Source organism: Chelonoidis abingdonii, chromosome 16 (genome assembly GCF_003597395.2).
Source record: "Chelonoidis abingdonii isolate Lonesome George chromosome 16, CheloAbing_2.0, whole genome shotgun sequence".
NCBI lineage: Eukaryota > Metazoa > Chordata > Testudines > Testudinidae > Chelonoidis > Chelonoidis abingdonii.
In genome coordinates this window covers 3995420-4139598 of record NC_133784.1, presented here as the reverse complement: position 1 = coordinate 4139598, position 144179 = coordinate 3995420, and the positions used below count along the sequence as shown (strand labels likewise).

General features: G+C 45.9%; 1 protein-coding gene across 1 annotated transcript; it reads right to left on the bottom strand.

Moving 5' to 3' along the window:
* Window positions 1-67888: 67888 nt before the first annotated feature.
* SLF2 (SMC5/6 complex localization factor 2) lies at window positions 67889-125970 on the bottom strand. Its single transcript, XM_032795746.2, has 20 exons — window positions 125780-125970; window positions 115003-115046; window positions 113580-114289; window positions 112460-112517; window positions 102683-103860; window positions 100207-100289; window positions 99245-99364; window positions 98500-98667; window positions 94498-94600; window positions 89273-89348; window positions 86193-86334; window positions 85328-85430; window positions 84198-84374; window positions 83479-83576; window positions 79046-79133; window positions 78332-78457; window positions 77590-77667; window positions 72951-73037; window positions 71242-71310; window positions 67889-70281 (listed from the first exon to the last, which is right to left on the bottom strand). The coding sequence occupies exons 1-20, from the start codon at window positions 125875-125877 to the stop codon at window positions 70246-70248; spliced, it is 3642 nt and encodes a 1213-aa protein (XP_032651637.1). The 5' UTR covers window positions 125878-125970; the 3' UTR covers window positions 67889-70245.
* Between the last annotated feature and the right edge of the window lie 18209 nt (window positions 125971-144179).

Sequence of the window (144179 nt, the reverse complement as noted above, 5' to 3'; positions counted from 1 at the left end):
GACAGTCACTGCAAAAATACATAGCTGAAGACAGATGTCCTATGAGGGGCTTTGAATTACATTCCGACGGCTAACCAGTTTTATTTTCCATTAACTCTAAAGCAAGCAAGACTTGCCCCCAGCGGCTTTTCCGTTCCCCAGAACTCCATCACTGTGGACTAAAATGCTAACGGTCACAGATCACTTTAAAATGGCAGATCTTTAACGCAGGGATCAGCGGGCAGTAGAACATTCCTCTATGTTAGCAAGCCAGTCTAATGTTCGAGTCCGTGAGTTACTGCCTTCCCTTGGAGTTGCTGTTTAGGTTAGATTCACACTTGAGGACCTACATCATATCGCTGGGACCATAATTAATACTCTAGTAGCACCCAGATGCCTCAGAGATTGGGCGAGGTGCTGTGTAGATACAGAGTGGGAGATGGTCCTTGCTTATAGTCCAAACAGCCAGAGGCGGGAATATGATCTCACTTACAGATGGGAAACGGAAGTGTAGGATTAAGTCACATGTGGAAGTGAATCCCAATCTCCGAAATCCCACTCCAGCACCTTAATCACCAGGCTATCCTTGGAGAGGCAGTGATTCCCAGTAGATCTAGCACTCATTGGCCTTCCCCACACCCCTAGTTACTTGGAACCATGGGTAATTCTACGTGTGGTATTGCTTAACTAGAGACGATCCTATAGTGGCAGTCCGGCTCAGTGTCAGTGTGATGGCAGCCAGGCCAGGGACCAGAGGTCAGAGCCGGAGCCAGAAGTCAAGAGTGGAGTAGGAACAAGGCATGGGTAGGGCTGGAGCAGGCAAAGGCATGCGGAATCTGTCACCACTATCAGGCAGGGGACAGGTCCAAGCCAGGAAGTGACACTGGGCAGACTCAGCTGCTACGTCTCCTGCAAGGTTTATATACCTGTCCTGAGAGTCACCAGATCTGCTCCTGGCTTGCAGATTGGCTCCAGAGCCTAGCACAGCACCACATGTGGCTCTCATTCAGGGATGACCAATCACCTCACATCTATTTTGCGTAGCTCACTTAATTTTTCCAGTAAAAGTGTTTTTTTTACTTGGAGGGCAGCACTGGACTGTGGAACTCCAATACCCAAACCCGCCCATATTCAGAGGCCAGAAGCACTGAATCAATCAATCATAGAATCACAGAACCTCAGGGTTGGAAGGGACCTCAGGAGGTCATCTAGTCCCACTTACTGCTCAAAGCAGGACCAATCCCAACCAATCTCCACTGATATCAAGTCAGCCAATGTGTACCCGAGAATTAGCTTAAGGGCTTCTCCAACCCAGCTTGGAGGCTTATTTGAAACCAGAGCCAGATCCCCCTTTTTAGCATTAATTTAAAAAAAAAGAGGATAATCCAGAGGAAAACGTCAGGTCCCATCTTCTATTCTCTGTGTTACATACCGGCTCAAGTCGTTCTTCAGGGACTTTCTATGAGCAACATCTTCTAAGTTAAGAAAAACAGGCTAAACATTTTTTTTAAAAGTACATAAGACGCGGAAGGACAGTGAGGTGCCACTCTGCGCCTTCAGCTCCTCCTTCACAAACCCAACGAATGCTAGATTCAGTAGCTGTAGTGAGAGCTGCAAGTTACGGAGTCGCCCCAGCATTTCAGGGAATTATACTACATTGTAGAACTGTGTGAAGATTTGCAGAGTTGGGTCTCTGATGTTCCCTCGTGTCCCTGATCTCTGACTCTGAAAGATCAGTGCCAGGGTGAAGTCTCAGAAGATCCGCTCTGCCAAGCTCTCTGCACTAATCAAATGCAATTATATTCCCTTGAAACGCTGCCGTGCCTTCTGCCTTATCTCGCACGGCTCTCCCTGTGTCAACAGATGAATGCTCTTTATCCTCCAGTACATGCGAGCAAATAAATTGGAATTCTGTATTAAGAGTTGTGAAAGCACTAACAAAATACAAACCAGAATAGCAGCAGACTACAAGATAGCACATTCAAAGGCGGCAACATACGAGTGCTCAAAAACACTTCCATGCGAATATGGCTAAAACGAAAAGTCCCGTCTTCTTTCACTGCATCACTCATGTACGTTTGGTCACACTTTAGACTCAGGGTATCATACGCAGAGCTGGCAGTGCCACGTCTAGTTAAAGCTGCCCAACACTTTGCACTATAAGACCCAGTTTTCAGTTGCTTGTAACTTTCCTAAACTTAAATCCTTCAGGCTGATATACCCTGTGCCCCTGTGATGGGAGGGGTCTTGATGACCCCAGAGGTCGCTTCCAGGCTGTGTCCCACGTCCGCAACTCAGAAGGAATTATTTTTTCAAAATTGCAGCTAAATATATTTTGCCCATGCAAAAAATAAATAATTCTTCCCCGTGTTTTTTTGAGAAGCTCTGGTGCCTCTGCTTTGGAGCAAGGACTTGAAACTTGGCGGGGGGGAGGTGTCACCCTGGTGCCAAGGACGTGTCTTTTGCCATCCCTGTGAAAATTCATGCAAGTCTGGCCAAATTATAAGTTCAGGGAGAGGGGAGTCACAGACGGACTCTCGATTCACAAACACTAGGACAGACTTGTTAAAGTTTGGCAGCTAAATTCTCCCAAGATGCCATCTGCACTGAGCATGCTCTAGCCCCTCACGGCTCCTACATGCAACTGGACTGCACATACGCCATCCCCAGAGAGCAACTGAGCATGCTCCATCCCAGGGTCACAGGGGCTGAGCAGGACTTTCCCTGCAATTGCTCCTCTCGCTGCCAGTGGCCACTGTGGCATTGGGCATGAGAATGGAGATCAAGGAGACTGTCTACTCTCATGCTTCCCCTTCTGGCATCCAGGCAACGAGGAGCAGACAGAGGAACCACCTGATTCAAATGCAGAGGATGAAGAAGTGGGAGGAAGGGTTTGCAGGAGCTAGAAGACAGGGAGCAGGAACCAGGATGGGTGAGAGTGAGTAGGAAGAGAGAGGGCTGGGGGACACAGACAGGGTTTGGGGTGGAAGTGTAACCACTAGAGCACACTCCCCCTCCAAAACCTAGAATTGTACCCAAAGTCCTGAATCTCTCCATTCCTCTGGTGTCAGCACACATTTGTGAAGTCCACCAGCAAAGTGTGTGTCTCATTTCCCTCTAGTGGCGACTCTGCGGAGAGGATGACAGCCTCCTACTGCTATTATTATTCCATTAGCTCAAGCGGCAGATGTCTGTGCTGTGGATCAAAAGGTCCACAGCCTGCTCTTGACCAAGCTGGGGGTCAATATGGTTCCAGATGAATTTGGGGGTTTTAAAAATAAAACTTAGAAAATCATCAAAGAAACCTGAATTAACAGCTTTACGCTGTCTTAACATTCCGGCATTCCAAAGTTAACCACCACCAGTTCTGAGCTTGATTCAGCCCCTTGGGCACATGGGTTATGACACAGTCTTTAATTACACGATCACAGACTATTACCCCCTGACAGGACCCTGCCTCATTCAGTAACTGAAGAGTTAGTCACTATTTTTTCTCCATCTTACTCGTTCAGTGTGTGGCCCCAGGCCTGTTTTAAGCACAGCGCTTCTAAACCCTGCACTGAGCACAAGATTAACAACTTCCTCCTGGGGCGTTTTTCTGATGCTCTCTCACCATAGCATCCGAGTGCTTTACAAACAGGCATTCATCTTCATCCCACACCCGAGAGTAGGGGGGATTATTACCCTTCTGTTAAGGATGGGGAACTGAAGCACAGAGATTAAGGCCAAGCATCCACTAATTTTGGGTGCCCACTCTGGGACAACAAGGCCACTGTTTTCCAGAGTCCTTAGCGTGGTCATAGCACATGAGTGCAAAGAACAGCTCCTTCTACCTTCGCTGCGGCTGTGAGTGCTCAGCACTTCTGCAAATCCAGCCCCAAGTGGTTTGTGCTGAGCACCCAGAAAATGAGGAACACACAGTTAGCGGCCATCTGGGAAAAGCTGAGTTTCTGCGACTTGCCCGGCACCACATAAGAACTCGGTGGCAGAGGCAGGAAAAGAATCCAATTAGCCAGGGCAGCATTCAGCTGCCTTACCCAAGAAACCATCTTCATTCATTACACAACTTCTAACCTCTGCAACAAACTGTCAGGATCCTAACGCGGGCGGTCAGGACCAGGGGTCAGAGCAGGGGCAAACCTGGGTCTGGGAGTAGCAGAGGAGTTCGTAGTCAGGTTCCAGGCCAGGGCAGATACCAAGGGTCAGACTCTTGAGTTAAGTTTCAGGGTTCAGGTCAAGAGGTAAAGTCCAAATCAAGCTGAGGTCAAAGCCAGGCGATTGGGAGCAGGAATAATCATGGCACTAACAGGAGAGCCACGCCGGTGGCGGGACACTTCATGGAACGCTCCGTGGGTTTACATAGGGCAGGGAGCCAATCAGGAGCCAGGAGGCTGCTGTCTGTCAAATCCTTGGGGCGGAACGTCCCATGGTCTGTGTCCACAGCGGATCCCAGAAGGTGCAGCGTAAGCAGATTATAGCTGCTGCTGGGTGGCACAATGGAGCTGCCAGCTGGCCAGCAGCTCTTCAGGCCCAGGTTCTAGACCCGCGGGGCCTTATGCATAAGAGGCACAGGTCCTGCACAGGTAGCCTCCTTCGCTACCCAGCCCTGATTCATCCCCAGAGCAGATCCCCACTAGGGAATAGTATTCAACCTTACGCATATGCTCAAGAGGGGGCTGAATTAGGGTTGCATGGGGGCCATCTTAAACCTGCCACATCCTGACTTTGCAGCCTGAATGTTCTTCTGAATAGTTTATACAAAATTAACCCATTTATAGGGCCTTCTATTAATCATCTGCTCCAGGCGGCTTATAAACCTCAGTAAGAGAAACCAACGCCTGTAACATGCTTATATTGTCACCTGCATTATCTTAGCAGCTAGAAGCCCCAGTCATGGACCATATAATTAGCCTTTACAACTGCAGCCTTCCTATGCAGCGTGTGGCCCACAACTCATTCATCTCAAGGTAAACAGCAGCAGGTACCCAAAGGCTGGTTCTTGGGAGAGAGCAGCAGGAAGGAAAGGGGGGAATGTGGTGGCTTCAGGATCCAATGGCACATCCCAGCCTAAGAGACGAGATGGGGGTACTATATTAAGGAACGTGGGTGGAGGAGGGAGAAGGAAGCCTGCTGCTGACTATGGAGTAGGGAGCGTCCTAGGGCAGCGAGAGTACAGGGATCTTGCTCGGCCTCTGGGGGACGGGCACAGACGGAGCCAGCACTGTCAGGTAAGCTCACTGGGAATTCGTCAATGAAATGTTTTTTCCACTGGAAAATGCTGATTGGTCAAAAACACAGGTTTTTTTTTTATGGGAAAGGGTCTGGTCTGGTGACTTCCCTGTTTGGAGGACAGGGAGGGGAGCTTCAAAATTGCCAGCACATCCTGTTTGGGCATTTCTCCAAATGAAACATTCTTTTTGGTTCAAAGTGGCTTTTCGTTTGGAAAAGTGAAATAATTTATAGAAAAAAAGACGTTAAAAAGAGGGTGAAATCAAAACATTTTCATTGACCCGATGCAAAATATTCGGGGTGGGGAGGTGTTGCAGTTTATGAAAAGGTGCAAGATTTTGACTAATTCGGGCCAGGAAAAGTGTGCAAAATAGTGAAAAATTTCCCAGGACAAGAAAGTGGTTTTCTGCCTGGTTCTAACGCCATGACCGCTACGGCACTTAGGGAGTAAGTCTACTAAATGAACCCAGGACATCTCCCTTGTGCAGAGCCAGGGGAGCTTTGCTGTGCTGGTTTTCTCTGGAAGCCATCAGAGCCTCATGTTAAATTTGCAGCAGTCAGATAGGCAGGGAAAGGCAAGCGCATCCACAACCAACCGTTGCTGGTCAGCGGGTGACTGGGAGGAGCGGGTGGATCACATATTAAAGCACTAACAGGAGACATCTGGGGTTGAGGGGAAAACACTTTCCCCCCATGCTTAACTGGAAGATGGCTCGGAATGTGCCATGCAAAAAAACCTCAGGAAGGAATGGCCAAATAGGAGAAGATACAGAGACATGCAGAACGTCTTCCAATACATCAGAGCCCCACTCCTTCCAAAGAGCTCCCTTGCTCTCCACTTCCCTGCACAAAACCTGGAAGAAGTGACCTGGGCGAGCCAGGAACACATCAGCCCTTCATTGATCAGGGAGATGGTACAACAGGAACAGGCCAGAGCAGTCTACTGCATCAAATGGAGCAAAATCAGCACCCAAGCTGAGACCTGGCTGCTGCGGGAAGCTTGAAAGCTTTAAAACCAGGACACACCACTCATCCATTGTCTACAGCCAAGCTCTAAGATACAACCGCATTTGCTCCAACCCCTCAGAGAGAGACAAACACCTACAAGATCTCTATCAAGCATTCTTAAAACTACAATACCCACCTGCTGAAGTGAAGAAACAGACTGACAGAGCCAGAAGAGTACCCAGAAGTCACCTACTACAGGGCAGGCCCAACAAAGAAAGTAACAGAACCAGGGGCGGCTCCAGGCCCCAGCATGCCAAGCGTGTGCTTGGGGCGGCAAGCCGTGGGGGGCGCTTTGCCAGCGCCACGAGGGCGGCAGGCAGCCGGCCTGCCGTGCTTGGGGCGGCAAAATTCCTAGAGCCGCCCCTGAACAGAATGGCACTAGCCTTCACCTTCAGCCCCCAACTAAAACCTCTCCAGCGCATCATCAAAGATCTACAACCTATCCTGAAAGACAATCTCTCACTCTCACAGATCTTGGGAGACAGGCCGGTCCTCGCTTACAGACAGCCCCCCAACCCGAAACAAATATTCACCAGCAACCACACACCACACAACAAAAACACTAACCCAGGAACCTATCCTTGCAACAAAGCCCGATGCCAACTCTGTCCACGTATCTATTCAAGTGACACCAATCACATCAGCCACACCATCAGGGGCTCGTTCACCTGCACGTCTACCAATGTGATCGATGCCATCATGTGCCAGCAATGCCCCTCTACCATGTACATTGGCCAACCGGACAGTCTCTACGCAAAAGAATAAACGGACACAAATCTGACATCAGGAATCAGAACACTCAAAAACCAGCGGAATAACACTTCAACTCTCTGGCCACTCAGTAACAGACCTGAAGGTGGCAATTTTGCAACAGAAAGACTTCAAAAACAGACTCCAGTGAGAAACTGCTGAGCTTGAATTAATATGCAAACCAGATACCATTAACTCTGGCTTGAATAGAGACTGGGAATGGCTGAGTCATTACACTACTCGAATCTATTTCCTTATGATAACTATCCTTACACCTCTTGTCAACTGTATGTAATTGACCACCTTCATTACCACTACAAACTTTTTTTCCTGCTGATAATAGGTCATCTTAATTAATTAACCTCTTAGAGCTGGTATGGCATCTTCTCTGTATGTATATATATACTCGTATTATATGTTCCATTCTATGCATTCAATGAAGTGGGCTGTAGCCCACGAAAGCTTATGCTCAAATAAATTTTTTAGTCTCTAAGGTGCCACAAGTGCTCCTGTTCTTAAAACCAGGAGTTGCCCATGTAACACCCTCTTTGACTGTTAAGAGTGGGGAATAAATTCAAAATCTAATCTGGGTTGTGTATTTGTGCAATGTCCCTTTAACCTGCCCCCTCAGAACAGGCACGTCTGGAGTGCAAACAGTGTCTCATGTTCTGATCCTGCACACGTCAAGAGAGAAGAAGGGGGACGGAGATGAACTTACTGGGAAGCAGAAAAACAAAGTGATGGATGACAGCACAGGCACTCAGTACTTCAAAACAGATCTCTCAGCATTCCCATTTTAAAAAAGCCAGCAAGAACCAAGGGATGGATTAATATGTATTGCATCCAAAAAAGGGAGCAGTAAATCCGTATGATTTCTAGCTGAAGGATCACACTCAGAAATGGTAACAACAACACCGTCGACCAATCAAACTCTTCCTTGCCTTTGTTACTCAGCACTGTCCACTCTTGTGGTTTTATTACCAATCTCACAATATATATTTTTGAATCCCCAGCTGGGAGTCGCGTTATTCCATTAGAATCGCTGCTTTCATTTTAAAAACGTATTTTTTTCTAGCCCTCACAGTTGCAGAGCAAAGCATGAACGTGTGAAACTTTAATGGTTCAAAACCCAGAAGCAAATAAAGCCCAGATTGCTCTTTGAAAATCTCCTGATTTTCAAGTCAATCTCCTGATTTTTGGGCCCTGACTCATGCTTTTCAAACGCGTGCACTTGGCAAAACTGATTACTGATAAAACCGCATTTTGCGTAACGTTCTCTCTCCACTCTTCGTCCTGCTTGCTTTTTGCATCTCACTCAGTTTGGACAGTAGAATTAGATCAAATTCCATTCCACTTTTAGACAGTTTTAATAACAAGCTCTTGGAGTGCAGAAATCCACCCTGGAACCATTCTCCATCGGCTGCGTAATGGCAATGCCTTAGTGTCTCAAGGCTTCTCCAGCATGGGATGGTGACTAACGGTGAACTTCAAACATTCTTCATCCATTTAGAGACACTTGGTCTGCTGGGACTTTCTCCCCAGAGCAAGAGTCTTTGGCTTATGGACAGTAACTACATTAGCCACTGGCCATCAATCAGTAGTGGAGACAGCTTGGTTCTCAAGTGAATTTCCTGGGTTTTAGGTATGTGTCGCAGAAGTTAAAAGGGGAGGGTTACTGTACATTAGGTTATCATAACTGATTACATCTGTGCCTTGCACACTCATTACAGTTTCACAGTGTTTAAGGTCAGAAGGGATCACATTAGATCAGTTCCCTCCATGGTCTTGATAGTTCACACTAGCTGATTTTCAGCCCTCCCAGACAGTTGTTAGATTTCCCCTACACCCACACACTCCTTTCCAAATGGTCAGTCAGCTCATAAAGGGCACCCAGCTCACTGTGACACAGACTCAAAGATCAGCATCTCCACTCCTCTACAGAAAACTGATGATTAGTCAAAGAGATGCTATTTGTCTGGCAAAAAGGGGCTGAAGTATCTGCTAGATTTAGAGCCAAAAGCTGTTCTAGCTCATTACCTCCCTAATCTGGAGAGGGAATAAATTAGTGAATTGCTAGAATCAGGAAGAACATCTCATGACAATGCATCAGGCTCAGAAAGTGAAATGTCCAGAGTCATACTCAGAGGCCAATCTCCAGAGCTTCTCGTTATCTGCCTTCAGCAGCTCCAGGAATATTCCTAGTCCCATGGCTGAGAATTGTCCAGGGACATTAATGGGAGTTGGGGTCAGCATATTGTCCACTCCGGGCTATAAACTGGCTTCTAGTATATCCCTGTTTCCCCCACACACTTCAGGATTTGACACGCTCAGATCTCTCTGGCTGGAGCTCCTCTCTGACTGCTACGGAGCAGAAGAAAAGCCGCATGGGTCCGCTGGTTCTGTTTGTTCAGCTGTCTTCAGTTTCCAGCAACTCTCGCTCCATCACTCCGATAACAACCAACTTGCAACATCCCCCGGCCCCAGACAACGGAGCCTACAGACTCCTTCCCCCTCCAGAGCCAGTCACACCTCAGAGCAACAGCTGATGGGACATGCTAGAAAGGGGAAGATGTTCAGCCCAGGGCTTGAACGCAGATGCAAAACAAGTGATGACAAGCCTGGGGACACTTGAGACACAGTTGGTGCTCCCAGAAAACAGGTACGGGACACAAACCCTTCCCCCCACCTAGGGCCGGCTCCAGGCACCAGCATTCCAAGCTGGTGCTTGGGGCGGCATTCTGCAAGGGGCGGCAGTCCCTGTTGTTTTGCCCCCAAGCAGAGTGCCAAATTGCTGCCCTGGGCGGTGGGGGCAGTCCGTGCATCGTTAGGGCGGCAGGCGTGTTTCCGCGGTAAGGGCAATTCGGCAGTAGCTTCTATCTTTAGCTGTCTGGGGCGGCTTCACCTAAACATAGAAGCTGCCACCGAATTGCCACCGCCGCGGAAATGCACCTGCCGCCCTAAGGGTGCACGGACTGCCCCCGACGCCCGCGGTGGCAATTCGGCGAAAACTGTAGAGCTGGCCCTGCCCCCGCCCCTGGACTTCTGCCCCCTCACTTCTCTGGTGTTAGGGATTTGATTTTGACTCCTTCAGGGAAAACGTCAAGGGGGCTCTGGGCTTGACAGAAGGGTGCACAAGGAGAGGCAGAGGCCTGGTGCTGTGGAAGAAGCCAGTATTGATACACCAGGCCGCTCTCCACCAGCCTGCACAGGGTAACTGGCCCCTGCCTCTCCCTGGGAGGCAGCAGCAGCAGGTAGCTAGCGCAGAACGGAGGCAGTGAGCACGTGGGATTTCCTGCCACACAACCGAAAGCAGCGCCATCCTGAAGACTCAGGGATGTGGGTGGCGAGTGGTCCCTCTTTCAGAACTTGTGCGGAGAGACAGGCAGGCTCGCATTCATTCAGCAGGGGAAGCCAAAAGCCAAGTTTACCTGGCTTCTGTCCCTCAACTCTGGGGTAAAAAACCCCTATCCCTCACCAGGACAATTCGCATCAGTTAGCCGCACAACGGAGGGTTTGCTGAAAGCTGTTTAGCTTTGCAAGACGCTCCCATGAAAGGACACGTACAAGCAATTTCCACGAATCTTCTCTTTTATTTATTAATCAGAAACCCAAACAAAACAGCCCTGTGCTAGTTCTGTGGTCTGAGGACGACCAGTGATCTGCAGAGCCTTCCTACCTTAGGTCTGCACAGTGACACGTCAGATGGCCAGGGGTGGGGGGAGGACTTTTCACCAGAAAGGACAAAAGAAGAGACGTGCTAGGGCGTATGAGAACCTGAAAGTGAAACTGCTGAAGCAGAGGGCTTGATACGGATCTCACCCCCGGGGAAATCATCCAGCTTCAAGACGTTATGTGAGAGGCAATTCAGAGCTCAGTTTTCATAATCCAAGGTTCTGGGTAACCCAGAGAAATGCAATTTTTATTATGAGAGTTTTCGTTCACAGGAAGGGTGTTCTCCCCATTCTGCTCCCCTGTTTTCCCCTCAAATGCTCTGGCTGTTTTTTTCCTTGCAATGTACACACAGGGCACCTGCGCTGCACAGAGTTAGACGCAGGTGCCAACCAGCCAAGTTGAGCCTGCAAGAAGCCACGTGACAATGCCAGCACATGTGACCGTGTTCTCACTTGCGTTGCGCTCCCATGTGTATCGCTAGGACTTCTGGGGGCACATCCCAAGGTGCTCTGAGCTGCGGTGAGATGAGCCCCTTCGATTCCTTCCCACCAAATTGTGGGAGAACTTGTCTGACCTCCTGGGCACATGGCGGGAACTGTGGGCAGGCACTGGTAGACTAGCAGCCCAGGGATGGTTTAGCCTGTGTATTTGCTGCAAAGTGGGCAGATAACCAGCCCCACTGAAAGTGGAACCTGGGCTCTAATCCTGCCCCTGCAGCTGGCCAGGGTTTAAATCACCACTCTCAGGTGAGAGTTTTGCATGTGGACTGGAGAGGGTTGAGAGGCAACAACCAAAAAGAGCCCAAGCGAACTGTGCAGTGAAGACAGACCCATCGGGGTAGGTCCATTTCCCCAAGCAACTCTACATCTCTGCTACCCTGGACCATCTGTCCAAGCGAGAGGGAATCCCAGTAACCAACTCCAAATGGGACTGCAGCACAACAGAGCAATCCAGCTGTGACCTTAGTGAGCACAATGCTTACTGAGCTTAGCCGGATTTGCTCCCACTCACACCAAGTTCATCCGTGGCCCCATTACCTTAGAGACCAAGAACAGGGCATAAATATCCCCAAACTGAGTCAGATCCCAGCACACCAAGGCAGCCCATCCAAACCCTGCTCAGTGGGGCTTGCTCTCCCTTTAAAGCCAGCACCAGGGGGTTGGAGATAAAATTCAGAAGAAAAGGTAACAACCAACCCCTCAAATGTTAAGTACGTTTGGAAAGACCACGCGTGGGGCTGGGAAATGATCATTGCCACAGCCAATCTACGCAAGAGCTAACGCTAGGCTGACCGTGTTCAGGCAAAGTTTCCCGGCAGCGTGCATTTGTCTTTTCTTTCAAACAAAGCCGTGAAGTGCATCATAACCTGCTGGATGCGACCTGAAGTTAAGGCGTTGTGGTGCAAAGGCTTTATTTTCAGGTTAGAAGCAGAAGTGTAAGTTTAGAGTTACCCTGAGAAGAAAAAGGGGCCCCAAACGTAAAGAGACTCATTACAAGTTATTTACATTGACAAGTTCCCCTGCAATACCTCAGACTTCAAGAGTTTTCCTCTATTTATAGATCCAATCTGCTTGTCCCCAGTCGTGCTCTTTGTGACAGGCTGCATTTCACTGGGCTCGAACAATGAAAGACCATTTAAGTCAGTTTCGTGTGCATTTCGTGCCAGTTTTACTTCTGGTTTCTTTGCCACAAGGTTTGGGTTTCAAAAACCCTTACTGGCAACCTGCTTACGTGGACCCCCCCATCACCACAGTACCAGAGTGCCTCACAAACAGGCGTGGATTTATTCTCGCAACAGCACTATGAGGTAGGATGTACTTGCCCCATTTTAGAGATGGGAAACTGAGGCTCAGAAAGGCTAAGTGACTAGTTAAAGGTCCCACAGGAAGTGTGCGGCAGGGCCAGGAATTGAACCAAACTGTCTCAGTCCTGTGCTTTAACCCCAAGACTGAATCATCTCCCTTTATTTATTCAAAGATAAATTTTCTTTAAAAAATCCAATGAAAACAGTTGTTAGAAGCATTTTTATTGGCTTCAAGTTGACTAAAACCTTGTTTATTTTTCCCCCATAGCTTAACTTTAAGTTGATGTCCCCTTTAACTCAGCTTTCAAGATGAATATTAGAAGAAAATTACTTCTACCTTGGATAAAAGAATACTAGCGCTGCACAGCACTTTGTCCCATCCAAAGTGATTTGCACATACACAGCTTTGTGTAGGACCTACATTAAAAGCACAGTCTTGCTTGCCCCCAGAAGTCCCAGCAGGCACATCAGGTATTTTAATTCTGCTAAAGTCCTTTCTCTCGCTCTCGCTCACTCTCTCCCTTTCTTTTTTAAGAGACAAACTAGAGCAAAGCCTAAGTCCAATAGCTGATTTCTGTCCTGGGCATCATCTTATTACAAGGGTGCCTGAATGCTCAGCTTGAAGGTTTCATTTTCATGTTAGCTGCAGGGTTGGGACTGGGAGGTCCATGGGGGGAAAAGAGAGTTTATTCAGAAAATTCACATGCAGATGATTTCGCCATGACCTTGTTACAGCAGAGTCCTACCACTGGTAAAATATGACGAGGGGTTGCAAAGTAACAAGAGTAACAAAAATAGAAATTCTAATCACACAGATTTCCAAAGCAAGTAACAGGGCAACAAGGAGCCAGCGAGCTTCACCCTACTTTCAAGCCAAACACACACACACCCCTAATATTTTACACAGGGTTTTCAACACAAGAGGAAGGGCAGCAAAGCAGATTGGACGCCAAACTCAGCTTTCTCCCCCGACTATTTTATCCACAGTGGCTGGCTATAAACACACACTCTCTGATAGTTTAAGCAGATACCAAGTCTTTGGAGGGACTCTCAGCAGAGCATTGCTATTTGAATTCTACAGCAGCTTTCATTCAATCAGCTCAAACAGCTTTACAAAGCATTAGTGATAAACTGTTCTTCCCTGCATGCACCTTAAGTTACAGCAGATACACAAGTTCCATCGAACCATCAATTTCAGCCTCCTTGGTAAACTCCAGAAACCCAGGGGAGAGCTTCTCCCTCCCCACCCTTCACACAGCCCATCTCATCCAGCTTTGTAATTACCTTAACACCAGCTCCCATGCTGGGATCCTTACCTGAGCTGCTGATACAGATGCTCCATGCATAGTTATGAAGTAAGGTAATGCACCTATAAGCAGCTATTCCCCTCCAGAGCACAGACTAGACAGCAATTATTCCAAGTGCTACTGGTTGTTTTTCCCTCTATTCAGTCTGTCACAATCGCTGAATAAATCTCACAGCTACAAGAACCCATTACATTCCGGAAGGGAAGGGAAGGGAAGCATTTGAATGGACTTTAAAAAAAACCCCTCAATGCTACACAAATCCCTCATTTCCAACGGGCTAGAAACATGTTTTCCAGACACGAGAAGCCCCTAAGTCACTAAACTGAAAATCAGGACCACAACAAACATTGGTTCTCTGCCCTCCCCACAGCAACCATGCCAAGATGAGCAGAGATCCACTGTGTTAAACATGGCGCCGTAACACACCAGAGGGAAATGTGGTCACAATAGAACCCCACAGCCCTGATTCAGCAAAGCACTGAAGCCCAGGTTCAAGTTTAAGACCTACCGAAGTCACTAAGAGTTGGGCCTTTATTCAGGGCAACCCTTAAGCTCCTGGTTAAGGGAGGGTGAAGGGGGAACATAAAGGACCCTGTCTGGGAAGGCAGCCACTTTCCAACGAGCACAGAAAAATGGCATCATTGTTAATAATCATTTCCCTGCCTCTGGGGGAACCTGCGCTCCTCATCCTTGTTGGATAGTTTCTTTGTCTTGCAAGACTAATTTTGTCAGCAGCAGAAGAGGCATCTCCTGGTTACCCCACTTTCAAGCTCGCATTCTGAAAGGCCACAGCGAGGCGCAGGGCGCAGCGGGGATGAGGAGGTGGCCAGCGAAGGAAGATTGTCCTGCACATGTGAAAGATCCCTGCATCACATGCAGCCCAGCACTCAGGGAAGGGGGAGAAGGGAAAGCGACCAGCTGGCAGAGAAAAACAACTGCATTCCAGCATCACAATCCCAATCAGCTGCATCCCTCTTCAGCCCCCTGCCCAAGTGTCACTGGCCTGCAATTTGTCATGAATCTGAACCCCCCAAGCCTCACAGCCAGCCCCCCTAAGGGACTCCAGTCTTCAATCCAGGTGACTCCCCAAACTACCCCCCTCCCCCCGTCCATGATGGCACTCATGTGGGTGGGGAAGCGAAGAAGGCATCAATATCCCATTGGATTTCACCCGCGCACTGAACATTTCCTGAGCTACCGACACCAAAACCTGGCCATTCCCATACATAACCCCTGCCTCCCAGCCCATCCCCATGCACCACACTCCTTGACCCACAGCATCCCCCACCCCCGAGGCACCCCACCCCACCATGCCCCCAGGACCAGACATTGGCATCTCACACTTTACAGTATGTCTCCCCCTGCACCCCAGAACCTGCTCCTCTAAACCCACTCCCATGTCATGCACCCCCAAGATCCTGGCCTCCGGCATGTTCCCCTAAATCCAGCCCCACCCACAGCCCCCAACATCCCACTCTTCCAGACCCCTGCCCACCAAATTCCTCCCAGACACCCCCTTATATCTCTCACTCTCAGGATATTACTTCTGCCCTGTAAACCCCTGGATCCTCTGGCTATCCCCGCCCCCATCCTGTCTCCCAGCTCGCAATGGATGTTACTCCTGCCCCATACCCTCCATCCTCCCCCTATACCTCTGCCTCCCGGATCCTACCCTCCAGACCCTGATGGATGTTACCTCTGTCCCCTAACCCCACAGATCTGCCCTGAATACCCTCAAGCTCCAATCCTGCCCCCTAGACTCCCATAGCTCCCCAGATCCTTCCTCTATTCCCCTGGCCACCGATCCTGCCCCCTCATCCCCCATGGCCCCATAGTTCCCCAGATTCTCCCTATATCCCGCCCCCCAATCCTGTCTCCCAGCCCCCATGGTCCTGTAGCCTCTCAGATCCTCACCCACACCCCCACTCTCCAATCCTGTCCCCAGATCCTCCCCCTATAGTCCCACCCCCGATCCTGCCCCCCATCCCCCATGGCACCGTGGCCCTTTAATAAATTTGGGTAGCAAGCCACCCCAGTGCGGTGGCATCACGCCCTTACATTCCCCCACCATTCATTTTTACAGTGTCACATGCATGTGCGACGCTTATGCTCTAACCGTCCTGTAGCTGTTCCTTCCACAGAACAGATGCGTCCAATGAAAGATATTACTATTACCGTATCATGTCACTGTTAAGATAGAAAGTTTATGTTTTAAAAGTAGTTATTGTTGAGAGCAGGAACAACCATATAGTTGAAAATAAGCATGTTTAGGTTCATCTAAATCAAAAATTCAACTGTCTATAAACTGATTTAGTTTGTATTAGGATAACATCGAGCAGGACTCAATAGTGAAATTGGAAGAATAATATAATTTGGTCTTAACTATATCTAGAGAAGAATGGTCCACCAGAGGGCAGGACCCACGCTAATGGTAATCTTTGTTGAAACAGAAGCAGTGTCCAAAAGAGTGGTGGCATACTGAAGTAACTTGTTCATTATGCTTGTTTTTGTTCAATTTTGTTTTTTTCCTTTCTTTATAATAAAAAATCAAATAAAAGTGATATATAAATCTTGTCTTTAATGTAGAGCCCCTAAGAAATGGCTAAAATAATGGAGGAGTCCATAATCCTGACTCAGTAGAAAGACAATTAAGATTTACCTACCTTTTGATGGTTTCTCTAGCCTACGAAAGTTTAGAAATATGAAAGTATAAGTTCTTGAGAGACTAGCAACAACTTAAAGAACATTTGTTAACTACAGCACGCCGTATAAGAAAATATGAAGTCACGTGTTAAAATGAAACACACTCATTTGCTATATCTAGTAACAAAGCAAATTTAATCTTTAATCGCCTTGTATTATTAAGAGGTACAATTTTTTGATGGAGTTTAAGGGAACTCCTCAATAAAGAGAATCATAGAAGATTTCTTTTATAGAGTTTGGTCTAAAGATAACTATTCTTCAATCATGAACCTCAGACCTGCCAGTTGACCGTAGCCTTTATCCAATATTCCTGCAGAGACAAGAACAAAACTGATTACCAGAACAGAAGACAACTGTCCATTTTTTAAAATTTTCAAAACACTACTATAACACAAAAATAGGAAGAGCCAAATTTTCTCGCCCATTGAAGTAGACTGCAAAGCTCATCCATTGACATTCAAGTGGAATAAAGCAGGGCACTAGAAAGACAAAAGGTTAGAAGGCAAAGAGGAGAGAGAAGCAGAAGGAACAGAGGCAAAAAAGAGCAAGAGATAGGCAGAGGACATACTCAGAACAACCAAAGCCAAGAAACACAACCACAAGTGAAGATAAGACAATGGCCAGCCACGAGAAGAAGAGAGCAGAGAGAACCAGATAAAAAGGGCAGGGACTCCCGCTTGCTGTGGGGCTCGGAGGGACTGATGGGCTCCTGGGAATGGAGGTGGAGGCCCCATGGGGGGGCTGGCTGTGGGGTTCAGGGGGGCTGAAGGGCTCCTGGGAATGGGGGTGGAGGCCCCATGGGGGGCTGGCTTTAGGGTTCAGGGGGGCTGATGGAGTGGGACCTCAGGGGATCCTGGCAGTGGAGGACATATGGGGAGCTTGGGAGCCCAAGGGTTCCTAGCTATTGAGGTTGGGGGTCCTTGGGCCCCGGGGCCCTGGCTGTGGGGGCAGGGGGACCCCCACAGGTGGATCTGGCCCTGGGGGACTGAGGAAGGGGCCCCCTAATGCTGGGAAGCTGAGGTTCTTCTGGCTATGGGGCTCCCTGATGGGGGGAGGGGAGTCAGAGCTCTGACCACAGGGGGGCTGGGATTCCCCCAGATGCTGGAGTAGCTGGGGTCCCCACGGGGACAGATCGGGGGGATGAGGGTTGTGCCCCTGCCTGGAGGCTGATGATGGGGTAGGACCATGAGGCCATGAGCGTGCAATGCATCCATGCCAAGGACCCCCTCCCCTCCAGACTGGGCAAATGGGTTTATTGCAGTGACAGGAATTCCATCCTCACCCGTTCAGCCCAAACGGAGAGCGTTTTTTAATGACCATTCAGAGATTTTTAAAAAAAATAAAAGTAAAAGGAATTTCAAGATGAAATGTCAGTTCAAGCTGGCAAAGCAAAACTTGGATTTTCCCTTCTCAAGGACCGAGTTGGCGAATGTTTTGGTGTTACCGAATCTGCATTTTTCACCTAAAGGAGTTTTGGGCAAAACATTTCACCCTGCTCTACTATTTGGGGAGAAGGAGCCCGCTACATTCATCCCTGGAGCAAGTACAGTCCAGAGATCGAAGGCCGGAAAGAACCATCATGATCATTTAGTCCAGCCTCCTGCATAACACAGGCCAGAGAATGTCCCCCAGTGCCGGCAGCGCAAGCCCCAGCCAGCGTGTGTCTGGGCAGAGGGGCGAAAGGGGGGTTCAGACTGCACGGCCCATCCAGCTCCTGGTGAACAAGGCTAACACATTTGTGCCTGTTTCTGCAGGTTTAGTGGCTGGCCTCACTTGCAACTATAGAAAGTTTCCAGCTAGAAAGCCAGGCTCCTCTTCCCTCTCAATCAGCCCCTGTAGACCAGTTCTGCAGCCCTCTTAGCCATTTTTGTTCCTCTGCTCTGAATTCCCTCCATGCATTTCTGATAACTGAAGGCCTGCCGTGACCAGCCTCGTCCAGGTGCAGTTGCACCAGAGCCATAAAGGTTAAGTACTAAAAGCCCTGCAGCATGGCCACGGCTAGCTTGGGTCATCTGACTCAGGTTTGCGGGGCTCAGGTTGCAGGGCTATAAAATAGCAGAGGAGATGTTCCTCTGCACTGCTATTTTTGGCCCTGCAAGCCCGAGTCAATTGAGCTGGGCTCTGAGACTTGGGCCATGCCTACCCTAGAGCTCTTACCCACTGCAGCTGTAAGATCTCCCATGTGGCCGCTCCATGCTAGTGTCGACATCGCCTCGGTGTTGTGGGCTTGAGGCCATGCCCATAGAGATGGGTCTATTAATTCCCCATCCTGCAATGCCTCTGCACAGACTCCCCCCAGACCAGGTTGTGTCGGTCTCTTCTTGCTGCCATATCATGTTGCAAACGTGTGTCCGATTTGCTGTCTGCTACCACCCCTAGGTCTCGTTCAGCATCTCTGCGTCCCACTTTACCTGCCTACTCAATAGCTGAATGTCAGATTATTTTGCATTTACCCTAAAGGGGTCGGACTAGATGACCTGGGGGGCACCTTCCAGTCCTACTTCTCTATGGTTCTAGAGGGAATCTTGTTTATTTCATCAGGGCCGATGAGAGAGGGGGAAAGCCAGCACAAATTACTGGGGCCCGGCGGTCCGGAAAGGGGCCCAAGGCCTGGCTTCCCCAGCTTCGTTGGCCCTGTTTAGCCAGTCCACCCTTGCTGAGGGGCCTGAAAAAATTTTTCACCAGGACCCGAACCCACTCTCGGCGACCCTGGTTTTCATTACCTGGCTGTGTTTCCAGTCTCTCTGGAGCCCTTAGTAGCCCATCTCTGTCCTCAGTGGCATTTGCAGCTCCTCTCAATTTAATATCAGTTGCTAGTTTCATTCCTAGGTTTACTTCCTCATCCTAATTATTTAATCAAATCCAACCCAGCCCAGATCCCTGTTGCACCTAGATCCCGCCCTTCGTTCCAGGCACTGGAAGTCAACTCACAGATCAGAAACAAAGACTCTATTTGATTACCATGTTCGTAGCCAAATTCAGCTGAAGTAATCTCACGTATAAGACTGAGATCCTGTAGTGTTTTACTACGATCAGATCCAGTGTATGCCATGGGATCATAGAAATGTGGGGACCTCAAGAGACCATCTAATCCAGCCCTTACTGCCTGGCCTAGACCTGAACCATCCTTGCAGGCATTTGTTGAACCTGTTCTCCAAGGATGGAGATTCCACAACCTCCCTGTTCCAGGGCTTAACTAGCCTCAGATCGCCTGCTTCCCCCTCAGCTAGCAGTCTTGTGAATCCTATCGGAGGAACGGCCGGGTTTGGCTGGCAACTGACAACTGCTATAAAGGCTGCTCTCCTTTATAAAACCCTGCTGTTCCTTTCTGGACCCTTATCGATATGTCCCCCGTTGTTTACAGATGATGGGAGTTAGTTAGCTCTCTGGGAGCGGCCCTGCTGTGGGGTGTTTACTACGTGTGCATTACAGGAGCACTGGGATGGCCCTTCAGCATGGGGCTCTTCCTGATGCTAAACAGTGCAACTGCAGCTGTTCCTTAGCAGGATCTTTCTGCATCTCCTGCAAGCACCAGGCAGCTATCAGCAGTGCCCTGCTCTCAGGGGATGGGCAGGGTTGGCATTTGTGATGTCACGCTTGGCCGAAGCCTAAATTTAAAAATTCAGCAGGCGGAGCTGCTGTGGATGCAGGAGAATTGCACTTCTGCCTCTCCAGCCTGCTGGTGCAGTTTCAATTAGAATCAGCAAACATCTTTTGGACTCTAGACAGATCGATTATTTCTCTGGTTCGGTTCTAGACATGGAGTCCTGAGCGCTTTTGCTGACTTCACTGGAACCACCTGTGGCATTTAAGATGCTAGAATCCAACCATCACCTTGAGTGAGGGAGACTGACCAATGCTCAATTGTTATGGGGATGTTCAACTGCAGGAAGGTGTCACACATCCTGCTGCCCTCCAGATCCAGCAAAGCAACTGTTCTTTGCCAGACACCCTGTGGCAAAGCTGGTCCATTCTCCCAAGTCTAACCAGCAGCATTGTCTCCATCACGCCGAGTTCTCAGATCCTGGCGCCGGGGGCCTTTGGCCTCACGCAAATGAGATTTGCTCTTTCACCAGTTCTTGCAACTGGTTAGCGTCCCCCAGATGGATCCCTGAGCCGGTGCTGGAGGTGCCATAAATCTGAGGTCTCCAACCACGTGATCACTGGAGAGCCCGCAGAATTTTTCAGGATGTTAGCCACAGAGGATGTTAGTCCTATTCTCCTGGGTGGCTGCATTCTGGCTCCTGAAATTCCCCTCAAGGGCAGATTAGCATTTCCTGTTGAGCTAGACTGAGTGTACCTGCCTTCCCTCCCACTCCACTGGAAGCCAGGAAGTATGACACCTACACACTACAGGCTGATGCAAGGCCTTCAGATAAGAATCAAACCTGAACAGGGTCAAACTGGAATGACCAAGTCACGGCTGTTAGTCTCAATGCGGGAATCACCAGGCGATAGTCTCTGGCTGTGCTATGCAGTAGGTCAGGATAGATTATCATAATGATCCCTTCTGGCCTATAAAATCTTCTCTCCATCTGGCTGGTATAACTTGCTCCATGTGTGACCCATCAATGCTATTGTTTCCAATGGCTGCTACATAGCATTGCAGCGAGCCAGGTCCGGCCACTGCATAGATTCCTGGGCTGAATATCCCCATTAGCCAGGCCACGGGGAGGGAGAAGCAGCTGACACAGAACTGCAGTAGCCCTTCTTTTATAAAATTCCTCTCGCCCTCTGTGAAATCCTCCCTTGGCATTTCCTAGCTCACTGTAAATATCCTAGAATGGGATGTCAGTCACCAGAAGCGGTGTTGCATTTCACTGCATTTGCATTGTCACCGGGCGACGCAGGCGAGTATACCTTCAGTGAAATAAGAAATACTACTTCTTTTTTTTTTTTAATCTTGACGATATGACACTTTTCTGGGCTAAGGATGCCTGTGTCTGGCTAGTGGGGAAGTTAGCACAGAAATTTGGACTTCACCGCAATCGTCATTTGTTCTAGGCAGCTGTATAAAGCAGAGTGCAATTTTCTACCCCTGCAGCAGCTGCATTTTAGTAATGAGAGAATCCATTCTTATTGAATTTGTACAGTGCTTTGGGATAGCAGACGCTCTTGGAGGATGCCCCAGGCAGTATGGATCTGGAAGAGGATCTCAGTGTGGAGTGGCCATTAGAATCATAGAATATCAGGGTTGGAAGGGACCTCAGGAGGTATCTAGTCCAACCTCCTGCTCAACACAGGACCAATCCCCAGACAGTTTTTTACCCCAGTTGCCTAAATGGCCCCCTCAAGGATTAAACTCACAACCCTGGGTTTAGCAGGCTAATGCTCAAACCACTGAGCTATCCCTCCTTTTGACCCAACAGGGCCTCTCCTTGATTTGTGAAACTTCTGCCTCTGGATCCACATCTGTTCTCTTTAGATCAGCTCCCAGGCCATGGCTCGAACCCCATTGCACCACGTAGCCTGATGCAGGTTGGCTCATGCCAGCCGGACGGGTATCTGTGCCAGGCATCTTCTGCACTGCAGCAGCTTAGCACTTGGCCCAGATTCACAGTGCCTCATTAGAACCTCCGCCTGGCAATTGGGAACAGCCCTGGCGAAGGCTCTAGGGCTGCAGCTGGAGTCCAACCCGACTCAGGTCATCTCCCTGGAGTGTGCAGATTTCCTTTGCTTTTGCACCAGTTGTGCTGATTCAGCTGGTCACATACCCCATCCCCAGCAAAGTGGGGGAGCTGCTATGCCTTTTCCACCAAGGTTATTCATTTTAATGAGGAAGAAGTTTTGTGCAATTCCTCCCCCCTATTACCACGTGGCTGACCTTTCCCCTCCATCTGCAGATTACACAGTGACCCAGCCACGTGACTAGTTCAAGGCAAAGGTAAACACATTAGAGATTGCAGCCTCCCATGTCAGACAGGTGGTGTTCAGCTCTCCCACTGAATCACCTTATTGGATGAGCAGAGTTCAAGGAAAGTGTGTTGCAATCAGAGCAGGGGCCCAGCAGGCATTCCATAACAGGCGCCAGGGCATCCTGGTTTGTTACACGAGAAGCTTGATCCTTGTTCCACAAAACCACGGCTTCTCTCGGACACAGACTGCAAAGGAAACAGCATTCTCATAAGACACTGCCACACAGATAGTGACAGGCGAGCCAATCCCAGGGCCCGCAAGGCGCTGAGCACACAGAGACATCAGTGGAGGCCAGTTGCACTCGGCCCCTTGTTGGGTTGGTCCCCTGACCCCCACTTTTCCAACTGTCACACTGTAGAAGAGACGAAGATGTAGTTGGGCTCCTACCCAGAGTTCTGAGTGGTGCAGCAAAGGAACCACAGGTCAGGTCTGACCAGGTGGGAAAGGCAGGGCAGGAGACAAGCTATGCTGTAACAATGCCATTCCACTGAAATAAACTGTTCACATGAGTTTAATCAACAGCTTTGTAAGTTCCTCAGCCTTTGGAGCCATTTTCCTCTTCTCCAAAAGGCCCCCTGAAGCCAAAGGGTTTGCAGTCTAGGGCTTCTGACACTCAGATGAGCAGTTCTGAATCTAGCCAGTAGAGGGCAGCAGTGAACCTACTCAATGTCCATTACAAAACTGCTCCAGTAGCCAGCTGAGACTGCGCAGTTTTGTGTGTACGGCATTTCAGAGCATCAGGAAGAGCTCACCCCCCAAGACATGATGCCTCTGTCTTGTTTACTTAGACTGTAAGCTCTTAAGGGTAGGACCTAACTCTAGGTCCCCAGTCTCAGCTGAGATTCCTAGATGCCAGTGCCAAGAACAATTGATTGACTGAGCCAGCCCAGTGGCATGTAACGTCAGGGGCTCTGCAGCCTTCCATCCCCAGCCCCACAGGTCAGTAGAATGATGAAAATCAACACTTGCTCCAGAAACCACAAGATTCCACTCTCTAGGCAACTGCCTGCGGTCGTCATCCTGTGACTCTCAGAGTCAGGGCCTCCAGGCTCTCCCCTGGAGCCCACTGTTTGTTTTTGACTCAGTGGGAGGCAGTTACAGACTCCTGCTCTCTAAGCCAAACCTTAGTGCCTCTGCAAATCTCCCCTTTATTTAAAGCCTCTGCAGAAGAGGCAAAGGGCAGTTGATCTCCATGGAAACTGCAGCATCTTCCAGGGGTCAGGTTTAAAGCCACATAGATCTTAGCCCTGGATTTAAACAAGCGTTTCTTTACTCTCACTTAGACCTGCCCTGCTCCATTCAAGTCAAGGAGAGTTTTGCCCTTTATTTCAGTGAGGGCAGGACTGAGGCCTCAAGAAGCAGGATTCAATATAGATAATCTACGAACATTTAGCAGGAAAGGAGGGCTGACTGCTCCGAGCCTGGGGGCTGGCCTAACTCAGCCCACTAGACTCAGAGGTTTGAGTTCCAGGAATGGTGGCTTATCCTTTAATTCCCCAAGGTGAGGCTTTAACCCCAAATGTCCTTGCTTTCACCTGTTTGCAGTGCATTATGGCCCAGATCCTCTACCTCCCATTCCTGCCAGAGCCAGGAATCAAACCCGCACTTCCTGCATCCCAGTCCAGTGCTGCCTCTTCATCATCCTATAGCCCAGGGGTAGGCAACCGAAGGCGGCACGCAAGCTGATTTTCAGTGGCACTCACACTGCCCGGGTCCTGGCCACCGATCCGGGGGGCTCTGCCTTTTAATTTAAGTTTAAATGAAGCTTCTTAAACATTTTAAAAACCTTATTTACTTTACATACAACAATAGTTTAGTTATATATTATAGACTTATAGAAAGAGACCTTCTAAAAATGTTAAAATGTATTGCCGGCACGCAAAACCTTAAATTAGAGTGAATAAATGAAGACTCGGCTCACCACTTCTGAAAGGTTGCCGACCCCTGCTATAGCCTGTTATTTGTCTGCACAAAATAGCCAGGATCTTCATTCATTTGATAAGAGAGTTTCCCCCTCACTACGCAGTCCGTAGTCAGACCATGCAAAAAGAAAAAATAAATCATGTGACTAACTCATGGTTATATTCCAAGGTTGGCATTCTGCTGTGGCTGGCCTGGGCAGTGCAGGTTAATTCAGCAACCCAGTGTGATTGCGCCAAGGATGTCCCCAGGAGAACAGAGAGCATGGTTAACTCCTGTCCACGTGCAGAGCCTGCTCTCTGTCAAAGCCCTGGATTTATCCCTCACTTTAGCAGTTATTTTTTCCAGACTCATGCATCATCCAAACTGTTCTTCCATCTTGTAGGAGGTGACTGCGATTCTTTGTTTCACTGCATCATTCATCATTGCCTGGCAATGGAGCTAGAGCCACTGATACGTGCAAATCCTCTTGGACTCACTTTGGCAGTGACACTAGACTGGTCAGTTTCACTTTCTGGTTCTTCTGCCTTAGACTAACCCGTTGTATTTGGATTGCAAAGGCTGCTGAAGAAAGTTTGTTACATGAAAATAATAAAAACCCACACAAACAAAACCCAGTCCCAACGGGGCCAGACATCTGGATATTTCAAAAGCCAACTCCTTTGCTTGGAGAGCTCATCATCATCCAGTCTCCATCAAGGTACCTTCCAGTCCTACTTCTCCTGCCAACAAAAAACTTCCACCACCAACAAGCAGCACTTGTATTCTCAGCTGGAGAGTGCTCCTGCAGACAACATGCTGTTCACACAGGCACTTATCATGGCAAAACTTTTATTGTTCAATTGCAAGTGCAGACATAACCTAAGTCTGCTATTGTTAGGGTGAGAGCCAAGTGCTACTGATGGATTGTGGGTATGTAACATATGTAAATGAGGTGCTATATAGCCATGCTTTTCCCTTTCCACCAACAGAAGGAGCCAGGAGCTCTTTCCACTCTGAAGTGTTTGGCTACATACATAGAGGGCCCTGCAGTACAGGGCCCGAGCTGCTTAACTCCTACCCTCCTCCAGCTGCAGGTTCTGATTCAACTGGGGAAAGATGGAAGTGGCAGACCCACCCCCTGTCAATCAACCCCTGTGCTTCCCAGAGACAAAGGGTTAACTCCGCATTCAGCTCTCACAGGAGGTGGAAGCCCCAGTGGGGCCCTGGAAGGAAAGGCAACGACCTAACCATTCACTAGTCAGCAGGGAGCAGAACCATGGAGTTAGTAGAGCTACTGGAAGGCCAAGCTGTTTGCATCATTCATTCTATGTTCAAATACCAGGAGTTTTGACCAGCCAAGGCTGTTTCATTGCCCACTCCACAGCTTCATCTCCTCTGTCCATACCAGAAGCCTCATGACCGCGCTCCCTAGCTTGGCTGGCAAGTCTGCACCGGCCTCCACATCCTCCCTGATGTGAGTTTGCTGCAATAAAAGTTCCTGCTGGCCTGTCAAGACATGAAGACCAGACAGAGCCTGAAAGCAGCTTTCCTGCTCGTTAGACATGAAATCAGAACCTGCTTTTTAAGAGTAAAATAGGGCAGATGGAAAATCAGGGATTTCTCCTGCAAACACAGACTGACACTGAGGAGAGGAGGGAAGAGGAGGTACATATTATGTTGATATAGAATCATAGAATATTAGGGTTGGAAGGGACCTCAGGAGGTCATCTAGTCCAACCCCCTGCTCAAAGCAGGACCAACCCCCATATCTAAGTGCCCGAGCACTGGTACAGAAAAAGCCCATGACAAGTCACAAAGGGGTTTCTTCTCTCGGTGGATGCAGATCAGTGTGTGTTATTACTCTTTTTTGACTCAAGGAATTAGCCAAAATTCAGGGTGTTGCAGGCTATTTCGGGTAGGAGGAGAAATTGATGGTGGAATCAGGTAATTTTTTGATGCACTCCTGTTTGTTTACCAAGAATACACAAATTCCTGTTTCTCTGAGCACAGAAGGACTCAAACAGCAGGAGATGGTTTTCAATCCCAAGCCCCTTTCTAGCCAGCACACAACCCAAAAGCTCTCTCTCTTTCAGCTTTTCCTTGGGGTCACATGACCAGTGTTTCCGTGGCTGTGTCTGGTGCTTCCTCCTCTCTCTACTTCTCCAGTCTTTCTGCTCTCTTACAGACACACAAACCTTCACAAAACAATGGCCAGCGAAACCCCTCCGCCCACACGTGCCTTTGTCTTGGTGGAGGCTGCTGTTGTTTCAGCTCCCTAGTTCCATAAAGAAGTTGAGCTGCATCTTGCACCAAATGAAGGGTGGTGGTTAGCCCAACCCAAGAATGTTCTTTCAGCAGCCCCCATTGAGAGCAGGGCTAAAAGCAGTACAAACACATAGCAAGACAGCCCAAGCCCTGGAGAGCTCAGACAGATAAAGAGTGGGAGGGGAAACAGAGGCACAGAAAGGCACAAAGACTTGGCTCTTGACACCCACTCCAGCTCCCACTCCACTAGATCACCCTGCTGCACTTCACGCCACTTGGGGGAACGCTTTGCTGATGAGACAGGGCTTTGCTAGGCTGATCCGACAGCAAATGTGAAAAACGGGAATGGGGGGTAATAGGCATGGCCGGTTTTATGAATGGCGGGGCCCAATTTGAATACCTGGTGGCGGTCTGAGGCTTCGGCAGCACTTCGGCTGCAGGGGGTCTTGGTCCAGGTCTTCCGTGGCACCGAAGGACCCCTCGCTGTTGAAATGCCACTGAAGCCCAGGAGCAGACCCCACCCCCCGCCGCCGAAATGCTGCCGAAGCCCCGGAGCGGACCCCACCTCTGCCGCCGAAATGCCCCCGAAGCCTCAGAGTGGACTCCCCACCCCGCCACCGGGTAAGTAAAAAAAAAATTAAAATTAAAAGACGCCTAAGGCGTGGGGCCCAATTCTGGGGAATCAGGGGAATCGGCTGAAAGCCGGCCTTGGTAATAGGAGCCTATGTAAGAAAGAGACTGTTTTGTTGGGACTGTTCCTATAAAACCAGGACATCTGGTCACTCCAGGCGTCGCCTGTGCTCAGCCAATCTGGGCTCTCCCAGGAAGGGTTTCCCTCGCTGGCACCCTGCTGCTGAGAAGGTCCTGACTTTAGAAAGCCTAACGCCGAGGCTTCCAGGCCCATCAGCCCCGCGCAGCTCCATGGTCGTGGGTGATAAGCGTGTGGGCGATAAGGGAGCCTGCTGAAGGCTTTGTCAATTAGGGCCAACGCTCAGTGTATAGAAATTGGGTGTGTCCCTTTAAATACCTTGGGAGCCCTGCTTGTCTTCTATTGCTGCAGCCTATGAGTAGCAACCCAGAGCGAAGATTAGCTATTGGGAGAGTGTGGCGCATTCACAGGGCTCATGGAACAGTGGGATGCAGATGGGAAAGGAGGTGGCTCATTCTCAACATTTCCAGGTTGGGATTTCCCTCACATTTCGCCAGGATGGAGCTCGGATTGCCCGTCCGTTTAGCAATGTGCAGAGGGCAGGGTCATTGTTACCCCCGATGCCTGTTCATAACCCTCAGCATGAGAACCCCCAGTTTAGGGCCAACACTGGCTTCCCCATTCCCAAAGTTTTCAGATAAAATATCCCAGGTGCTTGCAAAGTTCCACACCAGAGACGCCCTCCCCTCAACTTCGCCCCATAACAGGACCCATCCTACTAAGCAGACCTTTGGTACAGCGGCCTGTTGTCCACGTTACTGATGGAAGACTCAAAACCCTAATACCCGGGGAGCAGCCAATGTGCCATTGGTGAGCTGAGAGGGGCTGAGCCATTGTGGGCTGGAGTGCATGGTATCATAAGCATCTTTCTCAAATCTGGACCTTAGCGTCCAAAATCTGGGTGCTTAGCATGAACCTCCAAGCTTAATTACCAGCTTGGATCTTATCTCGCTGCCACCAACCAGGAATCAGTGCCTGGTACACTTGAGCCCCCCCAAAACCTTACCTGGGGAACCCCCAAGACTCAGATCCCAAAAATTCCCTCCCTGACTTTTAAAAAATCCAGTTTTCTGATTGGTCCTCTGGTCAGGTGTTTGGTTCCCTTTGTTAACCCTTTACAGGTAAAAGAAACATTAACCCTTAGCTATCTATTTATGACATAGCTATCTATTTATGACACATGGCCCTCGGGAGAGTGCGTTGTAGAACACTCTGTATAGTGCTGCTTCTCCGATACACACAACCGTGAGCCTTTCGCATCTTCATTAAGGCAGAACGGGGCCTGGTTATGTCTCTTGATGGCTCAGGGCTCCTCAGTCCAAGGCCAACAAACCAGCTCGTTACCTGGACAGCCACGTCCTCTGGGAAGTTGTAGCTTGTTTCCCTTTCAGACTAAGAGTCTACATGCCACTGCTGGAGCTTCTGACTGCACATGGTGGAGCCAAGGATGTTTAGCTCAAGGAGTAGGCCAAGTTTTGTGGTCTCAAAAAGATTTCTCACCACCTTGAGTAGCAGATATCCCAGGAGATCAGCTCCTGGGAGATGGCCACCATCTTGAGCTGGATCCGGAAAACAGGCCCCTTCTGTGTTTGGGCTCACCTTGGAACCAGCATGGGTTCAAGCCTGGCCTCCAACCCCAAAGCACGTGTGGTGTCAAAGCAGAGTTGGGCTGGAGGTTCCCAGTCACTCTACTCCTGACCAGTAACTGGTCCCAGAGCCTCCCAACTTCAAGGTGCCCATTGGAGCCAATGGCAAAACTCTCCTTGACTTGAAGGGGTCAGGATTACAACGTGCTGGGTCCTGATTGTTATATCCTTGGGAGCAGCTGGTTTAGGAAGAAATCACTGGAGAGCAGACAGCTAACAAAACTACCATTTATTTACAGACACAGAGCTCGCCTAACTGGCCGAAGCTAATAATCTAACTCAGCTGCCATAGGAACAAAAACCATGACAACCAAATACACAACACTGATGTTCCACCAAGGACATTCCTCATTCTAGCCTACATAGTCCCACAACGCAGACTGGGACGTGGGCCTGGCAAAGGGGTATGGCTCCCCCGAAATAAATCACATGCATAAATCCACCTGGGCTAACAAAACCCTTCTTCTTGGGAGCCAGCGGAGGTGAGGCAGAGGGAGGGAAAGGTCTGTTTTAAGGGAAACAGAACAACTTCAAACAGGATTTCAGCTGTTTGGAACAACAGGTTAGATCAAGCAGCCAGCTTCACAGGGAAGCAAACACAATGGGGATTAGGAGAAACTCTGTTCACATGGATGGCCCAGGGCTTTGGTAATGAGATACAGAGCCTAAGCTGCTGGCTCCAACCCAGACCCAGGGCACAATGGCAGAGGGGAAGTTTTCCAAAGGCGCAGATAGGATTGGGAGGTGCACAGTTTCCACTGACTTCCCATGGGAGTTGGGCACCTGAAACACCTTTTGTACCCCTGGCAGTGGCTGCAATCAAAAGGCTGTTTTGGAAGGGAGTTGGGAAATGCAATGCTAGCATTAACTTGATCCGTAAGTGACAGACTCAGGGAAGACACTGATTGGACCAGATTGGTCCTAGAGGCTGTCACTCCAGATGGGAAGTGGGGCAGCAGGACTAGGGGGTGGGGAATTGTGACTGCACAGTGGAAGAGACCTTCTCCAATGCTTTCAGTCAGTGCCATAACTCACGTGAGCAAGGATTTGGCTCTTAAGCTGCTTGTTATTATGGGTCGTGAGACTATCCATCCCCTGACAAAACCCAGCCACCACATTCGAGCCAATGCCTCCTGCAGCAGTGAGTTGCACAGGTTGTGTGAGAAAATATTGCCCTTTTTTTGTTCTGAATTGACCAGTCATTGACATTGTGGCAAGCCTTCAGGAAGTCTACAAAGACTGAGCCGAATGTACGCCTATAGGTGACCGGTTACTAGGGTGACCAGATGATGCGATTTTATAGGGACAGACCTGATTTTGGGGTCTTTTTTTTATATAGGCTCCCCACTCCCGTCCCGATTTTTCACATTTGCTGTCTGGTCACCCTACCTGTTACAAAAGAACCACTGAAATGTACTACTGCCTCCTGAATTGCAGGGACGGTAGCTTTAAGCAGGATGAGTGAGCACTGTTCTTTCCGAGCCACTTTCACTAGGAGGGAAAAGGAATGTGGAGCCAGCTGCTTGACGTCTGAACTGAGGCGAGAGAGCAAAGTGTCTGATGCAGGGCCCTGTTAAGACTTGTCTGCATCTAATGCTTGGCACACCTCTAGATGTAGAGCACACTCCAGCCATCCTCATCCCGCTGAGCTAGGCACTATTAGAACATTTGATTCCTCCTGTTCCCAGGTGGCTGAGCTGACCCCTCCCTGTCTGCCCAAACTTTCCAAATACAAGCCACTTTCAGGCAGAGATGGAGCCTGAAAAACATCAGCCCAAAAATTAGAAGCTGGGAGCGACTGAAAACAGCAAGAGAGTGGAATGAAAACAGTTGTGCAACCTTTAATAACCGCAGCTCCTCCCACTGCAGGGAGATTGGAGGGAGGTGGGACGTGATTATCCAGCATGCAGTTTGGCCAGGATGCCCAGCCTAACAACCCAACACCCTTGCAACCATGCATGGTAGGTTCTTTAATGACCACACCTGGCCAGAAGCTCCCTTGTACATTTCATCCAAAAGACAGCACCTCCAGAAGAACAGCACCCCCTAATGCCAGGTTTAGGCACCGATGTCACATAGCATGAATATACTTTGGGGACAAGACGGTAAATTGAATTCCCGTGACGTGTCCATTTCCCTTAGCCTGTTGCCCCAGCGTTCCCGCCGCTCCTTTGACACTGACAACACTGCCGGGCTTGTTTAAGCCTGTCAGCACTGCAGTTATGCAGCAGGGCTAGAGTTTATTCTAGCCAGTGCATTTGAAAATGGTGCTTTAACCTCAGTCATTTGCTTTAAGAAGATGTCATGTCTCCCATTGCTCACCAGCAATCTCCCTGCTCTCAGCCTTCTTCTAACTCTGCTCCAGCTGCTGCTAACCTCGCTGGTGCTCAGAATATCCTGCATCATGGGGAGGGCTTTTTCCCTTCATCTCCTGTGTAATTTCCCACCCCCTGGTGATCCTCCTTCTCCATCCTGTAGCTACATCTATATTTACTGCAACCGTTTTTTGCCATGGAAATGGCTATCTCAAAATAATCCTTATAGCTTCTCTGCAGGAATCAAAAGAGATAGGGATGGAGAGGGGAATACTGTGTTCTCTTGGTGGATGCATTTAAGGCCATTTCACAGTGTGCAGGTGTCTCCCGTAACAGACTTGAGCTGGTTCCCTTGTTGACAGATTCCCAAGAGCGCAGCAATGGTGTGTCTACCACATGGATCCTTTCAATCAGGGATTGGATGTCTTCCTACAAGAGAGGATCTAGCTCCACCATCAATTGTCATCATGCTAAGCTGGGGCTGGAAGAGTCCCATTGGGTTGGGGGCCAGAAAGTATAGACAGAGGCAGGAATTATTGGGTGGGGTTCTCTGACCTATGTTATGCAGGAGGTCAGATTCCGTGGTCATAATGGTTCCTTCTAGCCTTAAAATCTATGCCCAAGGGGTCCATGGAGAATAAACCTTCCTCTTACTCCAGGGGTTGGTATTTCCTGGCCAGGCCGATGGGCCAGTACCTGGGGAGGGGGAGTGAGGTGGGGAATGCTTGTTCTACAGCTTTGTATAGCATTCCTGCTCTGGGAGATAGTTAGTAGATGTCCGTCCATAAGGCTGGCAACACCCCCTGCACAACCACAGAACAACCTTAAAGAAAAAAATGATTAGCTGGAAATTAGATGGCAGAGTTTCCAAAGCTTGCTGACTAAATAGATATATAGAGAGAGAGAGCATGTCTGCGCTGTTCCACATATTGGTTCATGATCTGGAAAAGGGAATGAACAGAGACGTGGCCAAGTTTGCAGAAGATACAAAATTATGCAAACTAGGTAAGTCCAAAGCTGACTGTCAAGAGTTACAGAAGGATGTCACAAAATTGTGTGACTGGGCAAGAAAAAGGCAGATGAAATTCAACATTGATAAGCGCAAAGTAATGTGCATTGGAAAAAATATCCCCAGCTACGTGTATATAATGGTGGGTTTAGATTTAGCTGTTACCACTCAAGAAAAAGATCTTGGAGTCACGGTGAATAGTTCTCTGAAAACATCTGCTCAATGAACAGCAGCAGTCGGAAAGGCTAACAGAATGTTAAGAACTATTAGGAAAGGGATACTACGTAAGACAGAAAATATCCTAATGCCACTGTATAAATCCAGGGTGCACCCACACCTTGAATACTGTGTTCAGCTCTGGTCACCCCATCTCAAATGGCAAAGGTACAAAGAAGGGCAACAAAGATGATCATGGGTGCGGAATGGCTTTGATATAAGGAAAGGTAGAAAGATTAGGGCTTTTCAGCTTATAAAAGAGATGATTTAGGAGGATATGGTAGAGTTCTATAAAATCATGGATGGTGTGGAGAAAGAATAGAGAAGTGTTATTTACCCAGTGTGACAAAGTTCCTCCTCTACCTTGGTGGGTTCTGCGCTTAATGGCAGATTTGCTCACCTCAGTGATCTTCCCCACAGTCTGGATCAACTCCTCCTGTGTCTGATCAGGAGTTGGAAGGTTTGGGGGGAACCCGGGCCCGACCTCTACTCCGGGTTCCAGCCCAGGGCCCTGTGGATCGCAGCTGTCTATAGTGCCTCCTGTAACAGCTGCATGACAGCTACAACTCCCTGGGCTACTTCCCCATGGCCTCCTCCAAACACCTTCTTTATCCTCACCACAGGACCTTCCTCCTGGTGTCTGATAACGCTTGTACTCCTCAATCGTCCAGCAGCACACTGTCTCACTCTCGGCTCCTTGTGCCGCTTGCTCCCAGCTCCTCACACACATTTCCTCTCCTCTAGCTCCCCCCAGCCTGACTGGAGTGAGCTCCTTTTTAAACCCAGGTGCCCTGATTAGCCTGCCTTGATTGGCTGCAGGTGTTCTAATCAGCCTGTCTGCCTTAATTGGTTCCAGCAGGTTCCTGATTACTCTAGCGCAGCCCCTGCTCTGGTCACTCAGGGAACAGAAAACTACTCATCCAGTGACCAGTATATTTGCCCTCTACCAGACTCCTGTACCCCACTGGTCTGAGTCTGTCACACCAGTCTCACAATACAAAAAGCCAAGGGGCACCTGATGAAATGAATAGGCAGCAGGGTTAATACAAACAAGAGGAAATACTTTTTCACACGTCACTCAGTTAACCTTGGAACTCATTGCCATGGGGATGTTGTGATGGCCAAAAGTATAACTGGGTTAAAAACAGAACAAGGTGAGTTCATGGAGGATAGGTCCATGAATGGCTGTTAGCCAAGATGATCAGGGATGCAACTCCAGGTGTGGGGTGATGCTTAACCTCTGACTGCCAGAAGCCAGGAGGGGAAGCCAGGGGTGGATGACTCCAACTGTACACTCCCTCTGAAGCTCTGGTACTGGCAGGGCTGGCTCCAGGCCCCAGGGCACCAAGCACGTGCTTGGGGCGGCATGCTGCGGGGGGCGCTTTGCCGGTTGCCGGGAGGGCGGCAGTTGGCTCCGATGGACCTCCCGCAGGCGTGTCTGTGGAGGGTCCACTGATCCCGCGGCTCCAGTGGAGCATCTGCAGGCATGCCTGTGGGAGGTCCACCAGAGCCGCGGGACTGGCGAGCGGCAAAGTGCCCCCCGCAGTGTGCCGCCGTGCTTGGGGCAGCGAAATGGCTAGAGCCGGCCCTGTGTACTGGTCACTGTCAGAGACAGGCTACTGGGCTAGATGGACCAGCACGGCCATTCTTAGGAAGGCCTGAACCCCCAGACACACTATCTCTGCTGCCCATGGAGTCAGGAGGACACATTACAGGGTTGTTTTGTTGGTGGTGGGGTTTGTTCCTTCACCCCCATAGGCAACTGTGCTCCATGATCCTGATGTTACCAGAAGAACACTTAAGAGAGAAGTTTAGGGATCCCCGCTTCCAAAGCAAGTTCGATTTCCCTGAATTAAGGTCTATCACCTATAGTCGCAATAAAACAAGATACTTAAAGATATTTCAAGGGTGATTAACAAAGAAGATATGCAGATATAAACCGATATAAAACATACATACAGCAGCTCGGTGGTTTACCAAACAAATGGGCATTAAGCCAGACCCCCAACGAGAATAAGTGGGCTACTGAACAAATAATCTTAATGTTACAGTTAGAAGACCAGAGTCTGGGGAACCTCCAGGACCACACCACCAAGGGATCAGGACCCACAGATGTCTGGAGCAGGTCACAATCACCGGGCGGATTGCAGGCAGGTGGTTGATGTTCTCCTGAAGAACTGCGCAACCCAAACACAGGAACACAGGCTGCCTCCCGGGCGGACAGCAACCTGTCACATTATGTCAGTCCCTCGTATCCTGTCCTTTTACCAGGCAGATTACTTAGGAGCATGTGACCCTTTCCCGCTCTTTTTGTCTGAGTTTCCCGCCTTTGCTCAGTTGCCGGGCAGGATTACATAAACATTAACCAATCAAAAATGAGACACTACAAAAAGGGCGTCAAAACCAGGCTTATGGGAATGTCACATGGGACTGGGCCAAAATCCTTATTAAAAGTCAAGAAATGCTACACCTTATGCTTCCCTCGTATCCACTAGACCAGGAATGCTGTCGAAGGAGGAAACTAGGCTGGTTTCACAGGATATGTTCTTGACAAACCCACGTTACCTATTTTTTATAATCCTATTGTCCTCTAGGTGCTTACAAATTGATTGTTTAACAAGTGGTTCCAGTACTTTTCCAGGTATCAAAGTTAGGTTGACTGATTTATAATTCCCTGGATCCTCTTTTTCCCCTTTTTAAAAGTTAACTACTATGTTTGCCCTTCTCCAGGACTCTGGGACCTCACCTGTCCTCCGTTAGAATTGCTGATGATTCTGAGTGCTTCTGAGATCGGGGAGCAGAACTTTCTCTTAGGGCCTGGAGTGTAAATGCCCAAAGATTTTAGGGTTGCCCCGGAATCTCTAAGAGTGCATCAGAATGGAGGATAAAAGATTGCCCCGGGATTCCTGCTGCACCTGTGCCTGTGACAGCGCCCCAGAGGGAAGTCACCTTGGAAGGAAGCTCATGAAGAAGGAGTTGCTGACCCTGAGCTTTGGAGAAATGGGGCACGGGGTGAGATTAGCAGCCGTGTGTGATCATTTATGAATGCTCCTTGAGCTTTGCAGTCCCACCCCTCCTGCATGGCACATGCTGGGGTGTAATAGCACCATGAGCAAGTTCCGTAGCAACCGCTCTGTTGTGCTTCTCATCAGTCAATTTCAAAGCGCGTTACAAAGGTGGGCCCAGATCACTAGCCCCATTTTACAGAGGGGAAAACTGAGGCAAAAGATGACGTGATGTGTCCACAATCATGCAGCAGCCAAGTGTCAGAGCCAGGAACAGAGTCTGGTCTCCTGCACCCCAGGCCAGTGCTCTACCCACTAGGTCACATTGCCTCTCATGTTCTAATAATGTTACCTGGAACAAATCAATTTAAAATGTCATCCTTTTCAGGTCTGGTTCTTTTGTGACAAACCCCTTGGATGCTGCCTTCTCGCCCCCCTGCTGGGGTTGCTTTTTCTCTCTCTCTCTGTGCCATCTGCTGCTCTAATTAGCTCTCATCCCTGGGAAGTTTGTTTTCACCGGATTGCTTTGCCACCGCACTGTTCCTGGAGAAGGCCTGCGTGGGAAGGGCGTTTTACGCATCACTGTTCCCATCCAAGCAGCCATTAAGCAGCATTCTTGGTTTGCTGCAGTGTCATGTGCTTCAGAGAGACCCCAGAGGAACCGGGGTGGGAGGGAGGAAATGGAAATGACCCAGGCGCTGCTCAGCTGGCAATGGAATGGCTGGCCTTGTGTGTGATGAGTTTGGTGGGTCTCTGCCCAGTTCTCTGTGGACAGGGGCTGACATCACCATATCCAGCCCACCTGGCAGGACTGGCCCCTCTCTTGCAGCATCAAGAGAGACCCTTTCCCCCCGACTCTGAAACAGCCTGTATCACGGGAGCACACACACACCCAGCCCCCGCTCTCACCTGCAGCTCACTCTAGCCCTAGGAAACACTATGGTGTGGCTGGGCAACAGGGGAACCCAGATGTTACCTGGCCATGGCTGCAAAGGAACACACCTGTTTGCTGCAGACAGCGCTAGTGAATGAGACCCGGAGGAGGTCTGGGCAGGAAATCACAGCTGTTCATCGCCCGCCCATCTGCGTAACCTTCCTCCACTGCAAAAATCAATTTGCTCTCTAAAACCGATCACGATAAAGTTCATGTTACAGCCACCACAGAAACGATCTTAGCCAGTTAGAGGGGGACCACACACCGCATAACCTGATCGCTGCTGTGACCACATGGGCTGCATGTGGTCTGGAATCGCAGGCCCCAAGCAGGTGCAGTCAATTGCAGGATCAGCTCTTACTTAGTAATTGGTATTACTTTGTACCACATTCCTCATGCCAGCTACCCCTCTGGCTTAAAGACTGGACTCTTCGTGGATTTAGCTTCATTAACGACATACCCTGTAATGAAATAATTATCACATAAGAGAAGAGAGATCACAACCTTGTGCATTAAACGCTGCACATTCACAAGCCAAAAACTGAGAGTCTTAATTAAAGAGACGTTGTCTGGTGAGAGATTATGTAGTTGAAAAGCCTCTTTTACTAACAACCACTTCGACTGGTCCAAGGGAGAGAATTTAAAGAGACACCATCCACTTAAATTCAGCTCCCACCATTTTGGAAAAGAAACATTTTTATAAAAGCCAAAAGCAACATATTTTTTTAAAACAGTCATTTATATAACAACAAACTCTCCCCCATAGGGGCTGAAACACTGAGACTGCAGGGCCAAGAACCTGACAGGACTTAGCAACAAAAATGATTGTCATTGTCCGAGCCCAGAGAAATAAAAGTAACTGAAGAACATCTCCAGTGTCAAGGACAATGGGAGAGAGGAACTGCCAGACTGGATCAGTCTCACCATCCATCTTGTCCAATCAGGGGTGCCGGAATGGGGGGGCCAGGGGGCCATGGCCCCATCACTTTTAAAAGTGGGAGGGCGATGTCCTGCAACTTTTTAGTGGCTGTAAGGGTGAGCGGCTATAAGGGTGACGGGGGCAGGGGAGGAGAGGAGGGAGAGGAGCGAGCAGGGGCGGAAAGAGGTGGGGCAGGGGCTTGGGAGAAGAGGTGGAGTGGGAGTGGGGCCTGGAGTGGAGTGGGGGTGTTGAGCACCCCCGCAGCAAGATGACAAGTCATTGCCTATGGTCCCAGTGGTGCCCCGAATTTTTGCAGCTGCATATACTGCATATGCCTAAAGGATGCCCTTGATCCTAGGGAGGTAGATTGTGTGAAGAAGTTTGTATGCCCAGTAATTCCTTCACTTTAACCTATTTGCTTTAGTAAATGCCTTCCTCCTTTGGAAACTTGCTTCCAAGGGACACACAGACTTGGCCACAGTAAGGAATACTGTAAAAAAGCCCATCCAACAGCCTCAGTCACAAGGCAAACAGATTTGTGTGCACACTGATGGCCCATCAGATAAATCCTTCAAGAATGGTGGTTGTGGTGTCTTCATGCAGTGGCCTGTTGGAAGGAGACCGAGTTCAGGCCATAGCAGCTTGAACTAAATGGCCAAACTGAAAGCTTTCTTCACCACACTGCAAGAAATACACAGAGCAGGAATAGAGGTGGATGTCATGATGTTTGTTAACTTGCAAGTGGCAATCCTTGGTTCCTTTTGGAGAAACCAGAATCCCAACAACGCAATTCATAAGAGGACTTGGAAAGCAAGACAATACATCGACTTTTCAGTGGATTCCATCACAATTTGATGCATATGGGAATGTATAGGGCCTTTCTGGCCTTAAAGTCTGTGAGTCTATAAAGTAGCTGATGGCCAAAACTGGAAGATTGGAAACGCAGCTGAAATGACAATGGCTGAGGATATTGACACCCTTAAAAGGGAAATATTAGCTGAAATAAATGGTCACAAGATGGAAGCTCCTGCGACTGATATCAAAGCATCTCAGAAAATCAGGGCTCACTGCAAGACTGAAAACCAACAGAGATGGGACCATGCCCATCTCTGCGTGAAGTGTTGGGAGCTGGCTTTGAAACCTGCACACGCTTTTGAATGTAATGTTCTAAGGAAAGTGAAGCTTTTCAGATTGGACACCTTGGAGCAAACCTTTAAAAAGGACTCTGGATGAGCTGCCAAATTCACTCTTGAACCTGATGGCATAATCTGGTTATCGTGAGACAAAACACCAACAGTGCAATTTTGCCGGCATAACTCTGGCTCCACTAATGGCTTCTGCCAATCAGGCTGTATCAGTCAGCGATCATACCCTCCCACTCCTGACTGGCACAGCTATGCCAGTAGAAGTCTCCACGCTAGATCTGGCCTAAGATGGAGTCAGTGAGCTAGAGAAATACATTGCACTAGTTTACAACGTATCGTTTTATTTTGGGATGACCATGTGTGACATTATTGATATAAACTGGAACCATATAGAACATGGGTTGCAACCAAGGTCCTGTAGTGGCACCAAATCCTATGTAAAGGGGGTCATATAAGGTGTCTAAGACCAGGTTATGGGTTACTGGTTATGATTATGCTGTCTGTATGTCTGTATCATTTTTGTAGTTGAAGTTATGGATATGGCTGTGTACCTGTCTGTATTTTAAATGGTGCTGCATGTCTGGGAAACACCCCAACAACTGGTGGTCAGCTCAGTCTTAACATGCTTGATGCCCAATTAAGGACGCATCCCTACACAACTGACCCATTGAGAGGGGCGATACCTTGGCTCAGCAAGGTTGTGCAGAACTCGCCCATGTGACTGGCAAACTCCATTTTTGCTGTAACTTTCCACAGTAAAACAAAGAGGTTCTTACACTGGAAAAGGCTATATAAGGCAGAGGCTCAATCTCCACCATCTTGTCCTTCAATCCTGCTTCTTGACCTCTGGAGGGGACTTGCTACAAGCTTGAGCCTGCATCAAGGGACTGAATGACCCCATCCCAGCTGGGGATGTACTGCCGAGACTTGATTTGAACCTGCAGTTTATTTCATCAACTGCTTACAGCCTGAAAAGAAACTTTCCATTTACTGTGGTAATTGATTCCATTTAACCAACATTCGTAGCTTATCTTCTATCTTTTCCTAATCGACAATCATTACGCTTTGAGATTTATCCAGATTTGCTAAAGATTGACACGCGCGTGATATGATGAGTCAAGCTCTGGATGTGTATATTAGACCTGGGTCTGGGACTTGAGTCCACTTCTGGGATCGCAGAGAACCTTTTTCTTTACTGGGTGTGGTTTTCAATAACCGTTCATCCCCAGGATGTGTGAACTGGTGGTGATACTGGGAGAGCTGGAGTGTCTAGGAAGAATTGCTTGTGTGACTTGAGGTTAGCCAGTGGTTGACACCGAGTCATTTTGTCTGGCTGGTTTGGTTTCTTAGAGGTGGAAAACCCCAGCGTAGGGCTGTGACTGCCCTGTTTGAGCATTTTGTCCTGGATTTGCGTCTCAGTTTGGGTCCCGCTAGAACCACATCGGTCACACCATGTTTATTTCAAGAAAGGAATCTAACAACTATTTGCCACGACGAGGCAAGAACTTAGTGGTGGGATCTTTGAGGGGGTCCAAGAAAGCAAGTGGAACAAGGGGATCAGTGTACTGATTTTCAGAAAGCCTTGACAAGGTCCCTCACCAAAGGCTTAGCAAGTAGGAAGTCATGGGATAAGAGGGAAGGTCCCTCATGGATTGGTAACTGTTTAAAAGTTAGGAAACAAAGGGTAGGAATAAAGGGTCAATTTCAGAATGGAGAGCAGTAAATAGTGGTGGGCCAGATACCCTGTGCCAGATACTAAAGGGTGTGTCTACATGGGAAAGTTATACCAGTATAATTATATCCTGTGTGGACACTCTTAGCCAGCTTTTTCAGTTTAGCTAAAAATCCCTTCCACAGTGATGTAAACAACACTAGGAATTTGTCCAGACTACCTGCCATATTGCAGGTAGCGGTCATTTATTGAATTCGACGAGACGCAATACATCGATCCCCGAACGTGCACCCCATCGACTCCGGAACTCCACCGGAGTGAGTGCATGTAAGGAGTCAACGGGGAGCCACGGCCGTCGATCCTGCACTGTGAGGATGGGAGGTAAGTCGGATAAATTCATCAACTTCAGCTGTGGTATTCCGTAGCTGAAGTTGCGTACTTTCATCCACACTCCCAGTGTAGACCAGGCAAAAACAAGGCCATTCTTATGCCAGAATAAGCGTGTTCACGCAGAGAGTGATCCCCATAGGGAGTACTGACTTAAATTCCTCCTGTAGCTTCCACCGTATAAATTTTCGGTGTAGCAAAGCCCCCAGGCCCCAAACCACAGATACAACAGTGGTAGGCATGGATAGACCCCACATAGACTAGAACAGAACAGAGTTGGGGTCCCATGCAGTACTGGTCATAAAAGATAGCTAAGGGTTAATGTTTCTTCACCTGTAAAGGGTTAACAAAGGGAACCAAAACACCTGACAGAGGACCATCAGGAAACCGGATTTTCCAAAGCTCAGGGGAGGAATGTTTGGGTCTGGGTCTTTGTCTGGCTCTCAGCTAGATGAGGGGGATCTTTTTCTATCTTCAAGCTTCTAATCTTAGTTTCCAAGTTGTAAGTACAAAGGAAGAAAACAAGAGCTGTTAGTGTTTTTTTTGTATTTACATGTGTGTAGTTTGCTGGAATGTTAAATTGGATCTTTTTTGAATCAGACTGTTTATTCATATTTTTCTTGTAAGTAATAGCCCTGTGTATTGTCACCTTAATGCAGAGATCATGTTTTTATGCCTTTTTCTTTCTTTATATAAAGCTTTCTTTTAAAACCTTTTGGATTTCTTTCTTGTTTCCTTGTTTTATCCCAGGAATTGGGATAACTTCATTAGGACTGGTGGAGGGGAGACTGGGAGGGGGGAGAGGTAGAATCTCTCTCTGTTTTCCTTGAATCTGTGTGCCTCTGGGGAAGGGGATTAGATTCAAAGAGTTTGGATCAGTAATCTCTCAGGGTAGCCCAGCGAGGGAAGCCTGGGAGGGATAAAAGGAGGGGGGGGGAATGGTTTATTTCTCCTTGTTTTAAGAATCCCAGGGATTTGGGTTCTTGGGGTCCCCAGGGAAGGATTTGGGGGGACCAGAGTGTACCAGGCACTGGAATTCCTGGTTGGTGGCAGGCTATCAGATCTAAGTTGGTAATTAAGCTTAGAGGGTTCATGCTAGCTTCTCAGTTTATGAACGCTAAGGTTCAAATCTGAGTAGGAAAGCTATGACAAGTACATACTAGATAGAAAATCCCCAAGTAACCCTTGCCCCAGCTGCCCCACTGGGCTGTCGAGGGGCTTGCACCTGTCCCTGTAAGACAGTGAGCACTTGTGACCACCGGGGAGTGTGTTTTATGGGACGCCCTCTCTGTGCCCGATCTACAGGGGAGGAGCCTGCTGTAAGGCCCTCGTTACAGAGCTTTAGTTCAAGCTGTAGCTGCTGCTGCTTATAGTGCTGGAGGTGCCTGGTTCAAGCCCAGGTATGTCGGCCGAAAGGGCAGCCCTCGTACACACCCAACATCAAATGGATGCGATGGGAAGTGAGGGTGCTCAGCACCATGCAGGTTCAGGCCTTTGATTGTCTGCGGGGGGGGGCTCCGAGATCCTCTGCTGAAATCTGCAACATCCAGCAAGTGCAAACCATCATTCAACGTGTGAAGCACAAAGCACTCCCGTTCCATTTACACACGGAATGAGACCGGTTTGCCTTTCAGGCACCCAGAAATCTAGGTTAAACCCAGCTCCACTGAAACATTTCAATCAACAATACATGCGTTTTCTCTCCGGCTGGCATGCCAGATGAAGTGTGTAACTATCACACTTTGGTGGTGCAGTGAGACTGTTGCAGCTCCGAACTGCAGAGGCAGCTAAGCTCTATCCAGGCAATTAGCGATGCCAGCTGGAGAAATATTAATGGGATTAAAATGGTATCAGCTCTTCTATAAATAAGAACACTGACTGATTGCTCCAGCCCTTGCCGTATGTTCTCCTGCGCAAGGATGTGCTTCGACATTGTTTCAAAAGCAGGGACAGGCCTTGCCCTGAGCAGGGTTCATTGCACGGGGGGACCACACGATGCCAAGGTTGATTTAAAAAAAGAAACAAAGATGCTCATTAAAAGTAAACCCCAGCAGGCAAAGCTACCTCAGTATGGTGTGATTCTCGACAGGAACCAGGCGGCCGAAGGCGCACACATTTCAGGCTCCCTTCCCTTTCCAGAGTTACCGTGGCCAAATGCAGGGAGCTGTCTGTTAGTTAAGCTGTAATGCAGCAGAGGTCCTTTCATTGGCATTAGCACGTGTGTGTAACAGACAGACCTGGGCGTCGGCAGGCAGGATTGAACCTGGGATCTCTGAAGCTTAGTGCATGAGCCTCTCCTGCATGAGCTAAAAGCCACGTGACTATTAGCTAAGGCTGTACCGACTCGTTAATTTCTAAGTGGTCTCGGTGCCACTAGTGGGGGACAGAGCACCACACCCAGCAGGCGTGGGTTACACGCACGCGCACACACATTGATTCTAATGGCAAGGAATCTGCAAGGGGATGAATTTTTCATTAAAACCAGGACATTTCTTTATGCTTGCCCATGCAAACAAATCTCTCTCAGCCAATCAGAATGGAGACATTCAATCTGGCCATACTGGTTGGCTCGCCAGTTGTTTCTGTTTGGTTGTGATATATACAAAAAAGGGGCCCTTCTCTCCTGGCTATGCAGCATCTGAGAATAAATAAATCCTCATCATGAATTTAGATTCAGTCATCGAGAAAGACCCCTGATCTATCCCCCGCCAGTTACTGTGGATGGGAATCAGATGTCAGGATAATAATTTTGTATAACATCTCTGGGACCCAGGGACGCATTGGTGCCAATTGGCAGTGGGCACAGGGCATGCATATGGTTTAATATGGACCCCTTGATCAAATAGCTGCATAATAGTTCACCCACGTGTGGCACGTGAGGTCTCCAAGATGAACATAATCACTGAGGAAGGTATGTATCGACAATCATTAAGGAATTACGTCTCTATGCTAAAAATTATGTTCTTAAGATCTTGGAGTTAAGGCAGGTCACCAGGCAGTGACATACCTCAGAAGTGTTCCTTTCAGGCAGGAAATAACTAAGACTTATCTCCTTGTATATTGTATATACTTGTGTATTGTAGGCCTATTTGCATATGGACCCAGATGTGAATTGAGCAACTGCAAAATCTACCAAAAAAATAAATCTATAGGAAGAAACAAAGAGCAGAGGGTGTTCTATTTATAAATAAAGACATCAGCTTATTCTGGAATACCTCGGAGTGCAATGGGGCACACTGAATCCTTCAAGTAGAGGCAAACTGACAGAACATATGTCTCATGAAAGAAGGGTCCCGGCTGGCCCAGTTGTAAAGCACTGCAAGGATTTTGGGTGAGCAATACTTGGTTAGACAGATGAGTATCCTGTTAATTAACTCTAGGCTCTAGGATACGTGTTATGATTTGATTCTATATGTAACTGTGTGCTTCCAGTACTTCTGCCTGGCATCTCACTTGAACCTCCATGCTTTGTACGTGATTTCACTATCAGAATATCTCAGTGCTGTGTGTTCAGTAGACTGGTGATCTGTGGGGGAATTGGTAAGCTGGGGTGCACTGGTTCTTTGGAACCAACGGATTGGTGAATACTGCCAGCATCCCAGGGCTAAACACTCCATGGAGATTCTCAGAGGGCAAGGAGGTTGGGGTGTGTAACTCACTAACCTTAGAGTGTCATTGGGGCCTGAAGGGGAGGGTTTGCGTTGCCAGTGGCTAGTGGAGCTGATGCATAGCGGCCACTGACAAAGCTTCCTCACATGAAGGGCAGGGGATAGTGAGGTGCCTTGCAACCCTAGGTACCCTCAGGAGGCATCATAACGTCCCCAGCTCTTCCCAGGACGATCTGGCTGCAGTCGGCTGTGAGAGAGAGAAAGGAATCCCAAAGCAGACAGAAGCAGTGTGAGCCGGTGTAAGAATCTGGGCCCATGGAGGTTCTAGGCTGCCAACACTTCTATGTTGCCAGCGGGAAGTTCAGGCTGGGTTTCCACAGGGGTTGTCTGTGAAGCTGGGCGCTGCAGGAAGTACCTCCCAGCAGGGCCTGAGGCAGGGTTCAGGTAGAGACTAGCAAGCAACAACTTGTTGCTCAGACAAGGCTAGATAGGAAGTGGGACATTTACATATATATATACATATGGTCACCAGCCAATCAGGGTCAAGCCCACGTGGCCGATCAGGAAGCAGGTGGTCGAACCCTGGAAGCTGGCCTACCCATGTCTGTGAATCCTCTGGAGATGGGATAAGTCAGTGAGGCACAGTGGCCTAGGCTGCTTCCTGAGGACCCAGCAGCCCTGGGTTTGAGACCATAGGCCTGCCACCTGGTTTCATTGCTCTGCTCTGCCTCAGCCTTCCTGGGTGACCCAGGGCCCAGCGTAGGCTCCTAACTCCCATTGTTTCCAGAGGAAGTTAGGAGCCTAAATACCACTGAGGCTCTGTGTTTTACCCTCTCTGCCTCAGTTCCCCATCTGAACAATGGGCGCAACAGCCCAGCCCTGGCTCACAGAGGTGTCATGGGGTAAATGCATTATTGATTGTGCTTTGCTCGGGGGCTTCAGTGGCGGGAGCCAGAGAAGTAGGTCAGATAATTGTTTCCTGTGTAGAGCAATGCCCCGCCCCACTAGCTTTCTGTGCCAGGCCCTCTCCAGCAGCACAGAGCTCAGCCCTGCTGCCCCATTGACAGAGGTGGGAGCTGGTCCATTTATTTAGATGGGAGGAAGTTTTAATTGCAGGTGGCAGCAGTGTAAACACAAACAATAAGAGGCTTAGTGGGATCAAATAACCCGCCGCATTCCATTGAAACTAAGCTGGCCATGTAATTAGAGAGTCACTTGCGTAGTTATGCAAAAAGCAGCCATGGGAAGCTCCGCGTGCCAGTGCCCACAGCTGGAGTGGGAGCGGCGTCTCTAGAGAGCAGATGGGAGAGCTGCTGTTGGAATCGCCGCATCTGGGGAAAATTAAGCTGAGCAGTGACTGTCAGGGCTGGACAGCTCCTCAGACTTCACAGACACACACACACACACCCTGCAGGTATAGGCCTGATCACTACCTGGAGGGGGGAGACAGCCAGGGAAGCTGCAGGAAACGATGTGTCTCCTCCCCATCCCCCCACACACCAACGACCTAAACTGGCAGTAGAAGGCACAGCACATGACAATTCTACGAGCTTGAAGATGAATGATTGCACCTGTCCCAGGCACCAACCCACCTAACGGCTGTGCAGCAGTCTGGATGAAATGGGCGGCTGGGAAACCACCCATTTCCCGGAGACATCACAAAATCCATCATTGCAAGTGGCTTTAACTGGTCTCTTTGTCATTTGCTCAGCAGAGACTGGGCCATGGAGAGTGAACTTGCCTGGACGGGCGGCTGGCCCCACTAAGTCAGGCATGGGAAACACGGGGGCAATGGGGTAGGGGAGGCCACACATGCTGTGGGGTTAGATAGGGAATTCAGTGCTGTCAAGCCAGTAACCTTCATAGTCCTGCATCCACTTTAAATGAAAATGAGAGAAGATATCAAAGAAACCCACCACAGCAGCATTTAACTTCAAAACGGGGAACTGCCCAAATGTGAGGAGGCTAGTGAAATGGAAGGAAAAAAAGGAGCCATCACCAGAGTGAAATGCCTGCAAACTGCATGGAAACATTTTTAAAACACCATAACAGAGGCTCAAACTAAATGTATACCCCAAATAAAATCAGCAAGAGGACCAAAAAAAATGCCACCATGGCTAAACAGAGTAAAAGATTCAGAGACAAAAAGAATCCTTTAAAAACGGGACATTAAATTCTACTGAGGGAAATATAGAGGACTCTAAACTTGTTTGTGGGAGTGGATGGGGAAAGTTATCCCTAACCCTAGGGCTAGCCAAGTGTGTGAAGGCCTTTGTGCACAATGGATTTAGGGCCACGCTATATGGCTACTAAGAGAGAAACCAAACCATCTCTGGGAAATACAGCTGAGGTCCCAAGAAGTCAATTGTCCCCAAGAAACAAATCAGAATGAGACTTGTTGCCTCCCTCAGCCCATCTGAGCTCCCGACCCACCCACAGACCCACTGACATCAGAGTCAACTGCCAGCAAACCCACGTCAGCCTGAGAGGTCACGGACACTGCTGTGCAATGGTGCTACACTGGGGTATGTGTGGGGTGGATGGGGAATGATGCCCGGCACATTCAGTCCCAGCTGGGAGGTCACCAGGTTGTTGAGAATAGATTGGGGCCTATTTAAATCCCGAGGCTACCAGAACAGCGAAAGTCCTCACCCGTCTCTGCTGAAGAAAGTTATGGGGGACAACGGATGGAAAACGGGAGGAGATTGTATAACACAGGGCCCAAACTAGGTGTCGAGGGGGGAACACCACCTAGAGAGCCCCAGGCAATGCCCACTGCTCCGCCAGGGAGTCCGTGGAAGCAGCCCAGAGGAACTGACTCAATACTCTCACGGCCGAGGGACCGTAAAGAGTGCCAGTCTCTGGAGGTCCTATCTCCCCAGTGTTCAGGCAGAGCTGGTGCAAGTTTCTCACGTATCAACCCACCTCACAGCCCAATGGTGCACCTGAGCTTGGATGGGTAAGCTCAGTTTCCTTGGCCTCTCTCCACTGAGGCTGCGATCTAGAGTCCTCTGCAAGGTGGCTCCATGTCAACCACTATCTTGGTCAACACCTAGGACCAAATTGGAGTCCTCCAGACACCTATCCCAGGTCTCTGACGCTCAAGCCGAAGAGCCAGGCTCTCTAGCTGTACCAGACCCCTCTCCTCAGTGGATCAGGCACACAGAGGGACACGTAACACATGCTGACTGGCGGTGTGCCATCCCACTGCCGTCTGAACTGGAACCCACCTAGTCAGGTCTCATAGGCTCCTGAGATGCCTTCATCTGGTGCTGTTCAGCTGTGGCGTAGCTGCTGCTGAGCTGGGCTGGATTTGACCCAGTGATTTAGAGGGGGAAGGCTCCCAGCTCTCAAGCCATACGGGAGGTAGATGTGTTTTTACAGATACCCGCACCCCGATCCACCCAGCCTCACCCCTAAGCCATGCTGCCTGGGGCTTGTACCTTCTGTCATAAGCAAACGGCTAAGGGTAGCATAAAATCCATCCTTACCTGTAAAGGGTTAAGAAGCTTTGATAACCTGGTTGGCACCTGACCAGAAGGACCAATGGGGAAAGGAGATACTTTCAAATCTGGGGGGGAAGCTTTGTTTTGTGCTATGTGGGTGTTCTCTCTGGAGACAAAGGGAGAGACCAAGCAAGTAATCCAGCTCCCGCTGAAATGATCCATCTAATATTACAGAAATAGTAAGGAATAGCAAGGAAATGAGTTAGAGTATCTTTTGTTTTAGCTTGTGAATTTTCCCTGTGCTAAAAAGAAGGTTTATTCCTGACTTTTTTTTTTTTTTTTAGTAACTTTAAAGTTTTGCCTAGAGGGGAAATCTTCTGTGTTTTGAATCTTTTGTTACCCTGTAAAGTTATCTTCCATGCTGATTTTACAGATATGATTCTTTTATCTTTTAATAAATTCTTCTTTTAAGAACATGATTGATTTTTCATTGTTCTTGAAATCCAAGGGTTTGGGTCTGTGTTCACCTGTACCCATTGGTGAGAATATTATTCTCAAGCCTTCCCCAGGAAAGGGGGCGCAGGGCTTGGGGGAATAATTTGAGGGAATAGGACTTGAAGTGGTCCTTTCCCTGATTCTTTGTCTAAATCACTTGGTGGTGGCAGCGTACTGTTCAAGGACATGGTGGAATTTGTGCCTTGGAAAAGTTTTTAACTTAAGTTGGTACAAATAAGCTTAGGGGGTCTTTCATGTGGGTCCCCATATCTGTACCCCAGAGTTTAGAGTGGGGAAGGAACCCCGACACCCTCAATGGTACAAGGACAGGTGCATAATTACACAATAGCTTGTCCAAGCCGTCAGAAGTGCTCAGAACATTCTTATTCACATTCATGTCACCAGCATGGGGAGCTGGGGCTAAAACCCTGCACAGGGCACTCATCCCAGACACCCATCCCCTGTGGGGTTGTGGGTAGAATATGGGGCTGGGAAACTGGGGTTCTACTCCCATCTCTACCCCTGACTTGCTGTGTGAGCTTGGATGAGTCATGTCCCTAGTCTGTGCCTCAGTTTCCCTCCACTATTAAACATGGTTGATGGGGTAATACAATTGAGGTAGGCCAAGAATCTCTGCCCCCGCTGCCCACGGAGATCGGGACGGTTAATTCAATCCTTTGTCAAGTAGCTGTGAGATGCCAGGGTAGACAGTCCTCTTGAAATGCTCAACATTGACTTACTGATGACAACCCCATGCCCTCAGTCCCCTCCACAATGATCTAATTAAAGGGGAGTGATTAGCCCTCAGCACTGTCTCCATTCAGCAAATTAATAACCTCCTTCAGGGGACCGCTCTGAAGGCAAATAGACAAGTTCATTCGCTGAGCCAAACCCGTCAGCTGGTGCTGGGAAGTGACAGTTAACCAGGAAGTGACAGATTCCTGCTCTGCTCAGGTGGACACTGGGGGATTCCCCACCATAATGAGTGGCTTGGATTTAGCGAAGGCATCCAGACAGATGCTACGTCTCATTCACCTCCGAGAACTGCCGCAGAGATAGGGCAGCCCGATGCTGAGAGCCTGCCGGGGAGAGGAGGAGACAATGATGAGCGAAAACCCAGGCTCCAGTACTGCCCTAGAAGGGGGGTGGGGTGTATCGGGAGCATGAGTGTGAGAGAGAAAGAAAATAAGATTTAGCCACATTCCTGTTTTATTAACTTCCTTCTCAGACATCTTGTTACTTTTCCATCATTTTTCTTGGTGATTCCACCCTGTCCTTGCAACAGTTCATTGACCAGGGCCGTCCTGTCCTTTTCTGGAGGCAGAGATCTGACCTGCTTAGCAATGTCTTTGTCCTAGAGGAAAGCCCCACAGAAGCTGCTGGCCTCCCACTCCCCCAGACCTGGCTTTATATAAATCTCCCCCAAAATTTTGTTACCTTTTCTGTGGCAGCAGGTTGGCTCCTCTTCAGAGCCCCTGAAATTTGCACTGACACCAGGGTCCCCTTTTCCTTCCCAGGGGCTCCCCAGCAGCTCAACTCCACCAGAACCAACGCTGGGTTTTGCACCATTAAATCCCACTCCACCCTGCTTTGCTAAAAGAGAGCCCCCCATGCCAAAGCACACAGGGGTTGCCCATCCCTGGCTGATTGCAGAGAAAGAGAAGTCTCACACCATCAGCCTTTGGGGGGCACCTTGTTCCCTGCTCCCACTGAATTTGATCCTGGGGGAATCTGACCTTTCCCGTTGGCTTTGCAGGCGAGGAATGTGTTTCCTGAGTGACAGGGCCGCTGACGAGTGCACACCAGGATTTCCTCCATGGTGCCAGTGTCACTGCTTCTTTTGGATGCTGTTGGAAGAATCCGTGCCCTGGGGCCGGATTTCCAGCTGCTACAGAGGCTACTGAGCTGAACCAGGTCATCAAATTCAGTGTCTCTGTTTGAACTGGCAACTGAGGGGGGCAGCCCAAGACATGTGTCTTGCTGCAGCCACCCTGCAGGGTTCCTACTGCAGAAGGGAGCAGGCTCCACCTGGGACAGTGAGTTACCAGGCACAGGTCTGAGCAGCCCTGGAATTCCTACCCCTAATACACATGAGAGCCAACAGCCCCTTGGAAATGAGTCACCTTGGCCTGCAGAGCTAGCATTATCCTCTGAGCGTGGGGGCTGGTAGATCCAACGCTCTGGGCCTCTGTAGTTCCAGCCCTGGAGTTTTTACGGGGTGGCTACCCAGCATGAGGGCCTCATTCCTTGCACCCCCCAAAACTCCCATTGACTTAAGTAGATTTTTGGGTGTGCAAAGCAATGCAGGATCGGACCAGAGATAAACGAATAACACCCACTTCTCAACACAGCCACAGTCCAGTCACTACAGGGGCGAAGGTCTGGGAGCTCAAAGTGGAGAAAGATTTCTGCAAAGCTCACATGCAAATTGCATGTGCCCACCCCCACCCCATCGCAGTCCAGCCTCCCACAGGTCAGACATCAGTGGGCAGGTGGAAGTGCATTGTGGACAATGACGTGCAAATGAACGACGTCAAAGAAGCCTTTCCACCTCTGCAATTGCCCCAGTAATGCCAAACCAGGTGCTTTTAGCCCCAGAGAAGTGGGATGACAGCCCGGTACACGAGCACAAAAGACAGGTTCTCTGGTATCGAGGCAGCGTGAGTAACTCCATTGTTTGGCTGCCCAGTGCAGGAGGAAGGGCTAGGCTCATGCTGCGTCATTAGTCCACCTGCGTTTACAAGGGCTCTTCACACCCAGGTGAGACGAGCCTTCGCTCTCGGTTCCCCGCGCTGACTCAGCCCTGCCCCGAACCCTTGTGTGCCAAGCCCAGGCTCTCACGCTCCAGGGCCAAGGTCTCCCTGAGCGAACGTCTCTCCAAAGGTCATTGCCATGTCAGCAGCTCGCGCGCTCCGGCAGATGGCGTGGCTTTGTCTAGGCAGACAGCAGCATCTCTCTGCACTGCTGAGGAGGGAAACGTCGCAAGGCAGAGCCTCAGTTGGTATAAACGAGTCTATGTCCCTACACCAGCTCTGGGCTTGGCCCCAAACCCACAAACAGCCCATGGCATAGCCTCCAGCTCCATGGGGGCTCCTGGGAGCACCCACAGAAAAAAAATAGGGGGGTGCTCAGCACCCACCAGCCACTGGTGTTTGGTGGTGCCCCCATTTAGATGATTGGGCGGCTGAGGGAGGGGGTTGGGGGAGGGCAGAGAGCAATGAGCAGGAGGGGGCCTGGGGAGGGGAAGAGAAAACGCAGAGCGAGGGCAGGGCCTTGGGGGAGGAGAGCGGGACCTTGTGGGAGGGGAGGATGGCAGCATAAGGGGGAGCTTTGGGGGAGGAGGGCAGGGCTTCAGAGGAGGGCCATGCTGGATTCTCCATCGCTGACCATTTTTAAATCGAGATGGGCTGTTTTTGTAAGAGATCCGCTCTAGGAATTCCTTTGGGACCCTTCTCTGGCCTGTGCCACACGAGATGATCACAATGGCCTCTATGACCCGAATTTTCCTTCCTGCTCCCCACCATCATCCTCCAGCCAAAGCAGACCCAAGGCAGCTTCCCCTCCTTCTGGCAACACGAGCCACTTGGCGCACATCCCTCACTTGTGTTTAATTCCTGCCCACTACACCAAGGCAAGAGACCTCCTCCACACTGACCTACTCCTGCCCAGGAACCACCTCCGGCCGGCAGAACTCAGGTGCTCAGGCCTCTGAGCCCACGAGACTTTAGAAAAGCTCCTGAGATTGGACTGACTGCAAGGGCTCTCGCTGGCTGCCCAAGCACATCAAACAGCTCCAAAGGACCCCAGCCCCTGGGGCACAGGTCAAGGGCGGCAGCAAAGAGCTTGGCATTTGGGAAACTGAGGGGCACTGGTGCAGGGGTGGGGGTCTACTTCTGCCTCTTTCCAAACAACCAAACTATTTGGAGACCTTCTTCAGGTAAAACACCCAGGGACTGGTTTACAACGGTGGCTCTCGCCCCCGTTACAGCGTCTGCAGCTGCTTTGACAGGGTCTTGAGCCCAGCCAGGGGAGACCTCCTATGGCTCAGCTCTACCATACTTTGGTTCCTGCATTTTCTTGCCCCCTTCCTGCACCTTTGTACCCTCGGAGTTAGTGAGGTCATTAGCTAGCTCTCCCCAGCCTAGCCTCAGTTGATCAGCTGGGCACAATTCCCATATTCAGGTGTGTGCGGGCAGAACTTCATCTGTAAGGAAAGAGGTGCCCTGGCTCAAGAAAATTTTTTTACTTTTATAAATGACGTGGCAAGTCTAGAGGCACCCGGGGCTGCGACCCGCCCGGCCATGGCACAAATGAAGCACCATGTGCAGGGCAATGAACGGAGGTTGCAGCGATCAGCGTGCCGGATCAGCCGCTGTTGCCTTGCACATGGCCACAGGCATATAAAAGAGCTGGGTGGAAGGTGGGTAGACTGAGCAAGTTTTGCCCATACAGCTCTGCCAATGTACCTCATTTCTTACCTGCAGCGGCCCTGGGCGATACCCCACCCCCCACCAATGCCATTTAATTCCCAAAGAACAGACCCATTCCTAGTCCAGGTTTAGGGCTCCCTCCCATATGATCCTCTGCTGATGCTCCTCAACTCCACCCACAGCAGCTCATGCTGTTCCAGCCCTGGGACCCCATGCACACCTCTCTGCCAATGCATCTCCTCTTGATCTGCAGCCCCACCTCTTATTCCAGCCCTAGAAACATCTCATTGTCTGCCCTGCCAAGGCCCCTCAACCTTGGGCAGACACACGGCTGCTAGACTAACTGGCTGGGCACCCCCACAGCCCAGACTATCAAGCTGGAGAATGCCAGATTTCAAGGGTAGCTTTGGGACGTGCATCAGCCACCAAAGGAAAGCCCCAGACTCGTTGTAACTTGTGGCAGTCCTGCCAAATGAGAGCCCACATATCCTGAAAGGCATTAAACCAGGTCCTTAAACGTCTCACAGTACTGCAAAGGTCAGGCTGGGTAACGGCACTCTGTATGGAAGAGATGCACCCCATGTGTTGTTATCCTAGATGGCGTGAGGTTTCTCACCCCAAAGACATAAGAACGGCCACATTAGGTCAGATCAAGGGTCCATCTAGCCCAGTGTCCTGTCTTCTGACAGTGGCCAGTCCCTCCTGTGCCAACCACAAGGCACAACCGCCCCCATCCTGGTCTCCAACATTGACTTTTAAATAGCTGAATGGGCCTGTTGAGAAATATACTGAGGCAGCACATGGGTTGAAATCAATTCCAATCCCTTCCCCTCCCCTGCTGGCATCGCTCGTCAGGGTGAATGAGCAGCGAGTAAGTTCATGTCTCCAAAACCAAATGGTGGGAATACTCAGCAGGGCCCAGCCGCACTTGCCAGAATGCTAGGGACTCTGCAGGCTTTCCCAGGCCCCACATGGGTGTCTGGGTCAACTGCTCCATGGAACAGCCCAGAGCAATGGTCCGCACGTCAGCGCCATGCTCACAGCCAGTCACCATCCTGCCGAGCGTGCAGGTGTTTGCTCGCTGCCGGCACTCCGGTGTGGCCGGGTGTAGCAGGCTTCCTCTCCTCTGCCCTCCCCTGCCAATGGCTGCTGCAGTCCTGCCATGGTCTGAGTCTTCTCACGCCTCCACCCTCCCCACACCTCATGGTTTGTGTCCACCCCTTTTGGGAGGATAATGCCTCTTCAGACTTTTCCCTGAGCCTCTAGAGACTCTCTCCAGCACTTGGCTCCTTTCAGGGTTAGAAGATCTTTAAAATCTTCAGCCGACTCCGTTCCCCCACAGGCCACCCTTCGGGGACCGGCACGCACTGTTCCCAGCCTGTCTCTCCCATCCCCCCCCCCCCCCCCACCACACTTTATCTTGAGCCTGACCCTTATCTCAGGGCTCAGTTCCCTTCTCAAAGCCCTGGCCCAGTCCTGCCTCCTGTCCAGGGATGGTCCCAGTCCCTTCCCCTTCAGCCCAACTTTCCTAACCTTTTTCCAGAGCTTCTTCTCAGCAAACAATCCCAGGGCTGCCTCCTCCTCTTCTATCCTTGGAGCAGCCAGCAGTCCTCACCAGGTGGGTCTCATCACAAACTGCTCCTGACCCCTCATCCAGGTGCAACTAGATGCACTTATTGGGCTCTCCAGCTCCTCTTAACCTCTCCAGTGCTGGCATAGGGGGTTTACCCCCATCACACAAAGATTATGATTTTGGGTACCCAGTTTCAAAGGGACCTGGTTGTCAGCAGGTGGCTGCTCAGCACTTCATGACCGTCAGACCTCCTTCCTGGTGTCTCAGGTTGGCTACCACAAAAATCAAGAAACCTAAAAAACCCCTAGATGTTTTTGCAAATCTTTTTCCAGGGCTTTATGGCAACATACTTTACAGGGATTTCAGCATTATTTGCTGTAATGAACCACAGCTCACTCCAAGTGAGTTAGACCTTTTATTCCTGTGCAGTGGCCAGTTGATCCAAGCTTGTCAGCAACGGAACATTTCATAAAATGTAACCAGCAGAGAGATGATAAAGCACATGTGCAAAAGGTCCCAATAGAAATGCTCATTACTTTCAAGCTGCTGAACCAATTTTCATCAACCATGGCTTATTTCTTTAGATCTCAGTGAGATCTACAAAGCAAACCAAGCACCATTTCTGGCTGAAAGGGTTTGGTTTATTGGAAGGGCTGAAGCTAACTTTCAAAATAACGATCTCTTGCCTGGGAGCCGGCAGGGAAAATCTGAGTTCCAACGGAATGTGTGTAGGAGAAAGTTATAACCAGCTGACAAGGGGAGGTCAGATTAGAACCTAGGGCTCAACCTTAAAGCACACCCTATTTGTATCTGCTGTAATGGACTTGGTTTTCATTTCCTCTTGCGAAGTGCTGAATTGCTAGCTCCTAATGCACAGTAACAGCAGTAGTTACTTCCCCAAGTTACATAAAGCAGCCGTACTTTCTCCCAGCTTCCAGAGCACATTTGGTGCTGAAAATTGAGATTTTCTGCCTAAGGCTGATCATTAGCCCAGGCTCCTGCCACATGACTCTCAGTCGTGCAGTGCTATGCCTGGATTTCCTCAGGAGAAAGGAGGGTGATTCATGGCAGTGTATGATTTGTTCCCACTTGTAAATTAAGCTCAGGGCTCACGGTGGACAAGAGTTTGGATCAGGAGCTTGGTTGATTCGTTACCTAGACCTGCGTTACAATGTGACTAACTTCCCTGGCTCAGGATGTGTCATTGCTGCAGGAAATGGGAGTTGCGATTGCTTTTATGAACAGATATACAGGGCTGGGTCCTCTCCTGCCCTTATCCTGTGCAGCTGCCATGCTGAAATCCTAAGTGGCCCTAAATCTCAATTCTACCCTCTCCTTCAGATACACTAGGATGAAAAGCAGCAACCTCTGCCACGTGATAGGCTAAGGACACCATCGTTCACCTTGCAAAGAACACCTTATCGTCCTTCCAGTCAGAGACTTTCAGTTGCCATGTCTGTCCAGTGCCTAACACACACAAAGGAGCAATCACAAAGCTGTGGTAAATCAGGAGAGTTGCCTTTTCCCCCAGACTTAAAACTGCTGGCTGGATGAGAAACAGCCCTGTGAGCAGTATGCAGGCTACCTTTCCGTCACAAGTGTATGCATTTGTCGTATGGCGATGAGAACACAACACTGGCATCTATTCCAGCTTCGCCATTGATTTGCTGTGTGACCCTGAGTGTGTCCTTAAACCTCTCTCCATGGCCTTAGAAACAGCCATTGTGAGACTTATTTACTTCCCATGGGGATTAATGGTGTGTGTACAAAACACATTGAGAACTGCAGGTGAATAGGATTAGCAGGTGTTAGGAATTGCTCGAGTTTACCTTCAGCCTCACTCAAGGAAGCAGTGGGTTGTCTCTGATAGACAGCCAAAGCAGCAACCAAACTCTGGCACTGAATTATCATGTGGGACGCCCTCTGCGTTCTCCCCCTCCATTACACTCCCCTTTCTTCTCTTGTGCTGCTTGCTGCAGGTGAAGTGAGGGAGATGATGGCTGGCTTCAAACTGGCCATGTCAGAGAGACAGAAATTGTTTTTAAAAACAGCAGAACTTCTCATCTCGCTTTCTACCTGTATTCCTTCCATGGGCCACCTGAGCAGCATATCCAAGCACCTCCCACTCTCTGATGTGTTCCTCTTCACCACACAGGGCAGGCTTTTATCCCTGTTTTCCAGGCAGGGAGCTGAGGCACGGAGAGACTAAGTGATCTGCTCAAGGTCACACAGGCTGTCTGTGGCAGAGCAGGCAACCGACCTCAGGTCTCCCAGGACCAAACTAGTGTCTTCATTAGTGAACTGTCCTTCCTCTGCTTTAGATTTCCATCCCCTTCCCCAGCAAAACTTTACGTACAAACATAAGAACAGCCATACTGGGTCAGAGCAATGGTCCATCCAGCCCAGTGTCCTGTCTCTGACCGTAGCCAGTGCCAGGTGCCCCAGGGGGAATGAACAGAACAGGGCAATTCCAAGTGACCCATCCCCTGTCATCCAGTCCCAGCTTCTGACACTCAGAGGTTTAGGGACACCCAGAGCATGGGGCTGCATCTCTGACCATCTTGGCCAACAGCCACTGGTGGACCTAACCTCCAGGAACTTAGCTAATGCTTTTTTGAACTCTGTTATACTTTCAGCCTTGCTGGCAAGGAGTGCCACAGATTGACTGTGTGTTATGTGAAGAAAGACTTCCTTTTGTTTGTTTTAAACCTGCTGCTTATCAATTTCATTGGGTGACTCCTGGTTCTTGTGTTATGTGATGAGGGTAAACAACACTTCCTGATTCACTTTCTCCACACCCAGAGAGCAACTGTGAAAAATCAGGACAGGCATCTGTTCCATTATCCTACTGCTCTTACAGTTGGGAAGTTTTTCCTCTGATTTAATCTAAATCTGCTCTGCTGGAGTTTGAACCCGTTGCCTTTTGTCTTGATCTCTGTAACAAGAGAAGAATTTTTCTCCATCTTTTTTCTGGCAGCCTTTGAAGTATTTGAAGACCGCAGTCATATCCCCCTTTGCTCTCCTCTTTTCCAAACTAAACATACCCAGCTCCTTCCGCCTTTGCTCACAGGGCGTGTGTTCCATCCCTCTGATCATCTTTGTCACTCGCCTCTGGATCCTTTCCAGCTTCTCTACATTGGTGACCAAAACAGTTCTCCAGCTGAGGCCTAACCAGCGCCGAATAGAGCGGTTCTATCACCTCCCGTGACTTGCAGGCTCTGCCTCTGTTAATGCACCTAACATTGCATTTGCTTTTTTTTTTTTTTTTGCAACAGCCTCACATTGCTGACTCATGTCGAGGTTGTGATGCATCTCAACTCCCAGTTCCTTCTCAGCAGTGCTGCTGCCCAGCCTGTTAGCCCCCATTCTGCATTTGTGTATTTGGTTTTTCTTCCCTAAGTATAACACCTCACATTTGTCTTTACTGAATTTCATTTTGTCGTCTATAACCCAGTTCTCCATATCAAGATCCCTCGGCATTTTAGTTCTATCCTCCAAAGTACTGGCAATCCTTCCTAGCTTCCAATCCACCTGCAAACTTGAGCAGTATTCTCTATACCTACATCCAGGTAATCAATAGAGCTGTTAAACAACACTGGACAGATCCCTGGGGAATCCCACTTGGGACCTCCCCCCAGTCTAACCTCATTCCATTAATAGTTACTCTTTGTTAGCAGTTGTTCAACCAGTGATTTGTCCACTCAATGGTAGTTCTGCCAAGACCACAGGTCTCCAGCTTACTTATCAGAATGTCACGTGGGACCATAGGCGCTGACTCCGTGGGTGCTCCAGGGCTGGAACACCCAGGGGGAAAAAATTGGTGGGTGCTTCGCACCCACTGTCAGTTCCCCGATCCTCCCCAGCTCACCTCCACCCTGCCTCTGCCTCCTCCCCTGAGGGCACTGTGGAGTTCTGCTTCTCCCCCCTCTCTCAGTGCTTGCGGGGATCTGGGGAGGAGGTGGAGTCAGGGCAGGGCCGGGGTGTGCGAGCATCCACCAGTGCCAAGGAAAGTTGGCGCCAGCGTGTGGGACTGCATCAAAAGCCTTGCTGAAGTCCAGGTATATTATGCCTACTGCATTCCCCATCCACCAAACCAGTTACCCTGTCAAAGAAGGAAAACAAGCTGGCTTGGCATGACTTGTTCTTGGTAAATCCATGCTGGCTGCTAGCGATCACCCCTTCATCCTCCAGGTATTGCAAACTGAATGTTTTATCCATTGCTTTAATAGCTTCCCAGGTATCGGAGTCAGGCTGACTGGTCTGTAGTTCCTCAGCTCCTCCTTTTCCCCCTTTTCAAAGGCAGGCACTACATTAGCCCTTCTCCAGTCTTCCAGGACCTCTCCTGTGACCATGAGTTTGTAAATATTATCGCCAGTGGCTCTGAGATTTCTTCAGTTAATTCCTTCAGTACCTCAGGTGAACAACATCTGGCTCTGCTGATACGAATTCATTCCAATTGGTCTGAAGATCTTGGCCATGTGCATAGATTATTTTATCTACCACCAGTGCAGCCACCTCTAGGGGGGGAAACAATTAGGTCAGTAGGATGTGAATAAACCAAATTGCAGTCTCCCTCCACTGACCAAAAGCTCAATTTTTACATCTCATCTTGTTGTTCCCTCACCAGCCCTTGGGTCACTAGGACTTGGAGGGACACATACAGCAGTGGTTTTCAACCTTTTTTTAATTTGTGGAACTCTGAAAAATTATGAATGGAGGCATGGATCCCTTTGGAAATCTTAGACAGTCTACCAACCCTCAGGGGTCTGTGGACTACAGGTTGAAAACCACTGTTTTATGGTAATGACAACCTTTCATGGACCCCTTACACATTGTCTGCAGACCCCTAGGGGTCTGAGGACCACAGGTTGGAAACCACTGACCTCCTGCATTTCCAACTTCTCTTTCTGAAGCATGGGATTATTTCAGAAAGACTTATCATGCACATCCTTGCCCAACTAGCTGGTCCCAGCTTAGGATGAACTGCCATGGGATCAAATGAGTCAGCATAACCCAGGAAGATTTGAGGGCATTCTTGATATCTCTAGTTGTATTTTAAGTCTGACATGGTATCTATGTTATAATCTAAGATTTCTAGAACCAAGCAGAGAAAACACATTTTTAAAGACAAAGCAAACCCCTAATCCTTTCCATTTCTCTTTCCCTCCTGAAGATGCAAAAACAAGGACACATGACTGGTTTCTTTGCTTTTTTTAAAATCCTTTGTAGGTCACATTTTAAGAACCGAGTTCACTGATTTCCAGCTAAAGTTGCGTATAGGATTTGCTTGTTGACGGCAACCTTCCCCAGATGCAGCTGAGAGTATCGCTTTTGTCATTGCAAAGGACAAGGGAGTTGAATACGCACTTACCCAATGAGTCAGCTGATAATGGAACAAAACAGACAAGATCATTTTTGGCAACAGATGTTATTTGCTGAAAGGGTTAAAAGGGGACAGAGCCAAGGCTGACTGGGCTGAAATGCTACCTAGCTTTTAAAAATGACAAGACGGTCTCAAAGTCTCCTCCCACTTCCTACATCCTTATCCCATCGCACCTGCTGCCTGTCTCCTCCTCTGAAAAGAGCCAGGTGCTGCAAAAAGGCTGTTACAGCTGAGGCCTAATAGATTGCACATAAGTCAGAGAGAGATGTAGGATTATTTCCCGCTCCAATTCTGCCTCACTTTCTTGAGTCACTCCACTTACCCAGTCTTCAGCTTCCCTCGCTGTAAAGGGGCTAGTACCCACCGTTAAAAGTGTATTGTAATCTCTGGACGGCTAAAGCCCTGAATTAATGCCGTGTGCTGCTATTAACAGAACTTTCCTCTGTAGGTAACCCTACATTGATCACTGGCCTCCCAGGTCTACGGGATGCTAGGATGTGTTTGCTTTGGGGGGCAGAAAGGGCAGTCTGCGGTACACGGACAGTATCACAACCAATGTAATTCTTTCCCTCACCTTGCAAGTGTCCTTGTGACCCAGCAGTTTAACATTACTAGAGACGTACGAAAGAAACCATCAACTCTTCTGGTTGCAAGACAGGAGAAGAGAATGACTGTGGGAAGAGTCACACGTAAGCTGTGGTAGGCAGGTCAGTTTCAGTATTAACATTTCACACTTCACGCTGCAGCATCTCCATGTTTTTTTTTTTTAACCACACAGCCCCTCCCGAAAGGCATCTGCCTGCCTGTGCTGAGGGCTGGGCAGCAATCAACGAGCATACACTGGGCTGCATAGCAGTAGGGACAGGGTAAATCCTGGGACACTGGAACAAATCTTTTATGGAAAGTGCCATGACAGAGCAGAGACGACCTTGAATTTTAGGTCCCATCCTAAAGCAACAGACAGGAAGCTGCAAAGAGCTCTGTTTTTTCTGACCCAGAACGACGAAGACCTGAGTCAGCCCTCCTGGGAACGGAACCGCTGGCTCCACCCAGCAGTTGGTGTGCTGGCTTGGACTCTGTCCTTTTCTAATGGTGTTTTTAGGGAGCTGCATGGGTGTGTGAGAATATGACGTCGAAGGAATTCTGCTGGCTCTGTGTAAATCTGCCTGTACAAACTCCAGTGATAGTAGAAGTGCTATAAAACCAGGATCCAGGTGCAGTCCAGTATGGAATCTAAGGATAGAGTCGGATTGTAAATTGTCTGCTTACACCTTCAAAAATCGGATTCATTTTGAAAGTACATTGTTGTTTACATCACCTAATTCAGAATCTGACCAGGGTAACGGGTAGTAGTGTGGTGTGATACGTTTGCTAAAACCACCAGAGAAACTTCACTGACTACAGTATCTATTTGCATAGAACAGCATTTAAGGTAGCATTTGTACCCAAAACTATGTTATGTTGAGTACCTGAAGCTGCTATATGTAAGCTGGAACCCACCCACCCCCCTCCAAAATAGCAAGATCAGGACCGATACACTAATGCTAATGTGTTAATTGAGAAAGATAAACAAAGCCCATGTCAGTGGAGAGCAAGAGTTACCATCTACTGGGTGGCTGTGGTCAGGGGTGAAAGTAACAAAGGATTTACCAGTACTGCAGAGTCCTTAGGAGGGGGCGGGGCCTCAACCAGAAGAGGCGTGGCTTTTAAATCCCCAAGCACTTTAAATCAGGATTTAAAGGGCCTGGGGTTGTGGTAGCAGCAGCTGGGAGCCCCTGGCCCTTTAAATCACCCCCAGAGCTATCACCTGCAAGGGTGGCTAGGAGCCCCAGAGGTGATTTAACAGGTCCAGGGCTCCAGCTGCTGCTACTGCAACACAGCCCCAGGCCCTTTAAATCACCATCAGAGGGGGCCCCGGCCTCTGGAAGAGCTTTAAAGGGCCCAGGGTGCTGCTGCAGTAGCAGCAGCCGGGGGCCCCTGGCCCTTTAAATCACTGCCAGACCCCACTCCCGCTACCCCAGGACTCCAGCAGCAGGACTCAGGTGGCCATTTAAAGGGTTGCAGAGGGTAGCGGCAGTGGGAACCCGCGCCGCACTGCTGGAGCCCCAGGGTAGCAGTGGCAGCCAGGGGGCTTGGGTGGTGATTTAAAGGGCCCAGAGCCCTGGACCCTTTAAATGGTCCCCAGAGCCCTCCGGAGGTGGTGGTGAGGCTCTGGTGGCTATTTTAAGGGCCAGGGCACTAGTGGCTGCCAGAGCCCTGCTGCTGCTACTCCAAGGCTCCGGGGACGATTTAAAGGGCTGCTACCCCAGGGCTCCAGCAGCAGGGCTCGGGTGGTGACTTAAAGGGCCCCAGAGGGTAGTGGCAGTGGGAGCCGCGAGCCATGCTGCTGGAGCCCCAGGGTAGCAGTGGCAGCCGGGAGCTCAGGCGATAGCTGTGGCAGGGGACCTGGGCCCTTTAAGTCACTGGCCAAGCCCCGGCACTGCTTCCCTAGGGCTCTGGCAGCAGGGCTCTGCCGGCCATTTAAAAAGGCTGGCGGCTCCAGCCGCCAGGAGAAGCCCCAGGCCCTTTAAATGGCCGCCAGGAGAAGCCAATCCGCCCTGGTACGGCGCACTGGTTTCACCTCTGATTGTGGTACAAGTCGATATATTTTAGTCCAGTTCCTAGTGGACAGGTGTTTAGGTTGTTGGTTTTTGTGATGTAAACAGCACCATGACTCAGAAGGGAGGTCAAAGACTGAATGGGGCCACAGATGCTAGACAGCAACGCTAGCCAGACAGACTCCTTCCCGTGCCTGCCGCTGTTCTTTGCAACACAATATGAAAACGCAGTGTGATTTAATTAGTAACCAGTCTACCTTATTAACCAATCAGGATGCTTTCACCATGTTATTAACCAATTGTACTTGATAGCAAAATGACTGACCAAGTAGTATTATTTTGAGAGAATCATATCTAGTAACTGAATCCATGAATTCACACTATGGTGGTTCTTTCGGGTAATGGCTCCTGAACCACTGAGGTCTAGGTATCACTAAGTATCTCTGCCAGTCGGGCAATATGTGGAATTGTGTACTTATTACTCATGCTGTACCACTTCCGTGGAGAGCCCACTTCCATTTCTAGGGCTACCAATTTAGCATCCTCCATCAGCAACACATTTGCACACACACCTTCAAAAGAAAAAAGTTTAAGATTAAAATTGCTCACCAATTTTATCTGTTCAAATAAATACTTGCTTTGAGATTATTGGCAGTAAAGCTCAATCAATTAATATTAACATCAAATATTTTTCAGCTATTTACTCCCGCGGTTCCCCTCTATTGAGACTACACCTGTAAAGCTCCCGGTGTGTAATATTGCACAGGGTCTCCCTGACCTTCACGTGGCTCCAGCAGTTATACAATCTCTTTGCCTTAAAGATGGTGTAGCAAAAATGTAGTCGGATTTTTAAAAGGGAGCTTCTGTTCCCATGTGTGACTATGGAAATCTTAACATGCATGGACTGCTAGCAGATTATGGGTGTATAGGCAAATGAATACAATAAGATTAAAGGTGACAGGAGAAATTCTGCTTTAAGGCTTATGTTATCACAGGACTGGAGGGATTAAACCATAGTTAATTGTATCACCAACACTGTCTTTTAAAGGAAACTTGTAATGCACAGCCTGGGTGGTTTGCAAAGGGTCATGCTGGCAGTGCCAATTTACAATAAAAAATGCTGATTGTCCAAATCTCATTTCTTTGGAGGGAGAATGCCTCATTCTGGATTTATTTCAGGGCATTTTTAAAATGATCTCCTTCATGTAGTGAAGGAGGTTGCAGCACTTCAAAGAGATCAATTTTAACATCTCAGTTTTGGAAATTTCCCCCAAATAAATTGGTGCAGTTTGGCAGCATACCAGGAAAAGCTGAAGTAAGATAGCCTAAAATACATATGCCTGGTTACAGAAGATGGGCCAGTCTAGAGGAAGGAAAACAGGATTTAGATAGCGGGAAGTCCAGCATTGTACGCTCTGCCGCTGAGGTGCTGTGTGACTCTGGACAAGTTCCTTCATTGCTAGTCACAGTGGGTGAGTGCATCACAGAGATAACTTCTATGGAGACACTTCTGGGAGAAGGTCTACTGGCTGTTTGGTGATGGGATGAACAGCCTCTCTCTTCTGTCTCCCCCGATCCCCACCGTTGACTCTGGTCAGGCCGCGCCCTGGCACTTTCAGCAAAGAGGCCAAGGACTGAATGAACCACAGAAAGTTAGGTCTGGTCTATGCTACAGAGCTACATCAGAACAACTCCATTGCTCAGGGGTGTGAAAAATCCACACCCCCTTGAATAACGGAGTTATACTGACCTAGCCCCAGGGGTAGATAGTGCTCTGTTGGTGGGGGAGCTTCTCCCATCAACATAGCTACTGCTTCACAGGAAAGTGGATTAACTACGCCAGCGGGAGCAGCTCTCCCATTGGCTTAGAGCATCTTCATTCAAACACTACAACTGCACTGGTGCAGCACTTTAAGTGCAGCCCCAGCTCTACAGTGAGTTGCTTTAGTAGGCCCATGTGTGGGAGTCTGCCCCATAACCACCTATGCCTCATACACCTGATCTGGCAATAGACAGACTTCAGACTTGCTATAAATCCAACATCCCTCCCATGTGTTATATTTATGAAAGGTGGGGAGAGGAAGACACTTTGAAATTCCATTGCCAATACTGTTTGACACTTTGAAATTCCACTGCTGCAGATTGTTGTTTTTATATCTCCAAATTAAGCAGGTAGTTAGTCGCTGCAGCTCCGAAAGAACCACCAGCAATCTGCTTGTGGTTAAATACTCACTCACTGTGCCACTTTTCTTTTTGTTTAACATGACGATTGATGGCAGCATAGTGAATTGGTGCCCTTGAATTACAGAGCCGATTTGGAAACAAGTGCACATGCAGTTTTCAAGCAAATGGAAAAAAATAGTTAAATATATCAGAAGTAGGAAACCTGCCAAATAATCAGCTGGATGATTGAGGGGCTAAGGGAGCATTCAAGGAAGACAAGGCTGTTGTAGAGAAGCTAAATGAATTCGTTGCATCAGTCTTCAATGAAGAGGATATAGGGGAGGTGGGTTTAGGAAACAAATCTGAAGAACAGTCCCAAATTGAGGTGTCAGTAGAGGTGGTTTGGGGACAAATTGATAAATTAAATGGTAATAAGTCACCAGGATTAGATGGTGTTCAAGTACGAGTTCTGAAGGAACCCAAATGTGAAATTGTAGCTACCAACTGGAGCATGGCAACCTATCGCTTAAATCAGCTTCTCTACCAAGTGACAGAGGAGGAGAAGGACCTCGGAGTATTGGTTGATCACAGGATGACTATGAGCTGCCAATGTGATATGGCTCTGAAAAAAGCTAATGTGGTCTTGGGATGCATCAGGCGAGGATTTCCAGTAGAGATAAGAAGGTGTTAGTACCATTATACAAGGCACTGGTGAGACCTCATCTGGAATATTGTGTGCAGTTCTGGTCTCCCATGTTTAAGAAGGATGAATTCAAACTGGAACAGGTTCAAAGAAGGGCTACTAGGATGATCTGAGGAATGGAAAAACTGTCATATGAAAGGAGACTCAAAGAGCTTGGGCTGTTTAGCCTAACCAAAAGAAGGCTGAGTGGGGATATGATTTTTCATCCCCAGAGCAGTCACCTGCAGAAGCCCCAAGATTCCATTGGTCCCTATTATTCAACACCTGTCATGGAAGAATCGGTGAGATGAATTGGGATGAAGTGCCAAGCAGCTTGCAGACACCCAGCTCTGCATCACCTCTCACCATGAGGATGAAGAGGAGACGCCCAAAGCTGAACTCAGGCAAGACTAAAGCAATGCTGGTAAGAAGAGGGAAACACTTTGAAGAACTTTAATAGCCCCCATTTTCAAGGGCACCTGCCTTCAAATTATTTCACTGCATCAGAGCTCCTGGGATGCTACTGGGTGCTCCAAGAGTCATGGGGGAAGAACATGCCTACTTCCATTTGTGACCAACCAGAATATTTATATCCCATTACATTTGCACACATCTGGCCACAATAACCTCCAGGCTTGATTGAAAAACTTTTGGTGACACATGCAGCTACAGAGCCTAAAAAAGCTCCCACTGATACAAAACACAGGAGCCCATCTGATCAGCAACACGTCACCGAACACATCACCCCCTACACTCTGCTCTCTGCACTCCTTCACCATAGAAAGGGATTTCAGTTCAAGCAGTCCTTGAAATCCTCCATGGGATCACCCTTGGCTTCCTGAGAGGTTGCTACTCCCTCTGCAACCAGAATATCCTCCCCCCCCCCCCCACCAGTTACTACATTTCACTGAAAAATAAAGTGGTAAATGATAGGCTCATGCGTGTTGGAGGCAGAAGATTCTCAGGAGCTATGCCTAGATCATGGAAGTGACAACAGAAATCAGCTATGTTATGTCAGAGGAAGATTTTGCATTTAGATCCTGCAAACCCTGCCCCCCTCCCAAATTCTTCTCACAGTGAGAAACACTCACCAATTTATAAACTAACCAAGCTCTCTTACAGGCTGGGCAAGATGGGAGACTTATTTTTATTTCTATTTTTAACTGTTTGGCAGATGAGAGGAACCATATACATTGTCTAGGAGACATGCTCATCCTGCCTGACAGTGGCAGGGCCTTTGGTTATCCACTCTATCTTCACTGCCTATCCGCACTGCAGCAATGCAATACACCAGAGCACAAAACCTTCAGCTCTTAGGAAACTCTAGCTAGTACAGTGCTCTGCAGCATGTCACCTCAGCATCACGGGCTACTGCAATCACATCAAACCTAAACTCCATCCTCTACACTGACTTCCCATAGAATACTAAGTTCAAGGTCTCAGTCGCCTGGGCCCAAGACTCCTAGAAGACCGTTAATGCTCTTCAATAAAGACAGTGGTATAGAGCTCTACTCCTCTGGTATAACAGAATTTTCTACCAGAAGGGTAAAGCTCATCTGTCAGTAGGGCTGGTCTAAGACTGTGAAATAAAATCCTACAGAACTAAGGCACACCACAAACCTCAGCACCTTCTGACTTACAGTATGTACATTTTAAAAAAAACTAGCAAACAAGCACAGTACTGCATACATATTTCTCTCCTTGCAAGGACAGAACAAATCAAGTTGCAGATTTGTAGTCACCTTGTTTAATGCAGTAATGAAAGTGTTCAGATACTACAGTAACAAGCATGGTATAAGACCCTCTATAGAACAGAATATCTAGATACATTAGTTCCATACTCCAAGTGCATAGAGCTTGAATAGCTAAAATTGCACTACCCATTAATAATTTTATCAAAAAGCATTTTGTTAAAAATGTGTTTACTTCCACGACCCACCTATTGTACTGATCTTGACAGATATGAAACCAACAAGTTATACATGTGCCATATGTCCCTGATGTTCTATTCATCTGAGATCCACTAAGCTCAACCCAAGTGAATTCCCTTCATAGGCTTCAAAAAGTTCTCACAACTGTCACCTTGAATGAGGATTTCAAATGCACCTGTGGAGCATAAGTCCCCACTGACTTTTTAATGGGACTTGAATTCAAATCATTTTGGCACTGTTGAAAAGCCCAACTCACATACGTGAGATCAAAGCACAATAGTAGGGACAAGTCAGTAGAGTAGAAATGTTTGTTGCCACTGTGCTATCAGATTTTCTTAATTTAAAAACATTTCATTGATCTAGTTTTGTAAACCACACAATGTTTGTCAGTAAAATAAATTTGTTGTGTCCAAGCAGGAACATACATGGCGTAGCCATCCTTTCATTTCCTGCCTGTGACACTGTAGCAAGGTGTACTAGTTACCTATGGAATGAGATAAAGTGGCTCTTGGTGCAGCTAGCTTCATTTTGAAAGATAAGCTCAGTGCAAAGTGCTTATTTGAAGACAGCAGAAGCTGTGTGACATTAATTGGGCAATTGGCCTTTCTCCACTGGATCATTAGCATTAAAGGGGGCTAGCAGGAGCACAATGGGCTAGCAAAGCACAACAGCCCCGGGTTTGGTCAAAATTGGCAATAACCAGCAGCACTTAGCTCAGAACAGATGACTAGAATGGAAGGAATCCCTGGCATGACACTCAAGCAAACCTTTGGGTCCATCTCTGTAATCACTGATGGGTTCCCACAGAACCACTGTCCAACCATCACTGGCTGGGGGAGCTGTTCCTTCAAACACGGGAGAGTTGAATGTGATGGTGTACAAATTAAAAGAGAAAGGAAAAATCCCAGGGTTTACAAAAAAGGCAAAAGGAATTAAGTGAAAAAAGTGTAGCAGTACAAGTGCTGTTACTGCAATGCCTTACAAGAAGTTTTGAAGTAAGACAGAAATATGATATGCAGCAATTTTTCACGAAGTGAAAGTTGATATTTGAATACTGCCTGTTTTATGTGCAGAGACATTTAATTAAAAAACAACAATTCTAGCTTTATTTTCTATTGAAGCTATTAAATAAAAAAGCAAATATCAAAGTGGCTATTTAATCTGAAAAAATCAGCAGTTTCAATGGGCTTTGAACTGCAATACAAAACGAGACTGGCTGCCCAAACCCTCACCTATCATTCCTCAGAAATGTACAAGACAGTAGCCTCCTCTTCACATAGTAAGAAAATATATACACCTTAATTACAGTAAATAAAAACCAATATGTTCGGCACTTTTTTTAAACTTTACACAATGTGAGAAAAATATAAACACTAATAAAATTATGTACAATAATATATTCACAGAACAACAATTTGACACTAAAGAGCATTTATATAGGACAAACTGGGGGGAGGGGGAGAGAGCAGTCCCCTGCCCTACATTACCACTGTAATGTTTAGGCTTAAATAGTTCTGCACCCAAACAAAAAAAATACCCTTGAGGTAGATTTCTCCAAATCCTGGTGACAGGTTAAAATTCTCTGTGTCTTTGTTTTTAAATAGTGCCATCAGCATGAATCTTGTTCTAACATATGCAGACTGTTTCGCCTTGTGAAAGGCACATAGATGCTGTGGCTTTCAACTTATTAATAAATTCATACACCAACACTTGAAATGGAGGACAAGAAATAGTCACTTAAAAGCAATTTAGCAGCAAGTATCAAAAGCAAATAAAATCAGGTAAGGATACTTTTCTCCTCCTTATAGGTCACTCCACAATTCTATAGTAGTTTCTTCTACATATGTGCATGTCGGAGCTTTTTTTTTTTTTTTAAAATTGAGTCTTTTTTGCCCATTTTTTCTGGGAGAGTTTGGCATATAAATATTATACAAATCAACCATAAGTACACTTGTAAACCAAAGAAAAAAAGATGGTGTGTGTATTCTATGTTGATATCACTAGAATCTCTGGGCTTGTCTACACAACCCCGCAGCCCACCCTAGTATGCTGTGCTGTAACTTCCCCCATATAGACCCCGGGAGTGTGAACGAAAAGGTACTTAGTTCGCATTAATGCAGTCCTATTTAAAAGAGGACTACATTCACACCAACCAGGTACACCTTTTAGTTTGCACCAGCAGCATCCACATGGGGCAGTGCGTTCTGCAGTTCACACTCTGGTAGTCTGAACTGGAGGGCCATGTAGACATAGCCTAAGTCTTAATTAGCTAAAGATTCTTTGTTAATGTTTCTACCAAATACTTGAACTTATCTCGTTAAGCACATATATTTCATAGATGAAGCGGTATGCTAAGAACACTAAGTAGTGAGTGCCAACATTTGCTCACAAAACAAGGTATTTTGTCCTTAGAATATTACACACAGTGCAAAGATTTCAACAAGAGTTCTGAGCACACCTCTAAGGGCAAAATTTAGCACAAATGATTTTGGACAAGTCTAATATGACTTTCACAGCTACTTCCATGCTAGCAAAGTCAAATAAGTTCTCATTTTCCCAAATCTCTGCTGACATTTTTAAATTGATATTTTTAAGTTGATATTTTGGACATTTACAGAAAGGTGCTGAAGTCAGACTACATATATAAACAGGTGAAATTTGTGTCTTGGATACTGTGACAGCAGATACTAAAGCTGCAGCAAGATTTCTCCTTGTAATATTCGTCTTACATACAACTTAATTTTCTGCACACTGTCACTATATATAAACTAAACAGACTTGCTAAAGCATCAAGGAGGAAAATTAAGTTTAAATTGAAGCTAACACCTCACTGTCATGACCTCTGAAATTCTCCTTTATTAGCACAGCACAGCCATGGAGCAAAGAAAATTTCAACCATCACTCTGCCTTGACAACTATTTACACCACAGCCCCCATCCTTTTCACTGAGGGGCCACCATTCCCTGTTCGCACACTCAATTCATGGCCGTTCATTTTCTAGCTGTGCAATAGCAACACTTATGGATGCATCTGGGCAATAGACCAAAAGAAAAAGTATATTACCATAGTTTTACGTTGTAGTGATTATCAAGGGAAGGGAAATGAGAAAACTCTCTCAGCTTTCAATAGGATATAATATTAGTGGCCAATTCAGACAGACATACTGGAGAAAAAAAGTTGTTGTTTTTTTTAAATCTTGCACATACGTATAAACAACATTCCTGCAAAATTGTGTATATCTATCATCTATCAAAAAGTCAGAACTCAATTGCAGAGGTTATGTTTTTTCTAGTTGCCTGCACCAAGCTGAAATTTTGATTCCAGTTGTTTAGTCTGTTCTTTGACCAGGCTAGAGTTTCAATCCTCTGGGAAAGTCTCTCTCAGTTGCAAAAGAAGTTCCTGTTCAATTTCTTTCTTTGTTGTTTTCTCTGACCTGGTTTATGTTTCACAAATCTGGCTCCCAGAAATCATGCAGCTTCCCCTTAAAAGAAAAAAAAAAAAAAAAAAAAAAAAAAAAAAAAAAAAAACAGGAAAAAATTGAGAAACACAAATTTTATTTCTGAGAGAGTAATAAAGTGAGTAGAGCTTGAGCTACCTGTATTGCAACTAAACCTGTAAACCATATAATCATCTTATTTTAAACAACAAGCCCACCAATGAATATCAAGTTTCCTAGGCAACAGGCAAACATATCTAATTAAAAAACAATTTGAGAATTGCATTGTCAGCAATTTCCACAAACTGATTTATAGAAAGCTTTTTTAGTGCATCACCCTCTAGTTCCTTTCCTTTCATGGCATTTTCTCTAACACACAGGGATTCCATTCATTTTACCAATGTTACAGTTCTGTCAACTTTTCAGCAAGATTGTAAGAGCTATCAATATGCTAACAATGCCCGTGTTTAATTATTCAATAATTATTTCAAATAGATGTAAGTATTTATACATGCTTAAAACTCAGTCCAAGAACCCTCTTCCAGACTACTGGTTTAAGCTAAACAAATTTCCCTTTAAGATAATTTTTTATATCCCTGGTTAGTATTAAAAAATAAAAACAGGTACTCTGATACATGGCATCCTACTGAGATACTAACCTAGAGATTGATAGAAATAGCCCCAATCCAACTTGGATATTTGTACATTCCACACAAGACCACCTACATATCTGAAGGCATATCACTTACAAAGTGAAATCAAAGTAGACTATAGTTTACTTGGTCACTCAAGCCATTTGTTAAAAACAAGGTAGAAATCATACTGTCAAGTCACAGGCAGGATTTCACACAAGGATTATAGCAGCACAGCTAGTAGATAGTGTACTTTACTACTGACTCATTTACTAATTAGAAATTGCTTTTTAAAATTGCTACATTATACTTTCAAGTAACACAGAAATAAGTGCATTTCACTAAGCAGTAAGAAAAATTGGTTTAACAGTACCTGAGTAGGCCGAGAATTTTGTATCATTTCCAGCCACTTGCCATATATCCTAGCAACTAAGTCTTTGACCTATAAACAAAAATTAATTCATTTAACTATTTAATAGAAATAAAAACAAATGTTAGACTTATAAAGAGAGCATATGAAGATCCCTGTTAAAGCTGTGATACAACAGGGCTTTGGGGTAATGACATTTGAGCTCTTAATCTAATGCTTGTACTCCATATGCAGATACTATAGTGAGACAATTTTACAAGCAAGATGAATTTATCTCAATTTAACACATGGATAATATCAGTGCTAGAGATCAGTGTGAAAGCATTTGCCTTAAATACCGGTGTCTCTCTCTTTTGGGTTAGCAGGGTGTAAAATGCAAGTCTTGCAGTTTGCCACTGGATTGATTGTCTTGGTACAGTAATTACTCAGGCCAATAAGCAGCAGCACAGACAGCCTCTAAAAGGTGTTCCTCATACATAAGGCCATACTTCATGGCTACCAATCTTGAGTATGCACTTAAATTTCTGCTCTGAAGAGCTTACATTATTTCTTACTCTGCTTGTACAGCACCCAACACATTGGTACCCGCCAAGAGCTACATCAAATAAGCAGAAGTGGTGGGGAGAAGCAGTCAAACAGGAACACAATAACCCCTTCCCACCTCAAGGGTAAGCGGAAGAAGCTTACAAAAAATATGTATGGTGGTGGGGATTCAGTGTAAACTTGAAATATAGTTAAAGTGGGTCTGCAGTATTAACTGCACCAAATGACACCTCTACAGAATCAAGTGTCAATAAAGAGGCTTTTTGAAGGGTAGGATTATAGTGAAATCTCTAAGCTGGTGTAAAACAGCATAAAAATATAGAGGTTCGACTTAACTGAACAAAAGGTTTTTGAAAGGTAAGGACTGCCATGCCGCCATCTACTCTGACGTGGCTTGCCACTAATGCACACGAAAGTATTCAAGTAACAAACTTGAGAACCTCATAAGTAAAGCACCACGACATATTCTAAAATAGGTGAGCTAGGCGTAACTCTGCATCACCTTGGGTTTTTTGGTGGCTTAATTAATTATTTATGTATGCAAGTTACTTGTTAATTCAAATAAAAGTTATGGATCACTGTGCAAAAGAATCAGATTACTTCCCCAGTCCTCTATTTCTCTGTGAGTGCTGCTTGGACAGTTTCCTTAGTCCCAAAGAGCGCTTCTCCCATCAACAATCAGTGATGTCTCTAAGCAGGAAAAAGCAGCAATAGCCAGAGATCCTTGGCCAGAAAAAAAAAAAAAAAAAAAAAAAAAAAAAAATAGCTGCAATTTGGCCCAGATCTTGCAGCGACTTACACACATGCTTGACTCTATGCACTGAAGAGTCCTCCTCTGACAGCAAATGAGACCATTTGCAGTGCATAGAGTTAAGCAACATGCGCAAGTCTTGGCAGGATTAGGGCCTACATACACCTCTACCTCGATATAATGCTGTGCTCGGGAGCCAAACAAATCTTACCATGTTATATCGAACTTGATTTGATCCACCGGAGCGCGCAGCCCCACTCCTGGAGTGCTGCTTTACCGCATTATATCGGGTCGCTTTATAACGGGGTAGAGTTGTATATAAAGCCAGCCAGAAAATGTAAAGGAATCATCAGTACTTCTAGAACCTCCTAAACTGGGGCACGGAAATGGAACACATTTCAAAGACACACATGCTTACCTTAGTTCTATAAAACAGCCTTGCATCTTCCCTAATATCACACTTCACATGTTTTTCTAAGGCACCACAGAGCCTCAGTAAGCACTTCTAAATAAACACAAATTCAAAATTGTTAAAGTTTAACTTTGAAGTGATGAACTTAATCTAAATCCTAAACAGAAAAACTGCAAACACAGGAAAAAGCACACCGTTTTTGCAGGGCTTTTTAATTTTGTCTTTTGTAGCTGTTTTTTTTGGTTGTTTTTTTTTTATTTGACGCATTTTCTCCAACACACACGTTTGGATGACCCAGCAGCACTACTAATAGAACCATAAGGGTCACTGCTGTTAGGCACCATAAACACCACTTAACTCATGACTAAACATTTTTTAAAATAGTATTTCCAGAGTTATATTAATTTTCCACTGCATAATTCTGCTAAATTAGTTCTAACTGGCTAGTTTTTCGAGTCTTCAATGCCCTAGAAGTAAAAAGGCCAAAGGTGCCACTCAGAACAAATTTTCATGGAAAACATTGAAACTACAATAGTCAAAATATAATTTCAGCAGACAAGTCAGGTAATCAAGGGGCATTTGCCGGAGGAATTAATGGTCTTTTCAGGTTTGTGGCAGCTCTCCTAGAAGATGATTAATCTTCTGGCAACATCCTTTTGCTTAAATATAAACTAGGATCCTATTTTATAGGAGTTTTGGACAATGAAAGCTGGTTCCCATATCTAACAGAAACTTCACTGGAGAATTCTGTTTCCTTCCTAAACAAGTCTTCAAAAAACAGAGCTTGACTGTCCTCTGTGGAGCCTGGAATCGTGTGCTTGGAGGGTGGAAGCTTGCACCTTGAAGCATGGACTTTTTATTTTTGATTAATAAAAATGGAAAAACCAAGAAAGGTCTGAATCTCAAGGCAGATTATTTAAATGCAAAACATACTAGTGGGTTATGCACAGGCCCTTCACTTCTAGAAACCTCATATTCCAATCTCTGACTTAAGATCATCAGAAGCGAAGCAGGCTGACAACATCCTACTCTCCACAGCAGTAGTACCCTGACCTTTTTTTCCATTCTGTGGACCACTTCATCAGAGACTTCTGTCCTCAATCTCCCAGTGCATTGCTGTCAAAAGGTTTCATTCTGTGGACCACTGCTGATTCACAGTAAAGAACCACTTCTCAGGGACATCCACAAGTATCACAATATCACATCACACAATCCTGCATAGTTGGTACAGTCTAACCAGGAGAGAGAGAATCCTGAAGATAGCAGCAAGTGCTGCCGGCTTTATACATTGCCTATCCCACTAACTAGACAGTAGAAAGGTATTCTATCATGCCACAATGCCACTTTTCATTAAAATGTAAATCTGGTGGAGAAGAGATTAGTAGGATTTCTAACTGAAAAACAACATGGGGGAGGAGAAAGTATTATTGAGGTACTTATTTAGAAAAAAAAATTCCAGGAAAAAATATGTAAACAAAAGGTTTATACAATACAAGGCACTAACATCTTCACAATAAAGCTACTATGAATCTTTCTCTACTTTCAAAGGAGATTGAAGCTTTAAACTAGGTTCAAATGGGAGAAGGAGACCAAAGCCCTGAGGTAAGTGGGGAAATGGGATGCCGGGAGGAAGCACGAGCAGGAGAGTGCAAGAGGGGAGGACTCCTGTCTCAGACCAAGAAAGCAGGACAACCAGCGAGTTATCTTAAGTGCCTATACACAAATGCAAGAAGCATGGGAAACAAGCAGGGAGAACTGGAAGTCCTGGCACAGTCAAGGAACTATGATGTGACTGGAATAACAGAGACTTGGTGGGATAAACTTCACATGACTTGAAGGAGTACTGTCATAGATAGATATAAACTGTTCAGGAGGATAGGCAGGGCAGAAAAGGTGGGGGGTTGCATTGTATGTAAGGAGAGCAGTATGACTGTTCAGAGCTCCGTACGAAACTGCAGAAAAACCTGAGAGTCTCTGGATTAAGTTTAGAAGTGTGAGCACAAGGGCGATGTTGTGGTGGGAGTCTGCTATAGACACCAGACGGCAGGGGATGGAGGTGGACGGGCTTCTTCCGGCCAACGAGCAGAAGTTACTAGAATTGCGGGCCCTGGTTCTCATGGAGACTTTATCACTTGATATCTGGGTAGAGCAATAACAGCGGTGCATGACTACCAGGGAGTTTTGGAAGTATAAGGACCAATTCCTGTTGCAAGTGCTGGAGGAACCAACTAGGGGTTCAAGGCCTCTTCTTGACCTAACTGCTCACAAACCAGGAAGAATTATAGGCGGAGACAAAAGTGGATGGGAACTGGGAGGGCAGTGACCATGAGATGGTCGAGTTCAGGATCTGAACAGGAAGAAGGAGAACAGGAGATATGGACCCTGGCCACTTCAGGAAAGCAGACTTTGACTCTCAGGGAACTGATGGGGCAGGATCCCCTCTGGAGAATCAACAGAGGGCTGTATTTTAAAGTCCTTATTGAGGTTGCAGGACAAACCATGCAATGTGTTGAACAGATAGTACATAGCAGGAACCGCCTTGGCTAAACTAGTGATCCTTGTGCATCTTAAATACAAAAAAGAAGCCTACCAAGAAGTGGAAGATTGGACAAATGAAGGGAGAGGATATAAAATATGCTCAGGACAAGAGAGTGAAATCAGAAAGGCAAATCACACTTGGAGTTGCAGCTAGCAAGAGATGTTAAGCGTTAACAAGAAGGGTTTTAAGGTATGTTTCGCAACTAAGAAGTTCAAGAAAAGTGGTGGGCACCCTTAACTGATCGAAGGAGGGAAACCTAGTGACAGAGGATACAGAATAAGCTAATGTACTCAATGCTTTTTTTTGCCTCTTGTCTTCACAAACAAGGTCAGGCTCCAGACTGCTGCACTGGGCAGCAACTAGTATGGGGAGAATAGGTGACCAGCCCTCTGTGGAGAAGAAAGTGTTCGGGACTAATTTCTAAGAAAGCTGAACAAGCACCAAATCCATTGGGGCCAGATGTGCTGCATCGGGATGCAAGCGTGTTGGTGGAATGTGATTGCAGGAGTTGGCCATTATCTTTGAAAACTCCTGGCGATCGGGGGAGGTCCCGGATGACTGGAAAAATGCTAATGTAGTGCCCATCTTTAAAAATGGGAAGGAGGAGGATCCAGGGAACCACAGGCCAGTCAGCCTCACCTCAGTTCCTGGAAAAATCATGGAGCAGGTCCTCAAGGAATCAATTCTGAAGCACTTAGAGGAGAGAAAAGTGATCAAGAACAGTCAGCATGGATTCACCAAGGGCAAGTCATGCCTGACTAACCTAATTGCCTTCAGTGAGGAGATAACTGGCTCTGTGGATGAGGGGAAAGCAGTGGATGTGTTATTTCTTGATTTCAGCAAAGCTTTTGATACAGTCTCCCAAAGTATTCTTATCGGCAAGTTAAAGAAGTATAGGCTGGATGATTCGACTATAAGGTGCATAGAAAACTGGCTGGATCGTCGGGCTCAACGGGTAGTGAACAATGGTTCCATGTCTAGTTGGCAGCCGGTATCAAGTTGAGTGCCCGAAGGGATCGGTCCTGGGGCCGGTTTTGTTCAATATCTTCATTAATGATCTGGAGGATGGCGTGGACTGCACTCTCAGTAAGTTTGCAGATGACACTAAACTGGGAGGAGTGGTAGATACGCTATAGGGTAGGGATAGGATACAGAGGGATACACAGGATCTGGCAAGGAGTTCCACAGGTTGACTGTGTGTTGTATGAAAAAATACTTCCTTTTGTTTGTTTTAAACCTGCTGCCATCTATTAACTTCATTTGGTGACCTGTAGTTCTTATGTTATGAGAAGGAGTGAACAATACTTCCTTATCTACTTTCTCTATACCAGTCATGATTTTACAGACCTCAAATCATAAACCCCCTTAGTCATCTTTTTTCCAAGCTGAAAAGTCCCAATCTTATTAATCTCTCGTCAGATGGCAAACTGTTCCATATCCCTAATCATTTTTGTTGCCCTTTTCTGAACCTTTTCCAATTCCAATATATCTTTTTTGAGATGGGGCGACCACATCTGCACACAGTACTCAAGATGTGGTCATACCAAGGATTTATATAGAAGTAATATGGTATTTTCTGTCTTATATAAAGAAAGAAATAAAAGAAATTATAGTAGGGCAAGGGAGTAGAGTAGCTAACTACAACTAAGCTAACGCTATTAACTATGCACTATCTGACGTAAGAGAGAGCACTGCTGATCGCTCCAACTCAAGCCAAAGATGACAGAGAAGAAACTGAGGGACGGTTGGCTGAGCACCACTATGTAACTGCTCGGAACAGTGCAAGATGGCTACGGTGTGTGCACGGGCCAACCGAGCACTGCTACCACAAATCTTCAATTACAAGCACAGGGCATCAAGACACCTAAAGTGGAGCATCCTCAGAGACACTACTCAAAGAAGATTTTGTTTCTATTCTACTTTGGAATGAAAACAAATTTTGAAGCCTCAAAATTTGTTGCAAAGCAGAATTGCCCTCCAGCCAGCTCCACTGATTTCCTACACAAGAAAGAAATGTTTTCCTCTAATATTTAACAGAATTTAAATTGTGTCCCTATACAAAAAAGCACCATCGTAAGCAGCCAATCACTTAAGCCAGTTACTTACCCTTTGATTAGAATTCACAACGTCGAAACAACTAACTTCACTGACCAAGTGAAGAAGACTGTAGGTCAAGTAGTACGCCTGGAAAGAAGCCAATATAATTAATACTTTTAATATTACAAGTATAAACCTGAATCTTAGTCACATTCAGAGTGCAGCCACCCTCCTCTGAAACTACATGACTGATAACTTATTTTAGGATCATTTTATTTTACTGCAATAATATCTAGTTTTAAGCTCTCCAGAAAGCCAGATGGCCAGATCATCAAACATGTATATCTGACAGTTTGCCTAAATAATTTGAAAGATTATGGGCAAGAGCACTGGAAAATACAATTTAGGAACAATTTTACATGGGTCCCTACATGACCCGAAAGGTCTTCTGTATTTCCAATTATTATAATTAAAACAAACTGGATGCATAAAATGTGTAGTTATCTTTTTCTCTCATCTTACTCCCCAACAAAACACATATACCAAGATCCTGCAGGAATGGCTTTCAGACAAAGCCATCCTATGGCAATCTCCAGTCTTCCAATATCGGCAAAGAATAATATCAATGCTGAGTAGTCAACTTCTATATAGACTGTAAGCTCTTTGGGGTGCAAAGTGCCTTACTGTGTGCTAGGCATTCCATACACAGAACCCCTCAAGCACTTAACTCTAAAATTATGAAAGTCAGCATGTTCCAAATTACAAAATAAATGTGTAAGTGGAATGCAAATCACTAGCCCTACACATATACCTGCTGCTCTAGTTCTGTATGATCAGACTCTCTGAGGTCATCCTGCTGCTCCTTTCTTGCTTCTATCTTTCTCTTTAACAAGTTAGAAGGCTTCATCTGCACCAGATACTGATATAGAAGTGACATCTATATAAAAGCAAACAAACGTTCTAGGAATTAGTAAAGTTTACTGACATTGCACAGCTCAATACAGTATAAAACAGACCACCACCAGTTGGAGATTTTGTCCACTGAAATGAAAACAACATCTAAAATAGTAGGTAATTTTACTCTATTCACAAACTAACGAGTTAATTCTTGTGTGTTGCCACCATTAAACCAACACTATGTTAGTAACCAAGGACTGATTTTTGCATGATAAGCAATAAGCAGGAGAAATTTGCAAAGGGCAGGGTACTCTTTTTGCCATGAAAATGGATCTTAAGGAGTTAAGACTAAAAAAAAAATCACATATTACAGAATAAAGCAATGATAGCTGTGGAATAAGTCAGGGAACTGAAAGCTATATTTAACAGCATACATCACTAGCGATTTACAGAATTTTAGAAATCTAATCTGTCATCTTGCAGAGCTCCTAAACCATAGCAAATATCAGCCTCAGAGAGTCAAGACCACGATGTAAATTAAACACAGTTAATCACCAAATGACAAAATGAAACAAAACCCACTCACCCACCCAACCACAAATTTTAACAAAAGGTATGTATACAGTACCTGCAGGTCACTGGTAACAGGTAAACTTGTATAGTTTTTGTTAAGAAGCTTTGAAATTATCGTTAGGCTAAGATGTCGTCTTATTTGTCTGAAAGAGAAGTTTATTTTTTTAAAAAACGAACATCTCAAATAAGTGCTTTTTACATTGCATATTGGGCAAAATATGATTTCCCTAAAGTATTTTAGCATGTGCTTTTTTGCATACCTAGTGAAGCTCTTCCAGCTTCACTGAATAAGAGTAAAAGCCCCCAAAATAAACAAGTGGGTAAACATCTGTCAGGAGGAGTTTCCCTCTTTCTGCTGCAATCCTTCTCACATGTAGAGAGATCAGAGGCTTGCCTCTAAGCCCACAGTGCAGGACACAGGCCCTCTCTCTCCATGAATGTTATACCAGCTTCTATTTATGGATCCTTGGCTGGTTGAGATATTAAAATACTGACAGATCTCACTCAATTCAATAAGATACAACCGAATTTGCTCCAATCCCTCAGACAGAGACAAAAACCTACAAGTTCCTTATCAAGCATTCTTAAAACTACAGTAACCACCTGGGGAAGTGAGGAAACAGATTGACAGAGCGAGACAGGTACCTAGAAATCACCTACTACAGGACAGGTCCGACAAGGAAAACAACAGAACACCACTGGCCATCACATACAGCCCCCAGCTAAAACCTCTCCAGTGCATCATCAACGATCTACAATCTATCCTGGAAAACGATCCCTCACTCTCACAGACCTTGGGAGACAGGCCAGTCCTCGCTTACAAACAGCTCCCCAACCTGAAACAAACACTCACCTGCAATGACACACCACACCACAAAAACACTAACCCAGGAACCAATCCCTGTAGCAAACCTCATTGACTACTCTGTCCCCAGATCTACTCTAGCAACACCATCAGAGGACCCAATCACATCAGCCACACCATCAGACGCTCATTCACTTGCACGTCTACTAATGTTATATATGCCATGTGCCAGCAGTGCCCCTCTGCTAGGTACATTGGCCAAACCAGACGGTCCCTACGTAAAAGAATAAATGGACAAATCAGACATCAGGAATGGTAACATACAAAAGACAGTAGGAGAACACTTCAATCTTCCTGGACATTCTATAACATTTAAAAGTAGCTATACTTGAATAAAAAACTTCAGAAACAGACTTCAAAGAGAAACAGCAGAACTAAAATTCATTTGCAAATTTAACACCATTAATTTGGGCTTGAACAGGGACTGGGAGTGGCTGGCTCATTACAGAAGCAGCTTTGCCTCTCCTGGAATTTACACCTCCTCATCTATTATTGGGAGTGGACCACATCCACCCTGATCGAATTGGCCCTGTCAATACTGGTTCTCCACTTGTGAGGTAACTCCTTTCTCTTCATGTGTCGGTATATAATGTCTGCATCTGTAATTTTCACTCCATGCATCTGAAGAAGTGATTTTTTACCCACAAAAGCTTATGCCCAAATAAATCTGTTAGTCTTTAAGGTGACACCGGACTCCTTTTGTTTTTGTGGATACAGACTAACATGACTACCCCTGATACTTGACTCAATGTAATGAAATTACTAAAAACAGTATGTCACGAGTAAGGCTGTAAGTCTGTCACAGAGGTCACAGATTATGAGACTCCCGAGGCTTCTGCAGCAGCCACAACCTCACCTCCCCCCTCCCAGCAGCAGGAGTTTGGGTGTGGGGGCTCAGGGCTGGGGAACAGGAGGGGGAGAGGGCTCTGGGTGGCGCCTACCTCCGGGGGGTCTCCCCGGAAGTGGCAACATCCCTCGGCTGCTAGAGGGAAGCGTGGCCAAGGGTCTCTGCGTGCTGCCTCTGCCTGCAGGCACTGGCCCTGCAGCTCCCATTGGTCACAGTTCCTGGCCAACAGGAGCTGCGAAGCTGGCGCTCGAGGAGGAGGCAGCACGCAGAGCTGTATGGTCACACCTCTGCCTAGGAGCTGAGGGATGTTGCCATTTCTGGGGAGGGAGCCTGCCAGCACAGCCAACACCCCTCCACCCAGCACCAGTGGGGGTCACAGGCCACCGCCCCCCTTCCTGCACCTGTGGCACCCCCCCCCAGACAGCTCCCCTCCCCAAGATTTAATCAGGAGTATATTGTACAAGTCATGGACAATTCACGGGCTGTGAATTTTTGTTTACTGCCTGTGACCTGTCCATGACTTTTACTGAAAACACACGAGTGTTGTAACAATGCTCACTCTCCAACATGGTAACACTATTAAACAGATCAGATCATTGTGTTACTGTATAAACATCTCTAAACAAAAAACACTGTTGTAATAATTGTTTCATTTCCAATATTTACATGGCAAGTATTTGTAAACCTATTAATACTTCCTAAAAAATAAATAGGGAAAAACTGACATTACTACTTTCAGAGAGCATTCAGACAGAGTGATTGAAAAACTGATGTCAGAAAGAATCAAGTCGTTAAGTCCCTGCAACAGAACTAAAGTGTGTTTCAGGCCCAAGTACTTAAGCCTATGTACTAAAACTAAACTTGTGGTCTTATAATTATTGCATCATAGAAATGTAGGGCTGGAAGGGACCTCGAGAAGTCATCAAGTCTATGTGCTGAACCAGGACCAAGTAAACCTAGACCATCCTTGAGACAGGAGTTTGTCCAACCTGTTGTTTTTAAAAACCTGGGAAGCCTATTCCAGAGCTTAACTACATTTCTAGTTAGCTAGTTTTTCTTAACACCTAACCTAAGTCTCCCTTGCTGCAGATTAAGCCCATTACACTTCTTGTTCTACCTCCAGTGGACACAGAACAATTAATCACAGTCTTCAACATATTTGAAGATTTATTAGGTGCCTCCTCAGTCGTCTTTTCTCAAGATTAAAACAGGCCCAGCTTTTTTTTAAATCTTCCCTCATAGGTCAGGTTTTCTACATTTTTTCTCACTTTTGTTGCTCTCCTCTGGACTCTCTAATTTGTCCACATCTTTCCTAAAGCTGGACACAGTACTCCAGCTTGGGCCTCACCAGTGCCAAGTACCATGGGACCCAATTACTTCCCATGTCTTACATACAAGAATTCTGTTAATACACCCCAGAATATTAGCCTTTTTCAGGACGGCATCACATTGTTAACGCATTCAATTTGTGATCCATTCTAACCCCCAAATTCTTTTCAGCAGCACCACCTAGCCAGTTATTCCCCATTTTGCAGTTGTGGATTTTTCTTTCCTTAGTGAAGTACTTTGCACTTGTCTTTAGTGAATTCTATCTTGTTGATTTCAGACCAATTCTCCAATTTGTCAAGGTCATTTTGAATTCTAATCCTGCCCTCCCAACTGCTTGCAATGCCTCTCAGCTGGGCATCATTTGCAAGTCATTAATGAAAACACTGTATACCAGACCCAGAATTGATGCCTACAGGACCCCCTAGAAACATCCTCACCGTCTGACAGAAAGCCACTGGTCGTTACTGCGAGTACAGTCTTTCAACCAGTTGTGCACCCACCTTACAGGAATTTCACCTAAACCACAGTTCCCTAGTTTGCTTATGAAAAAAAGTCATGTGGTACTGTGTCAAATGTTGTAGTGCTTTCCCCCATATCCACTAGGCCAATAACCCTGTCAAATAAGGAAATCAGGTTGGTTTGGCATGATTTGTTCTTGACAAATCCATGCTGGCTATTCCTTATAATCCTATTATCTTCTAGGTGCTTGCAAACTGTTTAATAAATTTAATTTGGATTGTTTAATAATTTGTTCCCGAGTCTTTCCAGGTATCGAAATTAGGCTGACAGGTCTATAACTCCCCAGGTCCTCTTTGCTTCACTTTTTAAAAAGACAGGCACTATGTTTGCCCTTTGCCAATCTTCAGGGGCCTCAACCGTCCCTTCATGAATTCTCGAAGATAATTCTAACTGTTCAGAGATTGCTTCAGCTAGTTCCTTAAGTAACTGAGGATGAATTTGATCAGGCCTTGCTGACCTGAATATATTTAACTTATCCAAATATTCTTTAACTTGTTCTTTTCCCTCTTTTGGTTTGTTTTCCTTTCCCCTTGTTCTTGATATTATATTGAGTACCTTTTTAGAGAAGACTGAAGCAAAACTATCTCAGTCTTCTTGATGTGATCAGTTATCTTTTCCTGCCCACTAAGCAAAGGACCTACACCTTTCCTTTGTCTTTCTCTTGATGTAATTAAAGAATCTTTGTATTGCCTTTTATGTCCCTTACTAGAAGCAACACATTTTGTGCTTTAGCCTTTTTGATTTAGTACCTACATGCTTATGCTATTCTTTTATACTTCTCCTTAGCAATTTCTTCCAATGTTTCCACTTTTTGTAGGATTCTTTCCTTAAACCTGTGTGTATTTCAAGATATGTCTAATGTGCTTATTAGCACAATTTTGATATTACATAAACTGTTAACATCAAACAAAAGCAACACTGTTATTACCTTCCACGCTTTACCCAGCTAGGGACCAGCTGAACTAACCAAAGGAGATCATGGTGATGACTGGAAAGTTCACTTATTGTCAGACAGAGCTGAGGTATCTTAAAATGAAAAGAAAGGATTTACTAAGAATGGATTATATTACAATGGTCAGCTGTTACATGTATGAAAAGTTGTCAGAAAATTCACATATCTGCAGTTAAAAGATTATCCCCTCCCTCGAGCCGTGCAGAAAGAAGGGAAAGTATGTCCTTAATGATATTTTCTGCGTTGCATTTGTAGCTAGTAGGCCAGATATATTCCAGGTTTATTAATTTACAGTAGGACAGTCAAGGTTGTATGCCAAAAAACTTGTTTGTGAGCTACATTTAGGACAATGCTTTTACTTCATTCTTTCAAGCAGACATTCTAAATTTACGAGAATTCTGTTGAGTCAGATTCTTGTACATTTCAATATACTGCTCACTTTCAAACAAGACAGACAAGCACAATGGCAAAGAAACATTTACACTTATCCCTCTCCCCCACACACTCAGTCACTCTCCCATGGAATCACGGAGAGATCCAAAACTCATCTTGCTTAGACTGACTTTTCCAACAGTGATTTTTTTATGTTAAAAATTTTTTTGCTTAATGTACTTAAATACAGGCCAAGGTTTAAACAAGAGAGGATTTCCTTGGACTCAAGCTGTAATTTTGTATACAATTAGTTATGAAGTTACCTTGGCATCCCAGTCTCTGATATTTTTCAGTAGTTTTAACAGTAGGCACTGAAAATCTATCAATGGAATTTGCTTCAACTGTTTTTCCAGGCTAATTTTAAATAGCAGTGACAGCAGCAGCAATATTTCTTGGTCCGCATAAGCATCTGGATACATAGTTGTACAAAAACTAAGAAACTTTTTGGGGAAAAAACAAACATTAAATTATGAGATTTTAGTTAAATTACTACAGTAGAACCCCATTTATCTGACCCCGCCTTAACCGGCTCTCTGCATTTACAGAACCACCAGGACTCCAGGGCCAGAAGCAGGTGATCTCGCCTGTGGCCACTAGATGGTGATGCAGCATTGCATTTTCCCATTCTTTATCTGATCTGGCAAGGGGTCTCAATGAGACCAGATAAACAGGGCTCTGTTGTATTTTAAAATATATTCTAGGAACTTAAATTTGTCAGCAGGCATATTAAATGTGTATCAACTGATGAATTTGCAACATCTCCTACCATATAAGGGCACTGAAAGGGAGTATTCTTTCATTTACAGTAGCACGTTTTTCTTAAGCTATTCACTTTTTGTCATTCTGACAGGGTGTCTTTTCAGCTGATTCCAACACAATATTCCCTTGAGAGGCTGCGAAAAGATGCTGTAGCAGTGATCATCCCCCATGAAACACACATCTTGTTTATATATGGTGTGAGTTCTTGACAACCCTCCCAGCTAAACAAACAATAATTGAGAGCATCTAGTCAAAATTATAGATTTTTCAGGTATTACTGTATGGGTTAATCTCACTTTACTCTTTTCTGAAAATATGTATTCCTTAACTGACATCCTGAGACGTATGCATTTTTCTGGATTTCTCAGGAATGTTGCCCTAAATATTTCCTGTAAACGGTAATGCTATCAATACAGTTGTCACTTTCCCTACACAAATGGTATGTTACGACAAAGTATTTCCACAAGATATTTTTGAAGCCAGTTAAAAATTTTGTATTTAAATTTTTACTCATAGCAACTCTCTCAAAAACACAAGCTTGGCTTTCTCTCAGGATAGTATTACCTTCACAAGACATACACAGTACTGCACTCAGACATAGATCTCCCTTAAAAAAAAGCACTGAGAATCTCACCTTGACCACATTATTAAGGTTGGTTTCTGGCAGACAAGAAAAAGCGGGATCTGCAGATGTGTCTCCACCTGTTTGTTTTCCCACTGTTATTTGCATTTCAGATCTAACAGAAAACATGTTAAACGACCTATAAATTTTTTTTTTAATAAAAAGAGATACTCCAAAGCCATTTTGATTCAATTTAAGAAAATATTGCATGGTTTCTTAGAAAGTCTCATAGGGAACAAGCTCTGGGTCTCTCTAAACAGGGGTTCTCAACCTTTTTCTTTTGAAGGCCTCCCCAACATGCTATAAAAACTCCACAGCCCACCTGTGCCCCAATAACTGGTTTTCTGCAAATAAAAGCCAGGGCCAGCGTTACGGGGTTGCAAGCAGGACAGTTGCCTGGAGCCCCATGCCACAGGGGCCCTCACAAAGCTACATTGCTCAGGCTTCAGCTTCAGCCCCATGCGGTGGGGCTTCGGCTTTCTGCCCTGGGCTCCACCAGCAAGTCTAATGCTGGCCCTGCTTGGAGGTCCCCCTGAAGCCTGCTTGAGGCCTCCTAGAGGACCCCAGGTCCCTCGCTCAGAACCACTGTTCTAAATGATTCTTAATGGTTTGGCCCAATTTCCTAGGCTGTGCTTTTCGCAAAACTCAAGTTAAAGCAGGAAGAGCCAAGGACCGATAAACCCTCTGGTTTGCTGAACATAACTGGCAGAAATTGTTATAATGGTATATGTTCTATGTACCATATGGTTAACAGGCTGTTGTACACTGTTAAAAGAGTGGGCATCACTGAAGAAAAACAGGGAAGCAGCTTCTAGTCTACATTACAGCACAAGAGAGGATATTTATTGTTTAAAGCAAACAAGAGCAAAATACTTACAAAATATCATCTTTAGTAAAAGTGGGCTGTAGATGCTCCAGAGGAAATAAAGATCTAAAAGGCACTCCCATATTGATCAATACAGCCGATATATCAGACAGTGAGGGAATCCACACTTTAGATTGTGCATCGCTGATGGAAGCTACAAGTACAAAACAAGAAATTAATGTTTAAAAAGTTAATTTTAGCTTGTTGCTTTTAAAGAAACTGTATATGTGTAATGGCCCTATGACGCCAGTGCTAAGCGCTACTAACATAAGGGTCTTCTGTACATCGAAGTGGAGGCCTGTTATCCTCAAAGCCACCAGGATAATTTTGTAGCATCAAGGTGTGGAGCTCGACACTGAAAGGTGGTATTGGTTGTCCAATTGACAGCAGTTTATGATTTTGTAAGTTTTTGAAGTTGCTGCCCAACCCAGGGCATGATATGGGGAGTGAGTTACTTTCAGAGGATCAGATAAACTGGCAGTGGGCCTGCTATAACAACACTAGGCCTCTGGGAAAAGAAGAGACTAAGGGGGGATATGATAGAGGTATATAAAATCATGAGTGATGTGGAGAAAGTGGATAAGGAAAAGTTATTTACTTATTCCCATAATATAAGAACTAGGGTACCAAATGAAAAATTAATAGGTAGCAGGTTTAAAACAAATAAAAGGGAAGTTCTTCTTCGCACAAAATGAGTCTGATCCGCGCATCAGTCAACACTTGTGGAACTCCTTACCTGAGGAGGTTGTGAAGCTGACTATAACATGTTAAAAGGGAATGGATGAAATTCATGGTGGCTTAAAGTATAATGGCTATTAGCCAGGAAGGGTAAAGAATGGTGTTCCCTCGCCTCTGGATAGAGAATGGAGATGGATGGCAGGAGAGAGATCACTTGATCATTGCCTGTTAGCTTCACTCCCTCTGGGGCACCTGGCATTGGCCACTGTTGGCAGACAGATACTAGGCTAGATGGACCTTTGGTCTGACCCGGTACGGCCGTTCTTATGTTACTCGAAGGGTTATGCTTGCCTCTAAGAATGGACACAATTTCTAAACCAGAAAGCATTGTACAGGTATAACTTACTTATGCTTGATGGCAGCTAACAAAGTGATGATGCTCAAAGCCTAAGGGATATTGGTTTATAGCACGTATTACCATCTGACACACACACACACAGTAATTGTAGAAGATGCTCTAGAGCAGTGGTCTCCAAACTTTTTTGATCGTGCACCCCATCATTAAAAACTTTTTGATCATGCACCTCAATTCTATACATGTACTACTATATTAATATATCATGTACATTATAAAACATACAAAAATAGAAATTAAAAAGGAGATAAAGATGAAAAATAATATTTTTAAAATATTTATTGTATTTTATTTATTAACAGTACAAAAAATCTTTTTGCTCTCACAAAAAAATGTATTAATTTTTTTTTAGTGAAAGCAATGTGACTGAATATGCTTCATTATTCCTGAAAATCTTGGTTTAACACTGTGTGATACAGCCATTCGAAGGTCTGGGTTAGGGTTAGGGTGTGGGAGGGAGCTCAGAGTGGGGTGCGGGATCTGGGAGGGAGGGTGCAGGAGGGGGCTCAGGGCTGGGGCAGGCAGGAGGTGCAGAGCACTTACCTGGGGCAGCTCCTGTTTGCGGCAGGGGATGAGCAGGTGGCTCTGCGCAGAACGGCACCATCCTCATGGCCACGATTCTGGGAGTTCTCCCCTATTCCGAGCAGGGCCACTCGGGATGCAGAGACTTTAGGGGCTACAGGGCCCTAGGCTAAGGGGGCCCCGGGGCCCTGGCCTGCAGCTCTAAAGCCCCTTTCGGAATGCAGCCTGCAAGCACGGGCCGAAGGACTCAGAAGGAACAGGGGCAGCCGCACAGCCAGCGGTCGGAGAGAAGCACTACTTCTCTCCAGCCAGCTTTGAAGGGGAAAGCGCCGCTTCTTTCCCGCCGCTGGCTGCACACCCCCGAATGGATTGTCTTGCGCACCCCACTTTGGAGACCACTGCTCTAGAGTCTAGGAGTAGCTAAATTAAGAAGGGAAGATAGAAACTGGATGCAAAATTTTTCAGACAACAAAAAAAAAAATACCAGGATTATAGCTCTGAATTGGGTTAAGTTTTTGTAAACTGGGAGTTGATGCTACTGCGAGGAACACTGAAAACAGTGGGAACTGAGTGCTCAAGACAAGATCAAACCTTACTCCTATTGGATAACATTTTAGACAGATACACACACAGTGATGTACAAGACAAAGGAGGACATGTTCCCTGTCCCGGAAGCTTACAATCTAAACAGACAACAGAAATCAAGTACAAAATAAATAGGATGGTTCAGAGAAACACTAAACCCATACCAGCTTTTTAAAAGTTTACATGAAATGGGTGAGTGACTGCATTTTAATTACAAGAATTAGCTGGTAGGCTTCAATTAGTAGCGAGTTTTGAGGGATTCGAATGAACAAAAAGGCTGGAGAATATATGGAGTGGTCAGATAGAAGTCCTTAAGACTGCAAATGAGAGAGGGGAGGATAAGCAGGAAATGAGAGCATAAGCAGATGCTTGAAGGCAATTTCCGTATATGGGGCCCTCTGTTACCATTTATGCTATTCATCTTGAAGGAAAACCATGCAGCGTTTTCTGTTTAGGGTCCCAGTTATACCCATTTGAAGACAACACTGTCTTCTAGTTTTTAGTCTATGGACTGTCTGCCTATACCTCACAAAATAAATGAGGAGAAAAAGGTAAAGACTTCTGATCTATTTGATCTACTGGACAGATGTCCTTCTAGTTTTAATGCTATTTGGACAATGATGGAAGGTAATTGACCAGAGTAATCTCTGTATTGGGTGTATTGCCTCTACAGCTGTACACTGAGATCATGACCAGCTACTTGGCTTGCACACAATCACTGAAAGACTAGCGGCTATGAAACGTGTGCTGCATCATCCAGTGAAGGGACCTGAACTCACAATGGCGATGTAAACAAAGAACCAGAGAATTCCCTGTTTTTCCTTTTTCTAGATTTGGGACCCATGACCATTATCCTCAGTCAATTACAACTGTCTCTTATTTAAAGACTCACCATTTTTAATTGTTATATCCATCAGCGCATCCAAAATCTGCATTGAAACATAGTAGTCTGAATGAACTGACATCATCTGTTGGAAGAAGCATTACAAACTAAGTTACATATTAGTTACACTGAGGTTTTATTAATAAAATAATCTGAATCCTTGTTAAGAGAAGAAACAGGTAACAGAAAATAAATAAATGCCAAAGCCTCCTAAGCAAGGAACAGCGTGAGGAATGATACCACAAGATACTCAGGCTATTTGCGTCATTCAAACAGAGTTCTTATCTCGTGAATGTTTAATAAAAAGTTACATTCGTGCAAAGGAAAAGGTCAGAACCCTACATCCCAATGTCTCAACAGTCCATGAGAAGATTCATTCTAGTAGTGGCAACCTCAATGTCAGATATGTCCCATGAGGATTTTCCTTCTGGAACTGACTTCTCCCCCAGGCCAAGCCACTTGGACAGAGTCTCTCTTCTAACCAGCAGTTGTAACTTGATTTCAACTCTTGGCCAGATGAGCATCCATATCTCAGTAGATAAACTCTTAAGACCTTATTCAAATGTATTACTACACCCTCTACCTCAATACAACGCTGTCCTCGGGAGCCAAAAAAAGCTGACCACATTATAGGTGAAGTCCCGTTATATCCAACTTGCTTTGGCCCACCAGAATGCGCAGCCCCGCCCCCCTGGAGCGCTGCTTTACCAAGTTATAATCGAACTGGTGTTATATCAGGTTGTGTCATATCGAGGTAGAGGTGTACATACATGACTCTTGAACAGGCAATTGTAGAGGAAGAACTTATTTTGAGTCAGGCAGATTGGGAGAAAGAAAGGAAATAAGATCTGCTCTCTGAATCTTGACCTCTTCCCTCAAACATTTGAGATGTAGCAAATAGTAAAGAAAAATTGGTAAGGCAAGAGAACAGCATTTCCTAAAACCAGTAGTACTGTATTAATCCATTTGGGGACCATCTTCCTGAATATTGTTGCCAAGAACTGGGGAGTAATTTTTTTTTTTAAAAAGGTATTAAGAAAACCCTGAAGATTTCCTAAATGGTGGTCCACGTCTTTTCCTAGGGCCACTGTGGAATGTGGTAAGTGGGCTCCTGCCTTCTGGAATCAGTTTATCTGAAGCTACATATTCTCCAATGATTCAGAACTTGACCTACCTACCCATAGTGAATTTATGCATGTTGAGGATTTTGGGTAAGATGAATAATTCCTTGTGATAAATGGAAGGATGTTCATCTTGATAATAAATGAACTACAGAGAACTGCTGTATGTAATATGCTATAAAGTCAGTGCCTTCTAAGAGCAGAGACTTCAGACTCTTTCTGTATATGTATTTGGCACCAGGAAACATGTCTTTACGAAGAGAAAAAATGGAGGGGACATCTACTTTCCAGTGTCTTGATGGGCTGCAAGAGCTTATAACCCTACAGGCAGCTCCTGGGTTGGAAAGCAGCTTTAACTTTTGGATAGACAAATTGCCCTAAAAACTTTGATATCAAAGTCTGTGAGCTACCTTATGACAAGCCTGTGAACATTATTCACTGTTGAGATGCAATTGTTTAAGTCCAAGTCTAGGATGACCTGCATGTAATCCAGTGGAGATGGAATGCCTGGCTTCCAAGTTGATCCACTTCCCTTGTCACCATTTCTAGAATTCTGTCAATACTCAGAGTAAGCTGAAAAGGGTAAAATGCCCACAAGAAAGCTAGGAGAGTCCTTTGTTTAGGAATTGCTGCTCAACAGCCAAGCTACCCATGGTTGGTAGTTGAGGTGGTATGCAAGAACAGACCATGGGACAGGAGAGGCTGTCTGCAGAGGAGGAACAGTTACATCTCTTCATTCAACTAGCTGAGAACTGATAAGAAATATACCACCTCCCCACCCACCCCCCGTTATGGTATGGTTCTCATTAAACAAGTTTTGCAATTTTACAGGCCCATGTATGTAGACCTCAGGCTTTAGCTAACCAATGCAAAATAAAAGCTGAGATTCTAACTGCTCAAAAGAAACTTGTTTATCAGCATATAGGACGCAGGGTGTGGAAAAACTAGATATGAAGAAACAGGGTACGAAACACTGACAAAAGAGGAACTGGGAGGGGGACAAGGGGTCCCTTGGAGGCCAGTTTAGCCATAATCAAATATAGTATAGAAGTTTCGCTTGGTTAAGGTAAATCACAAGGAAGGGTCACAAGATAACCAGCTCAACACGGCCCATGGGCATGATATTTGTTAAGATAGCTTGCTAACTTGCAATATTCTATGGCTTTTGCAATATGTAATTGCAATCAAGAGGTCATAGAACAGTCAGTATAATTAACAATAACTGGAAATAACCTGCTAATTTGCAGTATTAACTTACCAAAAAAGGCAAATAACTTGTGTAATCAATATGACGTTTTGCGGTTTTAACCTTTATAAGCTTGGTAAAATTTGTAAGGGACAGAGCAGCCTATCCTTGCATGGGAACTCGCTGTCTTTCCCTGTATACATACTTGTAACTCTTGTTATAAAGGTGCCTCGGCTTGTCTGACCCAAAATCAACTGGGTGGTGGTCTTTTCCCCCACAGAACCATGTATTTTTGGCCAATCTGGGGTGATGAGAATGACCACTGATTGCTTCTTCAGTTTTGATCTTCTGAATCACTCATTCTAGCAGTTGCATGGGGGCATAGGCGGCGAGTTATATGGGCCGTGGTGCCTGTGCTCCACCTATATTTAGGAACGTGGGCCTGGCTCCACCAATGTTTGGGATTACCACGCTTTGGGGGGCCCCGCACTTCAGGGGAACACAGGTCCAAGGCACACTGGGGGGTTAGCGGGGGGCCTGGCCCTAGTCTGCCCCGCTCCACTCCACCCTGGCAGCCCTTGGTGTCGATCAGGGGAGGGGGTGAAAGCCAAAAAGAGGTGGGGCGGGGGCCTGGAGGAAGGGCTGGAATGGGGGCAGGGAGGGGGGAGTAGCAGGGGTGGGCTGGGGCCAGGTTGCTCACTGCTGCCAGAGCCAGGCCCTCCGCTAAGCCTCCAGGCTGCCCTGGACCCCGCGTCCCCCTGAAGCACAGGGCCTCCCAAAGCACGGGGCCCTGGGCAGTTGCACCGGTCCGTCCTATGGACAGGACGGCTCTGCTTGGGCCTGTTCTGGGCACCATCAAAAATTATACAAACGTGGCACCCATGCTTGGGGAGCAGGAGGGGGTGTCCGAACTATTTGTCAGAATCCCATGTGCCTGAATCATGTGACCAGGAAAGTACCCTGCGGCACTTCCTGTAGGGCCCCTGAGGATGGGGCTCTGATGACAACATCAAGATAAATTCCTTGATGCCATATGTCTGGCTGCTGTCACATCATCAGAGCATCCTGGGGGCAGAAGACAGACTAAAAAAGTAATGCTTTTGTACTCATGGGAATTTCTGCAGCTGAACCGAAATTAAACAGGGTCTGATAAAGACATGCAGATAAGCTTCTGCCATAACTACCAGTGTCAATAGGTTTGATGGAGAGATTGCAGTTATAGCAGAAACTAGAGCCTCCATCTTGATCTTTGCCTTCATCTACCTGTGCAGTTTCCTGAGGTCTAAGACAGCTCAAACTCTTCATAATCTGTTCTTTACTGTGGAGTATTGTCAGTAGCTACAGGTGTGGTGCTCTGCTCCTGTTCGATGATTGATAACAGTCGGCTGCGTGCTGCCCCAGCTCTGTGCAAATAGTTGACACAGTAGACTTGAGAGAACCCCCAAAGACCACAGACTCTAGTAAGGTACGACCACAGACTCTAAACAAGCTAGGTTTATTGTCAAATGAAGCACAGTAATAGTTTCCTATAGACTCTACAGGACATACTATGAATGTGCGCCTCCGGTAATGGACACGGATCAGTCAATGGCGGGACACTCCACTGCCCCCTACGCTGGACAAAGATGCACACTCCGGCTCCTTTTATACAGTTACAGGACAGATTACTCATCCCTATTGACGTATTGAGGTACAGCCCCTTGACTCATTGGGGGCTGTCTCTTCCTTTGATCATGTTGTTTCAAACATCTATCCATCAGGCTGTCCTTTTGACCCTGCCCTTAAGATGCACCTGCTTCTAGCAACCCTCTTCTCGCCAACTTCTGTGTGCGTGGCCTGCCTCTGGCTCACAGCCCAGCTTTTGCTTAGCAATGCCTGTAAGTACTTTGGTTCAGGCTTCAAGCCGCAGACTGGGCCTCTGACACAAAAATTTGTTTCAGGGCCTCATTTCACTACATGGAGAATATAGACTACAGCCTTGAGCATCTTTTATCACAAAAGACAGGCTTTAAGGCCCTTAACTATATAAGTGAAAGGTCTCCTTCAGTTGGTTTAGTATTTCTCTGGGTCTAAAGAGGGAATGAAGGGCATGGAGGAGCTCCAGAGAACATCTATGCTGTACGGACTCCGGTACTCACATGTCTGAAGTCAATAGTATTCACGTGGTAGGAGACATTCCACCCTTAGGCCTGTTTCAGAACAGAATCACTCCTGCTGAGGGTCTCTAGAGAAGCCTGCTGCTAATGGTGGAAGGGTCACAAGGGAATGGAAATCCTAATTTGCTGTTCAGAGTCAGAGTCCCTTCCCCACCATAAGGTTCTATGGAATGGAAGCAGGTGCGGCGGAGCTCCCTAACCCTTCTATGACTCCTGACAGAAGGAGCACCTACTGGTCTTCCACTTGCTCTGTTTGGCCTACTCTGCCTTGATTGGGGAGGAAAGAGGAGAAAAAATAAGTTTGGCAGGTGGTCCTACTAGACAGAATGGTACAAGAAATTTGATCTCCTAAAAGGGATAGCAGGGATGGGAAAACGGAAGACTGCTTTCTGTTGCCCCTAAAACAAGATTTAAGACACTTGGATTCTAAAGAATAAGGCAGGATTGTCAAAGTCCTATTCTGTTTGTAGCACCAGGAAGATGAAAAGAAAGAAGTGGCATGGCCAAGCCCCGGAACCCCACAATGTCTGAAATGTCTCTGGTGTTTGCAGGAAGAGATGTGCATCTGAAATATTTCAGACTGGAGAACAGATCAGGATCCAGAAAGACAGGGTGATTTATGTTTAAAATTAGAAACTGATCTAGCAGATTCAGAATCTTGGGTGTTCTAACTGTATGAAGTTCACATCACATTTGGTCCCCAAATAAACTAATCATGAATACAATTGTATAATGTAACCTAGGAGAAGTGGAAAATAGCAATGATCTTACCTGAAACAGCCACTTTAAAATTGGTATAGGGCACTGTGTACAACTGTAAGCACAACGGAGGAAACCCTGAGTTGTTAAAGAAAGCTGCTGTGTTACTTCTGATCTGTGAAAATAGTAAGAAAGAACAGAAATCAATTTGGTGATAAAACTGATATCTTCAAAACCATAAAAAAAAATTTTTCCAAGATCTCACTTAACAAGAATTTGAGTTTATGAAATCTCCATTACAGATATTCTTTTCACTATATTCCTGATGAAGACAAGTTGTAGGCCACGTCTACACTACTGAGTGAAGCCACCTTAAGTTTTGTCAACGATCAGAAGTTGCTTTAATAACATTGGTGGAGCATGTCCACGCAACGTTACGTGTGTCAGCTGAGCATATCCAGTCGTTGCATTGTGGATAGCTATTCTACTGTGCAACTCACCACCCTTTGTCACCCTCTGCTACTGGGAGCTCTGGAAACGGATTGTAGTGCATCATGGGGACATGCTCGCCATCCTGTGATGCAATTCTTTCTGTCCTATCATTCCATGGGCTTCCTGCTTCGTTTCAGACCATTTTTCAACAGCCCTTGTAAACTGTGTGCCCACCACCTCTTCCTGACAGCATGGATCATCAGCTGTTGACCATTGTGGTGATGAGCATTACAAACACAATGCAGCTGGTCCTGCAGTATTTCATGAGCTGCAGAAGAGTGAATCAGTGATGCCTGCCCTGCAGTCTGCCATAGAAACAAATTATTCAAGATTGCTGCTGGCATTCATGGAACAGCTTGCCACTGTGGACTGTCAGTACTGGGCTCGAGAAACAAGCATTGAGTAGTGGGATCACCTCATGATGCATGTATAGGATGACAAGCAGTGGTTGCAGAACTTTCAGATGCATAAAGCAATCTTCTTGGAACCGTGCGTGGAGCTCGCCCCAGACAGAGGTACAAGGACACCAGAATGAGAGCTGACCTCACTTTGCAAAAAAAATGAGTGGTACTTGCTGTACGGAAGCTGGCAACTCCAGACTGCTACCAGTCAGTCGCAAATCAGTTTAGAGTTGGAAAGTCCACCACAGGTGCTGCGGTGATGCAAGTGTGCAGGGCCATTAATTGCCTCCAGCTATGAAGGACTGTGACTATCTGCTATGTCCAGGAAATAATTGATGGCTTTGAGGCAATGAGATTCCCTAGCTGCGACGGGGTGATAGATAGAATGCATATCCCAGTTTTGATCCCTGACCATCTTGCAACACAGTACATCAACCAAAAAGGTGACTTCTCCATGGTGTTTTAAAGCACTACTTTTTAAACGGTGTACTAGCTCTATGAATAAAGAAACAAATTCTAAGACTAATTTGGAGTCTATTTTTATAACCAAACATATGCGCTGCTAAGCTGGATCAAACCAGCAGACTCTCTAGTTCAGTACCGTGCCTCTGAAAGTAGGTGCTACCAGTTCCTTTTGTGGAAAACAGAAGAAACTTTATAGAGTGAACACTTCTAAAATAAGTCCATAGATGAAGTGTCTTCCTAATTAGATACTGGATTATACCTTGAAGCGTGTATGCTTTTACCTCTTCTAAGCAACCATCTAATATAACCACGTATGTTTTTATCATCAGTGTCTAATTTGCTGAATCGTTGGCCTCAACAACAACAATTTGTGGTAAGAGTTTCACAGGTTAATTATGCATAGTAGTATTTTCTTTTATTAGTTTTATTCTTGTGGAATTACAATCCTATTGAATCTTTTGTTCCTATATTATGAGAAAGAAAACTAGATGCTCTTATTTATCCTATGTCCAAAGCATCATTTTGTATACCTCTATGAGATAGATAGATATTACACACACACACCTACCTTCTCTAAACTGAAAGTGCCAATCACCTCAGTCTCTATTCTGGAAATGGTTTCATAAAATTCAAGATTGACAACTATTTGCATTCCAATATTTTCCTACAGTGGTTAAAAGCCAAACACCACAGCATCATAAAAACAACAGATTCTGGAGGTGAAACTGACTAACTTAAAAAAAGAATAAAAAGAAAGCAGCATAGTCTAATTTCCTGCCCAAGCCAAGAGAAATGCAAAAGGAAACTTAAAAACTGAGTAGTGAAATGTCAGAAATTTAAAATTGAGTTTTGATCTTTATGGAACTGTCAAAGGGGCACAGTGTCAGCTGTGACTTCTGTGATGTGTATGAAACCATTTAAAGTATTAGGAAATTTTGCTCTTGTGGGTTAGACAGGCATACAAAGGATCTTAGTTCTATGATTAAGCCTTGATAACAGTGATAGGGATGTCACAGATTGTAACTTTTTTTTAGGTACCTATTAATTTCATCCTCTGATGGTAGGTGAAGAGAAACCACTTCTCTTCATTCCCTTTTGGGGAAATAAACAGAAGCTGCTGGAGCCTTGGTTTCCCTCCCCTTCCTCTGGAAGGCAGTATGGTCCAGTGGATAGAGAACTGGATTAGGAGTCAGAAGAATTTTTGGTTCTTTCTGCAGCTGATGCGTTGTGTGACCTAAGACAGGCCACTTCACCTCTTTGTGCCTCTATTTCCCTTACAACGTGGTTTGTTTTGTTTCTCAAGATGTCAAGCTCTTCTTGGCATGGACTGTCCCCTGTTAGATCTTTGTGCAGTGCTTGACACAACTGGGTTTCAGATCCAGTTGGGGCCTCTAAACACTAATGTAAAACAAAGAATCAAGTGCCATCTCCCTGTAAGGGAAGGAGGATGAACGAAGTTTGCCACGATTGACTTATCATTTCTTCCAAATTTTCTCATGACAAGACAGCCATAGGCTTAAATTGGCTCTAGGGTTTTTGTCAATGAGACTCAACTAGTTCTGATGGGCTGCGTGATTAAATACATGGAGGATTCTAGGTTTCATGTCATTCCAGAACATAATGATTAAGTTGTAAAAACTTTTGTTTAAATCCTCCTTAGCATGGAAATCTTTCTACAAATGCGTGCAACAAGTACTACAGCTCAGAGTCCATTTTATGAGACCCTATCTTCTTGGTCTTGCCATACCCAAGCAGCTAACTTTCTTCATTCATTATATTGTATTTTTCAGTTCTGCCTTAGCAAACTGTCAAGCTTGTGAAGGATTCCATGGGCCAAGGATTCCAAGAGCCAACAGAAACAGGGGGAAGCCCTCCATCTTGAATCCTCCTTCATCCATGCTATGAAAAATGGAGGAGCGTTATTCAGTGAGCCTTAAGGTGGTGTGACTGGGTTTATAAACCCCTCACTGAACAGGCGGGGTTAAGGAGCAACTCTGGGCTCAGGAAGCCCTGCACCTCCACCTGTGCCCAGCATCCTTGGGTCGGAGATGGGATTGAAAAGGCAGCCAAACAGCATAGTTGGGGCTGGCAAGCCATGCAGAAGGATAGACTCTAGGAGCTCCAGGGACGGTGACCCAAAACCACAACAAGTCAAGGAACAGAGGAGCCACAGCACCCCAGCACCCAGAGAATGGGATTAGAGCAGGAAGCCCAGAAGACAGCACTCCCCAGGGACTGCCAGCGAGGATGCAGAGGGAGATAGGAAGTGACCCAGGGAAGCTGGCTTGAGGTTGATGCAAGGCACTACCAGATGAGTGAAGCCAAACCAACCTCCTGGGCCCTGGATCAGAACCCAGTGAAGTGGGAGGGCCTGGGGTTCCCTACCCCATCTGAGAACTGCACCAAGGTAGGGCTGCTACTCGGGAACTGTGCCCACGAGGTGGAGCTGCCACCTGGAGCCCTAACCACTGGGCGGGAGACCCAGGTTTCCATCTACAGGGGGAAACAGCAAAGCCTCCCTTCGAGCAGCAGTACAATTGTTTTGTAAAGCCCTCTGGGAAAACCTCAGTTCCAAATAAAGGGGTTAGCACTGTTTTCCAAGTTAAAGCAGAACTCACTTCCATCCAAAGGTATCCTTTTTAATCTTCAGAAAGAGTAAGCCATTATGACAGTCTTCCAAATAAAGGACAACAACATAGAAAAAAGATATCCTTACCTAAGTAGTAGTTTTTCTATAGGATTTTGAGGGATGAAACCAGAATTCCTCAAATCAAGGTTATGCTGGTTGAAGATTTTCCCAGAATTTGATAAATGAAATATTTCTTCTCCAGGATGATAATCAGGAATGGCATCAGATACTACCGAAAACCTCTTTATAAATGCCCTGTAATACACACAATAGTTCCTGTGAACTTAGATGTACCCTGGGCTGACGAACATTTCACACAAAATGAAAAACCTCTTTAGCCTAGATTCAATACAGTTATTGGCAAGTAATTATGTAGGACCCTGAAGACAAAGGAGGAGCTTGTATTTTAAAAAACTAAAAGGTAACAGAGATAGGTTACAGCAGCCACTTAAATCAGGGGTTCTCAACCTCTCTCCTTCCAAGTCACCCCCAACATGCTATAAAAACTCCATGGCCCACTTGGGCCACAACGCTTTTTATATGCAAAAAAACAGTTAATTACCCGAGGCCTCACAAAGCTAAGTTGCTGATGCTTCCGCTTTAGCCCTGGATGTCAGGGCTCAGAGCCCAGGGCTTTGGCTTTCTGTCCTGGGCCCCAGTGAGTCTGTCGGCCCTGCTTAGTGGACCCCCTGAAACCTGCTTGTGGCCCCCTGCGAGGCCCAGATCCCTGGCTGAGAACCACTGACAAATAACATTACACTGAGTATGCGTGCCCATGGGGGAGACTAAAGAAACTAAAGAACAGATTTAGGTGATATTAAAGAGGAGAAACCTGTGTTCTTCTGACAGATCTCTATCTTCATCAGAGTTTTCCTGCTCTTCTTCTCCAGATGCCGAATTTAGTCCAATTTCCTGTATGTCTTCCTGTAGTTGCTTCTCTAGGTCATCTACCCTGCGGTGGCGGCAAGAGCAGAACACTATATTATTGCTAGTCCATTTTTACAACAAACAAGTATATTCCATTGTAGATTAGAGTTCAGATCTTGGATTAAAGCATCATGTGAAGCACATAATGTGATACAACTTCCTGAATACACTCTGAGTATATCAGTTTAAAACAAAAATTTGATGAAGACTGCTATAACTGTATGATCCTATTTGTAAATGATATCAAGAAATTACTGGCAGGTAAAAGATCAATGGGAAGAATACTCTATTACTTTAATCAGCTTTTGAATTTACTTCTAAGATCAAGATGGTTACTAGCTAGATTGTCAATAGTACCCCTCCCATCATTACAAATGGGCATCAATACACATTCCAGCCTATGCCTTTTGCCTTAAGGACATCTTGGAAGGATGCTAATTGACTGCATCCACCAAACTGGCTGTTGTGATCCTAGTAGGCAGCAAGGAAGATTTTAGAGTCTGATAGGCCTACCTCTATAACAGCAACCAGCTCAGAAGAAGCTACAGTAAAAAGTCTATGCAAGTAATTGTATTTCATGCCTGCCTACAGGGAGCTGATAGGAACTGGAATGAGACTAAGGACAAGTAAACAGCACAAACGCCACAACTAACACTATGTCCCTTTACTGACAGTCTCATTAACACACATTCAGGTTGTCCTTCTAGGTACAGACTGAGGCACATTGGCAGCAGTAACCAAATCTAACTTGCCACCGCTCATGCTATGCCAGTTCTGGGAGGAATAAAGAACCTATGATTCCACAAGCAAGTTTAGCATTTTTCACAAGTATTATTAGATGTAGCTTAAAATAATAAGCATGCTAACCTTTTGGATTCTTCCTTCTCCTTCAAGAGATGCTCTAGGCTGTTCACATAAGACACTTGATTCACAACAGGAATCTTAGAAAGCTGTAATGAAGTAGCATGAAGGGTTGTTGTTTTTTTATAAATAGGGAAAACAGTCTTCTTAAGGAGATTCATGGCTAGACGTAATTTAATCCATCTGCTCAAGAAGATCTATTATATGAATTTGCATTTAGAAACATACAGGAGATCCTGAAAAATAAAATCTAAGCCTAAGAGCCCCATTTGACAGATTACACAACCAACTGCAAAGAGTAGAAACATTCTCTCTCTCACAGACAGCACCGACCAGCAGATGAAACATTGGTCTTACCATCTCAGATCTTAGTTCTGTTTTCAGCTCTACTAGAAGCTTCCTATGGTGACACTGGGCAAAAAAAAAAAAACAAAAAAAAAACCAACCTCTCTAAGCCTCATTTTACTGATATGTAAAATGCGTGTCAGATACTGCAGTGAAAAGCACCATATAAAAGTTAAACAAATGCACTTGTTCCATTCTTAAGGAAGTGATACCAGGATTTACCAAATAAAAGGGCTGAAGAGAATTAAGGCTAGTCAATAGAACAGAGGAGTCTAAAACACTGGGCACAGGGTTCAGAGTCAGCTGGGTCCAATCACAGAAGTTCCGAAGAACGTTTTGGTGGGAATGAAGCAGCTTTTTTTTTTTTTTTAATTTTCCTTACACACACACACACACACACACACACCAGATCCTGCATTTGATTAGCATTTAGAAATTCAGCCTGAGACAGCTTCAGCACAATTCAGGAGCCTCTTTTTTTTCCTTCTGATTTTTGTTCTATATTGTGTGCGCGCCCTTTTTAAAAAACAAAACCGGAGACACTCTCTCAAAAGATATGGTCATGGCAATTCTTGAGTAACATACTATTTATCAGTAGTGTCCATTTAATTTTACAGACACATACTAGGAAAGATGTTTGCAGTAAATATATGCGACCAAACATCTGATTTAGTATGTGCCTCTAATGGTCATTACATGTATCATATTTGTGTTTTTTCAGGAAACCAGGCAAACAGCACTCCCCCACTATTTCAAGAGTTAGAAACAGAATACATTTTTATGTAATCATGATAGTCAAAGTTGTCTTATAAATAAGGTTTTAAAAAATCAGCTGTTTTCGAGGTAATTAGCCTTCTGTTACGAGCACTACATTAGGAAAGTCTTACGCTAGAAGTGCTTAAAGTTAACCCTCATTTTTTTATAAAATTTTAAATTTAAAAAAGCAGCTTTTTTTGCCAGGCTGTGCTACTGAACAAATAATTTGTAAAGTGCTAACCTTAAGTTATCCCCATAATACCCACGTAAATTGTAAGATGGGGTTCATCCTAACAGACAGACTGAGGAAAAAATGAGAAGCGATTGCAGGACGAGTCCTGGCCCCCCCCTGCAAGTTGTCAAGTATTCTCAGCTTCTTTGAAATTTAGGCTCCCTCAATAGGATGGTCTTATACACTTCCAAGAACACTTCATGCTCACAGGTCAACCTCCTGAGCCTTTAGAGCTCACTAACTACCCAAGTTCCCCCTAAGCTGTGTGGCCACTCAGCAGCCTATTAAGCACTGCACAGGCTCTCTCCCCCAGTCCCAGACTTGCCATGGCTGGGGGAGAGGTGCCCCTCCCCAAGCCTCAACCCTGCCCTGGACCTGCCACAGCTGGGAAGGCGAGAGATGCCTCTCCCACCCAACCCAGGCACTGCTATGGGGCGTCCTCTCTCCCCACTGTAGTCCAGGGCAGACTGCACCCCAAACTGCTGATCCCCAGCCCCACCCCCAGTCAGAGCCCTCACCCCCCACATCCCAACCTTCTGCTCCAGCCCTGAGCCCCCTCCCACGCTCCAAACCCTCGGACCCGTTCCCAAGACATGAATTTTGTTACATGCACCAATAGGGCACACATCACCTCCATATTGGTGCATATAACAAAATTCATTCCACACATGCGTGGGAAAAATTAGAGGGAACACCGCAACAACTTTTAAATTCATCAAGGTGGATGAATTTTTTAAGACAAGGAAACATCTTACTCAGCAGCTAGCCCAACAAATATTGAACTCCCAAAAGAACTGAAGTTGACCAAGGAACAATCTTGCCACATTCAAGACAATATGAAAAGGTAAAGTCTATTTCTGTTTTTAACAGGAAGGGTAAGTGGAAAACAAAGTTCCTGAAACCTCTAATATGCTCAAGTGGAAGGGAGCCAAAGGAACTTATTTACTTTATGTAATCTCCGCAAATGCTGAGATAGCATAGGTGTAATACCCGATAGAAGAACGTTATAGGATCAGACTGACTACCCAGTTTTACAGCCAGACAAGACTTTAGAAGAGATTCTTCTTTTATAGGAAACACTGAAGTGTCAGAACAAACAAAAACGAACGACAAATTTGACTCAGATGAAAAAAATTTTTAGCCACTTACAGGAAGTTTGGGTGATGGAGTCAAGGTGTCCTGTGAAAGATTCTTGAGACAAGCTTCCTCTGGAGTTCCAACATGTGGTTTTGAACTTGAGGACAGGATATCTTGTAGTGGCAAGAGCATTTCTTCTTCATCGCTGTCCAGATTATAGTCAAAACTCTCATCTTCACTATCAGAACTGTTGCTTAATTTTCTATTCAACACAGAAGTTATGTTGAAGCTTTCAGTGTTCAACTCATTTGAAATCTGTGAAGAATTAGTGCTATTAGCTAAACATCCATCTTCAAAATACAGTGAACGTGCAACAACTTTGCCAATCTTTACTGAAAATACAGGCTTCTCAAAAATTTCCACTGAAGGCAAGTTAGAATTATCTTCTGAAGTCTTTACAGTATTCTCTTTTGATTTAGTAAAATTCTTGTGAGAATCTGGGGGAAGCTGTACATTATCTTTACAAAGGACAGGTTCAGTCTGTCTCACTCTGTCTCGTTCTTTCTTAGTTTCCAATATCGGAGATGAACTTTGAATGGGGGAAGAAGAATGTAGGCATTTCATTTTTTCTGTGCACGCTGTGTTTGACTGAGTTTTAGTTAATTCATGGAGATAAGTCTTTACGGTAGCATTTTCCTGAGAAAGAGATGTTGACTTTTCTAAGAGGAAATGTGAGCGGGTTGCTTGCAACTGATTTTCTTTGGTATCTGCAACACAGATTTGGTCATTTTTATTAGTACGGTGTCCAGAATATAAAGGTGATAATTCCTCACATGTGGGATTATCTTTTTCCTTTTTGTGGCTTATGCCAAAATATTCCTGTGAAAGAGACAAGTCTTCTCTACGTGACATAGCTGCATCCACTAGTTGCAGACCACCATCATCTGGAGACTCTAGTACATGATTCATGAATTCAGGCTTTCTAGTTTTGCATTTTTCAGATGACCTGCTGAAATGAAGTTCATTCAAAGTTTGTGCCACAGGTTTTCCTGAACTTTTCGAATCCATATGCATAGATATCCTTTGTCTTTTTCCAAAGAAGTCTTTTTGTTTGGACAGTCCTGAAGAAGTTTTTGAGTTTAGGCAGAATGACTGGTTTTTCCATACATTAACAGCCTTTTCAGATGACCATCTTGAAATAACTGAAGAAACTTTAGGTTTTGAAACTTGCTTTGACTGAGATGAATCATCTGTGGAAAAAGTTTGAAAAAAGTTTCATATTTTGTAAAAATTTCAGTGTATCAGATGAAACTGTCTCAACATTCTTTTAAGAAGTACTAGACAACTGCTAGTTCCTCATTAAATTACATAACTGACAAAATGTTTGGGCACAAACAGCAACTCTCACTTAGTCCACAGTATTCAGGCTAAAACCAGTTATCTTTAGTTGAGATTATACAGGTGTGTCACTACTTGTAACTAATTTGGCAATGAACTAAGAACAGTTTCTTTTAAGAAAGGAGCTCAGTAGCATATTGGGGCACCTGCTTTACATGCTAGAATTAAAATATGTTGGACTGATCGTAGCTCAGACTAAGGGAAGAGGGATCATGTCTGAGAACAGAGAAAAGTTTCCATAAGTCTGAAGTAGTTTATTTCAAATACACTTATGTATATCTGGGTTTCTGAAAACCGATTTTGAAAACAAAATTAGAAATATGACAGTAACTAACACACTTAACAGATCCCATTCCCTTTTGGATAAAGATTCTCTTAAAATGTAGGCATTGATCTCTGGGTCCTGGTCCAATGTCAACTTTCTAATTAGACATCATCATCTCTAGCAGCCTGGGAGGGCGGGGGTGGGGGAGGAGGGGAGCACACAGGAAGAGAGAAGAGAAGAGATTAGAAAATGCTACCATATATAAAAGCTATTTGCTGGTAAGTCCACTCAACTCTAAAGCTAAGTTGGACACGAGACAGAGAGCTGGGCAAAAGCACTGTTATTTTGTAAACTGGTGCTCTAACACGCACTGTGTATTTTGCTATATTTTGATATTTAGTAAACAAACTCAATATCTCACATTGTCAACTAAGCATTAATTTTGTGATGTTCATTTTTTAGCTAAGTATGAATCTGTGCACTTTAAACAACAGATCAAGTGATGTGACCTATGCACAAAGTGAACGAAATTATGCTCTTATTTATTCTAATTAAGGCTACATTTTAGTCATGTATCAGAGGGGTAGTCGTGTTAGTCTGGATCTGTAAAAGCAGCAGAGAATCCTGTGGCACCTTACAGACTAACAGACGTTTTGGAGCGTGAGCTTTCGTGGGTGAATACCCACTTCATCAGACGCAGGTGCGTCTGACGAAGTGGGTATTCACCCACGAAAGCTCACGCTCCAAAACGTCTGTTAGTCTATAAGGTGCCACAGGATTCTCTGCTGATTTTAGTCATGGGTATTTTTAGCAAATGTCAGGGAAAGGTCATGGCCCGTGACCTATCCATGACTTTTACTGTATACCCCTAATTAAAACTTGGGCAGGGGGCCACAGGTGCTCAGTGGGGAAGGCATGGTCTGGGACCCCGCCAGTGCTGGGGGGTTTTGCCGGGCTGGCAGGGGCTCCCTACCCAGCTCCGCATGTCCCTGTAGCTCCTAAGTGGCAGAGGGCTCCGCGCACTGATCCCAGTCCCACCATAAGCGCTGGCTGTGTAGCTCCCGTTGGCCAGAAACCGCAGCCAATGCGAGCTGCGGAGGCGAGATCTGCAGGCACAGGCAGCATGCGGAGCCCCCTGGTGCCTGGCCCCTCCTTTGCCTAGGAGCTGCAAGGCCATGCCAGTAGGAGCTGGGGAGCACCCCACCCCAAGATAAGTGACCCCCGCACCACCCAACCCCCTGCCCTTAGCCCCCTCCCACACACCCAAACTGTAGCACCGGTTGCAGAAGTCATGTAGCTCATGAAAAGTCACGGAATCTGTGACTTCCATGACTTGTGACAGACTCGCAGCCTTAATTCTAACAAACTCAAAATAATTCCACTGATTTCAATGGAATCACTTTAGGATTTACTAATTTGGTTTAACCATCTTTTTTTAATTCAGTTTATGCAACTTCTATATACTGAATAGTATAAAATTATGGGTTAAAAGGAAAGCAATATATTAAAAAGATTATCACTCTTAATCACATTGTTAAACAACAGAATACCATTTAAATATTTTTGGATGTTTTCTACATTTTCAAATATATTGATTTCAATTACAACACAGAATACAAAGTGTACAGTGGTCACTTTATTTTTTATCACAAATATTTGCACTGTAAAAAAATAGCATATTTCATTTCACCTAATACAAGTATTTAATGTAATCTCTTTATAACAAACATTGAACTTACAAATGTAGAATTATGTACAAAAAATAACTGCATTCAAAAATAAAATAATGTAAGACTTTAGAACCGGCAAGTCCACTCGGTCCCACTTCTTGTTCAGCCAATCGCTCAAACAAGTTTATCTTTTGCAAATTGTAACCAATGGTGCCCACTTCTTATGTCACCTGAAAGTGAGAACAGGAGTTCACATGGCACTGTTGTAGCTGGCATCACAAGATATTTATGTGCCAGATGCACTAAAGATTCATATGTCCCTTCATGCTTCAACCACCATTCCAAAATACATGCATCCATGCTGATGACGGATTCTGCTCAATAATGATCCAAAGCAGAGCAGACGGACGCATGTTCGCTTTCATTATCTGAGTCAGATGCCACCAGCAGAAGGCTGATTTTCTTTTTTGGTGGTTAGGGTTCTGTAGTTTCATCATCAGCATGTTGCTCTTTTAAGACATCTGAAAGCATTCTCCACACCCTGTTCCTCTCAGATTCTGGAAGGCACTTCAGATTCTTATACCTTGGGTTGAGTGCTGTATCCATCCTTAGAAATCTTACATTGGTACCTTCTTTGCGTTTTGTCAAATCTACTGTGAAAGTGTTCTTAAAACGAACATGTTCTGGGTTATCATCCGAGACTGCTATAACATGAAATATATGGCAGAATGCACGAAAAACAGAACAGGAGATATGCAATTCTCCCCCAAGGAGTTCAGTCACAAATGTAATTAATGCACTATTTTTTTTTTAATGATCATCATCAGCATGGAAGCATGTCCTCTGGACTGGTGGCTGAAGCATGAAGGAGCATAAGAATGTTTAACATATCTGGCATGTAAATACCTTGCAATGCTGGTTACAAAAGTGCCATGCGAAGGCCTGTTCTCATTTTCAGGTGACATTGTAAATAAGAACCAGTCAGAAATATCTCCCATAAATGTAAACAAACTTGTTTGTCTTAGCAATTGGCTGAACAAGAAGTAGGACTGAGCGGACTTGTAGGTCCTAAAGTTTTACATTGTTTTGGTTTGAATGCCGTTATGTAACCAAAAAAAAAAAAAATCTACATTTGTAAGTTACACTTTTATGATAAAGAGATTGCACTACAGTACTTGTATGAGGTGAACTGAAAAATACTATTTCTTTTGTTTATGATTTTACAGCGCAAATATTTGTAATAAAAAATACAAAGTGAGCACTGTATACTTTGTATTCTGTGTTGTAACAGAAATCAATATATTAGAAAATATAGGAAAACATCCAAAACTATTTAATAAATTTCAATTGGTATTCTTCTATTGTTTAATAGTGTGATTAATCGCCATTAGTTTTTGAATCAGAGTTTATTTTTGAGTTAAACGCGTGAGTTAACTGTGATTAATCGACAGCCCTAACTAAAAAAAGTAAAACTTTTTTCTTTTCTAAAGATTGAAAAGACAAAAGTTGTAAAACTACAACAGTAAAGGGGGAATTTCCAAATTAGTCTTGAATCAGTATTCTGGTTTCCATGTTTAAAAGTTTTAGGGATTCACACTTAATCCTTTAATAGCAAACTGATAACACAGGTCATTTCTGCAACATCATAGCTTGATTTAATTATGTACTAGAGAAATACCAGGTGGGTTAGGTAATATTTTTTATTGGACCAAGTTCCGTTGGAGAGAGACACAAGCTTTCAGGTTTATAAAAGCCCTCATCTCTCTGATATCCTGGGACCAACATGGCTACAGCACCACTTAGGCCTGGTCTACTCTACGAGTTTATCTCAAATTTAGCAGCGTTAAATGGAATTAACCCTGCACCCGTCCACACAACGAAGCTCTTTACTTCGATATAAAGGGCTCTTAATATCGATATCTGTACTACTCCCCGACGAGGGGAGTAGCACTGAAATCAGTATTGCTATTTCGAATTAGGGTTAGTGTGGCTGCAATTCGATGGTATTTGCCTCCAGGAGCTATCCCACAGTGCACCATTGTGATTGCTCTGGACAACGATCTGAACTCGGATGCCTGACCAGGTAGACAGGAAAAGCCCTGCAGACTTTCGAACTTCATTTCTTGTTTGCCCAGCGTGGAGAGCTGATCAGCACAGGTGACCATACAGAGCTCATCAGCACAGGTAACCATGCAATCTGAGAATCGAAAAAGAGCTCCAGCATGGACTGTACGGGAGGTACCGGATCTGATCTCTATATGAGGAGAGACTAGCAGAACTACATTCCAAAAGATGAAATGCCAAAACATTTGAAAAAAATCTCAAAGGGCATGATGGAGAAAGGCCACAATAGGGACTCAGTACAGTGCCGTGTGAAAGTGAAGCAGCTCAGACAAGCCTACCAGAAAGCCAAAGAAGCAAACGGAAGGTCCGAGGCAGAGCCACAGACATGCCGCTGCTACCTGAGCTGCATGCAATTCTAGGGGGCGCCGCCACCACTACCCCACCCCAACCTTGGATTCTGAGGAGGGGGTAATCTCAGCCATGCCTGAGGATTCTGCGGACGGGGAAGATGAGGACGACGACGAGCTTGCGGAGAGCACACAGCACTCTGTTCTCCCCAACAGCCAGGATCTTTTTCTCAGCCTGAATGAAGTACCCTCCCAATCCTCCCAAGGCGGTATCCCAGACCATGAAGCCATGGAAGGGACCTCTGGTGAGTGTACCTTTGTAAATATAAAAGTTTAAAAGCAAGCGTTTAATGATTAATTTGCCCTGAGGACTTGGGATGCATTTGCGGCCAGTACAGCTACTGGAAAAGTACTGGAAAAGTCTGTTGGAGTCTGATGGAGTGGAAATCCTCCAGGGACATTTCCATGAAGCTCTCCTGAAGGTACTCCAAAAGCCTATCCAGAAGGTTTCTGGGCAGTGCAGCATTATTCTGTCCTCCATGGTAGGACAGTTGACCACACAATGCTAGTAGCAAGTAATCTGGTATCACTGCATGACAAAGCCTGGCAGCCTATGGTCCCAGTGTTTGCTAGCATTCAAGCAACATCCGTTATTTATCTCGCTGTGTTATCCTCAGAAGAGTGATTTCGCTCATGGTAACCTGGTTGAAATAGGGGAATTTAATTAGGGTGACAGAGGTGGCCATTCCTACTGGGTTGTTTGCCTGTGACTGAAAACAAATCCTTCCCTGCAGTTAACCAAGTGGGGTGGGAATTGGCGCTGAGCTTTTCTGCATTTTGCTAGCAGGGATATTCCCTGATACCAGCCACGTGGTGGGGGAAGGGGTAAAGTGATCATCCCAGAGAACTGGATAGGGTGGGGGGGGTTAGTTTGGTTTCTGCTGCTGCACGTTAACAGGAAAGCCACAGCACTCAATGAGCTTTGCTTGGTATGTGGGAAAGGAGGGAGCTGGATATATGAAGGCTGCAGAAGCCGAAAGACAATGGCTTACCATGGCCGCATGCAAGCCGAATTCTGTTGCCCGGACCTGCGTCTGTGAGAGTTCTAACACCAGAGCCGCAGGCACTCAATATTAAGAGGCAAAATGCGACCTTGTACTGAAATCACATGTGCTACGTAATGTGAATAGTGTTGTCCACCGTGAAAGAGTATAACCATTGCTCTGTAAAATGTATCTTTTTAAATACTTCTCTCCCTTTTTTCCCCTCCCTCATGCAGCTGCAAATTTTTCAATCCTCCCTCCTCCGTCCCGAAGGCTCTCTCAGATAAGGCGGCGGAAAAAAAAGGACGCAAGACAAAATGTTCTCTGAAATCATGGAATCGACCCGCAATGAAAGAGCTCATCTGAATAAGTGGAAGGACACAGTATCAATGTACAGGAAAGATGCCAGTGAACATGAGGACAGGAGGGACCAACGTGAAGACAGGAGGGACGACTGAAATGAGATGTGTCAGCAGAAAGATCAGAGGTGGCGGGATGCAACGCTGGGGCTGCTGCGTGATCAAACTCACATGCTCCGGCATCTGGTAGAGCTTCAGGAACAGCAGCAGGATCACAGAGTGCCGCTACAGCCCCTGTATAACCGCTCTCCCACCTCCCCAAGTTCCATAGCCTCCTCACCCAGAGAGGTAAGAATGCAGGGGTGTGGGGGAGGGATGGCAGGCTCCGAGCACCCACCCACTCCACCCCAGTGGCAGCCCAACCAAAAGGCTGTCATTATTTTGCACTTCTGAAGTAGCCTTTTCCTTCCTCCTATCCTCCTCCAAAACCTCACCCGGGCTACCTTGTCAGTTCTCTCCCTCTTTTTATAATCAGTTAATAAAGGATACATTATTTTTAAATGATAGTGACTTTATTTCCTTAGAAAGCAAGCTGTGATCGAAGTGGGAGGGTGGGTTGCTTACAGGGAATGAGTCAATCAAGGGGGCAGGTTTTCATCAAGGAGAAACAAACAACTCTCACACCATAGCCTGGCCAGTCACGAAACTGGTTTTCAAAGCTTCTCTGATGCGCAGCGCTTCCTGGTGTGCTCTTCTAATCACCCTGGTGTCTGGCTGCGCGTAATCAGTGGCCAGGTGATTTGCCTCAGCCTCCCACGCCACTATAAACGTCGCCCCCTTACTCTCACAGAGATTATGGAGCATACAGCAAGCAGCAACAACAATGGGTATATATTGGTTTGGCTGAGGTCTGAGTGAGTCAGTAACATGTGCCTGCATCCCTTTAAACATCCAAATGCACATTCTACCACCATTCTGCACTTGCTCAGCCTGTAGTTGAACAGCTCCTGACTACTGTCTAGGCTGCCTGTGTATGGCTTCATGAGCCATGGCATCAACGGGTAGGCTGGGTCACCCAGGATAACTATAGGCATTTCAACATCCCCAACTGTTATTTTCTGGTCTGGGAAGTAAATCCCTTGCTGCAGCTGTTTAAACAGAGTAGTGTTCCTGAAGACGCGAGCGTCACGAACCCTTCCTGGCCATCCAATGTTGATGTTAGTGAAACATCCCTTGTGATCCACCAGTGCTTGCAGCACCATTGAAAAGTACCCCTTGCAGTTTATGTACTGGCTGCCCTGGTACGCCGGTGCCAAGATAGGGATATGGGTTCCATCTATCGCCCCACCACAGTTAGGGAATCCCATTGCAGCAAAACCATCCACTATGACCTGACATTTCCCAGAGTCACTACCTTTGGCGGCAGCAGCTCATGATTGCTTTGGCTACTTGCATCACAGCAATCCCCCACAGTAAATTTGCTCACTCCAAATTGATTCCTGACTGACCGGTAGCTGTCTGGCGTTGTAAGCTCTCACAGGGCTATCGCCACTCGCTTCTCAGCTGTGAGGGTTGCTCTCATCTTGGTATTCTGGCGTTTCAGGGCAGGGGAAAGCAAGTCAAAGTTCCATGAAAGTGCCCTAACGCATGTGAAAGTTTCGCAGCTACTGGGAATCGTCCCACACCTGCAACACTATGCGGTCCCACCAGTCTGTGCTTGTTTCCCGGGCCCAAAATCGGTGTTCCACAGCTAGAACCTGCCCCATTAACAGCATGATCTCCAAAGCGCCAGGGCCTGCAGTTTGAGAGAATTCTGTGTCCATGTCCTCATCGCTCTCTTCGCCATGCTGCCGTAGCAGCCGCCTCCCCGCCTGGTTTTTCAGGTCCTTGTTCAGCATAAACTGCATGAGAATGCGCGAGGTGTTTACAATGTTCATGACCGCTGTCTTGAGCTGAGCAGGCTCCACGCTTGCTGTGGTATGGCATCTGCACAGTTCACCCAGGAAAAAAAGACGCAAAATGGTTGTCTGCTGTTGCTTTCACGGGAGGGAGGGGTGAAGCTGTACCCAGAATTGCCTGCGACAATGTTTTTTGACCCATCAAGCATTGGGATCTCAACACAGAATTCCAATGGGCAGAGGAGACTGCGGGAGCTATGGGATAGCTATCCACAGTGCAACGCTCCAGAAGTCGACATTACCCTCGGTACATGGACGCACGCTGCCAAATTAATGTGCTTAGTATGGCTGCATGCACTCGACTTTCACAGAAACTGATTTTTGCAAACAGATTGTATAAATTGGAAAAAAATCTTACCACATTATAGGTGAAACCGCATTATATCGAACTTGCTTTGATCCACTGGAGTGCGCAACCCTGCCCCTCCGGAGCACTGCTTTACCGCGTTATATCCGAATTCGTGTTATATCAGGTCGTGTTATATCAGGGTAGAGGTGCATATACTGTATTTGAATATTTTCATCAGCTCCAAGTCATTTTTAAACTTTGCCACAACAGACCAAACCACTGCAATGCATAATTATATATATAATTTGTGGTATAAAGTGTGGTAAAGTTTCAGGTTTAGTTTCTTAGTTACTGACGAGCCTCTATGAAATTATGAGAATCTCAATTCATCCTCATGCACGTACAAGGAGTATTCAAACTTCAAAAAGAATCTAGCCATTGTCATTTATTAATCATTAAAATGAGGTAATCGGTTTGCACCAATGAATTCTACATCATTAGCACTGTTGTTTCTACCTGAGGCAGTCTCCCATGAAGCAGAGCTTGATCTTTTTCTTAAGAGACATCCATTGCCCTGTTAATAAGATATTTAAAAAAAAAATAAGTTACTTGTTTGAGCTTGACAGTGTTTTTAAACAGGGCTCATTGGTTGGTGAAATAAAAGCCATATTAAATTTTAGAAAAAAAACACCAATGCCATTTCCATTTATTTAAAACTACTTGTTTCTCTTGACTGTAAGGTTCACATCTAACTCAGGGGTTCTCAAACCTCATTGCACCATGACCCCCTTCAGACAACAAGAACTACTACATGACCCCAGCAGGGGGAACCAAAGCCTGGGCGTGCATGAGCCCTGCCACCCCAGGTAGGGGGACAAAGCCCTAGCCCAAGGACTTCAGCCCCGGGTGGGATGCCTGTAACCTGAGCCCCACCCCCCATGGCTAAAGCCGAAGCCAGAGCCCCACCTCACCACCCAGGGATGAAGCCCCAGCAAGTCTAACACCAGCACTGGTGACCCTATTAAAATGAGGTCATGATCGCTTTAGTCCCCACCCAGTCTGAGAACTGCTGCCTTAATTCTGAAGTTGTAAATACCCAAAAAGTGGCATACAGGGAGAGAGGATCACTGCTTCACCTAAAATTACCTTGTCAAAACAAGTTGTTTTTTTTTTTAAATAAAATGCCAGTTATATCAATATACTTCATTTTATACTATTTTTGCATATTTGCACTGGTTTCCAGCATCAGTACATCTGCCTTTGCATTTAAGTTTACCACTGGGAGGGGGTCTGCAATTTCCATCAAAGCACTGTGTTTGCACTGAAAATCGAGAATGAAAGCAGACCACTGCTGCCAGAAAGAGAGCTAATGTCCCTTCCTATTGCTCAATGGTTATGACTTAAGGTTATGAATTATCAGATGGGTCCTCAAGATTTGGTGTGTTAAAGTAAACTTATACCTAGCTTGAGTAGTCTTCTGTTTTGAGCAGGTAATTTTTAAGCTAGTTATTTCTGACTAACCTAAAATAACTATTAATCAGTTTACCAATGCTTTGCTTAAGGCGACAATACTATGTAATCACATTCACCTAAAACATTGGTCAGGTTTGGCCCTTATTGAGATTTGCAGACATACCTGGTTTGATATACCTGTTCCTAAGAATACCTTTACTGGACTGAAGGGTTGCAGTTTAGACTGTTCCATTCTTTGTCTTGTCTGCTCTTCTTCTTTGCAGTAAGTTTCCAATGGTAACCAATATTGAGACTCACCAAGGCTGTACTGCAGCTTTGTGGAATGCCCGGCTTTTTGGCACAAAGGCTTATTGTTCACATTACCATGACTTCTGGCATAGTTTTTTAAGATGTCAGCTTCTGATGTTGAAACCCATTTGCTGGCATCTGAACTGGCCTCCTCTAGATCCATACAGTCAATCCGCTGTTCCCTACCATTTTCATAAAACAAGGGTGTTCTTGTTTTAATTGGACACTTTTCATTCCTCCCAGGTTCTCTCTTACTGGCCGTATCCTTTTTTGTCAAGGAATAGTTGGGAGGGCCTCCAGACATAAGGAGTTTTCGAACCACAACCTTTGGATACTTTGCGTTTAGCACCGGGCATGCTCTATTGTTCTCTACAACTTTTGGACTGTTCTTTTTCTCTCTGTTAGCTCCTCTCAATAAGTCATCCATTACAGGACTCTTGTTTGGTGATTGGACTGGAATCTTTTCCCTTCTAGTTTTCTTCTGAGATGATATTTTCTTTTCAAATCGTTCTGTACGTATGACCGACAGTTCAACATCCCCATTTTTTACATTTCTTTTGTCCGGAGAACACAATACAATTCTGTCTTTATTGCCAAATTTAAAGAGATACAAAATATAAACAATTAATTATGCATAATTTAGTCACCACACTATTACAAAGAAATAAAGAAGTTTTTAGACACAAAATATGAAGTAACAATGCAGAAACCTACTGCCAAATAAATAAAAACCTGAATTAAGGACATATCTATCTGGTTAATATGGCAGTGGAGACACAGCAACTCAGCTTTTAACTCTGTTTAGCAACTTGAGTTAAAGCTTCTGTAGGAATGTGGGGTTGAACTCAAGCGGTGAACCCAAGTTAAAAACTAATTTGGATTAGCAGCTTGAGTTCAATGCCATGCTCCTAGAGACTAACTCAACCTGGTAATCAGAGTTAAAAACTGAGTTGCTGTCTCTTTACTGCTAGTTTAGTTAACTAACCCGAATTAAGAACAACCTTTTTTGCAAAGCATAGATATACCTGCAGACTCCATCTCTCTCTCTCTCACCAGCCAAACAAACTATTAAGCAATTCAATGTTCACTTGCACCATGTAAATTATTTCAAACAGTATTTTCATGCCCAAGACAAAAATGAAACTGATCAGCAACATTTCTTACACATCTGGTTATACAGCTACGGGTCTTCTATAGATTAGAAGTTTCACAACTGGAAATAAGGTGAGTTAGATTTCTGCACTTGAATAATTTAAGAAAACTCATGTACAAAAGATCTTTCATAATGATTAACTTACCTTGTTTTGGAGCTGGTTTGAAGAAATCTGTAATAGACTGATTTCTGAAAAGCAAACAGAAGTATTGTATCCTAAATATACAGTTTTCATGATATCAGTGCTGCTGTAGGAAATACTGATAAAACTGAAATCCTGTAATATTTTACAAACTTTTCTGAACAAATGGGTAAGTGTTAAAACTAAGTTCCAATAGCAGTCTGTCTAGTATAAAGCCTTGAAAAAACAAGCAGATGACAGAATTCCTTTTCCCACTCTCAATGGTATGAGAAATTCTAAAAAGTACTAAGCTAAGTTCTCTGTAAGCCCCAACCTACCGCTGCCAGGGCAGCCCCCCAGCCTCAACTATGCCGGGGCCTGGGCAGGGCAGCACAGCCTGGCCCCAGTCTGGAATTGTCATGAGGCGCCCCTCCCCGAACCCAGTCGGACCTGTGGGGGCCAGGAGAGGGGCACCTATCCTGCAGCCCCAGCCCCGGAGCTGCCACAGCAGGGAGAGGTGCCTTCTCTTCCCTGCCATCCCCCTCCCCCCACGCTGCTCTGGGGAGGGGAGAAGAGTCCTCTCTCCCCACCATAGCCCCTTCCTGCACCCCAAACCCCTCATATCCGTCCCCACCTCAGAGTCTGCACCACCAGAGAGACCCCTCACACCCTGCACCCCATCCCTCTGCCCCAGCTCTGAGTCCCCTCCCATACACCAAACCCCTTGGCCCCACCCCCACAACATGGATTTTGTTATGCGTACCGATATGAAGGTCATGTGCCACATATCACGTCCATAATGGTGCACATCACAAAATTCATTCCGCACATGACTGGGAAAAGTTAGAGGGAACACTGGAAGAAAGTGGTCATTTTTTATGGGTGAGATTTTTCAAAGCTGATATGGGGCTTTAGCCACACTGCTTCTGTAGTAAGATGAAGCCCTGAAACAAACTCTTGTATCAAAGGCCCAGTTTAAGGCCTGAAATAACATGATCAAAGGAGGAGACAGCACCCTAATGAGTCAAGGGGCTGTACCTCAATACATCAGTAGGGATGAGTTATCTGTCCTGTAACTGTATAAAAATAGGTCCCAGAGTGCATATCTTTGTCTGGCCTAGGGGGCAGTGGAAAGTCCCACCACTGACTGAGCCAGTCCATTGCCAGGGGGTACAAAGTCGTAGTATGTCTTGTAGAGTCTACGGCAGGGGTAGGCAACCTGTGGCACGCATGCCAAAGGTGGCACACAAGCTGATTTTCAGTGGCACTCATACTGCCCAGGTCCTAGCCACTGGTCAGGCGGGGGGAACTCTGCATTTTAATTTCATTTTAAATGAAGCTTCTTAAACATTTTAAAAACCTAATTTACTTTACGTACAACAACAGTTGAGTTATAAATTATAGACTTATAGAAAGAGAACTTCTAAAAACATTAGAATGCATTACTGGCACGCAAAACCTTAAATTAGAGTGAATAAATAAAGACTTGCCACACCACTTCTGAAAGGTTGCTAACCCCTGGTCTACGGGAAACTATTACTGTGCTTCGTTTGACAATAAGCCTGGCTCGGGTTCCTTCGTACCTTACTAGAGTCTGTGGTCTTTGCAGGTTCTCTCAAATCTGCTGTGTTAGCTATCTGCGCAGAGCTGGGGCAGCGCACAGCGGGAACACGCACGCAGCCTACTGTTATCATTGGACAAGAGCAGAGCACCACATCGGTAGCCACTGACAACAGCATCCATTAATTTCGACTGAACCTGCGTGGCTAAAACCCCTGCATTCGACTCTGAAAATCTCAGTCAACCAGTCTTGTTGATCAAACTCTGGAGATAAGTATAGTTTTTAAAACATCCCTGATTTACAACAATTGCAACCTCCTCCTCTCTGAACACAATGCCTTCTCTCTTCGTTATCCAATCGTCACACCGTGCCCCTATCTGAATCCCTCTGCTGACTCCACTCTTCCAACACAGCCCCTTCAAGCTTCTCGTCAGACCATTTAAGACCTTTACACTTCACTCTATAAGCTCCTCCCCACTTCTCTTTAGTATAACTCTTTTTGAGTCTAGCATGACCTAGAACAGCCACACTGCACAGCAACACTAGAGATGCTGCAATGCCCTATTTCTACTGTAAAATGATCAACACCCCGCACAACACAACTTTCAAGATCCATTGATCCTACACATGCCTAGCACAATGTGGTGTTCCTCATCGAATGCACTAAATACCCCAATAGTAACTATGCGGGTGAAACCAGACAATCACTATGCTGTCAAATGTACTCACACAGGAAAGTGATAAGAGACAAAAACGCTACATCACAAGTGGGTGAACGCTTTTCACAAAGCAATCACCATCTCTGACCTATCAGTCTTAATCGTCAAAGGAAACCAGCACAACGCTTTCAAAAGAAAGCCTGGGAGCCTAATTAAAAATTTTGCTAGACACTAAAAATAACGGACTCAATAGACACACTTGATTGATGGCTTATTACAATAACCTATAATCCACTAACAAGCCCCCCCCCCCACCCTCCAGTTGCTTCCCCCTGCCTTCTTTTCCTCCCTATAACTGGAGGGGTGGTAATGGGCCACTTCACCTTGAATATACACACACAAAACCATGTACAGGAGAGTTTCTCCCATCGATTTAACTACTGCCTCTCAGGGAGGTGGATTAACTACACCAACCAGAGAGGTCTCTCCCATCGGCACAGGTGCATCTTCACTTAAGTGCTGTAGGGACGCATCTCAGACTCAGACTTTAAGGCCAGAAGGGACCATCGTGATCATCTAATCCGACCTCCTGCACACTGCAGGCCATAAAGCCTCACACACCTATTTCTATCATAGACCACTAACATCTGGCTGAGCTACAGAAGTCCTCAAGCCAAGTGACAGACAATCCACCATGTACACTAATTTAAACCTGCAACTGATCCATGCCCCATGCTACACAAGGAGGAGAAAAAACCCCTAGGGTCTCTCCCAATCTGATCCGGGGAAAAATTCCTTCCCAATCCCAAATATGGGACCCTGAACATGTGGACAAGACCCACCAGCCAGAAACATGGGAAAGAATTCTCAGTCACAACTCAGAGCCCTCTGTGACAGGTTAGATCACAGAAACCCCTTGGGAGTCAGCACCTAATGGGCCAAGACTACTTCTGCCCCCTGCTTTCCCTGCCAGCTCAGGACTTGTGCACCCTGTCTTGCTGAGCCAGACACTCCTGTCTGCGCCAACACAGACCCAGGGTCTGAATTACTTGCCCAAAGCTGCAGGTTTACCTGAAAACAGCTCACAAAAGCGTGCTTGTCTTTAGCACTCAGATGCCCAACTCCCAATGGGGTCTAAACCGAAATAAATCGTTTTACCCTGTATAAATCTTATGCAGGGTAAACTCAAATTGTTCACCCTCTATAATGCTGATAGAGAGATATGCAGTTATTTGCTCCTCCAGGTATTAATACATACTCTGAGTTAAATAAGTAAAAAGTGATTTTATTAAATACAGAAAGTAGGATTTAAGTGGTAACAGACAGAACAAAGTAAGTCACCAAGCAAAATAAAATAAAATGCGCAAATCTATGTCTAATCAAACTAAATACAGATAAGATCCTCACCAGTTCCAGAATGCTTCCTTTTACACACTAATCTCCTTTTAACCTGGGTCCAGCAATCACTCATACCCCCTGTAGTTACTGTCCTTTGTTCCAGTTTCCTTCAAGTATCCTGAGAGGTGGAGAGGCTCCTTCTTTAGCCAGCTGAAGACAAAATGGTGGGGTCTCCCGGAGGTTTAAATAGACTCTCTCCTGTGGGTCAAGACCCCCTCCTCAGCTTGTGTAGAATCCAGTCAGAAAATGGAGATTCAGAATCACATGGGCAAGTCACATGCCCATGCATGACTCAGGACTTGCAGGTAGCAGCCATTACCCACATGCTACTTTGAACATCCTCAGGTAGACTTCTTGCGTGGATTGGAGTCTTCCAAGCCCTTTTATCCATTAAGTGCTTTTGTATTGAGCACTTCATTTGCACATTCCTTTCCCAAGAAGTGACCAAATGTTCTAACTAAGGCTACTTAGAAATCAAGCAATTATACTGCCAACGTTCATAACTTTGAAGACACAAATGGTGCCTGCATACGACTAGGATGAACATAACCAGTACAGCATAACCTTCACACGGATATGTTACATGGCATATGTAGCAAAACCCTATTCCAGTTATACCACACATGCATTTATGAGCAACCCCCATAAAGCCTTATGAGATACCCTGTCACACCCTCTCCCGTTTGTGTCCCATCACCGGCCATCGGAGATATCTGCTGCTAGCAGTCGCAGATGGGTCACGTGCCACTGTAGGCAGTCTTAACATAACATCCCCTTCATAAACTTATCAAGGTCAGTCGGGAAGCCAGTTAGGTTTTTTGCCCCCACTGCCTCCCTGGGAGGCTGTTCCAGAACTTCACTCCTCTGATGGTTACAAACCTTTGCCTAATGTCAAGCCTAAACTTATTGATGGCCTGTTTATATTCATCTGTTCTTGTGTCTACATTGGCGACTTAACTTACATAACTCCTCTCCCCCCTGATATTTATCCCTGACAGCGATCATACCTCCCCCATAGCCTTCTTTTGGTTAAGCTAATCAAGCAAAGTTCTTTGAGTCTCCTCTCATAAGGTAGGTTTTCCATTCCTCAGTTCATCCTACTAGCCCTTCTCTGCACCTGTTCCAGTTTGAATTAATCTTTCTTCAACATGGAAGACCAGAATTGCACAGAATATTCCAGATGAGGTCTCACCAGTGCCTTGTATAAAGGTACTAATACTTCTCTCTCTCTACTGGAAATACCTCGCCTGATGCATCCTAGGACTGCGTTAGCCTTTTTCATGGCTGTATCACACGGACACATTCATCCTGTGATCAACCAATACACTCAGGTCTTTCTCCTCCTGTCTCTTCCAAATGATAGTCCTCAGCTTACAACAAAAAATCTTGTTGTTAATCTCTAAGTGCATGACCTTGCACTCTGCACTATTAAATGTCATCCCATTACTATTACTCCATTTTTCAAAATCCTACAGATCTTCTTGTAGGATATTCTGGTCCTCTTCCGTACTTACAATACCTCCCAACTTCGTTTCATTTGCAAATTGTATTAGCACATTCCCACTTTTTGTGCCAAGGTCATTAATAAAAATGTTAATGAAGATTTGTTGCAAGACCAATCCCTAAGGAACTCCATTAGTAACTTCTCTCCAGCCTGACAGTTCACCTTTCAGTATGACCCACTGTAGTTTCACCTTCAGCCAGTTCCTTATCCACTTTTCAATTTTCATACTAATTCCCATCATCAACAATTTCCTACGTGAAACTGTATCAGATGCAGCATTTTAAGTGAGACCCTGCCCTGAGGGCTTTCCTTCATGTATAGCACTACAGCTTAGCTGCATCACTTTACTGAAGACACTACTACACTGATGGGAGAGCTTCTTCCATCAGTGTAGTTAATCCACCTCTCCAACAGACAGTAGCTATGTTGATAGGAAAAGCTCTCCCACTGACATAGTGCTATCCACACAGGGGGTTACGTCGGTATAATTATATCGCTCAGGGGTGTGGATTTTTGAGATCCCTGAGCAACGTAGTTATACTGATATAGATCTATAGTGTAGTCCTGGCCTGAATAAGTTTCCTAGACCTGAAGAAGAGCTCTGAGTAACCTCAAAAACTAGTCTCTTCCACCAACAGAAGCTGGTCCTATAAAAGATATTACCTCACTCACCTTTTGTCTATCTGACCAGGTACACATCCAAGGGGAATCTCATTGCCAAATGTACACGCCCTTTCCCTCAAAAGCTAATTTTTGGGCACTGCTGCTATTTGACATTTATGTGCAGCAACAGCAATCCAACATGGCTTATAAACAGGTATAGAGAGGGAGAGATGGGATACTGACCCTCCCCACCCCCCACAGAGAGAGCAAGGAAAGGCAGCACAGCCAGCAGAGACAGAAAGGAAGAGGTAGGACCAGAGTCTCTCCACTTTTGGCCACACTGCTCTCCCCCCAGCCTCCAAAGCAGCTGCAGCTCTGGAGCAGGCTGCGGTCCGGCCCACCGGAGCAGGCTGTGGCCAGGTCAGAGTCATCCTCCCCTGGTCCTCCTCAGATAAGGTGGGAAGGGATGGGATGGGAAGAGTGTAGGGGTCCCAGGCTAGAGATGGGGTCATGTGGGGGGTGGTCACAGGAGTTACTCCCCTGACTCCCAGCTTCTCCCCCCCCCAAAATTTCCCCACAAGCTGCTGTCCCAGCCCTTCAGGGTAAGCAGCTGGCAAGCTAGGACACTTTGTTTACTTAGGTTTACCTCCATGCCTGCGGACACTCGAGGTAAACAAACCATCTCGGACCACCAGCGGCTTATCGTGATGGCCCAGGAGTCAAAGTTTGCTGACCTGTGAATTATAGGGTTGGCTTATGAACAGGTTATAAAAATTTTCCATTTTTACTTATCCGTCTTGAAGTGGGTCAGCTTATAAACGAACCAGCTTATGATCGCGTATACACTGTATATGTTGTATATCTTACTATAAGAAGCTGACAAAATCAAAACAAACGACCTTCAAGAGGATAGATAAAAACTCTACCATTTTCTCTAGAGGTCACTCCAAATCAAATCAGTATCATCTTCATCTTCTGTGGATTGTGCTTAGCCAGGTAGCCCTTTTTCAGATCCCAAACTCAGTTAGACAGTACAGAAACAGAAAGACTCCCCTTTTGGATCAGATGACATAAAACTCAACATCAGTGCAGTGATGAGAGTGAGTTGCTTTGGCTGCATTAATCATCCAATATCTATCTATCAAAAGGGGTAACAATTAAATCTTGTGAAAACCCACATAAGAGAGACTCAAGATAAGTAAGTTGGCCAGCTCTAATTTCTGTGTCCTTTCAAAAAGAAGCCAGTCAAGCAACGTTAGCTACCCTGATCACGGATTAAATCCTTTAATTGAAACAGAAATCTCAGCCACTAACCAGGAAAAAAAATATGATAGTAAAACGAGAAGCAGTGTGGTCTAATGGATAGAACAATGGATTACGTTCAGTAGAACTGGGTTCCTATCCCAGCCTTGAAGCAAATACTCACCAGCAACTATACATTACACAACTGAAACACTAACGCAGGAACCAATCCCTGTAACAAACCGCATTGCCAACTCTGTCTGCATATCTATTCAAGGGACACCATCATAGGACCTAACCACATCAGCCACACCATCAGGGGCTTGTTCACCTGCACATCTACTCATGTGATATGCCTACATGGCAGAGGGGCATTGCTGGCACATGATCATTGGCCAAACTGGACAGTCTCTACGCAAAAGAATAAATGGACACAAATCAGACCTCAAGAATTGTAACATTCTAAAACCAATAGGAGAGCACTTCAATCTCCTTGGACACTCAATAAGAGACTTAAAAGTGGCAATTCTTCAACAGAAAACTTCAAAAACAGACTTCAGTGAGAAACTGCAGAACTAAAATTAAAATTTGCAAACTTGACACCATCAAATCAGGCCAGAAGAAAGACTGGGAGAGGCTGGGTTACTACAAAAAGTAATTTTCCCTCTGTTGATATTCACCCCTTCTTGTCAACTGTTGTAGATAAATCTCTGTATTAGGCATCTTCACATAACTTTCATATGATTTTATATTATGCTTCTTCGTATAGCCTTGTATTAAGCTATTTTCATACAACTTTGTACCAAGCCCTTTGATATAGGAACTTAGTATCAGATCCCTATGTAGAAAACCTTATAGAAAATTTAGTGTCAAGTATCAGAGGGGTAGCCATGTTAGTCTTAATCTGTAAAAGCAGCAGAGAATCCTGTGGCACCTTATAGACTAACTGACGTTTCGGATCATGAGCTTTCGTGGGTGAATACCCACTTCGAAGTGGGTATTTACCCACGAAAGCTCATGATCCAAAACATCTGTTAGCCTATAAGGTGCCACAGGATTCTCTGCTGCTTTTACAGAAAACTTAGTGTTAAGCCTTGGTATAATGCTATAGCCCCTAAGGATAGTTAAAGTAGAAGAAATAAATAAATAACTCAGTGGGGGTAAAAACCTAAAAGGATGCATAGGTTTGTGTGTATTTGGGGAAGGAGTGCATTTTTGCCTCCCCTTTTTTTTAAATAAAAACAAAACATTGAAAATCCAAGTCATCAGCCCTGGAAGATGGAAAACTAGTGAAGTGACAGTGTCACAGCCACTGAAAGTAAGTAATTGAGAGGGGAAAGATTTTTCAGTCAGACTTTAAAATGTTTTTGTCAACATCTTCAATTTATGTTTTCAAGGGGGAAAAAAGTCTTTACTAACTCTCTCTTTCAATTAGTGTGCGAGTACACAATACATCTGAGACCACCAAAAAGGACTCAGAGGGACCCCCCACACACCTGGGATGATCTTATTCAACATTCCTGACAAGAAGCATAAACAAAATCCTTCAATTTAAGGGGAAAAAAAAGCAAACAACCCATCTAACACTTTTCAAGCCTTCTTTGCATCTAATAAAACAGGAAATAAACAGCACAAACCTATTTTTAATAAAAGCTCCTTATAAAGGACTTTTAACAACTGAAACTAATCTGTTTAATAGCTTAAGAACATAAGGACCCACAGTCTTTCCAAAGTGTTTATTATCTATATCCATCTTATTCAGATCCAGTCAGATTCACGTTTAATCTTTAAAGAAATCTGCAGCAGCACCAATATCACTCAAACAAAGCATAGTTACACAAAATGGGAGCAGGGTACCAAACATATCTTCCCTTGCCACAACAGCATCTCAAACTAATAGATCTATAGGAGTGATGGCTTCATTTTGTCCTTCTGGAAGCTTAACATCTACCATCTCATGACAGTCTTTTCAAAGTCTGCAAAGTAACAGGATGCAAGCTGGCCAACAGACATTTTGAAAATAACCACTTTCATCTGAATGCTTCACAAAGAACAAAAGCCATACAGATCAGTTTCACTTTCCCAAACAGGAAGTCATACAGAAAGGAAAATGAAACCATACCTGTTTCCCCTCCAGAACAGGTAATATTAAGATGGAGGAAAAACAAAGGAAACAGAAGGGCAAAATAAGGTGTTCCATCATGTAGGAGAAAACCTCCTGTCACACACAGAAAGTTTGGGACGGAGCTGACCAAGTCATCAGCAGAATTCAGCTGACTGCAAGCGTTAACACCAACAGAACCTGGTCATCAGTGGGTAGGACTGAACCTGAGACCTCTGAAGCTTATGTATGAGCCTCTACTACATGAGCTAAAAGTCATACGACTCTTACCTAAGACTGTAGCCGCCTCATCCATCTCTATCTGGGCTAGTTGCCACTAGAGGGGAACACAGCACCCCACCAAGCAAGCATGGGTTACAAGAACAGCTGGACAGATGGACTCAGCTGGTATAAAAAAAATTTTATTTGGTGCCACACTCACATTGCTTTTATTTCAATATAATGAGCTGGTATGAGTCATATCGGGGACAGGCCAACTAGAGTTAAAGATAAACGGAAGTTCTAGCACTTAAGACCAGTTCTCTCGATTTGAGTCCAGAAGAATTGTAGCCAAACAGATCAGTACATGTTAAGAGCTGCAATCTCTGCACACATGGGTAGAACTCCAGTACGACTGACTTGCTGAATTAGTACTTTTTGATTCAGTCATCATTTTCAATTTGCTCCCAAGTCTGCCATTCAGCCATCTTGTGTTATCAGAATCACTGGCACCAAATAAAAGATCTAGCCCATCACCTACAACCCTCTGAAAAGCAGAGATCAATTTGCCATCAGCACCTGTTATTAAACAATACAACACTGTTTTTCTCACAAGCAGGTGAAGAACTGATAAAGAGCATCATCAACACGGGAATTACATAAGCAACAACCCAGAGCTCCACAGAGGTGAGTCATAGGGTTGGAAGGGACCTCAGGAGGTCATCTACTCCAACCCCCTGCTCAAAGCAGGACCAATTCCCAGATCCCTAAACGGCTTCCTCAAGGATTGAACTCTCAACCCTGAGTTTAACAGGCCAATGCTTGAACCACTGAGCTATATCTCACAACCCTCCTAAACCACAAGTAGTACTTAGCACCCCATGAAGGCCAAACCAAGCCCAGAAGGCACCTGTCCAACAGTCTCAGGTGGGTGGAATTTGGGAGAGTAGCACGCTACAGTACGTATTTTTCTCTGAGTCGGGCACTTGCACATGTATATATGAGAGACTCCTCCTAGAAAAACTGAGATCCACATCCTGAGTTCTGGTGTCACCTTTGGAGGGGTGCAGGGCAGGCTGGGAGATGTGGTCCCCCTGGGTGGGGGGGGGCACAAACACTCCCCCCAGGGCAGGCTGGGAGCTGCGGTCCCCCTGGGTGGGGGGGGGGACACAAACACTCCCCCCAGGGCAGGCTGGGCGCTGCGGTCCCCCTGGGTGGGGGGGGGGCACAAACACTCCCCCCAGGGCAGGCTGGGAGCTGCGGTCCCCCTGGGTGGGGGGGGGGCACAAACACTCCCCCCAGGGCAGGCTGGGAGCTGCGGTCCCCCTGGGTGGGGGACACCCCCCCCCCAGGGCAGGCTGGGCGCCGCGGTCCCCCTGGGTGGCGGGGGGGAACGCCCCTCTCCCAAGGCAGGCTGGGAGCTGCGGTCTCCCGGGGGGCAGGCACCCCCCGCCGGCAGACATTTGCTTACACCTGCTTCCGCGCCCCAGAGCCATGTCCCTGCCCGCAGGTACCTGCAGTCCCGGGCGCCCTCTCTCCCTCCAGCCGCCGGCTTAAAATGGCGGCCGGGCGAGCCCTGTGCGGAGGAGCCAGCGCTGAGGTGCCGGGTCATGTCTCCGGCGCACGGAGTCCTCGGTTCAGGCGCGAGAGAAAACCAGGGCCGCGCCCGCGCCCGCGCCCTCCTCCACAGCACCGCCCAGCTGTGAGCGACGCCGCTGCCGGCACCGCGCCTTCTGCGTTAAGACCGCTGATTGGCTGCATAGGCCAAGCGCGGACTCTGCAATTGGCTCTCAGGATGCATGTAGGCGAACAAGAGACCGACGACCCCTCTGATTGGGTGCTAGGCAGTAAGGGCGGGGAAAAGGCGTTGAGGCTCCGCCTTTCGACGGCTGGAGGCGGGGGGAGGGAAGATGTCTGGCGACTACCCCGTGTGCTGTCTCCCCCTCTCCCATTGGTCCGTGCACGGAGGGCGGGAAAGGTTCTCCCCGTTGCCTTTATTGCGCGCGCGAAGCGTCGTTTGCGCGTCACAAAACGATGGGGGGCGGGGGAAAGGTCCGTCCTTGTGTGAGGGGAGTTACCCTCCCCCCCACCCGGCCTGGGGGCTCGTGGTAGTGACCCCCCCACATATCTAGTCTGTTCAGTAAAACAATTGCTGTTTGTGTATTTTGTTATCTTCTCCTTCAGTGACAGACTTGAAGGTGGCAATTTTGCAACCAAAAAACCCTTCAAAAAGAAACTCCAAAGAGAAACTGCTGAACTCGAAGTAATATGCAAATTAGATACAATTAACTTAGGTTTAAACAGAGAGTGGGAATGGTTGGGTCATTACACTAATTGAATCTATGTCCCCATGTTAAGTTCTCCTCACGCCTTCGATGGGTCACCTCGATAATAACTTTAAAGGTTTTTCTTCTCCTGCTAATGATAGCTCATCTCAATTGATTGGCCTCTTAGGGCTTGGCTACACTGGCACTTTACAGCACTGCAACTTTCGCGCTCAGGGGTGTGAAAAAACACCCCCCTGAGCGCTGCAAGATACAGCGCTGTAAAGCCTCAGAGTAATCAGGGCTTTACAACCGTAGAGGATGTGGTTTATGTGCAGCGCTGGGAGAGCTCTCTCCCAGCGCTGCCGCTCCGACCACACTCACACTTCAAAGCGCTGCCGTGGCAACGCTTTGAAATTCCAAGTGTAGCCATACCCTTAGAGTTGGTATGGGTACTTCCACATTTTCATGTTCTCTGTATAAATATCTTCTGTCTGTGTGTTCCATTCTATGCATCCGAAGAAGTGAGCTGTAGCCCACGAAAGTTTATGCTGAAATAAATTTGTTAGTCTCTAAGATGCCACAAGTACTCGTGTTCTTTTTGCGGATACAGACTAACACGGCTGCTACTCTGAATCCTGTTAAAAAGCATATGCTAACTGTTGTATTTTCAATAAATGCTGTGTATTTACCTTCCTCTATAAAGATCCCATGTGCTTTGTATGAGCATAACATTAGTTAGTCATGTGGGCATCTGAAGGAGAAGATAATGAAAATACAAAAACAGCAATTGTTTTATTGAACAGACTAGATATGTGATATTTTTTGACTAGTACTTGAACCAGAGTAACTGAAAAGAGAAGATAGTCATGGCAAAGAGTGAGGGAGGGGAACATGAAGATAGGAAACATTTGTCTACTGTCAGTCAAGTATTTTCAGTGGGAGAGCTGGAAAGAATAAACACTAGAGATGCATGCCATTTAACATGCCCCTACAACAGCAGGTTTAACCCTAAAGATGTAGGCATCACTCTTTAGAGGCACAGATACAGGTATAAATAGGATTTAATGCAACACTTGCTAGTCCTCTTTACGTTAATTAATTCTCATTTTAACTAGAGTAGCTATTAAGATCACCCTAAACATTATTTACTACTGGAGAATGAGGAATCTCATGTTCCCAGTTTCTTCTACCCAGAGCACTAAATTGACCAACTTATTTTAGACATGTCTCGGCACTTTCACATTCCTTTCCTCTGGATTAAGCAAAACAGTTAAAGGAAGCTTACCTCATAATGTTTTGCATTATAGGAGTCAGATGAGTTTAAAACTTCTTATCCAATCCCCTCGCTTTCTGTTTTCATTAATGTTCCCTGTATTCTCTGACGGTTCGGTCTTAAAATATGTATTTCTGCATTTTGCTCCCCAAAAAAGCAAACAGTCAAAAACCAAGAAAGTTAAATATCTGGAAAACTATTACGATTTTGGAGTGGAATCAGCACTATACAGTATATGTTACACAAGACATTCATAGCAATAAGTTTCATTTCTGTCTCCAGAATTACTCATGTTTTGCTGTTCAGCAAAACCAAGACGCTATTAATCTGACTAATATTCCACAAGAAGCCCCAGATGGACTAGTCACAATACAGATAAATCATAGTGAAGAACTAGAAGGGCCTTTAACATCTGGAATGGATTGGCCATAATCCTGCAGTCTGTTACATAATTTCTCAAAATTTAAGATTTCAGATAAAGCTATTTTAAAAATAAATGATTCTGAAAAGGGCAAAAATACTCCCAAGCAAAAAATCAAAACAAAGAGAAACCAAAACACCATTGTCAATCTGGGAGGAAATCTGCTTCAGGCTCCAGAAAGTATAGTGAATCACTGTGAAATTCAACTAAAATCTGAATTACATTAATGCACTTCTTGCTTCCGCCACATCATCTGGAAAAAAACAGTCAGTCAATAACCCTAAAATAATACTACATTAAAAGTTTATGCATTTGAAATTCCCAATATTAGAGCTGCATCAGAAATCACAAAGAAAGAAGGAACCTCAGTTTCCTGGACAGTTTCTATTTGCTTTCGATTTCAAAATACAGTGAAACCCGTTCATTCTGAAACTCCATTTACAGAAGTGTGACATTGGCTTCCTTTCCCTTTATGGAACTCGCAGCACAGAGATTGCTGAGATGCCTGTCATCTGCAATGTGTAATCTTTATTGTTCTGCATGCTACTCACCAACTCTCCCCACTTCTGCACTCATTGTTCTCACTCAGCCATTAATACAAATCTCCTCTCCAACTGTATTTTAAATTTAAGATAGTATTGGTTTATATCCTGGAGTAAACAGGAACGTTTGCTTTTAAATCATACTCTTTGTTATTCCAAGGGTAGTTTGTATCATTAATAACCCTATTAACCCGTTCCTGGTTTTGATGTGAACTACACCACCAAAGCCATCACAGATCAAGAGAGAGACCTGGCATCCAGAAGTGACCACCTGTTATTTCAACAAGGGAATCAGACTGAAAATGAGAGCAGATACTTTTGTCAACCTGAAGAGGAACAGGAAACTCACAGAATGTTTAGGTCTGAGATGGAAAAAGCAAATTTAAAAAATAAAGACAAAAGGACAGAACCAGTGATAGAGAAATGAGGTGCAGGTGGAAGACTTCCACAGAGAATACCTGACAGATTGCATACAAGGACAAAGGTAGCTATCACTCCTATCCTAATTAGTGTTGCCAGGTGTCCGGTTTTCCACCAGAACGCCCGGGTTGAAAAGGGACCCTGGCAGCTCCAGTTAGTATCGCAGACCGGGCCGTTAAAAGTCCTGTCATCAGTGCTGCGGGTTTAAGGCAGGCTAGTCTCTACCTGTCCTGGCACCGTGCTGTGCCCCCGAAGAGGCCAGAGGGTCTGGCTTCTAGGCAGGGGGGCCCTGGTGTTGGTGTCACCAGGTATAAACCTAGGTAGCTCAGAAGGGTGGAAGATCACGAGTGTCAATTGAAGCCCTCCTGTTGTAGTGAACCATTGTTCCTCCATTGTTCCTCCATGTTCAACACTTTGTGTAACCTAGTGTAACCTAATGTGTTAATAGCTGTAAAATGTAATGTCAGCAGCTAGTTTTTTGATTGTAACAGCCAGTTCCGTGCTGTAATACATTGAAGCTAGGTTAAAGCAAGTTTCGAGGTCGCTTTTAGATACAGCATACATGTCTCTGCAGCAGAAAGAGGGAGAGGGAGGGTGAAGACAAAGAAGTGTGTGAGAAGAGAATGCTGCAGCTGGACAGAAGAGGGAGAGGAAATGGGGGATTACTAGTTAGCGAGAAAACTTCTCATGGATATAAAGGAACAGACTGCTTGTTTTAGATGTGCTTGATTTGAGGCGTCAGTCTCCCTGCACCACTTTGAGATCTCAAATAAACTTGGTTTGCTTCTCCACCCTCGTGGTGTTTATTGGCGCGGCACACTGGGGGACAGACCCCCCCGCTGTTGCCCCCCTCAGGCACTTTGTGCCGGCAACACTGGGGCTCTGCGTGCTGCCCCTAGCACTGGATCTGCACTCCATTGGCCAAGAACCACGGCTAATGGGAGCTGCGGGGGCAGTACCTGTGGGCCAGAACAGTGTGTGGAGCCTCCTAGACCCCCTCGCCTAGGAGCTGGACCTACTGGCCACCTCCAGGGCTCAGCGCAGTGCCAGGACAGGCAGCGAACCTGCCTTAACCCTGCCGTGCTGCTGACTGGGAACCGCCTGAGATAAGCCCAAACCCCAACCCCATGCCCCAGCCCTGAGCCACCCCCAAACCCAGAGCCCCCTCCTGCACTCCAAACCCCTCATCTTCAGCCCCACCCCAGAGCCCATACCCCTATCCCAGAGCCCATACCCTCTCCCACCCCCAATCCCCTGCCTCAACCCACAGCCCCCTCCTGCACTCCAAACCCCTCATCCTCAGCCCCACCCCAGAGCCCACACCCCTATCCCAGAGCCCATACCCTCTCCCACCCCCAATCCCCTGCCTCAACCCACAGCCCCCTCCTGCACTCCAAACCCCTCATCCTCAGCCCCACCCCAGAGCCCACACCCCTATCCCAGAGCCCATACCCTCTCCCACCCCCAATCCCCTGCCTCAACCCACAGCCCCCTCCTGCACTCCAAACCCCTCATCCTCAGCCCCACCCCAGAGCCCACACCCCTATCCCAGAGCCCATACCCTCTCCCACCCCCAGTCCCCTGCCTCAACCCACAGCCCCCTCCCGCACTCAGAATTCCTTGGCCTCACCTTCCAGCCTGGAGCCAGCTCCTGTACCCCAAACCTGACTCCACCCCAGAGCCCACAGCCCCAGCCAAAGCCCTCACCCCAACTCCCTGCCCCAGCCCAGAGCCCCCTCCCACACCCAGAACCCCTTATTTCTGGCCCCACCCCAGAGCCCCCACCCCCAGTTAGAACCCTCACCCCTTCCCACACCCCAACCCTCTGCTCCAGCCCAGCGAAAGTGAGTGAGGGTGGGGGAGAGTGAGCCACCTAGGGAGGAGCAATATAGTGAGCAGGGGCAGGGCCTCGGGGAAGGAGCAGGGCTAGAATGTTCGGTTTTGTGCGATTAGGAAGTTGGCAACCCTAGATCCTAATAGGCCCCTTCAGCAAGTAAAACAGTAATCACTGCAGCTTGTGGTTATTCTTTGCCATGTGACAAGTAAAACCATGTCACATGACTGGGGCCAAGAAACAAAAATCAGTCTTGTTCCAGCCAGCACCAATGTGTGTCATATTCTTATGTGGTATCTGAAGAAAAATGACTTGTGGCAAAAGTGAGGCAAATAAAGTCACCCAACTTTTCAGTATGGAAGGGAACCTGGCAGAGGGCTAGAGGAAGTGATTGCAATGCTGTCAAGTTTTCCCTGGAAGAATGGTGATACTGAAGAGAAGTTGTGGGAGTATGGGGTGAACTCCTCCATACTCTCACATGTGGAAGGCCTAGAGCAGAGGTCAGAAACGTTTCAGAAGTGCTGTGCCGAATCTTCATTTATTCACTCTGACTGAAGGTTTTGCGTGCCAGTAATATATTTTAACGTTTTTAGAAGGTCTCTTTCTATGAGTCCATAATCGATAACTAAACTATTGTTGTATGTAAAGTAAATAAGGTTTTTACAAAGTTTAAGAAGCTTCATTTAAAATTAAATTAAAATGCAGAGCCCCCCGGACCAGTGGCCAGTACCCAGGCAGTGTGAGTGCCACTGAAAAATCAGCTCACATGCTGCCTTGGCATACGTGCCATAGGTTGCCTACCCCTGGCCTAGAGACACATGAGATCTACAATACATGTGGAGGGGGACAGCTAGATAGTCACTGAGAATTTTTAGGAACACTCATCCGTGAAAGGATTTCACTGGGAAAAGGCTCAATGTCCCGGATTATCAAAGCTATTTTTGCATCTAACTCCCACGCCTTAGAGGATTTGTACTGTTTTCTTTACAAGATGCAAACAAAATCTATGCAATAAAGTGAAGTAAAATAAGATGTGAATTTGGTCATATAGACTAATTAAAAACCAGGTTATGTGATAAATTCATAACAAGTCAAAGCAACATTACCGCAAAAAAATAAATGGTGCTAACAGTGGATATTTGTAGGGCTAGTGAAAACCATATTTCCCTAATGAAAGTTTTAGCAATTAGTGAAGAACCAGAAGTACATCTAATTAAAAAGGCAAAGATAGAAGGGCACATGAACAGCAAAGACCAGATTTATTTGTACTGAATATGAAGATAATTGCAACACAAAGGTGTCCAGCATGAAGAGTGTAGAGTCAGGGTTGCTTTTAATTGAGGCTTTTGCAAAACACATATCAGACTTCACAAACTTGCAATGAAATATGAAAGCAAAATACAGTAATTAACAAACATCTTAAGGAGAAATCTCTCAGGATACCAAAAAAAAAAGTATCTTTGAGTCTCTATATTTACAAAACACAGTTGTACAACAGATCAAGTTGTAACACTGGAAATAAATGAACAAAAAGTGATTTTCAAAATGGATTCTGTAACTGAGTGCAAAAGGCTAACAGCAAGCATATACAAAAGTATTATGTAACAATCCCAACATGAGTTTATGTGCCAAAGCCACACTGGCATATTTGCATAAGGACAGAGTTTGAAGTAACTGAACAGAGTTTGAAATAACTGGGCAGAGTTTGAAATAACTGAAAGTCCAGTGTGTGCCTGTGTGGAAGATTAGCCTGTAAATGCAAATAATCTATGTACAGTATAGCTTATTGACTAAACCAGAGTGTACGATGTGGTGTTTAATGGACTGGTATTGTATCCTTAATTCATCCATTACAAGGATACGGAGTCCCCTTAACACAGAGGTTAAATAAACCTGAACTTCATTGGATGGTAAAAGTTAGATTTTACTAAATGGATTCAGTAACCATGACTGGGTTATTCCTATGATAACTGTAATAAAACCAAGCCAGTTATGAGGTATGTATATATCCAAAAAAATGGACTAAGGCCAACAATGCAAGCACTACCGCACGAAAACATGCAGTGCCTTTGCCTCCCCTGCAGTCTCACTGTGCTCCACCCTTGCCAGTGAGCAGAATGGAGAGAACGGGAATGCTTAATGTTGCATTTCATGTTTGTAAGGGTTTGTTATTTTGCACCAGTTACTTAATGAAGCTGGCTTGGGCCCCTGTGTCCTCCACACTTCCACTCATGTCTGGATCTCACGTCAATTTCTTTGACAGTCACCTTTTGAGACACAGGCTTGCAGTAACCCTTTAGCAGTGTTTCTCAAATGCAGTCATCAGAGGCTTTTCTTGGAGCCAAAGCCTCCTGGGCAATGATATGGGGGGCGGAGAGGAGGTTCAAAGCAGCGGACCTTCCCATGGGCATCATGTAACCCCCCACTTTCAGGGAGGCTAGTCCCCAGTCCCACCCGAAGCCCTGCCCCTACCTGCCCCTTCAGCCCCACCCCAGCCCACCAAAGCCCTGACGTGCCCTCAGCCCCCATGGCCAGAGGAGCTCTGACCAAACAGCCCCAGCCACCCTGAGTCCTGAGCTACCGGCCATGCTGACACCCAGGCCACCCCTGGCCACTGGCTGACCCCCGCACTGGCCTGGCTCCCAGGCTGCCAGCTGGATAAGCCCTGAGCTCCAGCATGCCAGCCCGAGCTGAGCACCCGTTGGCTTCATGGGAGAGGGGGAGTGAGGGTGGGCCCTCGGGGCAGAGCATGGGCAGGGCCATGGTCTGGGTTAGGGGATGCTTAGCCTCCCCTGGCCTATGATACCCACCACCCATGGCCCCTCCTCGGGGTCTGCAAGGAGAGGTTGGGCCCTGCCCCCTCTGGAACCACAAAAGACAGGAGGCACAAACAGCCAGTGTGAGTTCCCCACCTTCTCGATGGTGGTGGGGCTCAGGCTCCTGGCTTCAGCTCTGGGGTGGCAGGCAGCAGGCTCTGGCCGTGTGGAGGCAGGCTCCGACCATGGGTTTTGGGCTCTGGGCTTTGGCTGCACAGCGACAGGTTCCAGGCCTCGGCTGCTGGGCTTTGGGCTCACTGCCCCCCTCATCACCCGTGGCCCCTGCTGCCATGTTTGGCATCTCATCCATCCAACTGATCACCCCTAGCCCCTGCTGTCTCCCCACCCACCTCTGCCATCCAGGGAACAAATTAAGCCTTGGCTTGCCAGGGCTGAGTAAGTCTGCTATGAAAAGCGATGTGTATGTTTGTTAATATCATTTTTCACTGCCTCCCAGCTAGCTAGCAAGTCTGATGCTGTGAAAAGTGATATTAGCAATCATACAAGAATAACCTTTTACAGAAGCGGCTTACTACCTAGCAAGTCTAATAAAAAATAAATAAATAAAGGCGAAAAAAACCCAACAACAACAAAAGAGAAGAACATGCAAAGTACCTTATTTGTGTTTAGGTCCAGTGAAGAACAGAGACAACTGTATGTTGTTATTGATTCTGAAAAAAAAACCTTACATAAATAAATTACACTGGTTTGGACATGTTTATGTGCATATTTATTTGTTTTTCCTAACGTTAATGAAGTATTTTAGGAAAAATTGTCAGAGCAGCAGTGGCCACACTCTGAGGCCACCAAAACTTTTGTTCTGGGAATCCCTGTGAGGATGCCTGCAATGTTTCTTTGTTACTTATCTAAAACTAATAAGAACTACAGACTCTGATATCACTCTTCAGATAGCATTCTTGTTCTGATCCCCCCAGTTCATAGTTCAAATACTGACCTGATTGGAACTGGTACAGTTCCAAAATAAATCTTTGTACGTTTGAGTGACTCTCTAAAATACATGCTGAATAATATGCAGCTTTTAGAAGCCCAGTTTTCATGAACAAGATTAATACTTTTAACAAGTTTGTTAAATTTCATTTTAATGACTAAGGAATGTAGCTGCATCTCAGCTATAATTAGTGGGGATGTTAAAGTCCAATTACACTTTTGTGTGTGTGTGTTTGTGTGTGTGTGTGTGTGTAAGTAAAAGAGAGAGCATACACCCCAGTTTCTAAACAGTTTTGTGTTTTAAGACAGATTCAGTAAAGATGTTTCATATAGTTTACAGTTCATGTTTTAAGTCATTATCAGCCTTTGTTCCATTATGAAAGTTTTATTTTCAGGTAGCAGCTTCAGTGAATTCAAATTCTGTATATGTGTAATATCATATGCACAATATCCAAAGAACATTTCCCTTTTTAGGAATATCCAGCTTAGAAGAGTTGAGCCATATAAACATGTAACATGTTAAATGCTTCTTTGGTTAGGCCAGAAGTAAAATACACAAGAGTTGGGAAACACAGAACTAGGAAAGATTAGTATCAGAGGGGTAGCCGTGTTAGTCTGGATCTGTAAAAGCAGCAAAGAATTCTGTGGCACCTTATAGACTAACAGACGTTTTGGAGCATGAGTTTTAATGGGTGAATACCCACTTGGTCAGATGCATGTAGTGGAAATTTCCAGGGGCAGGTATATATATGCTAGCAAGCAAGCTAGAGATAATGAGGTTAGTTTCAATCAGGGGAGATGAGGCCCTGTTCTAGCAGTTGAGGTGTGAAAACCAAGGGAGGAGAAACTGGTTTTGTAGTTGGCAAGCCATTCCACAGTCTTTGTTTAATCCTGAGCTTACCCGATGGTGTCAAATTTGCAGATGAACTGAAGGCTCAGCAGTTTCTCTTTTGAAGTCTGGTCCTGAAGTTTTTTGCTGCAGGAATGGCCCTTAACGTTCTGCTATAGTGTGGCCAGGGAGGTTGAAAAAAAAAGTGCGGCTTTTCCCACAGGTTTTTTTGTATATTGCCATTCCTAATAGCTGATTTGTGTCCATTTATCCTTTTCCGCAGAGACTGTCCAGTTTGGCCAATGTACATAGCAGAGGGCATTGCTGGCCATATAATGGCGTATATTACATTGTGGACGTGCAGGTGACGGTGATGAACCAAGTGATGGTGTGGCTTGATCTGGTTAGGTCCCGTGATGGTGTCGCTGGTGGTAGATATGTGGGCAGAGTTGGCATCAGAGAGTTGTTGCATGGATTGGTTCCTGAGCTAGAGTTACTATGGTGCGATGTGCAGTTATTGGTGAGAATATGTTTCAGGTTAGGCAGGTTTGTCTTTGTGGGCGAGGACTGGCCTGCCACCCAAGGCCTGTGAAAGTGTGGGATCATTGTCCAGGATGGTGTTGTAGATCCCGGTGATGATGCGTTGGAGGGGTTTTAGCTGGGACTGTATGTGAATGGCCAGTGGAGTCCTGTTGGTTTCTTTCTTGGGCTTTGTCTTGCCAGGTAGGAGGACTTCTGCGTACACGTCTGAGCTCCTGATTGATCTGTTTTCCTTATATCTCCTCGGTGCGCGATGGTATTGTAGTGTTGAGAATGACATTACGGTGGAGATTTTGTAGTGTTGGGTCTTCCTGTCTGTAGGGGTTTTAGAAGCACGATTGCGGTACTGTACCTACACTGACTTGGCTGTAGCTTACAATGGATCGTGTGTACTGTGTAGATGGATGAGCTCGGAGGCGATGAAGGCTAGGGCAATACGCGGTCGGTAGGTTTTTCAGATAAATGGGTGAGTGTCTAATGTGTACTCATCGTATAGCACCTCAACTGCTAGAAACAGGGCCTCATACCTCCTGAATTGAGCACCTCAACTGCTAGAAACAGGGCCTCATACCTCCTGAATTGTGGGGTGGAAGCTGTTGAAATCGTGGTGGAATTTTTCCAGAGTCTCCTTCCCGTGGATCCAGATGATGAAGATGTCATCAATGTAGAGTAGGTAGAGAAGGGGCGTATTGTTTTGGGTAAAGCGTGTGCGTGTGTGAGGGAAGGGAAAGCAGACTGACAGAGACAGACTTAGGGCAGGTGTACAGTAAAAGTGCTACATCAGTGCAGCTGCACCGATGCAGCTGTGCCACTGTAGCACATCTGGTGAAGACACTCTATGCTGACAGGAGAGCGCTCTCCTGTCAGCACAATGAGTCTACCTCTGTGAAAGGTGGAAGCTAAATCAGTGGGAGAGCATCTCCCACCAATATAGCGCCGGTGCAGACAGCACTTAGGTCACTGTAATTTGCGTCACTCAAGCAGATGTCCTTTTCACACCCCTGAGCAACGTAAACTAGATCAACTTAAGCAGTAGCATAAACTTGCCCCAGAGACAAAAAGCAAGACAGGCAAGCTGCAGCCTTTGAGCATGGTGTACAACCTGGAAAAAGCCAGAGAATTTTTTAATTCTGGTGTTGTCTAAAAAGGCTGAGCGCTGTAACCTAAGAAACTATGCTTTTGGTTTGGGTTTCTTCTGAGCTCGGAAAAAGCAGGACTTTGTATGTGTCTTGTAAACAAACAAGACTGCATCAAAGAAAACACCCAACTCCCTCAAGTTCTATTCCCAACTGGGACATCTCGAAGACCTCAAATGTAGCCTACCTGCTTGAGTCAAAAGGGGCTGGGGTAAGAATAGAATAGATCATGTTCAGCCGAGTTCCACCCCTCCAAGGATCAACCAGAAAGATCTTCCTCTTCTTTTTCTAGCCAGTAATTCCAAGCCAAATGTGGTTTCCTTTGACCAAGTTTCCAGGAGATATTAAAGAAAAGACTTCATCCTACCATGGTACTTCCAGTTTCACAGGAATGGGTGGTTTATCTCAGCCCATTTGCTCACATCCTTTCCTCTTCCCCGCCATCTGATCCCTTTCATATGAGCATGGGGAGGAGACGCTTGCCCTCTCCACAGCTGTCTTTGCTTCCTCGCCAATAACCCTGCTCTGAGTAGCAGACAACTGTGGTCCCTCAAAAGGCAAGAAAGTTAACTGTTTTCTTGCCAGTCACAGAATACTGACTGTTCACCTCATCACTTCCATTTCCCCTGAAAGATGCTACCCCGAGACCTTTATTTTATTATTATAAATTATGTTTATTATACAGTGCCAAGGGACCAAACAAGAAAAGGCCTCATTGTGATGAGCACTGTAAAAAACAAAGCAGTATATAGTTTCAGGATGTTCCTTTAACTTGCCATAAGAATAACCAGAAGACTGGAGATTGTGAGAGACGTAAGGAACTCCATCTGTTTAGTTTAACAAAAAGAAGATTAAGAGGTGACTTGTCCTCCATTCTGCAACGGTCAAGAAATCAGAGCTCTGTCACTTTTGTCTCATATGAGGCCTGTACCACCTGCCTGGGCCGCTGAGAACCTGTGGCTTCTTTCACGAGCATGGATTGATTACTGAGGTGTTAGTCAAAACTTTCTCCTCTTTTCCTTCCTTTCAACACATGGTTTGGGGGGCATGGGTCAGTGCTCATGACGCACTCCCCGTCAGCACCTGGCCCAAGCTGCGGAAGCTAATGATCCACCCAGCGGACCTAATTCGGTGATGACTCCTGGTCACTTGCCACCTGAGGCTCATTGCACATACACTAAGAAGAACACCTGCTTTGTGTAGCTTGGGAGGCACAGCTCTTGCTGCTGTCTACTCTAACAGCTGCTGCGTTTCAGTGGTGGTGTCTCTGAAGCACGCTGGGTTCCTTCTTGTGAGGAAAGGCACCAAATAAATTATTACATAGACATACAGGGTCCAATTCATCAGCAGTCCATGAACTTCAGCCTGCTTGTGTCAATTCTAGAATCATAAAATAACTGGATGCCAGTTGCTTCCACATGGTCTAGCCACTAGAGGGTGCTGTAGAATATGATAATGGTCATGGTGTCTTCAGAGCAGCATGAATCAAGGGCATGATGTGCTGCTGCTCAGTGTATTTTCAGAGCTGTTCCTCTGTCAAGGCTCAGAATAATTATATCTAGAGAGAAGCCCTAGCCCCAAAACTCAGATCTGAACATCACCAACATTTGGGGATGTCTGAACCAAAGCCAAAGGGCTGCAAAGTACCACAGGCAACAAAATACACAGAAATATAAACCGTGGTGAGTGGGAAAAATGAAGTTTGAGCAATGTCTTTCCTGCCTCCCAGTTCATAGTATCATTGCCCAGCCGGTGCTGCTAATTCTTGTGATGGGTGTTTTGTTTTGGTTTTTATTGTTTTTCTTAAAACCTCACCTCCCGAGGGCCAGTGATTACATGAGGCGCTCAGCTTCCATTTTAAAACAGTGTGTGTCTCTCATGTTTGCTGAAAAGCAGGAAAATTTAATATCCTAAAGGTTCAAAGACCAGAAGACAAACTTTGGGGTTTTGTGATTTTTGTTTTTGTTTGTTTTGAAATCTCTTGATTTGTTTGTAAGTCTTTGAGGGTAGGCGATGCTGACTATGGTAAAAGCTATTCTGATGTCATGTTCTCCTTTCCCCTGCCTCCCCCAGCAAACAAACCTGGGGGCACTGACCTTTGCATTAAAGCAGTGGAGGCTTTTATCTAAACCAGCCTTTATTTAAACAATACCTAGCACAGCTCCAAGAAATTGCAGCAAGTTTCAGCCCGCCCTCGACTGTTCTGCCTCCTGCTCTCCAGCATCCCACCTTCCAAACCGAAGGAAGATCCTTGGTCTTTATCACCGTGTCACTGCACAATAGCAACTGGATATACTTGGATCTACTGTTAACGTGACATTAATATAGGTATGGATCCGACCCACTGGCCTGTATATGAACTATGGCTGGTGGGAATGTTTGAAAGCCAGATCCTAATTATGGGGTGCTTCGATAATAGTGCAGGGTGGCTTCTCTCCTACACCCCTGAAGTGATCTGGTTTTCACCTACTGCTTAGCCCCTTCAACCCACTCCCTGCTGTCCTCACTTCTGAAGGCAATTGTCTGGGACTCCTGGTAGCTGCCTAGATAGCAAGATTTTGAAAGGAGATCACCTGCATGTGCTAGCCAACATTCCCTGTGCCCATAAATTGTCTTCCACTGTACAGTTAGCTAGCCCAGACGTTCAAAGAGCTGCTGTGTTTGTAGACATAATTGCTGTGCTACGGATATTAAATGTGTGGCTTTTTTCAAGCACTCTGACCAACCTTGACTGCTACGTGCACAGTACCTGCCAGGGCCATGAATGAGTTCTCTATTAAGCACTGAAGGGTTACCTCAGACTGAGTTTCAAAGCAAGAACCTTGTTGTACAACCATGTTTTGTGTATGTCTGAAACACATTGTGCCTGAAATAGAGTGGACATGACTTGAGGTAAGGCTTTTGTCTTCCTAAAGGCCTGTAGAGCAGGGGTTCTCAACCCTTTTCTCTCTGAGCCCCCCCCCCACCCCAACATACTATAAAAACTCCATGGCCCACCTGTTCCACAACAACTGTTTTTCTGCATATAAAAGGCAGGGTCAGTGTTAGAGGGTAGCAGGCAGGGTAACTGCCTGGGCCTCATGCCACCAGGAACCCCACAAAGCTAAGTTGCTCAGGCTTTAGCTCTGGGTGATGGGGCTCAGAGCCCCAGGCTTCAGCCCCATGCAGTGGGGCTTCAGCTTTCTGCTCTGGGCCCCAGCACATCTAATGCTGGCCCTGCTTGGCAGCCCCCCTGAAAATGGCTTGCGATCCTCCAGGCAGCCCTGGACCGCTGGTTGAGGACCACTGCTGTAGAAGGATGGGTACTCTGGCCAACAGTAATGAAAACCAAGCCTACTTCCTGTACCAGGGGATGCCATACAAGAAGGATGTAGGGAGCTGCAGGCACCTGGAGAGACCTGGAAACATGTCCCCTGAACTTTGGATGCTCTGGACTGTTACAATTGTCTCCCTGCCTTCTTTTAACTGAATAACTGTCCTAGGGCTGAGGAAATGGATTGGTTCTCTGATGGTGAATAGATATACGTAAAGTTCTAAAAAAAGGAGGAGTCAGGGAGAGGAATTTGAAATAAAACTAAAGAAGCAGAGGGAGAAGCTTTTGCTTATTGTCATGTGCGTGTAGTCCGTTGGTTCGATGATGATGTTTTCATGCTCTCTCTTTTTGTGGACTCTGGAGTCCAAAGCGTGACGTGCATTCTCGTGAATATATCGAGCAAGCAAAGTTAGTGGCGAGCATCTTGGTAGCTATAGCAGGAATATGACGCTTTTCCCTGGCAGCTAACAATCGATTATTTCTATTCTCTTCAAAGGCTTGGAAAGCTGAGTGCTGTGTGCTGCCCTGCTGATCTATTTAACACAGCCTTCTCAAGGTCATCCGGTTTTACTGCACCAAAGTGTGTGCTGTTCTTCATCCTGTCCTTGTAGCGCTTTCTGCGGGTGGCCTTGATTCTGGTGTCCTTGTGCCAATTTGCCAGAAAAAATGTTTCTGGGGAGTCGATGTTCAGGCATCTGACTGACGCGTCCAACCCAGCATAGTTGGGCTTTTATCAGCATGGCCTGGATGCTTGTGGCATTTGATTTTTGGAGACTCCCCAGCTCGGTAATTTTGTCCTGCCAGCGGATCCCCATAATGGCACGCAGAGACCGCATTTGGAAGGCCTCTAGCTGTTTGATACACCGTTTGTGTGCTGTCCAGGTATCTCAGCCGCGGAGGAGAGATGTGAGCACAAAAGCATGATTAAGTTCTGTTTTTGTTGAGAGGGCTATTGTTGCGAGATTTCAGGACTTTGTTACGGAGCTTTCCTAATGACTGAGAAGCTTTCTGTATCCTGTTTGTGATCTCTTTATCAAGAGATCCATCATTAGAGAGTATCAGAGGGGTAGCCGTGTTAGTCTGGATCTGTAAAAGCAGCAGAGAATCCTGTGGCACCTTATAGACTAACAGACGTTTTGGAGCATGAGCTTTCGTGGGTGAATACCCACTTCGTCAGACGCAGGTAGTGGAAATTTCCAGGGGCAGGTATATATATGCTAGCAAGCAAGCTAGAGATAACGAGGTTAGTTCAATCAGGGAGGATGAGGCCCTGTTCTAGCAGTAGAGGTGTGAAAACCAAGGGAGGAGAAACTGGTTCTGTAATTGGCAAGCCATTCACAGTCTTTGTTTAGTCCAGAGCTGATGGTGTCAAATTTGCAGATGAACTGAAGCTCAGCAGTTTCTCTTTGAAGTCTGGTCCTGAAGTTTTTTTGCTGCAGGATGGCCACCTTAAGGTCTGCTATAGTGTGGCCAGGGAGGTTGAAGTGTTCTCCTACAGGTTTTTGTATATTGCCATTCCTAATATCTGATTTGTGTCCATTTATCCTTTTCCGTAGAGACTGTCCAGTTTCCACTACATGCATCTGATGAAGTGGGTATTCACCCACGAAAGCTCATGCTCCAAAATGTCTGTTAGTCTAGAAGGTGCCACAGGATTCTCTGCTGCTTTTATCATTAGAGAGATTGCTGCTGAGAGAGGTAAAACTGTCAACTTGCTTTAGTTGGATTCCACTAATGGGTGTGATAGGCAGAGGTGAAAGTAAGCCGGTATGCCCCGTACAGCGTACCGGCCCAGCTTCCCCAGGTGGCAATCGAAAGGGCCTGGGGCTCCCAGCAGCGGCTGGAGCCCCGGGCCCTTTAAATCACAGCCCAAGCCCTGCTGCCAGAGCCCTGGTGGCAGCGGGGCTTAGGCTACGATTTAAAGGGCCTAGGGCTCTGGCCACCACTACCACCCCGGGCCCTTTAAATCTCCGCTGGTTCCAGCAGTGGGGCTTGGGCGGTGATTTAAAGGGCTTGGGGCTCCAGCTGCTGCTACCACCTGAGCCCTGCTGCCAGAACCCTGGGGTAGTGGCTGCAGCCAGGACCCCTGGAGCTCCGTTGGCAATTTGAAGGGCCCAAGGCTTCGGTGCGGTAGCGGCGGCTGAGAGCCCCTAGCCCTTTAAATCACCACCAGAGCCCCCAGCCGCCGCTGCTACCCTGGGACTCCGGCAGCAGGGCTCAGGCAGCGATTTAAAGGGCCCAGGGCTCCGCTGCGGTAGCAGCAGCCAGAGTCCCAGGCCCTTTAAATAGCCCCCGAGCACTGGGGCTCCCAGCTGCCTCTGCAGCTAGTAGTTCTGGCAATGATTTAAAGAGCCCTGGACTCCCAGCTGCCACTACCGCAGCCAGAGCCTGGGGCCCTTTAAATCTCGATTTAAAGGGCCCGGGACTCTAAAGGCCCCATCTCTTCCAGTTGAAGCCATGCCCCTTCTGGTTGAGGCCCCACCGCCTGCTCAGGACCCTGGCGTACTGGTAAGTCCTTTAAGTTACTTTCACCTCTGATGCTAGGGGATATGACACGGAGTGGTGAAAATGACTGACGCAACACCATGGTTTTCTCTAGGTTGATTGTGAGGCCAAACAATTTTGATGCTTCAACGAAGCGATCTACGATGCACTGGAGATCTCCCTCTGTGTGTGCTAGGAGGGCACAATCCTCTGCAGAGTGCTTCTCTATTAGTAGTTCTGTTCCTTTTGTTTTTGCTTTAAGCCTTGTAAGATTGAAGACTGAGCCATCGTGTCCGTATCTGATGTTTATGCCTCTGTTGAGCCCATCTGTAGCATGGTTGAGAACTTGGGTGAAGAAGAGGTTGAACGGTACAGGGGCAAAGACACAGCTTTGTTTGACTCCATTTGAAATGGGAAAGGAGTCAGTGAGATCTCCATTAAAAAGTCCCTGACCTTGCATCCCCTCATGAAATAAACAAATGCTCTTTACCAGTTTTGGTGGGCAACAAAGTTTGCTGAGGATTGTCCATGATCCTTCTCTATTGACTGTATCAAATGCTTTTGTCAGATCAATGAAGACACTAAACAGATCCATGTTTCGTTTGATATGTTTTTCTTGTATTTGCCTTATACTAAACATAATGTCTAGGGTGCTACGGCCAGGTCTGAATTCTCATGGAGTCGCAGGTATTTTGGCTTCTGAGATAGATGAAATCAGTCATTTCAGGAGGACACGAGCAAAGATTTTTCCAGTGACAGATAGGAGAGATCCCACAGTAGTTATCATAGACCATTTTGCTGCCTTTATCCTTAAATAAAGGAATAATTGTGGCATCTTTGAAGTCTTGCGGCATTTCTTTGTTGTCCCAGGTGTCAGTAAGGATCTTCTGGAGTGCTGTTACCACTTTTGGACCCGCAGATTTATACATTTCTGCCGGTATTCCATCTCTGCCCGAGGACTGTCCGGAGCTCATCATACTGATTGCCTTTTCTATTTCTTCAAGTGAGGGTGGTGAGTCAAGGTGGTGCTGAATAGGCTTTTGAGGTATCTGATTAATAGCACTTGTTTCAATTGAGGATGGTCTGTTCAG

Coding starts and splice junctions, on each gene's coding strand:
- SLF2 (XM_032795746.2), bottom strand. CDS start 125,877: ATGACCCGGCACCTCAGCGCTGGCTCCTCCGCACAGGGCTCGCCCGGC. Junction 112,518..113,579: donor GAACAGGTATATCAAACCAG/GTATGTCTGCAA, acceptor TCTTATTAACAG/GGCAATGGATGTCTCTTAAG. Junction 103,861..112,459: donor TTCATGGGAGACTGCCTCAG/GTAGAAACAACA, acceptor CTTTTTCCACAG/ATGATTCATCTCAGTCAAAG.